This window comes from Myxocyprinus asiaticus, chromosome 33 (assembly GCF_019703515.2).
Source record: "Myxocyprinus asiaticus isolate MX2 ecotype Aquarium Trade chromosome 33, UBuf_Myxa_2, whole genome shotgun sequence".
Lineage (NCBI taxonomy): Eukaryota > Metazoa > Chordata > Actinopteri > Cypriniformes > Catostomidae > Myxocyprinus > Myxocyprinus asiaticus.
In genome coordinates this window covers 29632555-29734292 of record NC_059376.1, presented here as the reverse complement: position 1 = coordinate 29734292, position 101738 = coordinate 29632555, and the positions used below count along the sequence as shown (strand labels likewise).

The window sequence follows — 101738 nt, the reverse complement described above, 5'->3', positions numbered from 1 at the left end:
AGCCACTGGGGAGATCTCAAACATGCGGTTCATGCATGATGACCAAAGACTTTGCGTGACCTGGAGGCATTTTGCCAAGACGAATGGGCAGCTATACCACCTGCAAGAATTTGGGGCCTCATAGACAACTATTACAAAAGACTGTGCGCTGTCATTGATGCTAAAGGGGGCAATACACAGTATTAAGAACTAAGGGTATGCAGACTTCTGATCAGGGGTCATTTCATTTTTTCTTTGTTGCCATGTTTTGTTTTATGATTGTGCCGTTCTGTTATAACCTACAGTTGAATATGAATCCCATAAGAAATAAAAGAAATGTGTTTTGCCTGCTCACTCATGTTTTCTTTAAAAATGGTACATATATTACCAATTCTCCAAGGGTATGCAAACTTTTGAGCACAAATGTATATATGTATATATATATATATATATATATATATATATATATATATATATATATATATATATATATATATATATGTATATGTGTGTATATATATATATATATATATATATATATATATATATATATATATATATAAACACATATACACACCCACACATACATACATATATATATACATTCACACATACACATACATAGTGCAAATTTAAATACAAATCTGTTATATACAGTGCAAGGGAATGTAATGGCAGAAGAGGTATGATGTGTTGGATAAATATAAAAAGACTAAACTGTGAATAAACTGTGAACTGTGCACATAATTATTGCTCAATGGGGCAGTTTTAACTGTTAATGAGATGGATAGCCTGAGGGAAAATCTGTTCCTGTGCCTGATGGTTCTGGTGCTCAGAGCTCTGAAGCGTCGGCCAGAAGGCAGCAGTTCAAAAAGTTAGTAGGTAGGGTGAGTGGGGTCCAGAGTGATTTTTCCAGCCTTTCTCCTCACTCTGGAAATGTACAGTTCTTGAAGGGGGCAACCAATAATCCTCTCAGCAGTCTGAACTGTCCTTTGTAATCTTTTGATATCCGATTTCATAGCTGAAACAAACCAGACAGTTATTGAAGTGCAGAGGACAGAATCTGAGTAGAACTGTATCAGCAGTGCCTGTGGCAAGTTGAACTTCCTCAACTGGTGAAGGAAGTACAACCTCTGCTGGGCCTTTTTCACAATGGAGTCAATGTGGGTCTCCCACTTCATGTCCTGTGAGATGGTAGTGCCCAGGAACCTGAATGACTTCATTGCTGCCACAGTGCTGTTTAGAATGGTGAGGGGGGTCAGTGTTGGGGTGTTCCTCCTAAAGTCCACAATCATCTCCACCATTTTGAGTGTGTTCAGCTCCAGGTTGTTTTGACTGCACCAGACAGCCAGTTGTTCAACCTCCTTTCTTCATAGTCAAATCATTAGGGAGAGTAGTAGCCCCTACTCATCTCCCATTGTGCTGGTGCAGAAGAAAGACAGGGGTATAACAATGTGTGTGGATTGCAGGCAGCTTAATGCGAAGACTCGGTGGGATGCCTAACCATTGCCCAAAATCGAGGAGTCTTTGGATGCCTTGTCCAATGCTCGATGGTTCTCAACACTTGATCTTGCATGTGGCTATAACCAAGTGAAGATGTCAGAGAAGGATTGTGTTAAGACAGCTTTTTGTACACCTTTTGGACTGTTTGAGTTTAACATGATGCCTTTTGGTTTATGTAATGCTCCAGCAACTTTTCAAAGGCTCATGGAGCGCATGTTTGGTGATTGCAGATATAAGTCTGTTTTACTATATCTGGATGATGTTATTATTTTTTCGTCTACAGTTCAACAGCATATGGAAAGACTCATTGAAGTGTTCTCCCATTTACAACAACAGGGTCTTAAGGTCAAATTGTCAAAATTCAATTTCTTCAAAAGACAGATGAATTACCTTGGAAATGAGGTGTCAGAAGATGGTGTTGCCACTGATCCTGAAAAGTCTCTGCTGTGAAGGAGTGGAAGCCCCCCAAGAACCTCACAGATTTGCTATCTTTTTTAGGCTTCACCAGTTATTATAGAAGATTTGTTGAGGGCTTTGCAAAGTTGACAGCCCCTCTTCACCATCTGGTTGCCAAGGCGGGGTGTCCAAAAAAGGGTAAAACTCTTCGCATTCCATTAGGGCAAAGGTGGGATGCTGCATGTGAAGAAGCATTTCAATTACTGAAAGTGAAATTTTGTTCAGCACTAGTGTTGGAATTTGCTGATTTTCAAAAACCTTTTGTACTCGAGGTAGATGCCAGCCATAAGGGATTAGGTGCTGTTCTCTCCCAGGAACAAGAGGGAAAACTCCGCCCTATTGCACATGCTAGTCAGAGTCTGTGCCATTCTGAAAGAAATATGGATAATTATAGTTCCATGAAACTAGAATTTCTAGCCTTAAAGTGGCAGTGTGTGATACATTTTGTGAATATATGTTAGGACATCAGTTTGTGGTTATATGGACAAAAACCCTCTTCGTCATTTTCAGACAACTAAGTTGAATGCGGTTGAACAACGATGGACCTCACAATGTGTCCTGACATAAGCAGTGCAACCCAAAATATGGTCTTATATGGGCACATTGTAAGCATCTCAGCCAAATTAGGTTTTAGCGATTGATTTTACCATCCTGGAGCCCGCTACGGATGGTAGAGAGCATATTCTCATTTTGACAGATGTTTTTATGAAATACACTCTTGCTATACCTACCCGGGACCAGCAAGCCAGTACTGTAGCTGAAGCATTGGTAAGACACTGGTTTCATGTTTTTGGTGCCCCTAATCGGCTGCATTCCGATCAAGGAAGAAATTTTGAAAGTAACCTTGTTCAGCAACTATGTTTTTTGTATGGCATAAAGAAAAGTCGCATCACCCCTTATCATCCCCAAAGCAATTGTCAATGTGAGAGTTTTAATAGGACCTTACATGACCTTCTGTGCACTTTACAAGAATCATGTGCGGGGGAGACATACAATCCAGGACGTCTGGGATCCCACTTTGTATACAGTGGTTTGTTCCCCTTGTGATCAAGGTGTGGTGTATTTTGTGGTCCCTGTGCAGGAAGCGGGACCTGTGCGTCAAGTGCATCGATTGGAAATGCAGGTTGCTTTGGAAATAGAGCCTGATGAATGTGCTTCAGACACTGATATGATTGAGGGTGAAATACCGGAAGAAGACTCTGATATGGAAAGTACTGAATGTGAGCCTTCCATGTTTTTGGTGTGGGACAGTACTAATCATGAGCCTGTTTTAAACAGTCTAAGCCCTGGTCCAGTACCCTTGAAGGAGAGGGTACCTGAACAGCCTGTAGTATGAGGGACTAATAAGAAAACGGCCAGGCAGCATCCTTCCTCAATCCATAAGAGGAGATTCATCAGCCAGGGAAGTGTGGCCACTTCATTTAATAATGCTACAGTATGTCTCTTTAATAATGTGGGCTGGCCGAAAGAGTATATATTTGTAAGCAGGCAAGGTTGGTGGCTACTCACTTCCTGTTTGGGTCCTGATGCCAGTGCTAGCATGGTAGCAGCAGAGCATGTGTGAACAGTATGCATTATGGTCTTGTCCCATCAGGTAGGCTGTTTAGATGTTTTGTGATCTAACTCAAATGTAGTTGTCTTGATATGTTTCTTGTGTGATTTTAATTTTTTAGATGAGGATGTTCCCCTCTCAAATTGGGATGATGAATACTGGCTAAAGGGTAATGATTTTAAAAGGTTTTTTGTGTAGTGTTAATGCAGCGATGTATAAGTGGTTATATTTTGTAGCTTATCAACCGCTGTTCTTTCTTTGCTTATGTTATTTTTTTTTTTTTTTTTTTTTTGTAAATTATGGTGATTAGTGGTCTGTTTAAAAAAAAAAAAAATATATATATATATATATATATATATATATATATATATATATATATATATATATATATATATATATATATATTACGATGCAATTAATTGCACGAGAGTTGAGGTACATTAAAATCCATGTGCAAAGAGATCAGAGTGAAGAAGACTGTTACATGTGGTGTTGTTTTCTATTTATCCATGTTATTTAATGCTCTTTAATAAATGTAAAACACTGTGGCTATTTTACAGTTCTTTGCCCTTTATTATGACTAATATTTTAGATAAATTGTCAGTAAAATTGTAAATTGCCTTCGTGTAATTGTAAATTGTAAAATAACAGTTTTTTTCGTCATTAATTTTATTAATGGTGAATGAGGGTAACATACACTGGCGGTCAAATGTTTGGAATAATGTACAGATTTTGCTGTTTTAGAAGGAAATTGGTACTTTAATTCACCAAAGTGTCATTCAACTGATCACAAAGTATAGTCAGGACATTACTGATGTAAAAAAACAGCACCATCACTATTTGAAAAAAGTCCTTTTTGATCAAATCTAGACAGGCCCCATTTCCAGCAGCCATCACTCCAACACCTTATCCTTGAGTAATCATGCTAAATTGCTAATTTACATTTACATTTATTCATTTGGCAGACACTTTTATCCAAAGCAACTTACAAAAGAGGAATACATTATAAGCGGATCATCTTAAGGAGACAGTGGTACGAAAAGTGCTGTATTACAAAGTTTCACTTGCATCAGAACAGCAGTATTCAAGACAGATTAAAGTGGCACAATAATTTTTTATTTTATATTTGTTTTTTTTAGTGACTGGTTAAGTGCTCAATGAAAAGATGTGTTTTTAGCCGTTTTTTTGAAGACAGAAAGTGAGTCAGCTTCAAGGATGGAGTTGGGAACCAACGTGATATGTTGAAGCCAAAAGTCCGGGAAAGTGTTTTGGTATAGCAGGCTTCTGTTGGGAACGTGGCTCTGCCGAAATGATTTTAGGTATGCTGGAGCAGACCCAGTAACTGTTCTTTATGCCAGCATCAGAGCCTTGAATTTGATATGTGCAGCAACCGGCAGCCAGTGAAGAGAGACAAGGAGTGGAGTAACATGTGCTCTCTTTGGTTCATTAAAGACCAGATGTGCTGTTGCATACTGGATCATTTGCAGGGGTCTAACTGCACATGCAGGGAGGCCTGCAATGAGGGCGTTACAGTAGTCCAGTCTAGTTATGACAAGTGACTGAACAAGAAGTTGTGTGGCATGTTCAGAGAGGAAGGGTCTTATCTTCATGATATATATATATGTGTGTGTGTGTTATTTTTAACATGGTGTGCATGTTTACAGTAAAATATTGTTAAATTTGTTTTTTATGACTCCTATTTTACAGTAAGAACAGGAAGAGGGCGTTCCTTCAGTTTTGATTAGACCTATATTCTATTTTAATAGTTATCTTCCAATATTGTTATTTTATCAGTTTTGTACATTGGAGTGTTTTATGTTACATTTTATGTTTAGAAATTTTTCCACTATTATTATGGTGGTTTAAGTAGAGTGATATTTTAACAGTATATCAGTTAATGATATGTACAGATATAAATGGACTGTCAAATATACATGTACCAAACTATCATCCCGTAACGCCAGAAACGTTGTCACCATATTTTTTAAAGCGATTTCTGGCAAGCATAAATGAATACAGGATTTTTTTAAGTCTGTCATGTTCTCTTTGTGTTTGTATTTCATTTTGCATTAATACAGGACATACATTTTACATGTACAGGAAGAAGGTGGTCTATTTTCTACCCTGCATACTTAGAACTGCACAAAGTTGATTTGTGGCTGTTTTGATTATGTCTATTTAGACTTGCAGGTTCAAAGTGATTTCTCTCTCCTCGATTTCTCTCAGGATCTCTGGCTGTGCTTATGAATTTAATATCTCAATTTACAGTATGTGATGTGAAGTGCTTGTAAAAGCATGCCGCAGTAATGGGCTCCAGATGTCTTAACAAAGGACTGCAGCTCCCTGAGGACCCCCCTCTCTGCAATACGATCACAATCAGGTCACTCTGCTGCAGAGTTCTGGGAGCAAGATCTGTGTGCCCATCCAGTATTTAAGTGACCCCTACTTCTAACAGGCACCCTGGCAAAGTGTATGTGATGAGGTTTTGTGACCCATGACTATTTTGAATATTGATATACTGTATATCAGTTTCTGTGGAATGGCAGAAGTAAAGTAGTAATGTCACCTTAAACTATGTGTGCAAACAGCATGGCATTTCAGGGATATTTCATGCGACATATTGAATTTGGTTCATTGATTTAAGAAAGAAACAGAACAGACTGAAAGCTTATTTCATTCACACCAATCTGCTGCAGAGCTCAACTGATTGACTGATGAGTGTTTCATCAGTATCACTTACCCTTTAGCTTTCGCTGTGTTTGTATCTGAGGTTTTGCCATTTTACATGGTAATAATGAATGTTAGAAGGGAAAGACTAACTCCTCTATCACAGTCTGTCTAGTGATGTGTGGAGCAACAATGATATCTCAGGAAAAGTGTAATAAAAATGTCAAAGGCAGCAGTGGGTGAATAAGACTCTAAAGAGGAGACCAATCTCTCTCTCTCTCTCTCTCTCTCTCTCTGTGTCTCTTCATGCTTCACTCTCTGCTGCTGACTTGTAGGCTAAGTTACTGTCAGTCATCAGCACATCAGCACTTGTATGGGAAATCTTGAAAAGTATACCTAGAACAATAGTTTTAGCTGTCAACTATGAGATTAAGTTAAATGGTAATTATCAAAATGTTTGTTTAAAAAGTTAAATGTTATGAAAAAGCCAGGGATGTATGGTTCGTAAAGGAATAGTTCACCCAAAAAATATCTCATACTTCATGCCATCCCATATGTGTAAGACTTTTTCTTCTGCAGAAAACAAATTTAGATTTTAGAAGAATATATCATCTCTGTTGGTTCATACAATACAAATGAAATGTCACCAAAACTTTGAAGCTCCAAAAAGCAAATAAAGGCAGCATAAAAGTAATCCAAAAGACTCCAGTGGTTAAATCAATGTCTTCTGAAGTGATCTAATCGATTTTGAGTAAGAGCAGATAAAAATATAACTTCTTTATCACTATAAATCTTGGTACCAGTGGGCTCCTTGGCGATCATGATTTTAAGCTCGATTACACTTCCTGTTCCTATTAAGTGCTCTGCACATGTGTCAAGCACCAAGAAGTGTAAATGAGCATAAATTCATGACTGCAAAGGCAAGATGTACAGTGAAAAAGGAGTTATGCTTTAGTATGTGCTCATCCAAAACCGATTACATTGCTTCAGAAGACATGGATTAAACCACTAGAGTCATGTGGATTACTTTTAAGATGTCTTTATATGCTTTTTGAGCTTCAAAGATTTTGACCTAGTTGACTTGTATGGACCTGCAGAGCTGAGATATTCTTCTCAAAATTTTTGTTTGTGTTCTGCTGAAGAAAGAAAGTCATACACTCCTGGGATGGCATGCGTAAATGAGTTTTTTTTTATACTTTACTTTTACTTTATAGATATTTTGGGAAATTTTACTCTAGGAAAATTTAAACTGAACACTTTTACTCAATTAGGCCTACATTTTAAGGGGAAAAAAATATATGTTTACTCCATATATTTTCATTTAGACCTTTAAAGTAACTTCAGGTAACACATTTCAAAACTGTGATTAAACAAGATGCTTGACACCAAGGCCACCCACTATGAATGTCAATATATAACTTAATTAATTGTAATTAATTTTATGATTCCAGGAATTCAAGAACTGTTTTTAAGCTAAAACGGTCAGAGTTACTGAATTAAAATTAGAAATATCATATTAGTTTTTGTGTTGTGCACCTTGATTTTTACATTTTTTTATACAATATTTAAATAATCTTGTGGGTGTAATATCTGCACATTAAAGTTCATTGAGAGAATATCCACTGGCTCTTGATTTAATCAGTTAATTTCAAAAGCTAAGAAAAATTGTTTACTGACTGCATGAATACTTTGTGTAGCTTTGATGTAGCTGGGCAGGGGGTTTCCCAGCATGCTTTGCATGGGACAGGATGGGGTATACAAATGTCGAAATTAAGTGTTATTTTAGGCATTTTTGAGCAAGATGAGAATAGGAGGAGATTTGTTAATGTTTACTGTACTGTTATATTGGTATTTACATTAGGCTGGAGTTTTACCATTGTGGTGAAGAATGGCATTTGTAGTTTGAAGATGGACTTTCACTTTAAAGTGATGATTGATTCAAGTGCTTTTTATCTCTATAAGATGTTGCTATCAAATTGACAGTGCAACAGTTTCACTGACCTTACACTTGCTCACCTGGCATAAACTAATAATAAACTAAATAAATCAAGTTGGACCAACATAAGAAAATTAATTAAATTAAACATTAGTCAATTTAGTTTGATGAACCTAATAAAGTTGAGTTAAAACTACTATAGTTCATTGATTTGACCTAATCATACTAAGCTAAATTATGTTGTCTGAATGAAACTGACTTAATTTGGATGAAATTAAATTGCTTGTAAAAACATTCTCAAATTCAATTGAATAAAGGTAATGACTTCATTTTTTGAGTGTACATAGATAAACATCTCACTGAAAGAGTCCTCAATTAACACCAAAAGATTAACGTTTATGTTCATAAACATACAGTATAAAAGGAGGCACTATAGTTGTGTTGGGAGGGTGTTTTATTGTTTCAGGAAGTTTATTGCACTAACAGCCCACTAGTTTTACTGTCCACAGATTGTTCATTTAGGTGTTGATTGACCAAAGTCTACTTTCACTCTAAAAACTGTGCACTTTATGTACTGCACAATTCAACCACTGACAGAACACAGTGTCTGATGATTATAAGCTCCCCATTAAAAACACATTAACATCTGGCACATTATTATTATTATTTCTACAAATAGCATTTTCATTATATTATCCTCTAAAAATGTGCTCTCATGCACAGAGGAACAGCATTTAGTTTTACACAAAAGCAGGAGGACCAAATGGTTCCAAAAGCATAGTACAACTCTACATTAAATCATTTCACTGGAAACATTTTACATGTCCAAACTGCCACTCAGAATGAGTAATGGATCTCATAGCCTTATCCATTCAACATAAATGCATTGCGAACCCAGATCTGTCATACAAATCAAAACGCATTTAATCAGAGCATTATGTGAACGCTGTGACTCATTGAGCCAGTATTCTTCTCTTTCAGTATTCTCACTGTCCAAATGAATGATTAAAATTATGAATGCTACAGTTACACCATAGTAGTGACTGCATTGAGAAAATGCCAAGAAAAGAATCTCAACTTGTTTCTTTTGTATACAGTGGATGCACTGTATGCTCATGTTGAAAGGTTTAACCGGGTGAAGGCTGCACCATCTAGTGGATGATGTAAGTAACAACACACGATTTATAAATAAATAAAAACAAAACACAAGAGCAAAAGAGAGTTTTTTTTTTTCTTTTTTTCAACCCAAATTTACTTTTGGTTCATTTGATAAAACTTATTCAAACAATAAACTACTGAAATATTCTTAATACACGCAAAGCTGTACATGACTTGACTGTGACCCTATAAGTCAAGTTACTCTCGTTAGAAAGTGGTCTGCTTGGTTTCCTCATTTGCTTCCAATTCTTGGTTTGTTTTCATAAAATGCATGCTTTTCCACCTCCTTTTCTTCTTCCTCATCTCTGCAAGGAGAGACATGCATTACTGAAATTCTGTATGTTTAAAGAGTAACATTCTACTGAGGCGGGGCAGTTTAATAATTAATACTCAAACTAACTCAAATGGAAATTGCTGTGTGAATGGTGTAACTCAAATGAGGATGGTGGTAAATTGTGATGTTTAAAACAGAATGAAATCGATAATGTTTTCATAAAAGAAGTCAATTGAAAAATGTGACAAAGACAAGAAATATATTATCATCAACGTGGTACATTAATGTTTAAACAGGGTGTGGCACTTTGAACTTTCTGTGGTGTTCCTTGACCAATCAGGTGTAAGTCACTTGTATGATTGTGTCCTTGACAGTCTTGAAGTGTACACTTATAAAATGTCAGTATCATCTCTTAAGCCATAAACGCATCATTTCCATCAAGTGATCTGCCACAAATGTTGTTGGCATTTTAAATCTAGAAAAGTTCATATCCTCTCAAACTACACTTTAAACCACTAAAACTATCATTTTCTTGTTAAAAGTTACATAAAGTATTTTTTGTGAGAGCAGGGCACAAACAGGGCACAAACTAACACGGGACTAGTTGTAACACATGTGGTTTAAACGTTTCCACACACGATGGTATGTTGATTACTTGTTGCCATCAACTCTGCACAGAAGAAAAATGCGGCACCATTCAAAAAACTTTGGAAGATAAGCCAAAAGTTCATTTTGAAGTAGCAAAAGTAAATATTCACAGGATTTTAATTTTATTAAGAAGTTCATTTTCATCTCTGTTTTAGTGTTAATTTAAAACGAGGCAAACTTTCTGTCATTTTAATCTCAAATCTGTTAGCTAGCATCTTGCATAGTCTTTTAATTCTTATCTACCCGCAGCAGAAGTGAGGTTTAAATCACCGACAGTGCACGTTGTAACACAGTTTCAGAGTAGAAATGCTGAAATTTAACTTACATTTATTTCAGGCATTTTTTTAAGCTAGCTGATGCTATTAACTCTGGGACGGGAGGATGGGGTACACAGTTTACGCCCATCTGATATAACCCAGATGGCTGACATATCTTCTGTGCCCTCCATGAGTACTTCGATCTCTTCAGCTTTCATCATGGCCTCCATTTCAGGGCTGGTGTCAGAAATCCAGTTTACGCCTTTCCAAGGGATTCACATGCTCTTCCACAGGCTGCTCTCTAAACAGGAAATCTACATGGGTCAGACACAATATAGGTAAGAGTGTTCAGCTTCATCTTGCCATTTTGGTCTGTCAGTACAACAGAACTGTAATGTTTTTATTTAATGACAAATAATAAAAAACAAAAATAGAAAGCTTGTTGCAAAATGCTTGTTTCACTGTTAGATATATTTAAAGGCTTTTGCATTTCTAAGGATTTTGAAAGAGCATTATCTCATAAAACAATAAATAAACAAACAGTCAGTCATGTCTTTACCAGTTAAAGACGAAGTGTATACATTTTTGCATCATTCAACAGTAAAATAAATAAAATTCCCAACTAATGTATAAAGAGGATTTGTAGTAATGCTTCAGTGACAGGGGACAGTGCAGTCTGTATATGCAAGTACATGCATAAAGTTTTCTCTCACGTACCTGCCAGATCGTGGATGAGATCTTTGATGAGGTGTCTTACGATGGAAAACAGAGTGATCAGTGTCACGCCCACAGCCAGCAGCAGACAGATCACATGCTTGAGTAGAGTGATCAGATCTTTCTCCCGGGGTTTGTAGTCCTTGATGTCCTCGATAAGAGGATTTTTGTTGTTTTGGTCTATCAATAAGTATTGTCTTTTTCAACTTCACATTGGCTTGTTTTTTCCTGTTGATCAGTATGAAAACCATAAGAGACCATTAATATAAAGTTATGTTATATGAATGTTAATTGTGTACTGTCTTTAATTGGGTCAGTGACATGGTGTTTTTTTTCTTCTAAGAACATGGATAAAAGGATGCACTTAATGAAAAGAACCTTATTTTGTAGTTTGTTTGTTTTTTTCTTTATCCCCTGTTCTCCCAATTTGGAATGCCCAATTACCACTACTTAGCAGGCCCTCGTGGTGGCGCGGTTACTCACCTCAATCTAGGTGGAGGAGGACAATTCTCAGTTGCCTCAGCATGGGAGGCTCATGCACATCTGCAATCCACGCATCTTAACACGTGGATCGTTGTGCATGACACTGCAGAGACTCACAGCATGGGAGGCTCATGCTACTCTCCGCAATCCACACACAACTTACCACACACCCCATTGAGAGCGAGAACCCCTAATCGCGACCACGAGGATGTTACCCCATGTGACTCTACCCTCCCTAGCAACCGGGCCAATTTGGTTGGAGACCTGGCTGGAGTCACTCAGCACACCCTGGATTCGAACTTGCGACTCCAGGCATGGTAGACAGCATCAATACTCGCTGAGCTACCCATAGGCCCCCGTTATTTTGTAGTTTATTAATATTATTACTTCTATAAAACAATTAGTTCCGATCCTCGAATCTGACTGGATGAGTGACGTTCCATGAGCACTGATGGTCTCACACCATCAGCACTCAGACGCTTCACTGTGTGTATCACTCCACTTGTGTTCGTGTAAGAGCAGTGCAGATGTGTTAAGAGCTACTGTATGTGTCTCTTTTAACATGTATTTTTTTTACATTACATATGTTAGCCAGCAGGTGGTGGTAAAAGATCATTTTTGTGTGTCATATGAGCCAGTTAGGTGACGTGAAGTGAATCCGCGTCAGCCAGTGTTTACATACAACAACGCTCCGTGATCGCTCGTATTACTACTACACTACTAAAGCTAGGAAATAGCTTTAAAAGGCTTTAAACAAACAACTTCAGCATTAAGGCTCAACACAGCTGAGAGACACAACAGACTGATTAATTACACAAACTCAAGGCGCTTACCTCTTACCGAACTTTCCACATTGGCGAGGACGTGCTGTTTAAAATGGCGGAGAAGATTGCGGTTTCTGTAGTGAATGACTCTTGCGCACCGGCTACTGCGAAATAGGGAGAAATACCCTCACTTGGACGGCTATTTTTCCACTGAGAAAGCTGATCTTCAGAAAGCTGACAGCATCTCTGCTTGGGAGTGGCAACAGGTGATCGCACACGCTCCATCTCTCTCGCTCTCTCTCTCTCTCTCCATCTCTCTCTCTCTCCCTCTCTCTCTCACTCTCTACACACACACACACACACACACACACACACACACATCCATCCTTGTTTATCCAATAACTTGTCAGAAACAGCACAAGCCGTGATACTATTTCTGAAGTGACATTTTTGAATTACTAACGAAGGCTTGGACGCATCATTTGGTTTGAACCAGCAACGGCAGATTCTGGTCCGTCACGTAAAAAAGTAGTTCCATGCACAAATGAGTTTTTATGACCGTACTCATTTTTTCCTAATTTGTTTTAATGTACTTGTTCATTGAACTGTTGTATATAAGCAATATCACACAAGCAAGAGTGCGATATGGCCCTACATCAGCACAGCTGTGATTTGGCTTCAGGCACGTGGCCGCAGGTAATCACAGCAGTGCTGGTTTAGGGCCATATAACACGATTGCGAGTGTGATATTGCTTAATTATTAAATAGAGTGAAGCTGCATGTACTTTTGTTTTCATTTTCATTTAAAGTCAATGTGTTATCATGCGTAATGGAGCAACCCCTCCAAAACTTAATGATGTTTATTAATAAAAAAAATATGATATTTGTAAAAAAAAATGTAATAAAGAAAATCCATTAAAAAAACATTTAGAAAATAAATATATTTTTCAAGGTATTTTTTTTTTTTTTTCATTTATGTATTTTTAACTTTTTGGAAAGTAATGATTAACTCAAGGTTTAATAAAGTAATGATTAACATATTATTCAAGGTGTAAAAATACAAATAAATATGTTATTAATTTTTACTTAATGGTTGTGTCACCTGTCAATAAATGTATTTTTTTAAATGGAATAAAGGTTTTTCAAACACATATGTAACCAATAGGAGCACAAATATTACTTTTCTATGTACTTGTATACATGCTAAATACTAGGCACATGTGTTTTTACAAGATTTTTATTTATTTATTTTTTTTATACTGTATATCTCACTTTTTTTGTGTTTGAACCAATTATCATAAAACAACATAATACAAAATTATTTTAGGTTGCTTAAGATAAGTGTTGTTACAGAGGGATTGATGTCTGGATGTTAGTATAAGCAGCCATGTTTAGGGATGTGTTAGGGATATAATGCGTTGTGTATTAATCCTGCAAGTTAATTCCTCGCTTCACCCTCTTTCTATCTCACTTGCTGATGTCAATTGCTCCACAATTGTTTTCTGTTCCATATTTGCAGAATCACAACAAAGGACACCACAGAGTAATTTAACAGCAAAAGACAATCAAGCTAAAAAGGAGAAGGCTTGAGCCTGGATTTAGTTTTTTTCTACTAGTTGTCTTAACACCTGTTGGTGTACTCTGAAGTACAATGGAGCTAATGACGTCAATGAAAAAAATATCAACTGTGTCAGCTTGTGTATGGGACAGTCTTTGTTAGTTCAGATTAAGTTCAGGAAATTACCTTTTGTCAAAACTAAAGACATCTTCATAATAAGAATGGGGGGGTGCCTCCGCGGTGTCAATATGTCCACATTGCATTTGATGCGAATCCGTCCTGAATGCAACCAACCGCTGCGCTTAAACAAGAGTTTCAACTTTGCCGGTTATGAGCAGTTTTAAAAGGAAATAACCGTCCGGTCGGAAAAATGAAAAAAGTGGATTTATACACAAGAATGAGAATTTCACGGATTTTCTTCAGTGTGTCTGAAATCAACATGCAGGAATTTATGAGAAGCACGAACATCTTAAGTTTAATACACGTAATCCACTAAAATAACGGACACTCGAGACGCATCTTAATATCAGGTGTAAACGGGGTCATAGGTACCCCCGGACCGACAGTGAATACCCAGGGGGTACCAAAACACCCCAACCCATCCACTTGCATCAACCACCACACGAACCCCCCCTCCCCCAACTTCCCCCTTACCTTACACAATGCTAGCATCACACCAACAGGAGCAATGCATGCTAATCATGCTAAAACATTCAGAGAGTACAGGATGTCGAATACAGACCAGTGTCTTCTATACTTTATTAATTAATTATTGAAGCAATAATTAATTAGCAATACTAATGAAGAAAGATGACAAAATTGCCTGTCAGTTTAATTTCTGTAAATTGGAAAGGGCTTCTGGAGACAGAGGATTGGAGAAGGAGATAGAAGGTTGTTCATAAATGGATTCACTGACACCCTAACTAATACAGTGACTAATAAACTTCATTATTATAAAAAATGCATTTGTTATGGAACAACACAGAAAGTTTAAATCCTTGCAGAATTCCCTTCCTGTCCTCTTCTGGGTCATATAGGTCAGTATGTTCCTCCTTTGTTTGTTTTCTCTCCCTCATCCCTCTTTGTTTGGTTCTTCGTCCTCTTAATCATCGGGGTAAGGACCAAGTGCTCAATCTGTGTGGAAAGTAAATGTGGTCAATATTTAATGCAGTTTAGAGAAGCTAAAAATAATTTATTAATTTTGTATTTAGGTCAAAGAATGGGCTCTGAAATAGCCTAAAATGTCTCTCTTAATCCCAGTCTTAATCCTTTGGCTGACATCTCGCTGACTCTGATATTCCATGCTTGGTAATTGTAGCTGTCTTCCATGAAGGTGAAAACTTTAATCAAGGGTTATAGCTATAGTATAATACACCTAATCCTGTCAGAGATGTTCCATATGGACTCTGCAGTGGGAGCAAGTATCTTATAAATGGGGTTTTAATGACATTTCTTTCACCAGTTATAAATTGTTTACTGCAAAACATTTTATATTCTGTGCCATACATTTTCCAATTCATTTTGATTGCCCATGCATGGGAAAGTATTAATGATGATGATGATTAAACAAAATCTAATGCAGGAGAAAGAGCAAATTTAGATGCAATTTTTCAGTCTTTTATCTCTGAGGATGGGAACATTAAATAAGTAAATAAAAATAAACAAAGTCATCAACACTACAATAATAACACTGGGACCAGTGTTTGTCTTGTTTTTCAGTAAACATATCTAAAAATAGTTTAAAGAAAAAGAGAAAGAGAAAAAGATACATTTTCTTGTTATGCAAAATTGTGAGGATTTTTTATTTATTTATTTATTTAGATCAAATACATTATTTTCGTTTTCTTATATTGGTTTTTTTCTTTTTCTTTTTTAAGCATAAACAAATACATAAAAAATATCAGTGAGTTTATGCTTAAAACAAGAAAAACTATCTGCCAATGGGGTAAGAAAAATAATCTTAATTCAAGATATATTCACTTAAGTCCTAATATGTTATGCAATGGGTATTTTTTGTAATTTAAATGTATCTTGTTTTAAGGATATTTCGATATTTTTACTGGAAAAAAAAAATAAATCTTTTTTTTTTTTTACAGAAACCTGCAAAACATCTGTGGCAAGCTTGTAATACAATAATACACTACAGTTCTTGGCACAGTGCTGCAAGGCAATTAAACCCAATGACATTTGGTACATAAATGATACTCACTCAGACAGGAACTTCCTCTTGTTTAGGTGCATCCTCGATCTTCTTGCCGAAAGTCTGAGACAGAAGAAAGTTCCAGTAGACAATGGTTAGAGACGTGTTGGCAGTCACTATACCGATCAGTATGGGATGCATCTTTAGTTTCCGCTGTAGTGGGGTTCTAAACCAGAGGCTTGTGCTCCACAAACTGGTTCACTGACTGACTGACAGAGGAAGAGCTTATATTTGAGCCAGTGACCCAGACAGATTTCCAGTTCTGATCCTCCACAGTATATGCGTCTTTATGTATTATATGATCTATATTACTCATCCCCCAACACCACCCCCACTGGCCTGCAATGTTGCAAAAAAAAATAAATAAAATTTGTAATTAGCAGAGTCAAGTCAAGGTTCACAGGCAGCACAGATGCCACATTCTCCTGACAAGAGACAAAAAACTAGGAATGTTACCTGGAGGTAAATCAATCGCTGGAAAGTTGGAATAGTGGAAAATATGCTCAAAGTCCAGTTATTCAAATAGCAAAATGTTTTCAGGTTTTTCTATAAAACTGAGTAAATAATAATAATAATGAAAAAACTATGCACTATTGCACAAAACAAACTTTACCCTAACCTTTTCTATATTTAACTACAAACAGTAAGCATTGGTTAAGTATGGTTGTCTTTTTTGGCTTCATCTTTATCCTTTTTATGAAAAGCTTCTGTCAGAATGAAGATCCAGTATGCAATGGTAATGGAAGTATTCATTGTAATAATGCCAATCATTAATGGGTGTAGCATATTTGCACGTTTTTCTCTGATTGCCCTCTACAGCCTTTCTCTGCTTTCCATCACTTTTAGTCTTTTTCTGTGGTTTGGTCCAGCCTCTCACAGCTGTAAGTGGTCTTCTCTCCTCCCCCCAGGCTCAAATGAGGCTTAAAAATCCTCAGAGCCTTTGCTGAGCACAGAACATTCCACTCACATTATCATTCTTACATCATCAGTAAATTAACAATGTACTTTTGTCTACTTAGGAAAACAAAACTTGCAATCCCTGGCCATATTTTAGTTAGTTTTTTTTTTTTCTCAAGTTTCTAGTTTTTTGAGTTTGTACTTTGATTACAGATAGTAACTTTTTTTTTATCAACATCAATATTTTGTTATTTAGATTTTTTGTGCTATGATCATCCTTTTTTGAGTTTTTCATCACCGCTTTGCATTCACTCATTTATTTTAAATGGTCCTGACAAGGCATTACAAGTTATTTTCTTAGATACAAAAGCAATCAGAGTGCAATGCTTCTTATTTCTTATCACTTATGATATTTTTTTGTTGTTGTTGTTGTTAGAAATGCATCACAGGTTTGATCACTTAAGGATTAAAGCATTCAGTTTTAATTCTGTGGGTGTTTATTTAGAGTGAGAAGTCTTAGTGAATGAGAGACTGCTGTGTGGATTAATTAGTCATAATGTTGAGTACTGTTATCTTCCTCACCAAGCTCTGACTGTGGCCATCTTTGCTGCCCTAATCACCCCTGTCCATGGGAGAAGGATTTAGCTGTAGTTACAGACATCATTGAAAAGAATAAACTAAATTAGTGATGTGTCACTCAAATGTTTATGACGCAGGATGTGAAAGCATAAGGGCTTATACAACAGAACAAGAACAAGTTGTTTTTTTGGTCAAAGTACTACTTTTAATATATGCAGATCTTATTCATACTGGGTTTTCAAATTCAAGGGAGGAAATGTTCAGATTTATCTGAAAATATTGATTAAAGGTATAGTTCATCCAGAAATGAAAATTCTGTCATCATTTACTCACCATAATGTTGTTCCAACCCAGTATGAATTCCTTTCTTCCGTAGGACATAAAAGGAGATAAAATAAGGCTAACATTGTGCCTAACATCTCCTTTTGTGTTCCAAGAAGAAAGTCATGTGGATTTGAAACAAAATGTGGCAGAGTAAATGATAACAGAGTTTTTGTTTTTTGGTGAACCACCTCTTCAGTGTGTATTAAATATTTCAAAAAGCACTTTGTTGTACAGAAATGAACAGTAAATAACAGTCCCGGTCTTCGCTCAAGTTTCAGACACAAGCCGGTCGCGTAACATCAACATGTTTTGGGAAATGCGTGTCAAAGGTTTCACTGAGTGCTCTGCAGTCTGAGCAGTCCATCTGCATACTGGAACTGTGAGCTGTTCTCGTACTCCAGCATGTCCAGTGCCACCTCACAGCTCTCCTTCACCACCCGCTCCTGGTCTTTGCTGTAACGCTCTAATATCTGTAAGCATGCCTCCTTCCCGATGGAGCCCAGTGCCTCGGCACACTCATGCCTGACCATGGCATTCTCATCCTCCTTTTCCAGAGCAGCCTGTAGCTGGGGGATACTGGCCATATGTTGGATCTGACCCAAGACATAACCGATCTCGTGACGGAATAAGGCACTGCTGCACTGAAGACCTGGGAGAGGAAGATCATTGTCAAATAACTTACATTTTAAATGTAATGAATGGTAACTAAAAAGTAAATGAATGAATACATGATGAATAAGCACTGTCCCTTCGTTCCCATCCTTGTAGAACGCAACAGTGGGATTCAGGAAGTAATAATTCCATTCATTTCCAATTTAGCAATAATGTATTAACCTTATAACACAGATCTACCATGAGCTCTTATATTGTTATACGATGACATATGCCTCTCTGGAAGCGAGGGTGCTTTCATCTTAATATATAAAAAAAAAAAAAAAAAAAAGAGGGGTTCAATCAAAAATTGTTTTTACAATAGAAACAAAATCTGCAGCAAAGGGTTCAGCAGTGACAGCCCACGCCTATGAAGAATTGCAGAATATATTATAGAATTGGTCTTTGTACACTCAAATTATTTATACATTTGTGTATACAGTATACGAGAATTTTTTAATATTATCAAATAAAACTGAAAATATATAGATTTTATACTAAAAGTCAATTACTACAAGTCAATCAGTTTATACTGTACTGTTGTTTTGGTCGACAACATAATTTGCAATGCTTCATGGGATTGTAGTTCATTCCTTTAGAAAAGACAGTAAGTGTACAGTCAAGTTTGTCTTTTTCCAATTTTCCTATGCTTTTCTGCGTAAAATCAACATATTTCTTAAATGAACTCCATTGAAAAAGTGGGTGGTCACTTTTGCACTCTATTCAAAAAGACAATCCTTTTTTTGATGTGACCTAGTATTTCATCTTCAACATGTTTGGATTGTTTTCCTCAGTTAAAACAAAAGCATCTTTCTCACCATCACCCAGAGCAAGAACAGCCTCCTCAGTCCCAAGGTTCCTCAGGGCAAACATAGCTCTGTAGCGCTCAAACAGGGGCAGGCTTTCATCCAAAAGCTGTGTCCTCAGTTCTGGGACACTTTTTCTAGGGGCTGGGGGTGCAGGGTCCACAGAGCAGTAGGGGTTTTCATCTGTTTTCTCCGTTGTCTTATCACCACCATTCTTCAGCCACTCCAGCCTCCGGACTGCCAGTTGACACGTCTCTGCCACCTATACAGCAACAGAATTAGCATCAAGCCAAACATGTAGCCAGAGCAAAATATATGGTGGCAATGGCACAGCTCTATATCCGTTCATTTCAACAGCTGCTCATGGTGAAGACACATGCACATTTTAAGAATGACTTCACCTCAATAACTGGATCTTCTGCATACTTCTTCAGTAAATCTAAGACTTTCAGATTTCCAATGGCTCCCAAAGCTTCCCCTAGAGATGGTACAAATATAATGTAAACACTGAATATGCTTTCTTCTTCATAAAAATAAATAAATAAGCAGGCCCATGACATTTGTGTCCCACCTGCTTCATGCCTGACCATTGGCTCTTGATTAGTGTCTTTCAGCACTGTCTCTAGGATGGGAATGGCCCGCTCGTCCTGCATTTGGCCGAGGCAGTATGCCAGCTCATGTTTCAGAAGTGCAGATTCATCTATGAAAGCCTCACTGATCCACTGAATGGCCTCTGGTCCACCAAGATTACGCAGGGTAAAAAGTGCTCGAAAACGTGTCGATAAGTCCTGCTTGGGGTTGACAAGTATTGTCCCCACAGCTGCAATGTCCTTATTTGCCATGAGGAAGGTTTTGAAGTTCTTATGCTCAGGTTAAACCACAGGATATTCCAGAGAGCCTTTTCCGCAACATAGACACAGCACTTACATTTAAAATTAAAAGAACATCAGCCCAACTTAGTGATGACTACGTAATGATGACGTGTGTTTCAAAACCTAGTGAACTGCTTTCCGAGAGTAGCATTTCTGGGCATCGAACAATCGGTACACACCAATGATGTCCAAATATGCAAACCTATCTAGACAGCTCACTAGGCTTTGGTACTCACGGATGTTGTTGCACAAGTATGTGTGTTAGCATGCTTTGTAGCAGATGTTGTATCGAATTGTGTTCCCCGTCGGAATTTGTTCCCCCTAGCCCCAATAGGGTATGGGGTTATGGTAGTGTAAATTAGGGTTAAGGTAAGGGTAGGTAGGGCAGGGAAGGGTTAGGCTTAGGTTTGTGCAAGGGGGAACGCATTCTGACAGCGGAGAATGTTACCGTCAGATACTGTTCACCCCATACAGATCTGCCGGGGGGAAACAGATCCCGACGGGGAAACAGAGTTCAACACAACACCTACAGACTGATGGGTTTAAAATATAAAACTAACGAAAACACAACGTTTACTGAGGTACCTTAATATTCGTTACAGTCGTTTCACTATTTATATCTAGCAAAACTATAACAAGACAGTGAACTTACTAAGGGCGGAGATGATGTTTTATCACTCATTCATTGCTCTCCATCCCCCTTCCCTTGCTGCCCACTCGAGAAGGAACTTTCATTCACATATTCCAGTAGTGAGTTTTCCGAAGGATCGTGTTACAGTAGCGCAACCTACTGGATTGGAGTGACTACGTTTCAAAATACGTAAACAGCACCGCTATGTTTGTAAATAATAAATTCTCGGGAAAAAATAATAATAATTGAATATATATATATATATATATATATATATATATATATATATATATATATATATATATATATTATTTTTTTTATTTTTTTTAAGTATCGCAACTTAAAAAAAAACATTTTTTGCCACCACAACCAGTTTATTAGTTTCCACAAAACCAAGAGTAAACAAATATTACTGCATCACTATGAAAGGGGCATTTATGGATCCAGTATATATAAATCTGTGCACGAGTCATACAAGAGGACTGTATGAGAGAATCTGATCCAGATTCAACAGAGGTTGAGCTCAATCAACAGCATTTGTGGCATAATGTTGATGACCACAAAAAAACAAAAACAAAATTATAATAATAATTTGGACTCATCTCTTGATGATTTAAAAACAGGCAAAAATCAGTTACAGTAATTGACTTACAATGGAAGTGAATGGGGCCAATACACACTTTTCAAAAGTACAGCCACAACACACAAACAATATATGTGTGACAAAATCAGGAATTTAGTGGCATTACGCAATTTACCAGATTACAACCAGTTTACCGCCGTTACGTTGCATTGACAACAAAGTTATTATATTGGATATTACTTAACACAAATAAGTTAACATTTTAATGACACTAAAATAGTGTTAACAAATATAATGGCTATATTTTTGAAACAGTGTGAATTGTATTGTTTACAGACTGGCCCCATTCACTTCCATTTTAAGTGCCATACTGTAACGGGCGATTTTTGCTTCAAGAAAAAAAAAAAAAAAACCCAACAAGGGATGAGTAAAATCTTTTTTGTTATTTATTTTTTTATCAACATTATGCCACAAATTAAGCTTAACTTCCATTGAACTTGGAACAATAATTTAAAGACAAAGTCCTAACTCTGAATAATGTCCATATAAACCATCAATGAGAGAAAAGTACAAGCTATACTGTTCCTGTACTGTCCACTTGAGGGGGCTCTTGTACAATAGGCAGAACTGGGCTGGAAGTTGGAGACCAGTTGGATGGATTGCTCTGCTGTTCCTGCTCAAAATAGTTACAGAGCAGAGAGCGAGCAGCCTCTGCGTTTGGATCATCTATGTAGACTGTAGACACATCTGTGGGCTGTGGACACTCATTCTGACTCAATGCTTCTATCCATTCCTCTTTAAATGGGATGTTATGCACATTACAGATATTGTGCAAAATACAGCAGGCTACAGCCATCTTGGATACCAAGTCCAAGTTACTGTCATTTCTATTGTGTAGACACTGCCAGCGAGCTTTAAGGCGCTGGAAGGCATGCTCAATGACTTTATGGCAGTGATTTAGCTTGATGTTAAATGTTTGCTGTTGTGGGGTAAGGCTTGGGGCCGGAGGGTAGCACTTCAGTAGCCAGGTTTGCTGTGAATACGAAGCATCCCCTAGTAGCAGAAATCCCAATGGCTGACCCAGAAGTTCTTTGGGTGGCTGAGGGCAGAGGCCTCCTTGTTCTGCCATGGTCCACAGTTCTGAGCTCTGCAAGATGGTCATGTCATCTGTGCTGCCTGTAAAACCAGAACAAACATCCCAGAAAGTCCCTTGTGCATTCACCAAACACTGGAGGACCACAGAGGGCCATCCTCTTGGGTTCCAGCAATCCTGAGTGTCCGTGGAGGGTGTTTGAATAGGAATGTGAAGGGAGTCGATGACACCAATACAGTGAGGAAAACCCCACTGAGTTTGAAACTGCTCGGCATGTTCTTCTAGTTCATGATGAGCAGGCAACTGCATGTAAAGGGGTTTCAGTAACAAAATTATGGCTTCACACACCTCCCGCACACATTGACATACGGCGGAGATGGGCACACCGAAGAGTTCACTTATGAAGCAGTATTCTGTGCTGGTGGACAAACGCATTAAAGCCATGGCAATACACCTCTCTAATGTAATGGTCTGTCCGCTTTGTTGTATATACGCTTGTTCGAGCTGGGGCTTGAGTTTGCTGCTCAAAAGAAAGAAGATGTCTCTTGTGACATGGAACTTGTCGAGCCAGTCTTCTGGTCCAAACTCCGCCATCACAACTCTCTCCCACCAGTCTGGGTCTGCAGGGATTGGGACATGATTTTGCAGATCTTCTTCATCTGGTGAAGGCGACTAGAATGCAATGGCCAGAGAAGAGGAATGAGCAATTGGCTGTCAGGCTTGCATCAATTTAATAAGCATTCTACACTATTTTTGTGAATATATACTATTCACATTACTGTTTGCATATCACGTTGGGTACTTCGATAATAAAACTGACGTTTGTTTGGTATAAGGTCTTGAAAATGCTTTGTAAAAATAGTTTACTGCACATAAAAGGCTCATTTTAATGCATGGGCAGTTTACCGTTCTCGTCCTCAGGTAATTCTGAAAAAGATGCCTTCGATATCTGATCCGTTTGTTAATTTCAGTTCGTCTTTCTGATAAGTAGTTTTGGATTTCTTCTTTCCGTCGCCTAATTTTTGAAGCAAGCAAGTATTTCATCTCTGCAGCATCTCTCGCCTCGTCCATTTTCAAGTATGAACGCGGCATTTTTGTGTAATGTGTACAGATAAATGCCGAGCCGTGTTTGCACACGGAATTAATTTAAGAGAATATTTCTCGATTAGATGACATTCGTTTATCATCATCAGATGGAGTAAAAGGAAGCACAACAAATGTTCCCAACACGAGCTCATCCACATCCGGTGACCTGCGCAAATGTCAAAATAAAAGTATCTTGGGAGCCCCTTAGCATATATCTGTTTTTATTACTGAAGAATTGTTCAATCAAGAGTACATATAACAATTGTTTATATAAAAAAAAATTGTTCATAACAATTGTACATTGTTTCAAAATAAACAAATAATTCTTCTGTTAAAACTAGTGTATTATTTGAGCAGTAAAGTTGTTTAAATCATAATTTTTGCGGGTTTACAGCGGTTTGTCGTCATGGCAATGAAGTTGTGAAACTGAATATAACACTAAAATCATGTTAACACATATATTGTTTATGTCTTTTGGCTATACTTTTGAAACGGTGAGTATTTTCATGTTTATGGACTGGCCCCATTCACTTCTATTGTAAGTGTCTCACTTCTCACACTGAAATTCCACGGGCGAAGATGGCATGGGCGGACGCTGAGCACGTGTGAATCCAGCAAAAATATAACTGTCGAGCAGCCTTTTTTTAATGCTGCACTTTACAGTCAGTGAGTCTTAAAAAGAGACTCACTTCTAAAACGATATCCTTGTTCACCGTATACCGCCCACGGTGGGCCCCACACAGAGGTTACCGCGTAACCAAGAAACTTCCTATTCGTCAACGCTGCAATTTTGCCTGTCAAAGTTCACCAAAGTTGAACTCAAGGCGAATCAGCGTGAGGAAATTCTTTGCCAACGGAAATCCATTGCGCAAAATTCACAATCGCGTGGATTACCATTGAGATGGCTGTATTTCGCCCGCGGAATTTCACCCTGCGAAGATTTATGTGACTGCGCTATAACCCAGATTTTTGCTTTTTTTGTTGTTTTTTTTTTTTTTTTTTTTTTTTTTAAGAAAAGGGGGGACAAGTTGAAACAATTTTTTGTGGTAATCAACATAATGTCCTAAGTGTTGCCGATTGAGTTTAACTTATATTGTTCAAATAAAGGCATTTAACTTTATGTACATAATGTTGAGACATTATAATAATAATAAAAAATATATAAAACGTTTAACATTATCAATTGAAATACATTTTAACATAACATCTATTTCTTTGCAATTAATAGTTTTAGTTAAAGGAGCATTATGTAACATGGACATCAAGCGTTTAAAATGGGTACTGCAGTCCAAATTCAAAATATTGGAGAGACCCTCCCCAGACTCGAAGCTCACGCGGGTTGCCAGGTTGCAACAGGAACGAGCAAATTGACAGAGACGAGCTTTATACTGTAAGCTGATCAGCTAATGTATACGTTTGCAATGTTTTTATTGTTTGCAAATTATAAACCAGCTCATGTGTTTTTTTATAACTCTGTCAATGTTAGCTAGATGTCTTGGTGGCTTCCATGGCTGCAGCGTGCTGTGTTTGCCCTCTAACTTGTTTCAAATCTGGCAACCCGGGGTGTCGAAATACTATTGGGAAATGGGCAGTGGGCGGGATCACACAGGCCAAAACACAAACAGAAATTCCGGCCCGGAACAGACATTTCAAAGTAGAATATACTGGCTGTAGCGTTGTTTTCAGAGAAGCCAGTATTTCAACTTAGCATGTTTCTTAAATCTCTGATAAAATATTATGATGATTTTATACAATAATTTGATAAGATGATTTTAATATACATTTTTAATTTACTTGTACTTTAGGACAATCACAAAATAAATGTGTGATAGTCGAAGACGATAAGTTTAGTAGTAATAGATATCTTTTATTTTAGGGTTTATTCTAATCTAGTACTTTGATTTACCCCACCTCTCTCTCTCTCTTGCTCTCTTTCTCTCTCTCTCTCTCTCTCTATTTATTTTTTCGTTCTCATTCAAGAAGATTTTACACCTGCACGCTATAATGATACTTTTTATAAAATAAACAAAATTTATGCACAGACTCCCCAAAATGAAATGCATGCGTTTCTAATCAAATACATAATCATAGACGTGTTTCTTCGTACAGAAGGTATTAAATTAATTATGGCTCTAAAACATGGCAACGTGTCTATTTTTTATTGCAAAATAATAATCAGAGCACGCATTTATAAGAAGGCAATAGAAACATGGACAGTATAATAAAAGAGTAAAAGGGAAAAACCACAAAACGTTATATGTTTAGTCAGAGACTGTTTAAAAAGACTTTGGTTTAGTTGATAGGTCATGGCAACGTGACTTTTTGTTTTGTTTCAAATGTCGTGACGTCATCACTTAACTACGTCCCATGATTCGTTGCGGTGCCAGCGATAACAACAGCCTCGGCTTGCTAATGATATCGGGACGGCATATCTTATATCCATTTTCAAATATTTCCGCATAAGTTTTTTAGGATCTCGACTTGAAGGCTTTGTTTCGGCATATGTTGAGCTGATCAGAGTATAAAGTCACCGAATAACGCGATCAAGGTAGGTCCGATGCCTTGTGAGATCAAATTAGCCTAACTAGCTACTCAGTGATCTATTGTCAGTCAGCACAGATACAATAAACTGATTATTTTGATGTGTGCTTTATTACAGCTTATACTGTTGTATTATATTTGTCCGCATTTATATGGTTATTGTTTTATATGACGAAGAGATACAGAAAGACAGATCATTCTGCATTTAATCACACTGCTGTTTATCTTGGCAAATGATTGTAGACACTCAGCAGTCAGGCTCGAGAGTTCAAGACCTTTAAATGGAGTTAAATTTAATGTGTGCTGTTTTGTGTGTGTGTGTGTGTGTGTGTGTGTGTGTGTGTGTGTGCTGTCTTTTAGTAAAGAAGCATTTGCCGCCTTTAAACTGCACGGGTCAAATTTGCACCCTTTGATTTGTTGTCATTGTTTGCTTTTGATGACCAAGCGAATGCATTTCAAGACTATATGCCTTTGAATTAACTGTGAATTGCAGCCGAACTAGTCAAATTCGCGTCACTATATGACAGTTGTTTGGGAGCTGGTCAATTGGAGCAGCTGCTGTTTGACACCTGTTTATGGGGTATTGAACAGATGGCATTTGCTGACGAGTCTCTGAACAGCTTTCTGCCTCGTTAAACAGCAAACAAATGAATGCAACTTGTAGTGTAGTCTTGCAGCTCTGGTCGTTCCTTATGGTTACACTAGTGACCTTATAAAAATGAGTTTGTCTCATTTCATTTGTTAAACTTTGCTTTTATGTAATTTTTTTAATGCATGTAGTTAGACATTGTGCCCCTGGATCTCCACACTCTCAGACTTCTGAATCACATCCATGGATCAGGACTATGAGCGCCGGTTACTGCGGCAAATCAATGTCCAGAATGACAACACCAGCCCTATGGTAAGTTTGTCATCTTCCCAAATGTTTCAGCCGTAAACGAAACACAATATAGCATGCCAGTGGTGAATAATACTATATTTTGTATTAAAATCCTTTTCGTAATAATTAGTTTTATACAATTTTAAATGTATCCTCTTCCCATTATTAATTTTATGTTATTCCTTGTTTTATTCTACTGTCGGGATTGCCACATAAAGAAAGCGAAAGATGTGATCTGTCACCTGACCCCCACCCCTGAGTCACCCCTGTCATCACCAAGCAAGCATGGTGACAGATTCATACCGTCTCGAGCTGGAGCTAACTGGAGCATCAACTTCCACAGAATCAATGTGGGTGAAATATTTTAAATGTATTTTGGTGTGAATACAAATAAATTCAATTCTGTTTAGTATGAATTTTTTTCCAATATTACAGGAAAATGAAAAGTCCCCAAGCCAGAATAAAAAACCCAAAGATGCAACATCAGATACTGGCAAAGGTGAGTGTCGGGATGAGCTCTGTCCATAATTGTATTGTGTACCGCTTTAACTACATCCATTAATAAACTGGGGGAAACTCCAAAGAGTGTGAGACACAGAGGTATGCTTTTTATTTTTGTTAATCATGCTGCTTAAAGAGAAATTCCGGGTTCAGTTTGTGGCATAATGTTGATTACCACATAATTTAATTACTTGACTTGTCCCTCCTTTTCTTTAAAAAATACAGTAATTTGGGTAACAGTAAGGTGCTGATAATGGAAGTGAATGGGGCCAATGTGTAAACATTAAAATACCCACTATTTCAAAAGTATAGCCACAAGATTTAAACAGTATGTGAGGTAAAATGATTGTAGTGTGATAAAACCACTTACTAACCTTTTCTCTGTAAAGTTCAATCCAATTATACAATTTAGTTGCCATGACAACGTAATGCCGTAAACCCTGTAATCCTGCAAAAACAACAATTTAAACAACCTTAAAGCTCAAATAATACACAAGTTTTAACAGAAGAATTAATGTAAGTGTTTTTATAAAAATTATAAGTGTCACATTTCTGCCTTAAAACCCTCCAAAAATTGGCTCCATTCACTTCCATTGTAAGTGCATCACTGTAACCTCCATTTTTGCATTTTTTTTTTTAAAGAAAAGGAGAGATGACATTTATTGGTTAGATTAAGTTACTTTATAGACACCCTGTAGCAGCGGTACAAACAAACTGATTAATTTCAGATTATTTTACTCTGAATAGGGGCACCCGGCAGGGTTGTCCACTTTCCCCATTATTGTTCTGTCTTGCCCTGGAACCATTAGCAGCCACGATAAGAAAGGAGGATGATTTTCCAGGGGTGATTGCCCGAGGTGTGGCGCATAGGCTTTTGCTTTATGCAGATGATATTTTATTATTTGTCTCCGACCCTTCTAGATCTATGCCTTGCCTCCACAGAATTATTAATTCCTTTTCCAAATTCTCAGGATATAAAGTCAATTGGTCTAAATCCGAAGCTTTGGCTTTGACAGCATACTGTCCAGTAACGGCCTTCTAGCCAGGCGCCTTCCAGTGGCCCAAACAGGGCATTAAATATTTGAGTATTTTATTTCCACCAAATTTGTCTGACTTAGAGTTAATTTTGACCCTCTAATAAAAAGATTTTTGAGCAATGTGGACAGGTGGGCTTCACTACATTTATCGATGATTGGGAAGGTCAATGTAATTAAAATGAATTGTATTCCAAAATTCAACTACCTGCTACAGTCACTCCCTATAGATGTCCCTCTCTCTTATTTTAAGCACTTTGAAAGTATAGTGAAGTCCTTCATTTGGAATGGTAAGTGTCCCAGATTGCACTTCAACAAATTACATAGTCCGATTGACAAAGGTGAACTAGACCTACCCAAGATTTTTTTTATTATTATGCTTTCGGTCTCAGACATTTGGCTCATTGGTCGCTCCCACCTGAAAGGGCACCTCCCTGGTTTTGTACTGAACAAGAAGTTCTTGCCCCTATTTCGCCATTGCGGGGCCTGTCTATCAAACTAACCGGTGAAGATAAGTTACACCCTGTCATCTCGCATTTGAACTCGGTATGGACAAAAGTGTCCAGATTGTTTAATTCGGACATTTATTTGAATGCTGCTTCGAGCATATGGTTGAACCCAAAATTGTTGATAGTGTTTCTTGATGCTTATCAAGTGTTGATAAGTCCCCCTTCTGCTGGTCATAGTGGATTGTCAGGGGGGTTGCTGCACTCGGTGATCTATATGAGAATGGAGTGTTGAGATCCTTTGATAATTTGACTCAACATTTTGGGATTCCCAAATCTCAGTTTTTTAGGTATTTACAGTTGCACCATCTGCTCTGTACTATTTTTGGGAGTAGCGTACACCCCCCTAAAGCGGCAGATACATTGGGAGAGGTGCTTGCTGCTTTTGGTAAAGGACATGAGGCATCAGTGTATTACACTTTGCTAATTCAGAGTTTGGGGGATGGAGCTTTAACCTCTATTAAGAGATTATGGGAGAAAGATTTTAATTTGGTGTTGGAGGATGGGGTGTGGGCTGGGATTTTAAAAAACATCAAGTCTGCATCTAGAGATACAAGGGTGTGCCTTATGCAATTTAAGATTTTGCATCGATTTTATTGGACCCCTTCTAGAATGTATAGGCTTGGTCTTAAAGACACACCCACCTGCTGGAGATGCCAATCGGAAGATGGGGACACATCCCATGTTTTTTGGGGATGTGTTAGGATACAAGAGTTTTGGTTAAAAGTACAGAGGTCCTGCATGTGGGTGATAAATACGTGGAGAGTTGGGTCCTGACAGGCGTGATGATTGGCAGGCGGTTAATTCTCAGGGCATGGAAGTTGTCTGATGCGCCCTCGTTTCGTGAGTGGTGCGTTGAGCTGGGTAGGGTGGCGGCGTTTGAGGAGATGGTGTACAGAAGGCTGGATAACATGGATATTTTCATTAGAAAGTGGGGCGGTTATCTGGCCTTTTTGGAGGGTTCTCGTGGAGGGGAAGTGGAGAGGGATTAGATTATTATTATTATTATTTATTTATTTATTTTTCTTCTATGTCTAAATATTTCCTGTTTTATTGTCTATTTGTGTGTCTTTGTCAGTTGACTTCTGATCACTAGAATGCTTGTTTGTGTTGGGTGGGGTGGAGGGATTATTGTTTGGGGAAGAAAAAAAAAGTTTTGATTTCATGTGGTTTGAGGTTGTATTTTCTATTCTGTCTGTGTGATTTGCTGCATGAATCAATAAAAACTTGTTAATTGAAAAAGAATAGGACAGATAAAATGCACAATCACTCACGATTTTCTTTCCTTAAATTCTGCTTGCTTCATTTTCAAATCCACCAATGGCGATTTTAATGAGTTTGCTAATACAGTCTTGAATCGGTTTAAGAACCTGCAAAGACCATTTATAGGTGCTATAACACTTTCTTTGTAGACAGTTGAAAGTACTTCTTACTTGGTGGATTGCATATCCATATCCAGTCTATGATGCTGTAATACTTTTAAGTCGTACTGCAAAACAGCGTCAGTTTTCTGTTTTATCGTGTTGACTTATAGCGGATGGCTTGGCTTATTCTGCACTGCTGAAAAACGAGTTGCTTGGAGCTGGGATTGAGAAGGTTTTGGATCCTCAAACAGAAGATAGGAGACTACAGCCCTCCACACCAGAGAGGAGGAGCCTCTTTAGTGTGAGTGTCTTTTATTCTCTGATCTCTTCATAATATGCACTTGGAGTATGTAGATCTGTGTTTTTAACGGCAACTTTGGGCTTGTGTTTCTGTGCTCAGTATTCTCTCAGTGCCAAGAGATCCACGCCTGATGATAACAGTGTTTCTCCATACTCCCTTTCCCCTGTTAGCAGCAAAAGGTATGTTAAATATCATCTCTTGCAAAATACCTTATAATAGATCAAAAATCAGAATATATTGTTTTAATTGCATGCATGGTTTTGGTTAACAGTCAAAAGTTGCTGCGGTCGCCTAGGAAACCCACACGCAAAATTTCCAAGATTCCATTTAAGGTGCTAGATGCACCCGAGCTACAAGATGACTTCTACCTCAACTTAGTGGACTGGTCCTCCTTAAACGTTCTCAGTGTAGGGCTGGGGACTTGCGTTTACCTTTGGAGTGCCTGCACCAGTCAAGTAAGTATGGTTTTGATATATGTCTGTTAAAGTACTGTATATCTAATTATAGGATAATTCTAGTGAACACTTGGACTTATCCTACATTTATACCATAAGAAAGAGTATGTTGTCATATCCAAGCCTCCAAGTAATCAAAGGTTGTTAAAGGCATAGAAAGTTCCACAATTGCAAAATAGGAGCAAACGTACTCCAGCCTAAAGAAACTTAAAGGAATAGTTCACCCAAAAATGAAAATTCTCTCATCATTTACTCACCCTCTTGCTATCCTAGATGTGTATGACTTTTTCTACTGCAGAACACAAATTAAGATTTTTAGAAGAATATTTCTGCTCTGTTGGTCCATTCAATGCAAGTAAATGGGTGCCAAAATGTTGATGCTCAAAAAAACACAGAGGCATCATAAAAGTAATCCACACAACTTCAGTGGTTAAATCCATCTTCAGAAGTGATATGGTAGGTGTGGGTGAGAAACAGATCAATATTTAAGTCCATTTTTTGCTAGAAAGCCTTCTCCCTTCCCAGTAGGGGGTGATATGCATGAAGAATCTGAATCACCAAAAACACAAGAAGAAGAATGTGAAAGTGAACGTTAAAGTGGAGATTGACTGAGCAGGTAGGATAATTTATAGTAAAAATGGACTTAAATGTTGATCTGTTTCTCACCCACACCTGTCATATCGCTTCTTAAGACATTGATTTAACCACTGGAGTCACATGGATTACTTTTATGCTGACTTATGTGATTTTTTGGAGCTTCAAAATTTTGGCATCCATTCACTGGCAATGTATGGACCAAAAGAGCAGAGAAATTCTTCTAAAAATCTTCATTTGTGTTCTGCTGAAGAAAGAATGTACATTTACATGAATATACATCTGGGATGGCATAAGGGTGAGTAAATGATGAGAGAATTTTAATTTTTGGGTGAATTATTCCTATAAGTTTATTAAATGTCTCTTTGCTTTGTCTGCAGGTAACACGACTATGTGATTTATCAGTAGAGGGAGATTCAGTCACATCAGTGGGGTGGTCTGAGAGAGTGAGTAAAACCAGAATTACTTGCCATACTCGGGTGCTTTAGTATAGGTTTGGCTATCTAAAAGTAGTTCTCACTCTGTTATAGGGTAATCTTGTTGCTGTGGGTACACACAAAGGCTTTGTACAAATTTGGGACGCTACCGCTGGCAAAAAATTGTTCGCTTTGGAGGGACACACAGCGAGAGTCGGTAAGAATTATTATTATTTTTTAATTTATTTTTTATAAATCCAGGTGTCATTTACTGGAATGTTCTTTGTTTTCCTTTGGCACTCCTCACATCTTGTCATGAATATAAGTGATGCCACACACTCTAAAGCTTCTTGTTGGCCTGATTTATCGTTTAGGACTGTTTTTAATCATTCCAGTAACACCTCCTGTCTTTTGTAATACATGTTCAAATTAAGCCAGTTATGAAAACTCAGAAATGTGCCCTCAGGTGCATTGGCCTGGAATGCAGATCAGCTGTCATCAGGCAGCCGTGACCGAATGATCCTTCAGAGAGACATAAGGACACCACCTCTGCAGTCAGAGCGCAGGCTGCTGGGCCATAGACAAGAGGTCTGTGGACTCAAGTGGAGCACTGACCATCAGCTGCTGGCCTCTGGAGGAAATGACAACAAGGTGATTGCTTGTTCTGAGAGAATGCTTATACCCCAAAATGAAAATTATCTCATCATTTGCTCACCCTCATGTCATCCCGTATGTGAATGATTTTGTCTTCTGCTGAACACAAACAAAATATTTTCAAAGAACATTTCAGCTCTGTAAGTTCTTACAATGCAAGTGAATGGGTGCCAGAAATTTGAAGCTCCAAAAATCACATAAAGGCAGCATAAAACTGATTTAAGTACTTTTATTACTATAAATCTCCACTTTCACATTCTGAATGTGAAGATTGATATATTGAAATATTGGGATTGTTTCCAGTTTAAATCAAGCATGTTCCATTGTGGGATACATCATTCCATGCAGTAAGCTCTTTTACATTCTGCGTATTTTATCAGATGTAGTAGGTGTTTTGGGTATTTTGTGCAAAAGAAAATTTGCATACTCTGCACAGTAAAAGTAGTATGCTGTTCCAAACATAGCCACAAACACGTGACATTTCCTGATCATGCCCTCCCCATCATTTCCTGTCATCTGTCTGCTGTACTCTGAAAATGGTAATGCAAAAAAATAATGTGATAATTGCACTAAAAGCATTCTGATTATCCCTGCAGCTGTTAGTTTGGAACCATTCCAGCGTGTTACCGATGCAGCAGTACACAGAGCACCTGGCTGCAGTGAAGGCCATCGCCTGGTCTCCTCACCAGCATGGGCTGCTGGCCTCCGGAGGGGGGACGGCAGACCGCTGCATCCGCTTCTGGAACACTCTCACAGCACAGCCACTGCAGTGTATCGACACAGGGTCACAGGTCTGCAATCTGGCCTGGTCCAAACACACCAATGAATTGGTATGTATATTCTTATAAATTGACCAGTGTACTTCTCATTGTTGATGTTTTTGATTGCTAAATATCAGGGACAAAAAACGGTTCAAGGAACAAAAACCAAAAATGAACAAAATTTTTAGCAGAACGTAACCGAAAAGCAGAACAAAGTCATTTTCTATTGTTCCGGAGTGAAAACATTATTTTTAAATGCTGGAAACCAGTTATAACCAGTTAATTTTGTTCCGATAATTGTTTTCATGAAACTAAAGGCCAAAGCGTTTATCACAGTATATTTTTGGAACTACACCACTTCATGTTGCCCGAAAAAATTAAAAATGTGCTTTGAACCTGAAGGAAACTGCTGCATCACACATTTCTTTCCCTAATTGTCTGTTGTGGATGTCGCATTCTCTGAATGATGACCTTTTAACAACCATGTATAAATACTTCATACAATATACAGTACATACATGGCTAATCCAGATACAAGGAAAATATTATTAGAGGTAAAAAGTACTTTCCTCAGTTGTTTTAAGTTTAATTAGTCTTCACTGAATTATTGTTAGATATGATGCATTAATGCATATCTTTAAAATTTAACTTAACTGTTAATACTGTATGCTTGTTACCATTTCTATTGTGATAAATCTCAAATTTGTTTATTTATTTTGAGGCAAGTGGCTTATTTTGAGCTTGTTTTTCCAGACAAGATTGTTTGCTTCTCTTGTGAGATCTGGCAATGCTGCAATTGGTATTTCACCTACCTCTTAGCGCAGAGTAATGTAATTTTAAAAAGAACATTATTAACCGTTCTTTTATTTTGTTCTAACCGGTAACCATTTGGAAAGGAGGCTGTGGAACTTTTGAACCACAACGAAAAATATTTTTTGCTCAAAACGAAGCGAAATGAAAACCATTTTGGTTTTAGTCCCTGGTAAATATAATGGTTGGTTTGATCTATCAGCTCAATTATATAAAAGTAGACCAGGGCTTGTATCCACAAATATTTTTATTTGACAAAAAGAGTATTGGATTAAAATGACTCCACCTTTATGTAATTTTTTGCTTGAAAGTTTTCTCCCTGCCCAGTAGGGGGGGAGCATAAAAGTAATCCATACGACTCCAGTGGTTAAATCTCTATAAATCTATATCATATAAGCATTATGATAGGTGTGGATGAGAGACAGATCACTTTCACATTCTTGTGGTTTTGGTGATTCACATTATTCATTCATACCACCCCATACTGGACAGGGAGAAGAATTTAAAGCAAAAAAATTACTTAAATATGTAATATTTTTCTCACCCACACCTATCATATTACTTCTGAAAATATGGGTTAAAACACTGGAGTCATATGGATTACTTTTGAGATTTCTTCATGTACTTTTTGGAGCGTCAAAAGTTTTGCACCCATTCACTTGAATTGTGAGGACCTACAGAGCTGAAATTATTATTCTAAAAATAATAGTGTGCTCTGCAGAAGAAAGAAAGCCAAACAAATCTGGGATGGCTTGAGGTTGAGTAAATGATGATTGAATTTTCATTTTTGGTTGAACTATCCTTTTAAAACGGCCAAAGTGATTGGTAGACAGGGAACTGCTATATGTCAGCAAATTCATTAAAGGAATATTCCGGTTTCAATACAAGTTAAGATCAAATGACAGTATTTGTGGCATAATGTTGATTACCACATAAATCTGTTTTGACTCGTCCCTCCTTTTCTTTAAAACAAAAAAAAAAAAGCAAAAATCGAGGTGACAGTGAGGCACTCCCATTGTAAGTGCCTCACTGTCACCTCGATTTTTGCTTTTTTTTTTTTTGGCCCCGATTCACAATGGAAGTGAATGGGGGCCAATTTTTGTACCTTAAAATACACCTTAAACCCTCCAATATGGAGGGTTTAAGGTGTATTTTAAGGTACAAAAATTGGCCCCCATTCACTTCCATTGTAAGTGCCTCACTGTAATCCAGATTTTTGCTTTATTTAAAGAAAATGAGGCAAGTCAAAACAAATTTGTGTTGTAATTAATATTATGCCACAATTGCTGTCGATTGAGCTTAACTTGTATTGAACCCGAAATATTCCTTTAAACAGACATTGGGAAGTAAGTCCATATAATGCATGGATTGATAACATTTATGCTATGAACCTTCTGTGATTCACTTTAGAAATTTAGAAGTTCTCAGGATGACTTCTAACGTGTTGTGGGTTTAGGAGCTACTTTTAGTTTTATTATACTTCATGAATTACTTTTAGACTAAAATTAGGAGTGACATGCCCATCATTTTTAAGAGTTAGGAGCTATTTCTAGCCTTAAGGTTTATTTGTGAATCGTATACAGGCCCAGGAGTATTTTAAATTCTGCAAATTAGTTTGTATTTTTATTTTGGCTTGTTTAAATGATTGTATTCTACTCTATAATGCTTGATTGTAAAACTCTTTCTTGTAAAATCCAATGTTTTTCTTCTCCAGGTGAGCACACATGGTTACTCTCAGAATCAGATCCTTGTGTGGAAATACCCCTCGCTCACTCAAGTAGCCAAATTAACCGGCCACTCTTACAGGGTGCTCTACCTGGTGAGTAACTCTTCCCTATGGTATTTTATTTTAATTTTGTATTGACACACTTTAAATACTTGAGACTGTTTACTGATACGATCCTTCTATCTTTAAGGCGATGTCTCCAGATGGGGAGGCGATAGTGACAGGGGCAGGTGATGAAACTCTGCGCTTTTGGAATGTATTTAGTAAAACAAGATCAACAAAGGTAAATTCACCCAATATCCCCATTTTTTTTATTACGTGGTATCTGCGGGTCCTTAAGCCCTAAAAAAAAGTATTATTTAACTTTTTAATATTTAAGACCATAAAAAGTCTTAAATATCTTTGCGGAGGTCTTAAATTTGGGGGCTTGAAAAGAGACGCTTAAAACAGCAGCCGAGCTGTTAGAGCTTTACGGGATGCGCTGAGATGGATTATAAGGTGCAGTCATCAAATACCAAACAATGGGGAAATGTTAGTTTAACAAGTGGCTCTTGTTAAATGAGTTCTAAACATTAGTATAAAGTAAACATTAGTTAATCAAATTAGTGTTAATTTCTAAATATACATATAGACAGTAAAAGTCCTATGTTAACATTAGGCAATGCATCCAGAATTAATTCATAAGACATTTAGAGTTAATATTAATATATAAGAAAACACAAATGCACAATATAATAAACATTTCCTGAGACATCCAAGGAGCCTCAGTGGTTTTGTATTGACCTGCTAATTAATTATTTAATGTGTTTTAAAACCATTTGTTTCATTGCGAAAGCATGGTTTTAAATAGTCTTAAATTTCATTCCTTTGAACCTGCAGATACCCTGTAATAAGTAAAAAGGTTATGCCTTGATGACAGAGAAGAAAAGTTTTCCATTGCATTCATGTCTTTAACATGTTATTTTATTTTTCTTTATTTTTTGTCTTTCAGGAATCTGTGTCAGTTTTAAACCTGTTCACCAGAATACGATAATTGGGCTACTAAAAAATATTTCATCTTTATATCATATTCATGTCACTGTTCGCATGCAGTAGACTGGTCAAAAAAGACAGAGCGCCACTAAAAAAAAAATCTACTGCCATCACATACACAAAACTTTGGACATTTTTGATTTTCCTCTGCGTTGACATTTAATTTTAAGTTCAGATGTTATGTTTACTTTTATGTGTACAGTTCGAGTCATGATTTTATGTGTATTTGTTTTTGGTTACAAAAGAGTGTCTATTATGAACATATGTTATCCAAGCCTTAAGCCAGAAACAATGCCATTGAATCAGGGTGTAAAGAAGAAGAAAAAAACAGCCATTGTGAAACAGCTGCCTCTGAAATAATTTGTGAGTGGGTTTTTGATTGAGGGTGAAAACATTTCCATAAAAGAAATTTCTGTTTTTAACTTGAGTTGCATACGATTGATATTAAGTATTATAAAACACCCTGAAAGATGAGTACATGCTTTTTTTGTTGTTTGTTGTGAAGAATGAATGTGAATTAATGAAAATTGGTTGAATGTTTTTTTTTTTTTTTTACCAGAAGTGTTTCAGTATAAATTTGACAGATTGCTACATCCATAATCCAATAAATACACTTTAGTAAACCTCAGGTTAGGTAACAAAAAATGTAAAAAAAAATAAATAAAAAAAAAGCCACAACACTGGAGGAAATTCAAATGATCCTCTCTTCTAGAGACCAACAGGTAAGTTTGAGAAATCCAGTATGGCAAGCCGACTTAGCTTTTAATGTTCCCAGCATTCTCAACATGAACGATTTGATAAATTGCAACAAAAAGCTATTTTTTCTTTTAGGTTGGACTCAGCATTTGACATAATTGCATTTTTAATTGTAATATTTCAATTAGAGGGCTCTACAATATATTTTCTTCCACTACGAATTCCAATTAGAGAGCTCTCTATTCGCATTTTTACTTATAAGAATGCAATTGCGGAGCTCTACAATTCAATTACAGAGCTCTGCAATTGCATTTTTACTAGTCACTATTCATCACTATATTAACCTCTGTGTGCTCTTGAAAATTATTTAAGAGCAATAAAAAACCCACACCAAGTAACATTGGCTATAATAAAAATAAAATATAATTTTAAATGAGACAGTTGTTTAAGGACAGAAGTCAACGCTTTTATAAAATTACACATTTCTATACTGTAACTGAGTTTAAAGGAGTTTTTTTTTTTTTTTTTTTACACATCAGAAACTCATGAGTATGGTTCATAATACCTTTGAATGGACTGCAGAGTACAGAGATGTAATCACAAATCAGTGGAAAGTAGTATTAGTGGTTTTTATGATTTAAGTGCTATCATAAAGGGGGAGAACAAGATGATGGGGCTTTTTATAAATTAATAATGATTTTAATAAATGTATAATATATATTCATAATACATTTTGTGTCCCAGTTTTGTTCCAGTCCCAGTTTCACGTGCTTTGATGACACAGTGGGTCTATGCTATGCTCTGCCATTCTTCTAAAGTGTCGTTGACAATAGACTGCTCCAAATATTAGATAATTTGATGCACGTGTTGGCGCGCACATTTTTACATTGGATTTTCTGTTTGTCATAAAAATTTTTTTAAATAAAATTGTTTTGGGCTTTTTTTTTTTTTTTTTTGCATTCATAAATTAATCATATAAATATCCACATAGGATTTTTAGGATCTTTTCTGACTGCCCACTTCCACACAAAACACATGGATATACTGTCCGCTATCGCCTTCAACTCGGAAATTTCATCCCGCGCTGCAAGAAATCTGATCGTGTCCTGCGGAAGTTCTATTCAAGAGCTCTACAATTACATGCTTACTAGAAAGAATTCAAATTACAGAGCTCTGCATTTAAACATCTCTTTAATGGAGATTTTTTACTAATAAGAATTCAGTTAGAGATCTCTCTAATTGGAATCCTTACTAGTAAAAATTCAATTACAGAGCTTTCTTATAATTCTCACTAGTAATTCAATTGTTGAGCTCTCTAACTGGAATCCTTCCTAGTAAAAATTCAATTGTAGTGCTCTGTAATTAAAAATGAATGGGAGTCAATGGAAACATATGACAAAACATTTTCAATTGTAGAACTCTGTAATTTGAATTTTACTAGTAAAAATACAACTGTAGAGCTCTCTAGTTCAAATTCTTGCTAGTAAAAAATTAAGTTAGAGAACTCTGTAATTTAAATTCTTACTAATAAAAATGCAATTAGAGAGCTCTCTAATTGGAATTCTTTCTAGTAAGAATGCAAGTATGACGAGTAACACTGGGGACATTAAAAGATAATTTGGCCTACCATAATACAGTAAAAATGTGTATAAAGATTTAACATCCTTAAAAACATATTGAATGCTAATCAGTTTATTTTTAAGAGTAAAGTGAGTTGAAATATGAAAGTAAAATATAAATTGTTAACAGATACACTACACAAACTTTTGATTACAAATAGAGAAATAAGTCAGGATTCTTTTGTTGCCAGTTTCCATCGCTGTAGCCACTGTTGGAAAGACAGTCCTTCTCTCTGCATCTCTGGCAGGGCAAACTGACCAGGCTGCTCCCACCTGCACAGTCAAATAGTGTGGTAAATCATAGTTTGAACAGTTTATCATCACTATTGCAGCTGTAGATTTCATTTTAAAGGTGCACTCAGTAAGTTTTTGTTTATGACGTTTTGGACAAACACACACCTAGGGGCTCAGATGCAGCATTACTCAAACACAATAGTTTTCAGTTACTGAAGCCATTGTAGAAAATCACTTTTCACAGTCAGGCATGATTAAATTAATCCACATGTGAAAGTGTCCAATAACAAGGCGGTTACTGAGATTAAGCAAGTAGTTTTCAGATAGTCCTGTGATCATAACATGGTAGCCCCCATGAGAGGACCCTCTCCATGTAGAATAAAACAGCTATTATAAGGTTACTGATATTACTGGAGTCTTCATCTAAAGTCAATGGTCATGATTTTATACATACGTTATTATAAATACATTTATTTAGGTGTAAAACTTACTGAGTGCACCTTTAAATAATTCTATCCAAGAGGGGACTATATTGGAAAATTTTTAAAAATCACTCTTAGAACCTAAGATGTTCGAGACTCTTTTGCCCCCATATCAGAACATTTACCAGTGTGTAATAGCAGTCTTCACTTGTTCTGCATAAAGCAGGCCTTTAGAGCACCTCTGTGTGAGCTCATATGCCCGAGGGTACAACGTCTGCTGAATCTCTTCATCTACCATCTTCACACGCTGCAGCAAAGCTGAAACAAAAAAAGTCTATTCTCAGTGAGAGTAATTTGGACCCTTAAAACACTCGCTTGAATTGCTGAATTCAACTGCAAGCTGTGCTGATTTACAATATAAAAAATAACAATTTTGCTTAAAATGTCAGTCAAGAAAATTTTAAATGTAACTGAGCACACCTGTTAATTAGAACAAGGATGGTTTCAATTGTCTATTATTTGAGGTAGTTAAAGATATCTGGTACCTATAAATACATATGCAGTTTACAGTGAAATTTACAGTTGTAATTAGTCTATGGAATCAACCAAGGAGGCAGGCCATAAAGGGGAATCTGAACCTCTTCTGTAAAAATTATTTTAAAAAGTGCTGTGAAGACATACTCTGCTGATCAGGGGAGGGCAGCTTTGCCGTCAGCTTCTGCACGTCTGCTGCTGACTCTGAGAAAAGCTGAAGGAGTCTGCGCAGATGTCGTAGCTCCAGCCGTCGGGCTGCAGCCTGAGACCATAGCTCCTCTGGAGCCTGGAAGACCAAGACCAAACAGGAAATTTAATGAAAGTAAATAAAACACCTGGCAGACTCCATTTGTTTCCATAGAAATTGAGTTGGATCAAAGGTTTAGGATATGGATATTTTCAGCCTTTGCAGGTAATGCATTTGCAATCACTATCAATGTGTTTGTGGAGTTTCTTGTACAAATAGTACACATTTATGGTCTGATTTAACAAAATCAATATCACTGAGCATGGCACTTAAATTTTAGGGGTCTTAATACAAATATTATTTACTTATTAAGGCACAATCTACAAATCACATTTTTATCAAATCGCACAATGATGACCCAAAGATGTTGCTGTTTTTAAATGTAGTCCAGGGGTCCTGAGCATTTGGCTCTAACGTGTTTATGTGTATATTTGATGCAAGGAATTTTCAACAATGCATCAATAAGATGGTAAAATAATAGATAACTAAAAACATGACCTTCAGAAGAGGAGTAATAAATGAGAACTACTGAAACAAAAAGAGTGTGACTCACCATATACATGGGAAATGAGAGATTTTCACAGAGTTTGTGGAAAGCAGGAGACTGTAACCGGTGGATGGAAAGCTGAGCTGCTGGTAGCTTCTGTCCCCTGCAGATTAAAGAAATCAAGACTTTTTAACAAGCTTCGAAAAACAGGTTCCAAGGCGCACACAGTTATTAGATAAAAGTACCTTTATTGGATTGGCTGTTTCATGGTAGAAACAATACAAAACTATCAGCAATAAAAGAAAGAAATGTGAATTGGTTTGCAATCCACATTTCTTTCTTTTATTGCTGATAGTTTTTACATTGTTTTCAATGATGCAGTTTTTTCCCCCCTACCAAAGAGCACCTTCCACATATTTTTGTACTTTTTTCATCATTTTAACATGCTGTTTAAATCCTACTAATGATGGAAGAAAATGAAAAAAAATAAATAAATAATAATTTGGAGATTTGCTGACCCCTTTGTGACCCTGCGGTCCAGTGCAGCCAGTGATACACAACTGAAGTGCTTGGCCCCTTGTGACACAGAGTTTCGCAGTCCATTTCCAGCTTTAATCACATTACCAAACTGAGGACTGAGCTTTTCCTGCACAAACTGTCCAACCTAAAAGAAAAAATAGCTTTTTGTTACAATTTATCAAATCGTTCATGCTGAGAATTGAGATCAAGCTGCCTTTTAAAGGAATAGCTCACCTTATATAGTTCACAGTGTTCCAAATCTATATTACTTTCATCCATAGAACAGAAAATAAGATATGGAGAAGAATCTCAAAGCTGCGGTTTTCCATACAATGAAAGTGTTTTGTAACTAGGGATGTAAAGGTGTCACAGTTTCACGGAATACCGTGGTTTTAAAAAGAGACGATTATCATACCATTGACATTTATAATTCACGGTATTGCATTCTCAGTATTTTATTTTTTCTCTTCTAAAATCCAAGTAAAGGAATGAAAGTTTCTATTGTAAATCTCAGTTCAATTGAGAGAGAATCAGCTACATTCACACAACATCATATAAACCTGATCAAATCTTTAAATTGTGACATCCTCCTGTTTCACTCAACAATCACGTCATTTTAGAAGATACACACAAGAACTGCACAACAGAGAGAGCACAGCGCACTGAAAGGCTAAAAAGCTTGAACCTTTTTTTCCCCCTGCCAAGCGGATGAAATCCGTGGTGTGGGAATATTTTGATTATTTAAAAGACCCACAAGGCACCATCAATATTGATGGTTGCCCAGTTTGTCGGTTCAGGCAGGGAACACTTGAAACCCAAGGAATATGCGGAGATAAATGTATGTGAAAATACAGTATATAGGCTAATAAACCTCCTTTCATAACATTCCCAGATATACAAAATTTGTATGACTGATTCAGTTTATACAGTAGATAGTCTAACTTTATGTTTGTGCTTTCTGTCAGGCAAACAGATTTAAGCGCATATACTGTATGCAACATTGTAGGTCAATTGTTTTTTCATGCATATTTGCTTAAGTGCAACAGTAGGCCTAAAATGTGTTTAGTACTAATAATAATAATAATAATAATTGTTTTTATTTGTAAAGTCCTATTTAAAAAACTGGTTTTATAAAAGTGCTTCAGGCATACAGGAAATGGACAGTGATAGTAGAAAGTACTGGAAAAGAACGTCAATAAACTAAAAATGAATGAAACTTTTTTGATAGTAATAAATAACATATGAAGAAAGAGCATAATTTTAAAAAATACTCACCTTGTCCATTAAAGTTTTTTTTATTCTTCAGTAGGCATAATTAGAATTATTCAAACTAAATTCCAAAAGCAACCAATTAATCAAATGCATATCTGAACCGTTACCCTGAGTTGAAATAAAAAAAAAAAAATATTTGTATTTGTTATTAAAAAAATAACCATTTTCATATAATTGCTATTTCTTCAATCTTAAAATATCTGTAAAGATTTCAAATGTATTTATTTATCCATGCAGAAAAATGCCCCAACATCACATCCAGGGACTAGTAGATTCACTTTTACCTACAGATTTTTCTTTTACATCATTCTTTAGTTATAACCATTTGGTTACGTTGCAAACATGTATCCTCATCATTGCTTTACTGTCCTGTTTTGTGATCTTTTGTGTTTTTACATTTATATCTTTTTTGCACCGTCTGATAAAGAGGTTCCTGAAGTTTTAGATTTATAAAGCTAAAATTATTAGCAATTTAATATTTAGTTATAAAATACATCTTAGAAAAACACAGAGGCATTTTCAGTTATAACCAGTTCTTGAACTTTATTTTGGATTTCTTTATATTTTAAGTTCAAGAACTGGTTATAACTGAAATATGTCTTTGTGTTTTACTAAGATGTATTTTATAACTAAATATTAAACTGCTAATAATTTTAGCTAGGCACCTTAATACCGTGATACAGCTGTATTATTTGTGAAGGTTATCATAACGTGAACATTTCATACCATTACACCCCTAATTGTTACCTGGGCATACAAGCTCCAAAAAAAGTACCTAAATTATCTTGTTACATATACATAAGAACTATAAAGTACCTAATTTTGTGTTCCACAGAAGTCAGTCAGTCATATCAGATTGATAAATTTGAATTTCTGGGTGAACTATTCAGTTAATGTGTTCCTTAAAACCCAACAGACTGCATACCTTGGTGCAACAACAAGTAATGTTCTAGAATGAGATGATACCTCTGCATGGACACAGGTTAATTCAGTCTTCACGGAGGAATTCCCCTTGATCAGGCTCCGTATCTGTTCTTGTCTCCTCTCCTACACAGACAAAACACATTCTGTCAGTCACTTCATATTCCTGTTAACACTTAACCACTACATACTATGAGTTTTCAGACTTTCAGAAGCAATGATCTCTTATTTGCTACCCACCACAAGCTGTCTGAAGTCAATGACACTTTGCCACTGTGTATGCAGGGTCCTGATGGCCTCCTGTGCTTCCCTGGCTCGTAACTGCAGCTGAGTACACTGCTCTCTGATACTGTCTCTTACTACTGCCTGCTTTACTCCCTCCATCTTCAACTCAAACACACTCCTGCTCGAAGACAGAGCAAAATTCTTATTCTTCTATCATTCCTATTTTATAACATAAATGTAGATGTTAGGCAGAATCGGCCTCAGTCACTATTTACTTTAATTGCATCGGTTTTCCATGCAATGAAAGCAACCTGATCTCATAGTGAAAACGTGACTCTATAAATTTATGCAAAACTTGTTATACGTGTCTCCAGGTACAATTCCCTGCAGTTTCCAGGTGAAATGAACTCGAGGTGCTACAACAACTGTGTGTTTTATTAATTTCACTCAAATCATGACTTAAATGGCTGATTATGACTTTATAATTACTTATTTTTGTCTCCGTTACTCAGATCCTGCTATTTTATGATATCGACACACTTTAACGTATCTTTTGAAAAACAATACATTTTAATGCTTGTATTACAGACCCCCCTACATATATGCACTTATTCCAAAATGATTATTTTGTGCGGTAGCTCACCTGATAGGGCGTTGACCTTTAGAGTCGGAGGACCGCGGTTCATTACAGAGTCATAGAAGCGGCACAAAAAGATGTGGTTGGTTCAGAAAATGTGTGTTTTTTATTTTTTTAATTTTGCTTCTGCATTTTAAAACACTAATGGATAGGTTTAGGCATTGATAAGGTAAGGATGTCTTTTTTAAACGTCTCATTTATATTTTAAAACACTATTGGTTAGGTTCAGGCAAAAGTTTTAGGTTAGGGAGGTATGCTTTAAAAACATCCATCTAAAATTCACCTTAAAACCTCGTCTGGATACGACACCATTTTACTCCCTTTTAGCGCCCCCAGCTGGACATTTCACTGGAAAACTGCAGCCAAACGTGTTTATACAGCATATACATTTTGAATTGCAAAAATGTTGTCATGTTCAAGTAAATTTCATGAGATCAGGCTGAATGAAAGCGAATTGTGACTTCAACTGTTAGCTACATTCTGCCTAATGTCTCTTTTGGCTGAGGTGCTGAAAGGTTGTTACAACGATGAGGGTGAGGAATTAACACCAGAATTTTTTGTTATTGGGTTAACTATTCCTTTAAATATGGTGTCTACAATGGGGGAAAAAATCCATTAAAACAATAAAAAAAGAAAATTATTTTGAACTTCTAATCAGACTTGATGAGAGAAGTTTCACCTGGCCAGTGGGTCTGTTTCCTGTGCCAGCACACCAGCCTCTGCCTTACTCATCAAAGCTGAAAGTTCAGTCTCCAGCTGCCCACGTCTGTATCGTGTCTGTGATAATTCAACATAACTCTGCTCCACATCTTCCCAGGCAGACTGCACAAAAATACAACGTGAGCAAAATGCATTCTTGTGTTCCTCATTTCCAGGATTATACAATGTATTCGACAAAAAGTGAGATTACTATTTCTGATGATCACCTGCAATAGACTTCGAACAGGTGGCAACTCCTCTTCCTTAGCTGACACATCTATAAGATGATCACTCTCGTAACAAAACCTTCAGTGCCAGAGTAACAGGCAGTTAAAAATTATGAATATGGCAGTTGGTTAAGATAATACACATTACAATGTAATAATTTACCCTAAAGTGGATACATCACGCTCTACATCCAAAGATGCAATTTTGTCCTCTAGTGCCACCTGCTGTCTGGAGATCAGAGCTTGAAGAGCTGAGAGCACTTGGTTTGGAGGGTGAGAACGTAGGACGTTCTGAAGAACGAAACAAGTTGAAGTTTGCATGGTAAGGTGATGATTAGCATGCAGAACCCCCCCCCCCCCCCGAAAAAAAAAAGACCATGCATATATTTACACATACCTCCACTGCACTCACCCAGTGCTGGATCACAGCATTCCTTTGATCATTAGTAAAACTGGATAAAAAATAAAATAAATTAGTTTGGCTAAAGGAGAAGCAACTCATCTACAACATCAGGATCCAAGACCAGTAGTTCTTACTCGGCCGATGAATTTGCTGTCAGTTCACTCTCTAGCAGGCATTGGAAAAAGAGAACTCTTTCATTGCAGAGCTCTCTGATATCCCTCTGAAATGAAATACATTTAAGGTAAGATTTCGATCTAAGTACAACAAGCATAAGTCTAACTGATGCTAAATGAATACATGCATAATGTATGAATGTGTGTGCATCACAAACCCAATTAAATACAGCATCACTTACTAAAACCAAAGGATCTGCACCAGCTCCACAGTCTGCTTTGCTGGATGGCCCAAACACCAGCTTCACTTCTGCTTTCCTGGACATGAGAAAAAGAAAATCTTTTGACATGCTGCTTTTATGCAAAATTTTTGCAGTCTTTAATTTTTTAATAGTTGTGTCAGTGAGCTACTTCTGTACAGTGGTAAAACCACAGTTAACTTTTAACATCACTTACTAGATTTAAAGGAACAATTCACTTAAAAATGTATATTCTCTCATCATTTTCTCACTCTCAAGCCAACCCAGATGTGTGCCATTTTTTCTTGTGCACAATATCTCAGCTCTGTAGGTCCATACAATACAAGTGAGTGGTGACCAAAACTTTGAAGCTCCAAAAAGCAGGCAACATAAAAGTAATCCATCAGACTCTAGTGAGTTAATCCATCTTCAGAAGAAATCTTTATAAGCTTTGAGTGAGAACAGACTAAAATGGAACCACTTTTTCAATGCATACATTACCATTGCAGTCTCTATGCGCGATCATGATGTCGATCACAATCATGATGGCCAAGAAGACTACTGATGTCAAGAGTTGTATTAACAAAAATAGTTGTTTTAGTCAGTTGTCACCCAAAATCGATTAGATAGTTTCAGAAGACATGGATTTAACCATCGATGTCGTATGGATTACTTTTGTGCTTCCTTTATGTGATTTTTGGAGCTTCACCATTCACTTGCATTGTATGAACCTACAGAGTTGAGATATTCTTCTAAAAATCTTTGTTTGTGGCCTGCAGAAGAATGTCATACACATCCGGGATGGCATATGGGTGAGTAAATGAAGTGAATTTTCATTTTTCGGTGAACTATTCCTTTAAAGCTACAGTGTGTAATTTCTGCACCACTTTGCTCACTTGGACAGCTCTTCCACGGCATGTCGTTGGGTGCCAATCATGTGTGTGTCTTCCAGGAGGATTTTTCTGTCCTCTGTGCAGCGTTGCCTGAAGGAATCCAATAGGAGCTTTCTCCGTCTGTTCTCAATGAAATCCTCCCAGTTCCTGTTCACATTCTGCTCTGCACAGCAGCAAAGAGAGAGGAGAGATGGTAACAATATTAGGGACTGACTTTCTTTTCAGTGAACATGAAATGCCACTCAAAATTCATTTTACTCCCAAACCTGATGTATTTTCAAACATATAAACTCAGCAAAAAAAGAAATCCCTTTTTCAGGACACTGTATTTTAAAGATAATTTTGTAAAAATCCAAATAACTTTACAGATCTTTATCTTAGATTTCCTTGCTCAATGAACCATAAACAATTAATGAACATGCACCTGCGGAACGGTCGTTAAGACACTAACAGCTTACAGATGGTAGGCAATTAAGGTCACAGTTATAAAAACTTAGGACACTAATGAGACCTTTCTACTGACTCTGGAAAAACATCCAGAAAGATGCCCAGGGTCCCTGCTCATCTGCGTGAACGTGCCTTAGGCATGCTACATGGAGGCATGAGGACTGCAGATGTGGCCAGGGCAATAAATTGCAATGTCCGTACTGTGAGACGCCTAAGACAGCGCTACAGGGAGACAGGAAGGACAGCTGATCGTCCTCACAGTGGCAGACCATGTGTAACAACACCTGCACAGGATAGGTACATCCGAATATCACACCTGCGGGACAGGTACAGGATGGCAACAACAACTGCCTGAGTTACACCAGGAACGCACAATCCCTCCATCAGTGCTCAGACTGTCCGCAATAGGCTGAGAGAGGCTGGAATGAGGGCTTGTAGGCCTGTTGTAAGACAGGTCCTTAACAGACATCACTGGCAACAACGTCACCTATGGGCACAGACCCAGACAGGACTGGCAAAAAGTGCTCTTCACTGACGAGTCGTGGTTTTGTCTCACCAGGGGTGATGGTCGGACTCGTGTTTATCACTGAAGGAATGAGTGTTACACCGAGGCCTTTACTCTGGAGTGAGATCGATTTGGAGATGGAGGATCCGTCATGGTCTGGGGCGGTGTGTCACAGCATCATCGGACTGAGATAGTTGTCATTGCAGGCAATCTCAACGCTGTGCGTTACAGGGAAGACATCCTCCTCATCTCAATCCCATTGAGCACGTCTGGGACCTGTTGGATCAGAGGGTGAGGGCTAGGGCCATTCCCCCCAGAAATGTCTGGGAACTTGTAGGTGCCTTGGTGGAAGAGTGGGGTAACATCTCACAGCAAGAACTGGCAAATCTGGTGCAATCCATGAGGAAGAGATGCACTGCAGTACTTAATGCAGCTGGTGGCCACACCAGAGACTGACTGTTACTTTTGATTTTGACCCCTCCTTTGTTCAGGGACACATTATTCCATTTCTGTTAGTCACATGTCTGTGAAACTTGTTCAGTTTATGTCTTAGTTGTTGAATCTTTGTATGTTCATACAAATATTTACACAGGTTAAGTTTGCTGAAAATAAAAGCAGTTGAAAGTGAGAGGACGTTTCTTTTTTTGCTGAGTTTACTTATCCACTGGAAATATATTGGATCGTTAAAGGTGGTCTCTATATGAAAGGTGGTTGGAGGGCTTGATAAATAAGAGAGCTTGGTGACATAAGCCAAAAAAGAAAGTTTTTTTTCAGAGGCGGAGCGAGTTATTGCAGTTTAATGAAATTCATGCACCAATGAATTGTGCAAAGTAAGACCAGGAATGTGCATTGAAAGTGCACAACTTAAAATAGGTTTAAGAACTCATCTTAAATGTGCCTGCATCAGCCAGAATGCTTAATGATAATTTAAATAAGTTATTGTATTTGGTGCTTGCTTGTTTACATTATGTCTACTGTGTGTTGGTACTGTATGTAATTTTATGTTGTATGGATGATTGTAACTTTTAAAGAGTGTCTTGGAAATAACAAATACTGTATCCAAACCAAATTTCCCCATGGTGACAAAGTATATTCCATTCGACAAAGTAAATTTTTTGTTTGTGTTGCGCTGGCCAATATGGGAATCATCTTAGACTTATACTGACATCAAGAAGCATGGATGCCGCATCACAGAAAAGCAATCATTTTCATTTTATGAGGCAGCCCAGCTCCATTTAAAACAGCTTGAAATCACAGCTTGAGTCTTCACTTCAAAAGATTGTACATGATTAAAAAAAATTTTTCTTTAAGTATGATTCATTGCTTTATGGATTAAACTATTTTAATGAGGGGGGAAATATTTAATGCACCTTTAAAGTAAATGTGATCAATTTTGATTTCATGTTGACATCACATAGCCTAGATGCAGTCTAGAAGAGAATCATGAGACAAACAGAAAGAGAATTCACCTTCAGTAGCAAGCTGATCCTCCACCCGACTGATCTTTGTGTCCAGTTGAGCAAGTTCAGTCTGAAGGGCATCAATTGCTTTCTGAAGCTCAAGCCTTCTTGCATCTGTATTCTGACTGTTCAAGTGTTTCAGCTACACAGAATAATTAATGAGATCCTTCACATACAGTATAAATTATTTTACTTTAAAGTTGGAAAGTGGAATTAAGCTTCTTTCTTACCTCTTCATCTTGTAAAACTTTGTACCTTAGGATTCAGATTGTCAAGGCAAATGACTCCACAGCTCACAGAAAAGGCGATGGTCTAATTTGAACAACTTGGTCAGGGACATTTTGACACACTGCAGTATAAACGCTAAACACAACAATGTTTGTTCTTATGATCACTTTTATATCTTGCATATATGCCATATAATATGCATAATACAGTTTCTCTCAATCTATTTGACACATTTTTCAAACTATAGTCAGTGCTCTCAAATCAATACACAGCTGACAAAACAGACACTTAATTTTGCAGAACAATTCAATTTCACTGCATAATGAAGCACTGTATTCTTTTCTGATAATGCATTTATTAAAACTAAATACTGATATAGATGTGTTCTCTATTGAATTCATAACATAATCAGCTTTAGACACACAACTCTACTATTGAAATAACACATTCATCATTAAAATCCACAATAAAGACCATTTTTTAATGTGTTTTCCTATAATTTCTAGTTTTTTTGTAGACATACGTAAGACAGCACTGTAAGCACAGATGGCACAGTAATTGTGGACATTGATTGTGGCATGCAGACCAATGCCATTTTTCCCTCATCTTTTTTGTTGAGATTGAAATCACTGTAGATCTGCTCACATTAGGCCGAACTCTTTGTGTGTCTCAGAGAGACTTTGATTCATAACATGATCAATTGGAGAGACTCTCTGATCATTTGAGGTTCTTCTGTGTCTTCTTTACATTTGGTCTTTAACCAACGCTTTCAGTGCTCACCCCTGAAAGAGTAGAGGAAACCTTCCCCTTTTCTCATCACTTCTTCCTAATTCCTCTTCCTTTACCTCTTCTCAGTTTGCACCTCTTCTTTGTCTTGTTCTTCCTCTTCTTCCTTCCTTGCATTGCATTTTCATATTTGACCCCTTTTATAGATGGCATGTCATTAAAGTTGTGTGGAAAAATTGAGTAAATTGCATTTTCTTTGCTGTGTACATTACTAAAACTGCAGATATCAATATGAAGGGATTTGACAACCTGGCATGTGCATTTGAGAATATGACTTTAAATGGAAAGCATGAATCTTGGATGGATCAGAGAAATGTGTGTGTAGTGTTTCGAGAAAATAATGAAAATCAAATAAAATGTACAATTTGCTTAGTACAATTACAAAGTGTTCAGATGGCTGTGTTAATTGTTTTGAGAGCAGTGTTGTGAGTGTGGAGAAATGTGTAAATCAGTCGAGAAAAACTGTAACAGGGCAGGCTGTCCGAAAAATTAAAGGATACCACCGAAGATTCCCCCTCATGACCCGAACATTCCTAGAAGTATTTAAAAATTGCTTGCATGAAAAGGGGTAGTTGACAAAATCCATGAATATTTAAAGTACTTTAAGTGGTTGCCATTTCTTTTCTTCTTTTTTTACCATTTCATTTTAAATCACCTTTTAGATACGTTTACAAATGCATTCAGAATACATTTCTAAAAGAATAAATATTCTACTTATATTAATTGAGAGACTGAGGTCATAGAAATTGAATGCAAGTTTTATATATATTTATATATATATATATATATATTACAATTTAAGATGAAGGATAGTATGTCACTTACTGCAAGGCACTGCTTGACATTTGATGATAATTACACACACACACACACAGGCTAATTCTGAATCATGTGATATACTGCATCAAGAATATCAGCATTAGAAATTATTAAATTAACTCTAAGGACATCACCTCTCTTTATACACATGCTGCGTGATATATTTCCAAATGGAAGCTCCGGGACCAACGCACAACCTAAAAAGAAAACGCAAACATATTTTCACTCTTAAAGCTTTGGTGAGAAATTAATGTTATGATTCATAACCACAAACGTACGTCTTTATATATCCGTCATCAGGGAGTCTGGCTGCTGGCAGATTAAGTTCCTCAACAGCCCAACGCTTTAGCTCCTGACTGAGACCCGACATCTTTTATAACTGTTTGACCTTAAACAGAGATTATTTGTCTTGATGTCAACAAACTGCTGCATCCAAATCTCAGAAACCCGTAGTCAAAATAGGCGGGAGAAGTTTCTTCGCCTCCGTTTGATTTCCGACTTGTGACAGATAAGGCCGATGCTGCCCCCTACAGGTCTTACACGATCATCGGCACAGTTTGTTGTCCGCACGAAAAGCGTCAATTAGTTAAAGGGTTTTCAAACTTTTTGCCGCCAAGGACTCCTAAATATGATGACCCTCTTGCGAGGGACCCCCTTCCTTATATATTAAGGCAGCTTTATAAAATATGTTCATGTACAACCCATTTAGACCGAGTGTAATTGTGACACACTGGCGACATCTTGTGGCAAAAAAAAAAAAAAAAAAAAAAACCTTGCTAGTTTACATCGTGTCTTCTGCATTCTCGAGTGAGTGTGTCTAGTTGTTTACCTTCAGGTGTTTCAGTTCATTTTTATTTTATTTTGCGAATCAGTCATTTTTTGCACTAGCCCTTTCTCTCCAACTTGGTGACTCATTGCATGCCATTGCACGTTTCATTGACACTTTTCCGTAAATCTGTTTGTATGCATGCCTTTTGTGTGTGTGTGTGTGTGTGTGTGCGCGCGCGCGCGCGCCCGCATCTCATGTTCTGCTGGTTACTTATCTTTCACTCATCATAAAGTCAGAATGGGGATTCTGAAAAACTGTTGTCATTAATAGGCTACAAGCGTTTTCTCATGTCTTCTATTCATATCGGTTCCTTGTTGGAGGCATTGCTCTCTCTAAAGTTGTCGTGATTTATTTTTAATATTACTGCACAAACCTGCATGATACTTTTGATGCTTATTTTTTTTTTTATAACAATAACTGTTGATAACAACAACACAAATATTTCCAATCAAAGCTGCTATGGAGACAATCCAAACAGATATTATAAAATATAAAAAGTTTACCAAATCATTTATCAAATCGTTAGAATCAATCAAATGGATAACTAGGTGGGACAAGAAAATATAAATATATACAGTGTACATAAATACAGTATAGACATATATAGTCTATAATCATGTCTTGATTTTGGAAAATGGAAAAACAATGATGAAGCCACTTTTAAAAAACAGACAGATCTATTCTAGGCTACTGCCCAAGTGGTTACACAGACAGGTTTTTCATTCAGATGTCAAAAGCAGCTCAGGAGGCTGAGTCTGAATTTACAGTTGTATCAGTCAGTGAAGAGAAAAGTTGCTTGAAGGTGCACACGAGTGCTATTCTTGTAGGCTTCTCCTGAAAGATACATATTGTAAAATCTGTACTCCTCTTTTTATCATAGTGTCGCTTTCATCTAATTAATTTCCATTTACTGTTTTTTTTCTGTTGGAGGCCCGTAAGTGTGATAGCTGTCTGCCTGCTGGTACTTTTAGTTTGATTGACTCGAGCAGCAGCAGCAGCACACTCCTAATGTGTGATGGTCAATCTGTCTCACACCTACAACACACATGAGTTTTTGATCCTTTTAACAGGCTTCTTGGGCCTTTATTAATGTTTTAGTATCAATTAAACATCTCAAATGATGAGTATGGTACTAACACCAACTGTTTACCATGCTGGTATTTTTCACGGCAGGGCTGTGAGTCACACTAATAATCTAGATAAAACATTCATCACAGTGTACTGGCAAGTTCCTGAGAATAGAACATTCTTCATCAGGTAGTTTCTCTTTGTATCAAAACTGAATTAAACAGAATAACCTGTTTACAGTTATTTATTTTCATACCGTTACGTAAAGGGGTCAAACCTTCCAGAATCAAGTTTTCCTTGATCTTTTAAGATAAAATAATTAAATGTTCTATGAAACATTACTGTAACTTCTACCTCAGTCCAATTATTGAAACTTCTGCATATTAATGAAAAAATGTAATTCTGTAAAATGTATGATATGATCCCTTTTACATTTAGTAGAACTCATAAATTCATGCACTCTCTCTTCAACTCTATTTTTAGAGCTGCATTCACTCAGTCCTTTGACACGTTTTGGCAATGAAAGCTAATCATACTTACGGACTCCACCACACTTACCACTGTACCAACTCCTGCAAATATCACTGTAACCACCACTGCATCATCCTACACTGCAAAAACTGATGGAATCATTGCATCCTTCACTGCAAACATCACCACACCCACTGCTGCAAAACAACTACAACCACCACTAAACTTGTCATCGCAACAAGTACTGCAAGCAGCACTGCATCCACAACTGCAAAAACAACTACACTAATCGCTGAAGAGATCGCCTTACCCCCTACAGAACACATTAGGACACCCACCACTGCAAAAAACACTTCAACCACCACTAAATTCGCCATTGCAACAAGTACTGCAAGCAGCACTGAATCCACAACTGCAAAAAAAACTACGCCAACCACTGAAGACCCCACCTCACTTACTGCTGAAATTGCAATCCATAAAGTATTAGGGCAACATTTATTTACGTAAAATAGGCACTAAAAGGGTCATGAAACACTAAAACACATTTTAACTGATAAGAATTATTCACACCATCAATATACCTGTACAGAAGAAAAACATACATTTCTTAAGGGAGAGTTTCTAGAATTATGGGGCTGGTTTAACAAATGTGGTCTTACTCTAGCAATTTCATCGGTTCAAATGCCATCCATGTGAGTTAACAGATTAAAAATATTTAGCGATTGACAGCACTACAATAAATACAATAATTCAGATCATAGAGTCTAATGAGACATAGACTCATCATGTTTACCCTAGAGTCTTATTTGTAAAATGTAGAAATATAAAATGTGGAAACACTGTGTATCTACAAAATGGGTATCAAAAAGTGTGTTTTATTAATTACTTTTTGATTATTAATTATTTTTAAGTTTAATTACTTAAGAGTTAACTCAAAAATGCACTGTCCTACATCTTCTGGACTTTGCTTTCACACTCATAGTTGTGTACAATCTAGTGGGCAAGCAATGAACTGAGCAGAATGACATACAAATGACACTTTTCATTTAATATGCCACATTTAAAATAAATGATACCCTAATGTATGGAGTTAAGCACTCAAATGAGAAGAAATTGTCATCCAGTCATGATAATGTTGTATTTATGTTATGTAACTAATTAAAAAGGCATTACTTTAAAACATATAAGCTATTAAAAGAAAATACTAATGGATGTGCTGACACTCTTGGCCTCCTTTCCATGAGTAGCTGAACAGGGAAAAGCTTGTTACTTGTGAGAAAAATGTTGGGAGCCACCCAGAGCCATATATGCTACAGGTTGTCCTTTCTGAAGGATCAGTCCATCTTTGGTCAACACATGTCCTATAATTGATTTGGTTTAGATCCAAACTGATCTTAGTCTGTCTAAAGATGGTGTCTGGATGGCAGTATATATTGCTCCAAAATGAGTACATTTCTTTCTGCATTAATGTTACCCTCACAGATGTGCAAGTTACCCATGCCATGGACACTGACACACCCCCATACCATGACAGATACTAGCTTTTGGACCTGGCGCTGATAGCAGCTTGAATGCTCATTTTCCTCTTTGGCCTGGAAAACTATTTGAAATGTGGACACATCGGACCACAAAACACAATTCCACTGTTCTACTTTCCATCTCAGATGAGACCGAGCCCAGAAATCAGCTGCGCTTCTGGACAGTGTTGATGTATGGCTTCTGCTTTGCATAGTAAAGCGTTAACTTCCATCTGTGGATGCAGCTATAAATGGTGTTGACTGACAAAGTTTTACCAAAGTATTTCTGAGCCCATGTCATGATATCCATTGCAGACATATGATGGTTTTTAAGATAGTGACATCTGATGTATCACAGATCACGCGCATTCAGAAGTAGTTTTCCAGCAGGGCAATGCCAAACCACATCCTGCATGGCTGCATAAGCAGAGAGAGTGGGTGCTAAATTGTCCTGCCTGCAGTGCTGAGCTGTCTGCAATTGAGAATGTGTGGCACATTATGAAGTGCACAATACATCAACAAAGGCCCCGTAAAATTGCGCAGTTGAGGACCTGCATAATGGATGAATGGGGGAAAATTCTGCTTGCTAAACTTAACAAAGTTGTGTCTTCAGTGCCCAAATGCTTAAGTGTTATTAGAAGAAATATTGATTTTACACAATGGTAAACACTCGACTGCAATTATCTGATTTGTAAAGAGTGTATAATAATAATAATTGTTTTTTTTTAATCACAAGGTAAAACATCAAATAAATTGTTGTTATAGAACTCTCAAAATACTGTAGCAATGGGTGAATATAATTTTCAAATCAATCCTTTTTGTTTTTATTAGTATTTTCCATAGTGCCCCATCTTTTTCGGAATTGGGGTTGTATTTGTTAAAGGGATTTGCCAAGAACAACAATATAAATGTAAGTCAGGCACAGTTGCATGCTTTGCTGGGAAACATGTGACTGAAGAGAAGAACCATAATGTAGGCTGTATACTTAAAAAATTAAAATAAAAAAAAACTACGAATAAATGTTGTCGTGAAGGGAAGCTGGTGTTCCACAGCAGCAAAACACCCCAGTGTTACTTCCTTTTACCTGTACTGCATCCTTTAAAGTTCTATTAATAAGGAAGCAGGACATGAAAATAAGTACACATTCTTAAAGTGGCATTTCTCTGTGGGGTCAGAGCTGCTTTTATGAGTTAGCATGTAATCAAGCTAACAAAAAGGTGAGAGAGGTTAAGCCTATTGTACACTGCAAAAAGTTGTTTATTAGTTCTAAATTTCTTTTTGATGAGTATTTTTTTATTTGTTATTTGTTTTCCAATAAAAATTTCCAAAAATCATTTAAAACAAGGTACATTTACTTGAGGAGCTATACTGCACAAAATATTCAGATTTGTTTTCTGAATAAAAAACGAATGAAAAAAAATGGAGACATCAAAAAGTGATATTGAAAGTACTGAATGTATTGACAAATTGTTACCAATACTATTTGTATTGAGCTTAAAGAAAAAAGTTATCTTCACACATTGAATATTACAGAATGTTCAATTTATTATCTAAGAGGCCTTCATCATGATGTATGCTTAAATGTGATTTTAATAGGTGCTTGATATGAAATGAAAAGTGCTTGAAAAAGTCCTTGAATCTGGTGTTCATAAAAGAGTGGGAAACTTGACTACACAAAACACTGCAAAGCCCACTCCAACCACAACTAAACTCACCTTTGCACCAAGCACTGAAACTAGCACTGCATACTGTAATGGAAAAATTCATGTATTGATTATGTTTCTGATTATATTGCATTTATGATGTTAATGTTTAGATGTTAAGTTGAATATGAATCCATTAGTTATTAATATGACATTTTTAGAATGAGTGTTGTTGGCTATGATTCTGCTGATGTGTGTGTGTGTGTGTGTGGCCTTGAGAGAGAAAAGAGTGTTTCTGCTGTGAAGTGTCTAAACATAGCATAAGCAAATAGTCATATTCACAGACGTTATCAGGATCATAAGGGTCAATATGTCCTGTTTTCTTACTAGGTGTATTGTTTTTGAAAGAAATTTAACCAGAGTAACCAGGCAGCCTTAGAACTTCTAGATGTGCAAGAATCCTTGATTTGATCATATAAATGGAGCTTGGTTGATTATGTGTGTGTGACTTCTCTGCTCAGGGGAATACTTTACTTGTGTATGAGAACTTTCACCCGGACTAAATAATTGTTCTTCTCATGGGAAAAGACAAAAAGACTTCTCTTGAGTTTGTCTTTATTAGGATAATTTCCCCAACAATGCACCACTGCAAAAACCACTACACAAATCACTGAAGCCCCCACCTCACCTACTGCTTATTAGTGTTGCATGTGCACTTCTGGTTGTACTTCCAACTTCCCACAGGACCTATTGCTGCCAACACAAAAACTGTTGAAAAATGTTATATTTGCTGCTGCATTTCTGGCTCCACTTCCCACTGCACCAACTGCTGCCAGCACTGCAAGAAACCACTGGATTAAACCTGCTGCACCTATCAATGCACTCTCCACTTCAAAAATCACTAGAATCACTATTACATACTGCACATGTTGGATAGATTACTCACCCAACATGTGCATCTAGTACTGATTACAAAATATACAACTAAAATTATAATTAGTAAGGGAATCTTTTATGTTAAACTTATTAAACTTAAACTTGTATTAACCCTCATTTTAACTCTTGACTGTACTTCTGACATATGAAATAATATAAACGAAGTATACATTTTTGCAACTTTTTTACCTGCTAAACTCTCATGGTTTGTACTGTACTTGTTCATAACAGCACTTTGGAGTGTCTGTGGTCAGATGACAGAGTGTTGATCAAAATACTTTTTAAGATTTGTTTAATGATAGTATTCTGAAAGGCATATCTTCAGATTCTTTGTTGTTTTTGTTGGCTCCAACCTACATCCAGTGTTATCAGTGCCTAATTTGTTTTTCCCCACAGAAGGTGTTTTTACATTATTGAAATGACACATATGTGACAGTCACTTCAGAGGAAAGGATAAAGTGTCTGCTACATGAATAAATATTGATGTAAATTATTGCACAGTATGACACCATTGTCCTTATGTCTATGTCAATACCTTAAACAGAACTTAACTAAATTACTTCCAAATTTTAAAAGGCACCAATTTTCTGATTGTGACTGCTACATTTTGGAACAGACATGTTTATAAAATGTGATAATTTGTCTCTTGAAGTTGAAGGATATGCTGGAGTTAAAAGTTAAGTGAAAAAAGAATAATAAACTTATTCTTGCGTTTAGAAAGTCTTACCTTAAAATTGTAATAGTCTTAGAAATACTGAACCTTTGTTGGAGTGTCAGATTTTTGCAGAAAATTCTGTACTTTTAGAAACATGACAATCGTTTGGCACAGTTTATATCTTGAAATATTTCTGCAGCTTTTCAGATACTGGTAATGCATTATGTCCTCCTGAGCACTTAAGATGATATGAAAATAATGAAGAAAACTGATTTGTCATGTGATGACAAAAGGATCTTTTTCTACAAGGGGACAGAATAAAATATAATATATACATAAAGTAGCCTACCCATTTTATCTCTATAGGAAGATGAGTAAGGGTTCTAAGTAATGCTTCTGTTTTTCATCTTCTAGTATATACTGTACAAGGCATTTTATTGTTACTTTTCTATACAATGTGTTTCTAAAAATTAGGTGCAGTGTACTTTGGTAATACTTTTCCAACCCAGTTTTTCCTAGACACGCTTGTAGTTTATTTGCTTTAATAACATACAACATATAATAACATATAACATACTCCCTAACATCAGTTTCATGCATCAACTTCAAGCTAAACACATGACCAGGTCCAGACAGAACCTGCAGACTTTTTTTTTCTTTTTACATTTTCTGCTCTGTGTTTGAGTAAAAATCTGCAGAATTCTGCAGAAGGGATTTTAAAAAAAATATACTGGACCAAAGAGTAGGCTACTAAACTCTTATTGGTAGCAAAATAATCACAAATTTAAGCAAAAATAAATAAATAAATAAACAAAGGTGCAAAGGGTGGTGACCGTGCAGTCAAAAAAGATTGTGTTAAGATTCTACTAGGGGAAAAAACACAATGAGGGACAACTTGAAGGCAGTAAATAATTTTGTGTACTTTCTTTTTGCTAGCCAGCTGACACAGTCAGGTCTTTTTCCAGAAACATTAATGATGAAAAAAACATTCAAATTATATTCATCTTTTCTTTGAGACAGCACAAAAAAGAAATAAAAGTTGACTGAAACAAAAAAAGTTGCTAGAAATGCAGACACAGTGTTTGTGTTGTAGCCTACTTAAAAACTTAAATGTAAAAAAAAAAAAAAAAAAGATTAAATTTTGGGCCTTTTATCACATTTAAAGCCTTTATTCAGAAAAAAAATTATTATATATAATGTTTAAGGCATGGTTACGACCTTGGCTATATTCATATTTCAGTGCTATATTCATAATGCTTATTAAAACTTTATTCAAAATGCATCAGTTTTAGTTACGAATTCTCACTATCCCACTAATCACTTTGCTTCTTGTCTTCCCTCTTCCCCATTTGTTTCTTTCTGGACTATGGTGCTTTCAAGAGCACTGGTTGCTAACAGTAAAGGGAGCTTATGTTATTTGGGAGATCATGCTTTACCTCAGCTCACTTTACTGTGACTTAATGACAAAAAAATAAATAAAAAATAAAAAAAATCTTTACACAAACCACGTGATAATTAAGAATTTGGTCTTTGATCAGTCATACCTTTAGTCTTGTGTACTTCCTTATGCACATGCCAAATTAATTGTACCGTGAAAAAAAGTTTGTTTGTTTTTTAATATCTGCCGGAAGGTATGATTTGTCATCACATTCTAGTTTACCCTGCCTTGGTTTCAACCTGAATTCTTTTCGTATATATATATATATATATATATATATATATATATATATATATATATATATATATATATATATATATATACACACACACACTACCTGGTCAAAAAAAAAAAAAAAAAGTAGATACTTAAGAGCCTATGATTGGATCATTATTGCAGTGATTAATATATTTCAGCTTGCAACACATTTTTTTAACCCTAACTGATGCAGTGTGTACAGTAACTTCTCATTTCTTAAACAACCATGTCAGAAGACGTATCCCGTGGTCGTGGAAAAGATATTGGTGTGTTTCAGAAGGGTCGAATTATTGGCCTGCATCAAGTAAAGAAAACAACTAAGGAGATCGCTGAAATCACTGCAATTGGGGTAAGAACTGTCCAACGCATTATTAACACTTGGAAGTATAGTGGTGAACCGTCAGCTTTGCGGAAGAAATGTGGTTGGAAAAAAAATCTTGAATGATCGTGATCGGAGATCACTAAAACGCTTGGTGAAGTCACATCGTAAATGGAAAAAGGTCATGTGGTCTGATGAGTCCAGATTTATCCAATTCCAAAACGATGGGCGCGTCAGGGTAAGAATGGAAGCGCATAAAGCGATGTGTCATGCACCTGTCATGCATATGACCTAATATTTGAGTTCACCAAAAGAGGGCATCAGAGACACTTTCCTAATTCTAACCCACATACCATTTAATTGGGTAAAAATGTGTTTGTGCGGAAAGACGATATGAGGAATAGTTACAATAGAAGAACAGAAGAACAGAACAGAAGAACCGACTGGCAGTTCCTCACGGTACGGCTTTTAATACTCTTTACTTTTTTCTTTACCAACTTTGATCAACAAACAGGTCTTGCGCACGGCACACTAAACAAGACATTGTTTATTAAAAGGAAAACATATTGGAACGCTACTTGCTAGAGGGACCTCGTGAAGTAAGCCCAGAAGGTGCTCTTTGGTTGTGGTTCAGTCATAAAAATTAGAAAAAATCCAAGACACTTTTTTCTGGTTTAAAAATGGAGCGAATAGTTAAAGAGTCCTGATTGTCTCTCGAAACAGTGTCAGATGTATATGTTGTTCTTCCATAAATTACTCTCAACTGTAAATTCCGATGAAAACGAAATAGATCAATTTTAGTTTTCAACTCTGTCGTTTCACGCGTCGGGGCGAATGAGAGACCTTTTGATAGAACCTGTACTGCATCATCCGTTAATGGAAAACCAGATATATTTACAACAGTGTCCCTTTGGTAACGCTGCGTGTGTTTGGACGTCGAAATCTCTGTGCGACCAATTTTTGTCACTGAATACAGTACTGCCTCACAACGTATTCAACCGATAATCAACAAGAACTGGGGGATTTTTCAGGAGCCTCCAACTGTGAGCTACAGAAAAGCCCCTACTATTAAGGACCGAGTAGTGAGAAGTTATTTGCCTGCGACTGAACGGAATACATGGCTGGACAAAGAAATAATGGGAACATTTAAATATGGACATTGTAACCACTGTGTAATCCAGACAAAGTCTTTTGTTGATGTCTTTAGTTACAGCGAGTTTTCTATTGGATCATTTATCAATTGTAAGAGTACATATGTAACCTATAGGCTTCAATGTCCTTGCCAGTGTTTCTATGTATGCTGGACTAAGCGTAGACTGTAAAATAGGCTGTGGGATCATAAGAATGCAATCCGCACAAGAAACAAAGATTACCCTATGGCAGTACATTATGCATCTGTACATGATTCAAACCCTTCTACTTTAAAAATGGTTGGTTTAGAAACAGTGTGTGGATCTATTAGGAAGAGGAATAGACTACAAAGACTTCTACAAAGAGAGGCTTTTGGATCTTTCATTTAAAGGCCACCACTTTCCCTGGTTTGAATGAAGAATTAGACCTGACCCCATTTCTGTAAAATATTTAACTTCTCCTAATTTATAATTCTTGAAGAATGAAGGTGGGAATTTGTTAATACATAGGCTACATGTGGTGAAATGTTTCTTTATTTTTATTTTGTATGTAATATATCTTTGTTATTATTATCTTGTGATATCTGAAAATAAGACTGAAAAGTGATCCTCTGTAAGTTTTTAAAAGTAAACTTTTATTGTTGTAGTTTAAATGTAGTGAATGTTGCTGAAACTAGTGACATATCTAGTGTGAGGAATCAGAGCAAAAACTTTTTACTGAACAATTTATTTCAGACAGCTCTCGTGACAAAACAAAATACATGTTTTGTCACGAGAGCTGTCTGAAATAAATTGTCCAGAGGATCACTTTATGTAAAGTCCACAATAATGAAGATAAACAATATCTTAAAAATCCAAGGCAGTTCTTCTGGTACAAAAGTTAAAAAGCATCTATTATTATTTGGCTAGTCACATTAGGACATTAAAATTGTTAAAGAAGTAAAAATAAAAAATAAAAAAATCAGTAACTGTAATTATTTATTTAATTGAATTCTGTAATTGTTAATACATTTCGGCGCCTTGACAAGGTTACAAACAACTTCCATGTTTGTTAGTATTTCCACATTATTTTCATTTTGAGAAGACAAACACCTGGACATATTTGCTAGTGTAATCAGCACCTTTGGACCGGACAGCTCCTGTTACGAAGCGCTTAAGTTCAACTTAAGAACGATCTACGTGCTGGTTTGGGAAACAGGTGTTACTCCATCGTAAAATAATGAACGACGTCAGTTAAGATGATCGTAAAGGCTTAAGTTGCAACGTTATCAGGAAACCCACCATTGGCTATTTTCCTAAAGATCGAATCTTTAATATCTGACATCTCTCCTTTGGCTTATGTTCTGGACTTCGTGGAGCTGCTGCAATGTCACAAAATATTTATTTAATACAGCTGTCTTACTATATTTATAACAGGAATATGATGATTATCTTGCATGTGAGCTATTTTGCATGCGACAAAATGCAGTTTCATTTTATATGCAAACTCTTCTAATATTCTTGCAGTTTTGATTGGGTGGAGCACCCGTCAATCTGGGTGGACTAGTGCCACTCTGGCCCTTATGTGGCCTCGTGCCTGCTGTGACCTATTGGGTACTGACACACTCTGAAGAAGGCTGTTTGCAGAAATGTATCAGTGTGCAGTTACTGATTTTTTATTTCTTTTTTTTTCTTTTTTTTCTTTAACTTCTTTAACAATTTTAATGTCCTAATGTGCTTTTAACTTTTGTCACAAAAGAAGTGCCTTGGATTTTTTTCATTATTGTGGACTTTACATAACGTGATTCTCTGTAAGTTTTTAACAGTAAACTTTTATTTTTGTAGTTTAAATGTAGTAAATGTTGCCGAAACTGGTGAAATATCTGGTGTGAGGAATCAGAGTAAAAACGTTTTACTGGACAATTTATTTCAGACAGATCTTGTGATTCTCATTACACAGTTGTTATTTTCAAGTATGGTCGTTTCAGATGAATACTGCGGACTGTCTCCTTTTTCTGTTATGTGGAGCTACCATGTTGCAGTTCATCACCTGCTACAGTGATGGAAGTATATTGGAGGATGAATGTTCAGGAATGAACATCAATCATTTGGATGAAAATGATGTAAAAATACCAGCACAAACTACTGAAACTCCTTTCAAGATCATACCAGAAGTTCAAACCTTCAATAATTCTGAAGTGGAAACCACCATTACTGGTATACTGAAAAAAGTGGTAACCTGCAATTGTTAATATAAGGATTATTTTTACCGGATCTAACCCATAAAATGTACTTACTTTGGTGTAATCAAACCTAATTTGTCAGTATGATGTATTCTGACTAAAGGACATGTCTGACTTGAATAAAATCAGTTAGTTTAGATGTTACCACATATGGCAAATTGTTTTTAAGTTACCTGACAAAACATTTTTAAGTGTAGATTCTTTCTCTGATTCAGTTTAATGTGCTTTATTGACATGAAAAATAACTGTACATTTGACTTGCCAAACATTACAAGAAAAATACTACAAAACAAAAACAAAGGCTTTTCAGTCTTTTTTTCAGTTTTTGTTACTCTCATTTTACACAGTGTCACTTACGGCTATCAATTCTCCATTTACTGGTTTTCTGTTGGAGGCCCGTAAGTGTGATAGCTGTCCGCCTGCTGGTACTTTTAGTTTGATTGACTCGAGCAGCAGCACACTCCTGACGTGTGATGGTCAATCTGTGAGTCCTGTCTGACACCTACAACACACATGAGTTTTTTATCCTTTTAACAGGCTTCTTTGGCCTTTATTCATGTTTTAGTATCAATTAAACATCTCAAATGATGAGGATGGTACTAACACCAACTGTTTACCATGCTGGTATTTTTCAGGGCAGGGCTGTGAGTCACATTAATAATCTAGATAAAACATCCATCACAGTGCACTGGCAAGTTCCAGAGAGTGGAACATTCTACTTCAGGTAGTTTCTCTTGAATAAGATGAAATTAAATAGAATAATCTATTCATATAGTTTTCATATCCTTGCATTCCCATTTTTTATCTTCAATTTTCTTTTCAGAGCTGCATTCACTAGGGACTACTTCATGTTTTGGCAAAGAAAGCCAATCATACTTCCGACAACTGCACCTACCACTGTGACCACCACTGTAAAAGCCACTATAAGCCGAACAGGTCTTTTTAGTTTTTATAATGTTCTTTTTTCTTCGTTATTTTTATTTTATTTTATTTTTTTAGCTCTCTGCAGCAGCTCTCTACATTTACTGTAAATGTAGAGACCCCTCTCTGTTTTAATCTTATTCTCATTCATTTTCTGGAACTTTTTTAAGAGCCACAAGCTGACCTACTTTTATTTTTTTTTTTTTGAAGTTGATCCTTTTTTATTATTATTTATATGTCAAAATTAATAATTTTTGTGACTTTGCTAACTTAATTCACTTTTAGTACCTTTTACTTCCAATAAAATCATCAACATAATATGACATAATAATAACATTATAGTAATGAAATGTTTATTTAAAAAAAGAAGAAGAAGAAAAAAAAAAAGAAGGCATAATTCATATGGATATAATGCCAAAATATTAAGATCATTTTTACCTTGTTTCTTACAAATGAAATGGATACTTGATATGGATACCTAATACTGTTGTTATGGCCCAGTGATTTCACGGTACAATGCTGCCTCAGGGCAACATGCACATTTTCGTAATTTTCACACATGTATAAAGTTATTCAAAATACAGCTTTACTTATCAGTAAAGGATCAATTTTTTATCTTGATGTAAAATGTTCACTTCTCGGGAATCCTCCCACTGCCCGCTCTGGTATTCTCTGACCGAGGCTCCCCTCGGCACAGACGCGTTGGCACACAGCTGGCCCCTGGGGCTACGCAAGTATGCGTTTTCCCCAGTGAGCCTACTTTCCCACTTTACATAGGGTAAATCTTATTTCGGATCGTATGACAAATAATTGCATTTTGATTAGTTAGTATTATGTCATCCCCTCTTGATAAAAAAAAAAAAAGGACATTATTTTTTATAAATTTGGTGTTTTATTTGGTATAAATTTTGGCATGCCAAAGTGGTCAGGCAACACTGTCCCACAGAGCGATACATTTCTCTGGGCAGAACACAACAAGAAAGTTGTAATAAATTGATTTGATTATAACACCAAGCTTTTTATATATACTTTTTATTTACTTATAGTCACAACAACATTGCCTTCAAAATCAATTACAGTTTCATCACAGGTAAAATATATATGTATATATATGTATTTTACCTGTGATGAAACTGTAATTGATTTTGGAGGCGATGTTGTTGTATATATATATATATATATATATATATATATATATATATATATATATATATATATATATATATATATATATATATATATATATATATATATATATATATATATATATATATATACAGGTGCATCTCAATAAATTAGAATGTCATGGGAAAGTTCATTTATTTCAGTAATTCAACTCAAATTGTGAAACTCGTGTATTAAATAAATTCAATGCACACAGACTGAAGTAGTTTAAGTCTTTGGTTCTTTTAATTGTGATGATTTTGGCTCACATTTAACAAAAACCCACCAATTCACTATCTCAAAAAATTAGAATACATCATAAGACCAATAAAAAAAAACATTTTTAGTGAATTGTTGGCCTTCTGGAAAGTATGTTCATTTACTGTATATGTACTCAATACTTGGTAGGGGCTCCTTTTGCTTTAATTACTGCCTCAATTCAGCGTGGCATGGAGGTGATCAGTTTGTGGCACTGCTGAGGTGGTATGGAAGCCCAGGTTTCTTTGACAGTGGCCTTCAGCTCATCTGCATTTTTTGGTCTCTTGTTTCTCATTTTCCTCTTGACAATACCCCATAGATTCTCTATAGGGTTCAGGTCTGGTGAGTTTGCTGGCCAGTCAAGCACACCAACACCATGGTCATTTAACCAGCTTTTGGTGCTTTTGGCAGTATGGGCAGGTGCCAAATCCTGCTGGAAAATGAAATCAGCATCTTTAAAAAGCTGGTCAGCAGAAGGAAGCATGAAGTGCTCCAAAATTTCTTGGTAAACGGGTGCAGTGACTTTGGTTTTCAAAAAACACAATGGACCAACACCAGCAGATGACATTGCACCCCAAATCATCACAGGCTGTGTAAACTTAACACTGGACTTCATGCAACTTGGGAAACAGGGAAACCACTTTGCGGAAAATACATCACGTGGGGATACCAATGGGGTAACCAGCGCATGTGGAGCACCTACCACAGTACAGGGCCTAATTAGCACACGTATTGGGCCGGCAGCAAGTTTCTCCGAAAACTCACCAGCCACAGGGCTAAGGAGGAAGGACATCCAGGGTCCACAATTTTGTGAACGCGACTGGGAGAAAGAGCGCACATCTTCACCTCAAGGGAGGGGAATACCTGAGCGGGCAGTGGGAGGATTCCCAGGAAGCAAACAGGTCCACCTACACTTGACTGAATTGACTCCAGATCAGCTGGACCACCTGAGGATGGAGTCTCCACTCTGCCCTGAGCATGACCTGCCGTGACAGCGCGTCCGCTGTGCTGTTGAGGTTGCCCGGGATATGAGTGGCTCGCAGCGACTTGAGCCGCTGCTGACTCCAGAGGAGGAGATGGCAGGCGAGTTGTGACATTCGACGAGAGCGTAGACTGCCTTGGTGGTTGATGTATGCAACCGTCGGCATGTTGTCAGTCCGGACCAGCATGTGCTTGCCCTGGATCAACGGCAAAAGCCTCTGCAGGGCGAGCAATACTGCCAGCAACTCGAGGCAGTTGATGTGCCAACACAGTTTGGACCAGTCCAAGGGCCGGCGGCTGCGTGCCCGTTGCACACGGCACCCCAGCCACACTTGGAGACGTCCGTTGTAACCACGACATGCCTGGAGACCTGTCCTAGGGGAACTCCTGCCCGTAGGAACGCTAGGTTGGACCAAGGGCTGAACAGACGGCGACAGACCTGCATGACGAGCACACGGTGTGCGCTGTGGCACCATGCCCATCTCGCGACTTGAGTCTGGAGCCAGTGCTGAAGCGGTCTCATATGCATCAATCCGAGTGGCGTGACCGCCGCTGAGGATGCCATATGCCCCAGGAGCCTCTGAAAAGATTTCAGTGGGACTGACGTCTTCTGTCTGAATGTACTCAGCACCGACTGTGCGCGCTCATTTGTGAGACAGAGTCTAACTCCATACCGAGAAATGAGATGCTCTGAACCAGGGAGAGCTTGCTCTTTTCCCAGTGGACCTGAAGCCCCAGCCGGCTGAGGTGCGTGAGCACCAGGTCCCTGTGTGCACACAACAAGTCCTGCAAGTGAGCTAGGATCAGCCAGTCGTCGAGATAGTTGAGAATGTGAATGCCCACTTCCCTTAGTGGGGCAAGGGCTGCCGAAGAGGAGGACCTTGTACTGGAGCACGAGCCATGCCCCCAAGCTCCGTGCGAGGGGGAACAAGGGAACAATTGTGTCGGACGTACCGGCGGGCGGGGCCTCGTGACAGGGCGGAGTCTGAGGTGCCACTTGTGGACATGCTGAGTCTTAGGACATCAAAGCACTTACCTGGCTCCTTGTGACTACCCCCGGAATGGCCTGGGACAGGGGGAGGAAGAAGTGCGTCCTCATGACCCGTGGAGACCATCACATTTGGAGCAGACTTGTGCCACAGCTGGGTGTGCGGGGGCGGAAGTCCCGCCTCCGGGGCGCCGAACCTGCCAGAGAGAAATGGTGTCTGGTGGTCATGATAACGACAGCTGTGAACACCGACTGTGAGGCCCAGGAAGTGAGGGAACTGCTCTTTGCTTGACAAAGTGGGTACCGCAGCCCATTGGGTGTGCTGTGAAATCAAAAGAAAAGGAAAATAAGGATTCTCCACCCGACCCTCCATCAGGGGAAGGAGTGGTCTCTTTACCAGCTCCTGAAGGGTGAATTCCCGACTTCTTGGGCTGCCTGTCTCAGGGGCACTTCGAAGCCTTCCTCGGGTTCTTGGCGACCGGCCGTGAGACGGGTGATGTCTGTTTCCTGTGGGCGGCTCCATGCTGGGACCGGCCCACTGGGGCGGGCTGCGGCAGAGCCGGTATTACCTCCGTAGGGGGATGCCCTTGGCGATGAGCAGACGGGGTGTGGGGTCTCGAGCCGCGCCGGGGCAGGATATGTTGTATGGCCTCCGTCTGCTTCCTTACCGTCAAAAACTGCCAGGCAAAGTCTCCGACGGCATCGCCGAATAGGCCAGCCTCGACCAGGTTGAGCCAAAGGTGGCATTCCTGGACCACCAAGGTGGACATCGCCTGCCCAAGAGACCACGGCGTTACCTTCGTCGCCCGGAGGGTGAGGTCGGTCACCGAGCACAGCTCCTGCATTAATCCCGGGTCAGAACTATCCTTGTGCAGTTCTTTAAGTGCCTTGGCTTGGTGTACCTGCAGGAGAGCCATGGCATTCAGGGCGGAGGCAGCATGTCCAGCAGCGTCGTAGGCTTTAGCCGTCAGTGACAACGTGAGCCTACAGGCCCTGGACGGGAGCCTCGGACGACTCCGCCAGGTGGCGGCGCTCTGTGGGCAGAAGTGCACCGTGACCGCCTGATCCACCTGAGGAATCGGCGAGTACCCCCTCGCCGTCCCACCGTCGAGGGTAGTGAGAGCGGAGGAGTTTGCGAATCGGGTGCGGGCAGTAAAAGGTGCCTGCCACGACCGCGTAAGCTCCTCATGCACGTCCGGGAAGAAAGGAACGGGGGCGGAGCGTGGCCTTGAGCGGCACTCCGGCCCCAGGAACTAATCGTCGAGCTGCAAGGGTTCAAGGGGGAGCGGAGGGTTCCACTCCAGCCCAACACTCATGGCTGCCCAGGCAAGCATGGCCGCCAGCTCTACGTCTGCCTGCGACTGGACCACTGTACCCAAGGGTGGAAGTCCAGCCGAGTCTTCCGCATCAGACATGGCGAGCCCACTCTCCGATGCTGCAATGGATATCACATCCTCTTCGCAAGTTCCGAACGAGGCCACTAACCCTTCCTGAGACGAGCCCACGGTCTCATCCCAGAACCCGGCCGGGGCATACGAGCGTGCAGGGGAATGGGAGGTCTGTGGGGGGTTACCCGGCGGAGAAGCTCCCACTGAAGTCCCCAAATCGCCCCTATTGCTAACCGACTCAGCCTCAGAAGGACCGAGACGGGGAGCTGCTGGAGTGGCTTTCTTTCTGACGATAGAAAGCCGCGACCGCAACGTATGGTAGTTTAGTGCACTTTTGTGCACTTTCAATGTTCCGCCAAAATAAAAGCTTGAGATGAAATATATACGACAGAAATTCTATTGTATATAACAAATATTTTCTATATATATATATAATTATATCCTAATTATATTATAACAATGAACTTGACTGAATCCCACAAATATCATTCAGTATTGTATAATATTTGACTGGGACCCAAAAAATAAGTGAGTGAAGTTGTAGTTTTTGCATACCCTGTTCATAAAAATGTTTTAGTAGAAATATATGTATGTAAATAATGCTTTTAATTAGACTGTGATGTATATGGCTGCATAAAAATTAAAATAATTAAATATAATTCTTCCTTGTTTTACTATTGTGAAAAACTGTGGAAAACATACATATTCATAACAAGACTTTCTTTGTGCATTAAACATTTTGAATCCAATGCCTGGTAGGATGAAATAATGGTTACTCTTATTAAAAAAACAAAACACTTTAAAGCCATTTTAGATAAATAATTGTCTAGATATTTATTGAAGATCATCAATAGGCTGAAAAACACTGAGATGTAATTTTTGTATTCATATCGCCCAGCCCTAACACTAACCTGTTTTTGTTTTAAATCCTTGTTTTCAGTTTGCTTACATCATCGTTTTCCAAAGTGTGTGGTAATGGAGAGCGTTTCTGAAACGCACTATTTTCAGCCATTTTGGTGTGGACGTCAATGCGAAATCAATGCATTTTCAAATGAAAGCTTATTAGTCTGGGTGTTGCCTTTCCTTCTTCCATTGAACACAAAAGAAAAACAATATAAAATCTTCACGTGGCTTTTTGCCATATAATGAAAGTGAAAAGTGGAGCTGTCAAGCTAAAAAAAAAAAAAAAACACGAACTACAGTAAAAGTAGCTGATATGACTTGTGCACTATATACCAAGTCTTCTGAATCCATACAATAATTTTCGTGTGATGAATTTAAGTTGTTATCCACTCTCAAATCAAATAATTGATCAACACATTTGCAGTTCCATAAATTAAATATGGCGACTACGGTGCAGGTTGGACATCATTAAATGTCTTGTGACAAAACTTCATGATGTCAAATCTGTGGCGTAATCATCATATTTGATTTGATAACATGTACTTTAAGCAACATTGTTACTCATGCTACTTAAAATATTTATTGATGCTATTTTGTTATTTTAATTTTCACCAATGGTATCATCATATATTGTCATACATACAGAGGCACAAAATCCATAAATGCAAAACATGGGGTGCCATGTAAAGGGGGGTGCCGGCGGCAAACTAAGGGGGCGCAATGGGGACCACCTATAACCCCAACACAACCACAAATGAAATTTTAAATTTAACATTGACTTTATTAATATAACCTTTTTCACATTTCTTTGGGTAGGACACAACAAGAAAGCTGTGTTAAATGTATTTGATGATGAAACTTAACGTTTTATTCTTGTTTACCTGTAGTCACACCAACATTGCCTCTACCATCAAATACAAACTCCACTCCAGGTAAAATGTCCTGACAATTACAGTAGCCGTACATTATATTACACTTGTTTTACTCTGATAGTATCTTATTATATATAACGTTTTATGGAATACTTAAAATAGTTGTTTTCAATGTGAAAATGTATTTTACTTTATTGATATAATCTTTCTGATATAATAATTTCTTTGAGCAGGTTATAACAAGACAATTGTGTTAAATTAATTTGATGATAACACTAACCTAATGTTTTAATTTACTTGTAGTCACACCAGCATTGCCTCTACCATCAAATACAGACTCCACTCTAGGTAAAATGCCCTGACAATTACAATAGCAGTACATTATATTACATTATATTGTTTCTTATTATATAAACTCAGCAAGAAAAGCAACATCCTCTCACTTTCAACTTCTTTTATTTTCAGCAAATTTAACACGTGTAAATATTTGTATGAACATAAAAAGATTCAACAACTAAGACATAAACTGAAGGGGGGGGGGGGGGGGGGTGCGGTGTCAAAATCAAAAGTAACAGTCAGTATCTGGTTTGGCCACCAGCTACATTAAGTACTGCAGTGCATCTCCTCCTCATGGACTGCACCAAATTTGCCAGTTCTTGCTGTGAGATGTTACCCCTCTCTTCCACCAAGGCACTTGCAAGTTCCCGGACATTTCTGGGGGGAATGGCCCTAGCCCTCACCCTCCGATCCAACAGGTCCCAGACGTGCTCAATGGGATTGAGATCCGGACTCTTCGCTAGCCATGGCAGAACACAGACATTCCTGTCTTGCAGGAAATCATGCACGGCTGGTGGCATTGTCATGCTGGAGGGTCATGTCAGGATGAGCCTGCAGGAAGGGTACCACATGAGGGAGGAGGATGTCTTCCCTGTAACGTACAGCATTGTGATTGCCTGCAATGACAACAAGCTCAGTCCGATGATGCTGTGACACACCACCCCAGACCATGACGGACCTTCCACCTCCAGATCAATCACGCTCCAGAGTACAGGCCTCGGTGTAACGCTCATTCCTTCGATAATAGACACGAGTCCGACCATCACCCCTGGTAAGACAAAACCGTGACTTGTCATTGAAGAGCGCTTTTTGCCAATCCTGTCTGGTCCAGCGAAGGTGGGTTTGTGCCCATAGGCGATGTTGTTGCCGGTGATGTCTGGTAAGGACCTTCCTTAAAACAGGCCTACAAGCCCTCAGTCCAGCCTCTCTCAACCTATTGCGGACAGTCTGAGCACTGATGGAGGGATTGTACGTTCCTGGTGTAACTCGGGCAGTTGTTGTTGCCATCCTGTACCTGTCCCACAGGTGTGATATTCGGATGTATCGATCCTGTGCAGGTGTTGTTACATGTGGTCTGCCACTGTGAGGACGATCAGCTGTCCTTCCTGTCTCCCTGTAGCGCTGTCTTAGGTGTCTCACAGTACGGACATTGCAATTTATTGCCCTGGCCACATCAGCGGTCCTCATGCCTCCATGCAGCATGCCTAAAGCACAGACATGCAGATGAGCAGGGACCCTGGGCATCTTTCTTTTGGTGTTTTTCAGAGTAAGTAGAAAGGTCTTTTTAGTGTCCTAAGTTTTTATAAATGTGACCTTAATTGCCTACCATCTGTAAGCTGTTAGTGTCTTAATGACCGTTCCACAGGTGCATGTTCGTTAATTGTTTATGGTTCATTGAACAAGCATGGAAAACATTATTTAAACCCTTTACAATAAAGATCTGTAAAGTTATTTGGATTTTTACAAAATTCTTTAAAATACACTGTCCTGAAAAAGGGACGTTTCTTTTTTTGCTGAGTTTATAACATTTTATGAAATACTTAAAATAGTTGTGTTTTCAACGTGAACATTTCTTTGACTTTATTGATATAAACTTTTATATATTCATTTGAGCAGGATACAAGACAGTGGTGTTAAATTAATTTGATGATAACACTAACCGTAAACTTTTGATTTAATTTAACTGAAGTTCCATCAGCATTTACTGCAACTTCAACTACAGACTCCACCCCAGTTAAAATGCCCTGACAATTACAATAGCCGAACATTATATTACACTTGTTTTGCTCTCATATCCTATTCGATTTCATTTTGTATGAACATTTCTTTGACTTTATTCATATGAACTTTTATATATTTCTTTGAGCAGGATATAACAAGACAACTGTGTTAAATTAATTTGATGATAACACTAACCTAATGTTTTCATTTACCTGTAGTCACACCAGCATTGCCTCTACCATCAAATACAAACTCCACTCCAGGTAAAATGCCCTGACAATTACAATAGCAGTACATTATATTACACTTGTTTTGCTCTTATATTGTAACGATAGTTGCTGGATGCTGGCAATGATGAAGATGATGATGTAGTGTAGAGAACCCAAGTGCAGTTTATTTACAAAGTGAGAACCAATAACCCTGACTACAAAACAAAACATGAACTAGACTAGACTTGACAACAGTGTACCAAACACATACATTCATTCATTCAATACTTGACAAAGACACAATGGAAAACATGAGGCTTAAATACATGGACATGGGGGAACATAAACCAATGAACAAACAGAACTCTAACAAGATAATTAAACAATAAACCAATGAAAACATGAACATGGAGGGAAAACATGAAATCACATGACAAGGGAACAGGAACTACATTTTTCAAAATAAAAGACATGAATCAACAAAATACACATGACATATCCCCACCACTAAGGGGCGGCTCCCGATGCCCCAACACAAGAACAAACACAAAAAACATTACAAAGTTCCAAAGTTCTGTAGGGAGCTGGGGGGGGGGGGGTGTCTTGAGACATGGGGCGTGGCAAGAAAGGGCGAGGGGCATGGGACCAGGGCAATGTCCATGGGGGGTGGAGCCATGAGAGGCTCAAGGGGCGGGGCCATGGAAGGCAGAGCCGTGAGAGGCTCGAGGGGCAGAGCCATGGAACTTGGTGCCTGGAGAGTAGCCGAAGACTCGAAGGGCCAGGGTGGAGCTGATGGCGGGGAGGACCAAGGCAGTGCTGGAGGCTCGGAGGAGCAAGGCGGAGCTGGAGGATCGGAGGAGCAAGGTGGAGCTGGAGGATCGGAGGAGCAAGGTGGAGCTGGAGGAACGGAGGAGCAAGGCGGAGCTGGAGGATCGGAAGACTGAGGTGGAGCCGGTGGGATTGAGGACAAAGGTGGAGCCGTAGGGAAGGAGGTCCCCGGTGAAGCTGACAGATCGGAGGGATGAGGCGCAGCCAGAGGATCAGAGAGCCAAAGCGGAGCCAGGTGACCGACAGACCAACGAGGAGCCAGAGGGACGAGGGACCCCGGCAAAGCTGACAGGCTGAAGGACCGCAGTGGAGCCGAGGGAACGCAGAGCTGAGGCAATGTCGAGGGACCGACAGACCAAGGCGAAATCCAGGGCTCGGAGGGTCCAGGCGGGGTCGGAGGGCCAAACGTTCCCCTTGCCTGCTCAGGAGAACTAAGGGTGGGTATAAGGGTGGGAACCATCTCCAGGTCCAACTGCTCAGGTGTGGCTGTGACGTGGCATGGAGCAGGCTGAGGCGTTGCTGTAACATGGCATGGAGCAAAAGATGGCGCTAGCTCAGCGACCATGATGAAGACGATGACATAGTGTAAAGAACCCAAGTGCAGTTTATTTACAAAGTGAGAACCAATAACCCTGACTACAAAACATGGACTTGACTTGGACTTCACAACAGTGTACCAAACACATACATTCATTCAATACTTGACAAAAATACAATGGAAAACATGAGGCTTAAATACATGGACATGAGGGAACATAAACCAATGAACAAACAGAACTCTAGCAAGATAATTAAACAATAAACCAATGAAAACATGACACATGAACATGGAGGAAAAACATGAAATCACATGACAAGGGAACAGGAACTATACTTTTAAAAATAAAAGACATGAATCAACAAAATACACATGACATATATCCTATTCGATTTCATTTTGTATGAACATTTCTTTGACTTTATTAATATGAACTTTTGTATATTTTTTTGAGCAGGATATAACAAGACAACTGTGTTAAATTAATTTGATGATAACACTAACCTAATGTTTTTATTTACCTGTAGTCACACCAACATTGCCTCTACCATCAAATACAAACCTCACTCCAGGTAAAATGCCCTGACAATTACAATAGCAGTACATTATATTACACTTGTTTTGCTCTCATATCCTGTTCGATTTCATTTTGTATGAACATTTCTTTGACTTTATTGATATAAACTTTTATATATTTATTTGAGCAGGATACAAGGCAATGGTGTTAAATTAATTTGATGATAACACTAACCCTAACCTTTTGATTTAATTTAACTGTAGTTCCATCAGCATTTCCTGCAACCTCAACTGCAGACTCCACCCCAGGTAAAATGCCCTGACAATTACAATAGCAGTACATTATATTACACTTGTTTTGCTCTGGAAGTATCTTATTATATATAACATTTTATGAAATACTTAAAATATTTGTGTTTTCAACATGAAAATGTCTTTAACTTTATAAACTTTTATTTATCTCTTTGAGCAGGATATAACAAGACAACTGTGTTAAATTAATTTGATGATAACACTAACCTTATGTTTTTATTTACCTGTAGTCACACCAACATTGCCTCTACCATCAAATACAAACTCCACTCCGGGTAAAATGCCCTTACAATTACAATATCAGTATATTATATTATTTTGCTCTCATAGTATCTTATTATATATAACATTTTATGAAATATTTAAAATAGTTGTTTTCAACATGAAAATTTCTTTGACTTTATTCATATGAACTTTTATATATTTCTATGTACAGGATATAACAAGACAACTGTATTAAATTAATTTGATGATAACACTAACCTAATGTTTTTATTTACCTGTAGTCACACCAGCATTGCCTCTACCATCAAATACAAACTCCACTCCAGGTAAAATGCCCTGACAATTACAATAGCAGTACATTATATTACACTTGTTTTGCTCTCATATGTAACGAAGTTGCTGGCTGCTGGCAATGGCAGTGATGAAGACGATGATGTAGTGTAGAGAACCCAAGTGCAGTTTATTTACAAAGTGAGAACCAATAACTCTGACTACAAAACAAAACATGAACTAGACTAGACTAAACTTGACTTGACTATGGCTTGACTTGACTTGAATCAACAAAATACACATGACACATATCCTATTCGATTTCATTTTGTATGAACATTTCTTTGACTTTATTCATATGAACTTTTATATATTTATTTGAGCAGGATATAAAAAGACAACTGTGTTAAATTAATTTGATGATAACACTAACCTAATGTTTTCATTTACCTGTAGTCACACCAACATTGCCTCTACCATCAAATACAAACTCCACTCCAGGTAAAATGCCCTGACAATTACAATAGCAGTACATTATATTACACTTGCTTTGCTCTCATATTGTAACGAAGTTGCTGGCTGCTGGCAATGATGAAGACGATGATGTAGTGTAGAGAACCCAAGTCCAGTTTATTTACAAAGTGAGAACCAATAACCCTGACTACAAAACAAAACATGAACTAGACTAGACTTGACTATGGCTTGGCTTGACAACAGTGTACCAAACACATACATTCATTCATTCAATACTTGACAAAAACATGACATGAACATGGAGGGAAAACATGAAATCACATGACAAGGGAACAGGAACTACATTTTTCAAAATAAAAGACATGAATCAACAAAATACACATGACATACCTCCCCCCTCCCCCCCCACTAGGGGGCGGCTCCCAATGCCCCAACACAAGAACAAACACAAAAAACATTACAAAGTTCCAAAGTTCTGTAGGGAGCTGGGGGGGGTTGGGGGGGTGTCTTGAGGCATGGGGCATGGCAAGAAATGGCGAGGGGCATGGGACCAGGGCAGTGTCCGTGGGGGGTGGAGCCATGAGAGGCTCGAGGGGCGGGGCCATGGAAGGCAGAGCCATGAGAGGCTCGAGGGGCGGAGCCATGGAACTTGGTGCCCGGAGAGTAGCCGAAGACTCAAAGGGCCAGGGTGGAGCCGATGGCAGGGAGGACCAAGGTGGTGCTGGAGGCTCGGAGGAGCAAGGCCGAGCTGTAGGATCGGAAGACTGAGGTTGAGCCGGTGGGACTGAGGACAAAGGTGGAGCCGTAGGGAAGGAGGTCCCCGGTGGAGCTGACAGATCGGAGGGACGAGGCGCAACCAGAGGATCGGAGAGCCAAAGCGGAGCCAGGTGACCGACAGACCAACGAGGAGCCGGAGGGACGAGGGACCCCGGCAAAGCCGACAGGCTGAAGGACCGCAGTGGAGCCGAGGGAACGCAGAGCTGAGGCAATGTCGAGGGACCGACAGACCAAGGCGAAATCCAGGGCTCGGAGGGTCCAGGCGGGGTCGGAGGGCCAAACGTTCCCCTTGCCTGCTCAGGAGAACTAAGGGTGGGTATAAGGGTGGGAACCATCTCCAGGTCCAACTGCTCAGGTGTGGCTGTGACGTGGCATGGAGCAGGCTGAGGCGTTGCTGTGACGTGGCATGGTGCAGGCTGAGGCGTTGCTGTGACATGGCATGGAGCAAAAGATGGCGCTAGCTCAGCGACCATGATGAAGACGATGACATAGTGTAAAGAACCCAAGTGCAGTTTATATACAAAGTGAGAACCAATAACCCTGACTACAAAACATGGACTTGACTTGGACTTCACAACAGTGTACCAAACACATACATTCATTCAATACTTGACAAAAATACAATGGAAAACATGAGGCTTAAATACATGGACATGAGGGAACATAAACCAATGAACAAACAGAACTCTAGCAAGATAATTAAACAATAAACCAATGAAAACATGACACATGAACATGGAGGAAAAACATGAAATCACATGACAAGGGAACAGGAACTAAACTTTTAAAAATAAAAGACATGAATCAACAAAATACACATGACATATATCCTATTCGATTTCATTTTGTATGAACATTTCTTTGACTTTATTCATATGAACTTTTGTATATTTTTTTGAGCAGGATATAACAAGACAACTGTGTTAAATTAATTTGATGATAACACTAACCTAATGTTTTCATTTACCTGTAGTCACACCAACATTGCCTCTACCATCAAATACAAACTCCACTCCAGGTAAAATGCCCTGACAATTACAATAGCAGTACATTATATTACACTTGCTTTGCTCTCATATTGTAACGAAGTTGCTGGCTGCTGGCAATGATGAAGACGATGATGTAGTGTAGAGAACCCAAGTCCAGTTTATTTACAAAGTGAGAACCAATAACCCTGACTACAAAACAAAACATGAACTAGACTAGACTTGACTATGGCTTGGCTTGACAACAGTGTACCAAACACATACATTCATTCATTCAATACTTGACAAAAACATGACATGAACATGGAGGGAAAGCATGAAATCACATGACAAGGGAACAGGAACTACATTTTTCAAAATAAAAGACATGAATCAACAAAATACACATGACATACCTCCCCCCTCCCCCCCCACTAGGGGGCGGCTCCCAATGCCCCAACACAAGAACAAACACAAAAAACATTACAAAGTTCCAAAGTTCTGTAGGGAGCTGGGGGGGTTGGGGGGGTGTCTTGAGGCATGGGGCATGGCAAGAAAGGGCGAGGGGCATGGGACCAGGGCAGTGTCCGTGGGGGTTGGAGCCATGAGAGGCTCGAGGGGCGGGGCCATGGAAGGCAGAGCCATGAGAGGCTCGAGGGGCAGAGCCATGGAACTTGGTGCCTGGAGAGTAGCCGAAGACTCGAAGGGCCAGGGTGGATCTGATGGCAGGGAGATCCAAGGTAGTGCTGGAGGCTCGGAGGAGCAAGGCGGAGCTGGAGGATCGGAGGAGCAAGGTGGAGCTGGAGGATCGGAAGACTGAGGTGGAGCCGGTGGGATTGAGGACAAAGGTGGAGCCGTAGGGAAGGAGGTCCCCGGTGAAGCTGACAGATCGGAGGGATGAGGCGCAGCCAGAGGATCAGAGAGCCAAAGCGGAGCCAGGTGACCGACAGACCAACGAGGAGCCGGAGGGACGAGGGACCCCGGCAAAGCCGACAGGCTGAAGGACCGCAGTGGAGCCGAGGGAACGCAGAGCTGAGGCAATGTCGAGGGACCGACAGACCAAGGCGAAATCCAGGGCTCGGAGGGTCCAGGCGGGGTCGGAGGGCCAAACGTTCCCCTTGCCTGCTCAGGAGAACTAAGGGTGGGTATAAGGGTGGGAACCATCTCCAGGTCCAACTGCTCAGGTGTGGCTGTGACGTGGCATGGAGCAGGCTGAGGCGTTGCTGTGACGTGGCATGGTGCAGGCTGAGGCGTTGCTGTGACATGGCATGGAGCAAAAGATGGCGCTAGCTCAGCGACCATGATGAAGACGATGACATAGTGTAAAGAACCCAAGTGCAGTTTATTTACAAAGTGAGAACCAATAACCCTGACTACAAAACATGGACTTGACTTGGACTTCACAACAGTGTACCAAACACATACATTCATTCAATACTTGACAAAAATACAATGGAAAACATGAGGCTTAAATACATGGACATGAGGGAACATAAACCAATGAACAAACAGAACTCTAGCAAGATAATTAAACAATAAACCAATGAAAACATGACACATGAACATGGAGGAAAAACATGAAATCACATGACAAGGGAACAGGAACTAAACTTTTAAAAATAAAAGACATGAATCAACAAAATACACATGACATATATCCTATTCGATTTCATTTTGTATGAACATTTCTTTGACTTTATTAATATGAACTTTTGTATATTTTTTTGAGCAGGATATAACAAGACAACTGTGTTAAATTAATTTGATGATAACACTAACCTAATGTTTTTATTTACCTGTAGTCACACCAACATTGCCTCTACCATCAAATACAAACCTCACTCCAGGTAAAATGCCCTGACAATTACAATAGCAGTACATTATATTACACTTGTTTTGCTCTCATATCCTATTCGATTTCATTTTGTATGAACATTTCTTTGACTTTATTGATATAAACTTTTATATATTTATTTGAGCAGGATACAAGGCAATGGTGTTAAATTAATTTGATGATAACACTAACCCTAACCTTTTGATTTAATTTAACTGTAGTTCCATCAGCATTTCCTGCAACCTCAACTGCAGACTCCACCCCAGGTAAAATGCCCTGACAATTACAATAGCAGTACATTATATTACACTTGTTTTGCTCTGGAAGTATCCTATTATATATAACATTTTATGAAATACTTAAAATATTTGTGTTTTCAACATGAAAATGTCTTTAACTTTATAAACTTTTATTTATCTCTTTGAGCAGGATATAACAAGACAACTGTGTTAAATTAATTTGATGATAACACTAACCTTATGTTTTTATTTACCTGTAGTCACACCAACATTGCCTCTACCATCAAATACAAACTCCACTCCGGGTAAAATGCCCTTACAATTACAATATCAGTACATTATATTATTTTGCTCTCATAGTATCTTATTATATATAACATTTTATGAAATATTTAAAATAGTTGTTTTCAACATGAAAATTTCTTTGACTTTATTCATATGAACTTTTATATATTTCTATGTACAGGATATAACAAGACAACTGTATTAAATTAATTTGATGATAACACTAACCTAATGTTTTTATTTACCTGTAGTCACACCAGCATTGCCTCTACCATCAAATACAAACTCCACTCCAGGTAAAATGCCCTGACAATTACAATAGCAGTACATTATATTACACTTGCTTTGCTCTCATATTGTAACGAAGTTGCTGGCTGCTGGCAATGATGAAGACGATGATGTAGTGTAGAGAACCCAAGTCCAGTTTATTTACAAAGTGAGAACCAATAACCCTGACTACAAAACAAAACATGAACTAGACTAGACTTGACTATGGCTTGGCTTGACAACAGTGTACCAAACACATACATTCATTCATTCAATACTTGACAAAAACATGACATGAACATGGAGGGAAAGCATGAAATCACATGACAAGGGAACAGGAACTACATTTTTCAAAATAAAAGACATGAATCAACAAAATACACATGACATACAACCCCCCCCCCCCCACTAAGGGGCAGCTCCCAATGCCCCAACACAAGAACAAACACAAAAAACATTACAAAGTTCCAAAGTTCTGTAGGGAGCTGGGGGGGTTGGGGGGTGTCTTGAGGCATGGGGCATGGCAAGAAATGGCGAGGGGCATGGGACCAGGGCAGTGTCCGTGGGGGGTGGAGCCATGAGAGGCTCGAGGGGCGGGGCCATGGAAGGCAGAGCCATGAGAGGCTCGAGGGGCGGAGCCATGGAACTTGGTGCCCGGAGAGTAGCCGAAGACTCAAAGGGCCAGGGTGGAGCCGATGGCAGGGAGGACCAAGGTGGTGCTGGAGGCTCGGAGGAGCAAGGCCGAGCTGTAGGATCGGAAGACTGAGGTTGAGCCGGTGGGACTGAGGACAAAGGTGGAGCCGTAGGGAAGGAGGTCCCCGGTGGAGCTGACAGATCGGAGGGACGAGGCGCAACCAGAGGATCGGAGAGCCAAAGCGGAGCCAGGTGACCGACAGACCAACGAGGAGCCGGAGGGACGAGGGACCCTGGCAAAGCCGACAGGCTGAAGGACCGCAGTGGAGCCGAGGGAACGCAGAGCTGAGGCAATGTCGAGGGACCGACAGACCAAGGCGAAATCCAGGGCTCGGAGGGTCCAGGCGGGGTCGGAGGGCCAAACGTTCCCCTTGCCTGCTCAGGAGAACTAAGGGTGGGTATAAGGGTGGGAACCATCTCCAGGTCCAACTGCTCAGGTGTGGCTGTGACGTGGCATGGAGCAGGCTGAGGCGTTGCTGTGACGTGGCATGGTGCAGGCTGAGGCGTTGCTGTGACATGGCATGGAGCAAAAGATGGCGCTAGCTCAGCGACCATGATGAAGACGATGACATAGTGTAAAGAACCCAAGTGCAGTTTATATACAAAGTGAGAACCAATAACCCTGACTACAAAACATGGACTTGACTTGGACTTCACAACAGTGTACCAAACACATACATTCATTCAATACTTGACAAAAATACAATGGAAAACATGAGGCTTAAATACATGGACATGAGGGAACATAAACCAATGAACAAACAGAGCTCTAGCAAGATAACTAAACAATAAACCAATGAAAACATGACACATGAACATGGAGGAAAAACATGAAATCACATGACAAGGGAACAGGAACTAAACTTTTAAAAATAAAAGACATGAATCAACAAAATACACATGACATATATCCTATTCGATTTCATTTTGTATGAACATTTCTTTGACTTTATTAATATGAACTTTTGTATATTTTTTTGAGCAGGATATAACAAGACAACTGTGTTAAATTAATTTGATGATAACACTAACCTAATGTTTTTATTTACCTGTAGTCACACCAACATTGCCTCTACCATCAAATACAAACCTCACTCCAGGTAAAATGCCCTGACAATTACAATAGCAGTACATTATATTACACTTGTTTTGCTCTCATATCCTATTCGATTTCATTTTGTATGAACATTTCTTTGACTTTATTGATATAAACTTTTATATATTTATTTGAGCAGGATACAAGGCAATGGTGTTAAATTAATTTGATGATAACACTAACCCTAACCTTTTGATTTAATTTAACTGTAGTTCCATCAGCATTTCCTGCAACCTCAACTGCAGACTCCACCCCAGGTAAAATGCCCTGACAATTACAATAGCAGTACATTATATTACACTTGTTTTGCTCTGGAAGTATCTTATTATATATAACATTTTATGAAATACTTAAAATATTTGTGTTTTCAACATGAAAATGTCTTTAACTTTATAAACTTTTATTTATCTCTTTGAGCAGGATATAACAAGACAACTGTGTTAAATTAATTTGATGATAACACTAACCTTATGTTTTTATTTACCTGTAGTCACACCAACATTGCCTCTACCATCAAATACAAACTCCACTCCGGGTAAAATGCCCTTACAATTACAATATCAGTACATTATATTATTTTGCTCTCATAGTATCTTATTATATATAACATTTTATATATTTATTTGAGCAGGATATAACAAGACAACTGTGTTAAATTAATTTGATGATAACACTAACCTAATGTTTTCATTTACCTGTAGTCACACCAACATTGCCTCTACCATCAAATACAAACTCCACTCCAGGTAAAATGCCCTGACAATTACAATAGCAGTACATTATATTACACTTGCTTTGCTCTCATATTGTAACGAAGTTGCTGGCTGCTGGCAATGATGAAGACGATGATGTAGTGTAGAGAACCTAAGTCCAGTTTATTTACAAAGTGAGAACCAATAACCCTGACTACAAAACAAAACATGAACTAGACTAGACTTGACTATGGCTTGGCTTGACAACAGTGTACCAAACACATACATTCATTCATTCAATACTTGACAAAAACATGACATGAACATGGAGGGAAAGCATGAAATCACATGACAAGTGAACAGGAACTACATTTTTCAAAATAAAAGACATGAATCAACAAAATACACATGACATACAACCCCCCCCCCCACCAAGGGGCGGCTCCCAATGCCCCAACACAAGAACAAACACAAAAAACATTACAAAGTTCCAAAGTTCTGTAGGGAGCTGGGGGGGGGTTGGGGGGTGTCTTGAGGCATGGGGCATGGCAAGAAAGGGCGAGGGGCATGGGACCAGGGCAGTGTCCGTGGGGGTTGGAGCCATGAGAGGCTCGAGGGGCGGGGCCATGGAAGGCAGAGCCATGAGAGGCTCAAGGGGCGGAGCCATGGAACTTGGTGCCCGGAGAGTAGCCGAAGACTCAAAGGGCCAGGGTGGAGCCGATGGCAGGGAGGACCAAGGTGGTGCTGGAGGCTCGGATGAGCAAGGCCGAGCTGTAGGATCGGAAGACTGAGGTTGAGCCGGTGGGACTGAGGACAAAGGTGGAGCCGTAGGGAAGGAGGTCCCCGGTGGAGCTGACAGATCGGAGGGACGAGGCGCAACCAGAGGATCGGAGAGCCAAAGCGGAGCCAGGTGACCGACAGACCAACGAGGAGCCGGAGGGACGAGGGACCCTGGCAAAGCCGACAGGCTGAAGGACCGCAGTGGAGCCGAGGGAACGCAGAGCTGAGGCAATGTCGAGGGACTGACAGACCAAGGCGAAATCCAGGGCTCGGAGGGTCCAGGCGGGGTCGGAGGGCCAAACGTTCCCCTTGCCTGCTCAGGAGAGCTTAGGGTGGGTATAAGGGTTGGAACCATCTCCAGGTCTAACTGTTCAGGTGTGGCTGTGACGTGGCATGGAGCAGGCTGAGGCGTTGCTGTGACGTGGCATGGTGCAGGCTGAGGCGTTGCTGTGACATGGCATGGAGCAAAAGATGGCGCTAGCTCAGCGACCATGATGAAGACGATGACATAGTGTAAAGAACCCAAGTGCAGTTTATTTACAAAGTGAAAACCAGTAACCCTGACTACAAAACTTGGACTTGGACTTGGACTTGGACTTCACAACAGTGTACCAAACACATACATTCATTCAATACTTGACAAAAACACAATGGAAAACATGAGGCTTAAATACATGGACATGGGGGAACATAAACCAATGAACAAACAGAACTCTAACAAGATAATTAAACAATAAACCAATGAAAACATGACACATGAACATGGAGGAAAAACATGAAATCACAAGACAAAGGAACAGGAACTAAACTTTTCAAAATAAAAGACATGATTCAACAAAATACACATGACACATATCCTATTCGATTTCATTTTGTATGAACATTTCTTTGACTTTATTCATATGAACTTTTATATTTTTTTTTAGCAGGATATAACAAGACAACTGTGTTAAATTAATTTGATGATAACACTAACCTAATGTTTTTATTTACCTGTAGTCACACCAACATTGCCTCTACCATCAAATACAAACTCCACTCCAGGTAAAATGCCCTGACAATTACAATAGCAGTACATTATATTACACTCGCTTTGCTCACATATCCTATTCGATTTAATTTTGTATGGACATTTTTCGACTTTATTGATATAACCATTTATATATTTATTTGAGCAGGACACAAGACAATGGTGTTAAATTAATTTGATGATAACACTAACCCTAACCTTTTGATTTAATTTAACTGTAGTTCCATCAACATTTCCTGCAACCTCAAATACAAACTCCATTCCAGGTAAAATGCCCTGACAATTACAATAGCAGTACATTATATTACACTTGTTTTGTTCTGATAGTATCTTATTACATATCATGTTGTATGAAATACTTAAAATAGTTGTGTTTTCAAGGTGAAAAACTTTATTCATATGAACTTTTATATATTTCTTAGGGCAGGACACAACAAGATGGTGTAAAATTTATTTGATGATAACACTAACCTAATGTTTTTATTCACCTGTAGTTCTATCAACATTGCCTTCCCAATGTGGGGATTATGTGGTGTGTATGCATGTGAATACTGTATATGCTGCTTGCAAATGGCAGTGCTATTTTATGTCTGCACGTAAAGTTTATAAAATATAATATGCACATATAATTTGGCTTGCAGTCTTGCATGGCTTTCTTGCCACTCTCTCCCTAATTTTTTGTCTGTGTCTCTGACCTTTTTCAAGTCAATACATTTGCATCTGATGGATAAAATTATGCATATTTGAACGCCTCCATGCTAACTTTGGATGTGTGTGTCTGTTTGTGTGTACGCGTTTGTATGTCAGAGATGTGTTTTAGCACTGTTACTTCTCAGTCGTCTATGTTTTCTTGACTCCTCTCTCCTGATAATCATCAGGCCAGTTTTAAAAATGGTAAGTGCCTTAAAAAACCAGCATAATTTACCAGAGTTCTTTTTAAACTCTTATGGGTTTTTTGTTTTTTCAACTTTTCTATAATGAGTCACATGGAGTAGTACCAAAAATCAATTTTCATGACTGCCAAAATGTCATGATATGAATTATTCACCTGTCTTTCAATTAATTTCAGATACTATAAGAGATGGCCATTAATGTGTCTTTTCACAGGTCACCATGACTGGGTCTGTCTTTCAACTAGCTTTCATAATTGTTGCTGTCGTCCTTGTACTGATAAGAGCAATTCAAGTAAGAATGATTTATTTTCACAACATAACTGTTTGCTATATGTTAGTAGATTCCATTAATCAGTTGGTTTAACTGATACTGTAAATGCCATGACATGCAAAGCAGAATCATAAAAGGAAACCACAATAATTGACACTACAACTTCTCAAACAAACTCAAATGTACATACATGCTCATACATTTTGTGTCAATATTTTTTTTATTCTATTTATATCCTAATTATATTATAATATATTTTATAATAAAATTATATTAAATATATTTTAATATTATAATTCTTTGTTAGTATGTGTGTGTGTGCGATTGTGCTGGTTTGGATGTTGCATTTCCTACTCTGACAGTGATTTCCATGGTTACAAGCTTGCTGCACACCATCACTGTTTTTCTTCACTGTGGACCAAGCCATGAGCTGTGAGTGTTAAAATATCTTTAAATATTAGAAAACTACTTGCTTGATGAGTAAAGGTGAGAAAAAGTTTCAGAACTCTGCTGAAAAGACCAGCATTTGTTGTGTTTTGGATGCTGGTCCTTAGTGTGGTATGCTGGTGTGTCTTCTTAACTAGATTATCTTAACTAGCAATACTGCCTTTGTTAAACAGCGGGTAAACCAGCTTCATCAGCTAAGTTTTGCTGGTGAGCAGCACGGCTATGCTAGTACACAGCTAAACCATCTGTAAACCAGCAATAAAGGGATAGTTCACCCAAAAATGAAAATTCTCTCATGATTTACTCACCCTCATGTCATCCCAGATGTATTAATTTTTCTTCTGCAGAACATAAATTAAGATATTTAGAAGAATATTTAAGCTTTGTAGGTCCTTACAATGCAAGTGAATGTGTGCCAAAATTTTGAAACTCCAAAATCCACATAAAGGGATCTTAGAAGTAATCCATATGACTCCAGTGGTTAAATCCATGTGTTCAGACATGATATGATAGGTGTGGGTGAGAAACAGATCAATATTTAAGTCCTTTTTTTGTCATAAATTCTCCTCCCTGCCCATTAGGGGGCGGTATGCAAGAAGGATGTGAATCACCAAAAATGAAAGTAAAGTGGAAATTGACTGAGCAGGGAGGAGAATTTATAGTAAAAAAGGATTTAAATATTGTTCTGTTTGTCACCCACACCTATCAAATTGCTTCAGATTGTATGGATTTAACCACCAGAGTCGTCTGATGTACTTTTATTTTGCCCATATGTGGATTTTGGAGCTTCAAAATTTTGGCACCCATTCACTTACATTGTATCAATATAAAGAGCTGAGAAATACTTCTAAAAATCCTAGATTGTGTTTAGCAGAAGAAAGAAAGTCATACTCATCAGGGATGGAATGACGGTGAGTAAATGATGAGAACTTTAATTTTTGGGTGAACTATCCCTTTAACCAGCATAAAATGATGTGTGGAAAATACATGCTGGTCAAAACTGGACTTTTCAGCAGGAAACCTTTACAAATTACCTATAAGCATGCAAGAATGCTCATGCACTGGAGTCTGAGGTGTAAAAACTAGATATGAAATATATGCAACGTATAGGGGTGCCATAAGGGGGCCGTATAGGCGAAAATGTACAAGAGGGACACCCATCCCCATGGGGAATTTTTTGTAGGGAGGAGTCTGAGTTCATATGACACAAACTGGTTGTTACAATCTCGTTAATCCTCAATAAGGGTGTGTTCACACTTGTAGTTCGGTTCTCTTGGTCCGGTCCAGAAAAGAAAATGATACATTTAGTCCTGGTTCGCTTTGCGTTCACACTGGCATTTTTAACACCGAACCTAAAGATACAAAACAAAAGGCATAAGGATAAGGTCACAATATGATTGGACACTTTCCCTTAATCTATCACTGAACATTTTGAACACTTGAGCATTTTTATGCATTTTTTCCAGTATATTGGAAATATGCTAGTCGGACCAAATGTTAATAAGGAACTTTACCTCCTCATTGCTCCATGTTTGCCCTCTGCTCATTTTGTTTTTCGTACACCGCTCTTACTGCTCTTTCTATGTTATCAAATCACTTGATTTTTAGGGTCGCATCTTGTGACATCACATCCTCTTATTGGTCCGTTTAGACATCTTTGGTCCATGCTGCATTCATATATCAGTCAAACCACACCAGAGTTCGTTTGGAAGCAGACCGAGACCCACTATTCAGGGTGTCTCGGTCCGCTTGTTTGGTGCGCACCAAGGTTCGGATGGCAGCGTTCACACTTGTTCAAATGAACCGCACTAACAGAGCAATCGCACCAGAGTTCGTTTTAATCGAACCAAACCTGCCAAGTGTAAACACACCTTAAATGATTCATGCATTATGTCACGGTGCTCATCCATGAACTGAAGCTTATAAGAATGTTCCTCATGTAGCATGGCAACGATTCTAAACACATGTTAATCTACAGCTAAGCGGGTGAAGCAAAATACATTTCATTCGGGATTCTAACTACACCCAACAGAAATTTTGCTCACTGATTCTTGAGATAAGGGACAAAACTGTTTAAAATCTGAATTTTTATTTTTTAATACTAAATTAATTTGAAATGGATATATTTGTAGACAAAGGTCTCAGCTAACGAACAATGTAAGGGAACAGGTTTTTTTCTAATTTTCTCTGAAAATTGACATTTATTCACTTCATAACTTGCATCTTACTGTCATTTGTGTCAACTCCGTCAGACACACCAAAAAGCGTGCTATTTTAATTTGATTCATCCAACAAGTGTAAAGTCTTTAATTATCTAATAATATTGTTCAGTAAAGGAGTTAAGTGATAAAATACTTTCAGTATTTTCTTTTTTCTTTTTTCTGTTTACATACTATTCTGAAAATTCTGACTGAGTTGGCAAATTTTAATATTTTTCCATCTTAACCATGTGTTGTACACTGGAGCCATTTTTTCCCCCTCAGTTGAAGATGCCTCTATAAACTAAACTAAAATGCCAAAATTGATCCCACAATTTTAACAGAAATTATAATAATGAGAATGACAGAGTTGACAAGTTGAAGATATGACTGCAGAGACTGTTTGTTTAAAATATGAAAAATATCAAACGTACCAGAACATGTGTCCTACTGTTGCATCCACCATGAGCATGAAGTGGGAAAGGGGTACTCAGAGTAAAAGCTGACCAGGACATTGTCTGATTAATTCAGGATTTAAAAAAAAAAATCTGATGCAAAGGGATGACACAAATTTGATAGGCAGTTTTTTTATGGAAAATATCATTTAAAGTTTTCTTAATGTATTGTTTGATATTTTACAGATCCCTACCTTTCATTTGATATTTATATTTATGAATTTGTTGCATTTTTAAACACTTTGTTTAGCAGTTTAACATTGTGACCTCTTGCTGAGGACAGGTTAAGTTACATGTGCTTCCATGTACAGAGCATGCATTTAAAAAGATTCTAATGAAATTATTTTAAAATAAAAGTAATGAATGCCCTGACTATACACATTTCCTTTATATTTAACTTTTTTTCCAGTATTTTTATTGTTATGAATTTCTTGATTTTTAAAATAAAGATGACTTTTGTGTGTAAGACATGTTTTGTCCCTTATCTCAAGAATCAGTGTGCTAATAAGAAATATCAAGAAAGTTTTTTTCTATTAGAAATGGCTGAAAATACCTTCAAATCAATATGTGATTATGGGAAAATAAGTTTGATTTGAAAGGACTTGAAGGTATTGCTGCTAAATGAAGTGCTAGTAGTTTTACGATCTAAATGTTACCTCTTCCAAAGACAGTGAATGTTGAACTAAAAGAAACGGTTTGGTTTATTTGGATTCTCATCTGTTACTGGAACAAGCAGTCTAACCCTTTTAGCAAGAATGAGAGATCGCTTTTGGAACTTCATATTTACACAGCACATCTCTGTTTTGTATTTAAATGTCTTCAAACTTTGACACGCAGAAGGAAGTATTGGCTGTACGGCCTCATCATTATGGACCTACTAAATACCTGCATTACAAGTAAGTGTTCTGTTTTCACCTTACTCAAGACATTCATTTTATATTCTAATAGATATTTTCCCAGTGAAAACTAATTCAGATTGAACTACCAAATCTACCCAGTGAAGCTACATTTTAGTTTATAATTCCCTGTTTCCAATGTCTTTGCTTCATGTCTTCCCTTATCCCTATCTGTTACTCTTTTAGCGGCTGCAATATTTGTTGGACTGCGGTGCTTTCAAGAGCAGTGGCTACTAATATTAATGGGAGTTTATGTTATTTGGGAGATCATGTTGTACATCAGTCAGATAAGAAAAGACGGAGGTAAAGACCTGGGTATTGACACTATAGTGAGATATTCCCATAATGAACCACATAATTGAACTCTACAGACTTCTAAAGTATGCTATCAGTGATGAGTCACACCCAGACATGTACTCTTTTGAACTTCCTCATGCATGTCCCAGAATTCATTTTCACATTGAAAAATAATGTAAAGAGAGGCATGATTTATTATTATTACATTTTTACAGTACAGGTGCATCTCAATAAATTAGAATGTCATGGAAAAGTTCATTTATTTCAGTAATTCAATTCAAATTGTGAAACTTGTGTATTAAATAAATTCAATGCACACAGACTGAAGTAGTTTATGTCTTTGGTTCTTTTAATTGTGATGATTTTGGCTCACATTTAACAAAAACCCACCAATTCACTATCTCAAAAAATTAGAATACATAAGACCAATAAAAAAAACATTTTTAGTGAATTGTTGGCCTTCTAGAAAGTATGTTCATTTACTGTATATGTGCTCAATACTTGGTAGGGGCTCCTTTTGCTTTAATTACTGCCTCAATTCGGTGTGGCATGGAGGTGATCAGTTTGTGGCACTGCTGAGGTGGTATGGAAGCCCAGGTTTCTTTGACAGTGGCCTTCAGCTCATCTGCATTTTTTGGTCTCTTGTTTCTCATTTTCCTCTTGACAATACCCCATAGATTCTCTATGGGGTTCAGGTCTGGTGAGTTTGCTGGCCAGTCAAGCACACCAACACCATGGTCATTTAACCAACTTTTGGTGCTTTTGGCAGTGTGGGCAGGTGCCAAATCCTGCTGGAAAATGAAATCAGCATCTTTAAAAAGCTGGTCAGCAGAAGGAAGCATGAAGTGCTCCAAAATTTCTTGGTAAATGGGTGCAGTGACTTTAGTTTTCAAAAAACACAATGGACCAACACCAGCAGATGACATTGCACCCCAAATCATCACAGACTGTGGAAACTAAACACTGGACTTCAAGCAACTTGGGCTATGAGCTTCTCCACCCTTCCTAGACTCTAGGACCTTGGTTTCCAAATGATATACAAAACTTGCTCTCATCTGAAAAGAGGACTTTGGACCACTGGGCAACAGTCCAGTTCTTCTTCTCCTTAGCCCAGGTAAGACGCCTCTGACGTTGTCTGTGGTTCAGGAGTGGCTTAACAAGAGGAATACGACAACTGTAGCCAAATTCCTTGACATGTCTGTGTGTGGTGGCTCTTGATGCCTTGACCCCAGCCTCAGTCCATTCCTTGTGAAGTTCACCCAAATTCTTGAATCGATTTTGCTTGACAATCCTCATAAGGCTGCGGTTCTCTCGGTTGGTTGTGCATCTTTTTCTTCCACACTTTTTCCTTCCACTCAACCTTCTGTTAACATGCTTGGATACAGCACTCTGTGAACAGCCAGCTTCTTTGGCAATGAATGTTTGTGGCTTACCCTCCTTGTGAAGGGTGTCAGTGATTGTCTTCTGGACAACTGTCAGAGCAGCAATCTTCCCCATGATTGTGTAGCCTAGTGAACCAAACTGAGAGACCATTTTGAAGGCTCAGGAAACCTTTGCAGGTGTTTTGAGTTGATTAGCTGATTGGCATGTCACCATATTCTAATTTTTTGAGATAGTGAATTGGTGGGTTTTTGTTAAATGTGAGCCAAAATCATCACAATTAAAAGAACCAAAGACTTAAACTACTTCAGTCTGTGTGCATTGAATTTATTTAATACACCAGTTTCACAATTTGAGTTGAATTACTGAAATAAATGAACTTTTCCACGACATTCTAATTTATTGAGATGCACCTGTATATCCCATTCTACTCTGAACACTTGGATTTGAACCAGTAATATTTCTGTTAGCTGCCATACAGTCTTTTTTTATTGCATTTTTATTTTTTATTTTTTTTACCTCTGCAGATATTCAGAGTCAGATTCTGGAAAAGAAAGTAAGTGAACTTTACATCTGTTTATTTGTTCCAGTAAAATAAAGACAGATCCATTTAACTGTCTTAGTGTAAAGTTATTTCACTTTTAAGTAAACTTATTAGCAAATCCACACTGAATGACAAACCTGCTATTCTCAAAATCCACAATAATGTAAGATCATGGCACCTAGATCTGTATTATTTACTTTGAAAGATCAAACACCCCTGAGTGTCTCTGTATGGCCTACTGCCCTTCATTACTACACAGGAGGTTGACCTCAAACATTTAATGAGTAAACTCACTAATTTATAATGCCAAAGACGTAGACTCACACAACAATTTCAGTTGTTACATCTTACTACCTTAAAGGCATAATATATAAAAGTCTCATATTGTTTTTTGTTTTTGTTTTATTACTTACAGATATCCCCATGGATCATTATGTTTATCATCTTTTCCATACTTAATGTAATGTTTACAATCGCACTTATTGCAGGAGTTTCTTTGGAAAGAATGATAACGTGTTAATCAAAATACTTCTTTAAGTTTGCAAAATGAAAGCATTCTGTGGGATTGAAATTCTGTAGATTTGTTTTTGTTGTCAAATGACTTGCAATTCTTTATCTGGAACTTTATTGCCTTTTTCTTAAATAAGATTATAAAGTGCATTTTAAAAGATGACTAATATATTTTGAAATGGATTTCCCTCTTTTCCTGAAAATAGGTTATCAAAACTATACTGTTATTTAAAACTCTGTAAATAATAAACTTCATCTTGGTTCCACAGAATCTTGGCAAATTATTAATTTTTTTAGGTGTAGGAGTTGGAGTGGGAGATTGTTGTGGAAATTAACACGTCTCAGAAAGCAAGTGTCTCATCTGGCAGTCTATATTTTCATGTCATTGCTGCTTTTCAGATGTGGAGAAATCTAAACTGCATGCATCAGTGATATTGTAAACAAAAGCGTGTAACCGTATATTCACATAAGTGAATTAAGTGTATAAAAAAATACATACACATTCACCAAAGTTTACCATTATTTTTCTGTTAGGTTCTGCAATGTTTTGACACGAACAATATAATACGATTGGACTCTTATCTCATAATTAAAATGTATTGCTATGGCAAAATTCCTGTTTACCTTCCTCTTTCACTGTAATCAGATCATATCTGTGCCCAGACTTGCAAAGGCCAACAATGTATATAAAACAATGCTATTGTTGTAGAAAGCACTTGGAACCTGTAGCTGTCTGGTGATGCATCACTTCCTCTTCTTAGGCAATCGAGAAGAAATTGAGAAGAGTGGCAGTTCTGTGGTTGGAAATGCCTTGTTGATGAGAGAGGTCAACAGAGAATGGCTAGACAGGTTCGAACTGACAAAGTCTACGGTAACTCAAATAACTGCTCTGTACAATTGTGGTGAGAAGAATATCATCTCAGAATGCTATTCTGAGATGCGGGTTGGCCGTTTTGGCGGCATGAGGGGGACCTACACAATATTAGGCAGGTGGCTTAAATGTTGTGGCTGATCGGTGTATAATCATGTTTACATGCATATTGTTTATGTCTTGTGTTTTCAGCTACCAATAACAGTGAGGTATTTTCAGTTCTTTTTAACACATTTTACCATATTCAAATACATTCCGCAGACTTCCTCCAAATTCAGCACAGAAAATAAGAGAACGATTTCACAGATTCAGCCTGGACCTGCTCATTGTTACTCATTGTGCCCTGAGCACACAGAATACAATAATATTAAAATAATCTAAAAAGAGTATAATGCATGTATGCTAAAAAAAATGTTTATATATTAGGATAACTCAGGATAGCTCATTTTAGTAACAAATTGTTTTTGGCCCAGTTACAAGAAATATAAAAACGGTTAAGAAACCTTTTTAGAATTGCTGTAATTGTAAGTCTATTGTCACTAAGTGGTTTTCTTAACCTAAAGAGTTGATTACTACACTGTTGCTATGGGGACAGTCTGGAAGGTGTTAAAGAGCAATGCAAAAAAAAAAAAAAACTGCAACCAAATAATTTTACAAATTGTTAGAATCTTTACTTGGACAACCAGCTGGGGTAAGAAATCTTCCTTCAACTGTCATTACACATAATTTGATACACAAATCAAAGATCTGTGACAGAAAATGTGACAGCAATATCATTTATTAGGACATCCATTCAATACCCCGAGCCCTCAAGAAAGATTAAAGAGCATGTGGAGTAAATCATCTATGATAAAACTGCCCACACCAAAAGACAATAAAATGAAAACTCACACCAAGAGACAAATATAAACTCAATTTTAATCTTAATATTCTAAGTCACAAACACACACACAAAAACAATAATGAACCAAAACATAATTTAGACTCGTAAAACAGCCTAGCTTTGAAGTAGAGAACTTAAAAACAATCAGTGCAAAATGTATCAGTCATTATCGCACCTGGACATGGAAAGAACTATTCGTAAGCTGATTTATGTTGCATGCCAAATGCTTCTGCATTACTATTGTATTGTCAAATGTTCCCTTTCACAAACAACATGTAATTGGACATGTTGTTCCTTGGTTTCCATATATTTAATTAAAAAAAATGAGACATATACAAAACATTTCTTTAATATACAACATTTATAAACAAATACTTAATACAATTGTCTTTTAAAAACTTCTTTGGAATAAAGATCCTCTTTGTACACTTATGTGGCCCACAAATCTAGCCATTATAACTAGACGAGTTTAACTGAAAACCATACAAAATGACAAATCCAGCTCGATACACTGAAGCAATCTCATTTTTTTTGTAAACGCCAATCAGGTTAAGCCTCACAACCCTCTTGTTCAAACTTCTCCTCTGCTGCCACTGGCAGGATGAGGTGAGAAATTCTGCTCCAGAGTCCGCTCAGTTTGTCCACGTCCATTTCATTAAACTTAGCTGACATTTCCGAGGGGACAAACAAGCTTTTAATTTGCTCATATACCATGTCTTCCACTACACTCAGACTGACCCCTGGATCTATTGTATCCACAGAAAGCATCACAGTGAAGACCAGGAAAACATTATGGTAGGCTGCATTCTCGTGGTCACAGTAACGATAGAATATGAGTGTCGATCCAGGAGGAAGCTCCTCAAAACGGTGGATGACAGCCGCAGATTTATTACCTCCAAATGCTTCCCTCAGAGTGGTATCAATGTCCAACTTGACCTGGTCACTGTCTTGTGCTGTTTTGGTGGTCCCATTGATTTCGAAGATTGAGGAATTAAGGGAAGCGGAATAAACTGCAGCTAAGCTTCGAGCAAGACAGCCCAGTGTCCTTTCAGCCTTAATGCCAGAGGTCAGAATTAAGCTGACCGGTTCAGTGGGGTTGACTGTGTGCAGGTGGCGCTTGAGATGTTTTCTACTCCTTGTCCAGAACACGGAGCGCTGACTGGGAAAGAGGAGCTGTAGAGCAGCTAGCTCCACATCAAACTTCTCCATTATACCAGTTTGGACCTCATCAGTTGTAGGCAAAGGTGAGTCTTGAAACTTCTGATAGCAGAGCAAGCCCAAAGCCAGCAATCCTATTACTATCAGAGACCACTGAAACGACTTGCAGATGTACCATGCACACCCTAGAATGGACATGGAGTTCTGAATTAACATCTAATTTATATTTTTAATTATGTGGAATGGGTGTGGGATTTGAAAATACCTCTAGAGGTGGAGGCTGGACTTGCTTTTGAGATGACTAGCTTCTTTAATTCTTTAAAAAGACACAAAGAAAGAGTAGGAATTACAATCTACCAATTTCTATTTCACAGCTCTCTGGAATACTTACTGTGACTCTGATTGGTCAGTCGCAACGTTCTGTAATCAAATATTTTTGTATAATGGTCACTAAACCTAATAGTTACCCGTTGTCCCTGGCAACCACTCTCAAAAACTCTGAAATCAATTAATGTGGTTTCTTTTCACATTTTTTAAATAATTTCAACATATTTAATTTCACGTTAAGTTCTTTATTTATTTAATAAGTAACCATGTAATAAGCATGATATTGCAATATGATCAGGGTCCGGGGTTTATTTTGCCATAATGACCAGCTGACTATACATAATCCCTTACTTAAATGTATTTCATTTATAATATCTTGATACGCATTAAAGAAAAATTATAAGGAAGAAGATATTTTTGAAAGAAAGGACAAAAACAGTACGCATTAAACACAAAGCAAATGTGCAGAATGAAAAAATTAGATATTTTTCTCACCTGGGGTTTTGTGATATGGGGGTTGTTTTGTGATAGGAAGGTTATTTGTTTGGTAACCATGAATTCTATGGGGTTCAGATGGTTGGTACCGGTTCCAATTCCCAAAAAGCGGAGCTCTGAGAGCATCTATAGTAATGGGAAATACTGTAAACTTTGTCCATGTAACACTAAAATGCATGTACAATATGTAACATATTTAACATAAATACATAAGAGGAACCGTGAAAAGCACTTTAAAGAGTTCTTACAGTAAAATTATAACAACTTTAATACATATAATTAAATGATTTTGCAAACCTCTGGCCTTTTCCTCTCTGTGATCCTGATATTTTATGCTGCTCCTCTTTTTTAAGACCTCTTGCTGGTTTTCCAGTGGTTTGAGCTGAACAGGTACAATACCCAAACTACAGGGCTCTGCAAGGACAGCTACATGTTAGTGAAATAAACTGGCATTTCTATGCGTTTCTCTAAGAATCATTATTATTCGTAAACTGAAAGACTTCAGTAGTGATAACGAACCTTTAAATGTGGTTTTGGAGCTGTAATTTGCTTGTGTTTTGGGTCTGGGCAGCTCAGGGTCAGCTGTCTTTGGGTGAATGGATCGTCGGCTCCTCAAAATCGCTTTGGTTTCCAGGTTTCCTTGCCATACATTGGTAGGATGCTTTTCATCTATCGCAGACCCAGCTGAGGTACACAGGGAAAGAACATCTTATCATCATCTCTCATCATTTACTAACCCTCATGCCATCTAAGATGTGAATTACTTTCTTCTGCAGAACACAAATGAAGATTTTTAGAAGAATAACTCAGCTCTGTAGGTCCATACAATGCAAGTGAATGATGGCCAGGTGAAGGTCCAAAAAGCACATAAAGGCAGCATAAAATAAGCCATATGACTCCAGTGGTTAAACCCATATCTTCAGAAGTGATAAAATTGTGGGTGAGAAACAGATCAATATTTAAGTCTTTTTTATTATTATAAATCTCCACTCTCACTTTCGCTTCCACATTTTTCTTTTGTTTTTGGTGATTCACATTCTTCTTGCATAATGCCACCAACTGGGCAGGGAGAAGAATTTATAGTGAAAAAGGACTTGAACATTGATCTATTTCTCACCTACACCGTTAATATCGCTTCTGAAAAAATAGATTTTCCACTGCAGTCATATGGATTATTTTTATGCAGCCTTTATATGCTTTTTAGACCTTCAAAGTTCTGGCAACCATTCACATGCATTGTACAGACCAACATGAGGGCGAGTAAATAATGAGATCATTATCATTTTTGGGTGAACTATCCCTTGAAGTAACATAACACCAATTCTATAGGACACATCAACATTTATAGACATTTCATTCCTCAAACAGGATCTAACATTTCACACTGAGTTCATGGTCCTGCTCAGCCTCCTCTTCAGAGTTCACATCTTCATCCTGGTCTACATTTTCATCCATCTCCACATCTGCTTCGTCTGTGTGATTAAATCCATCACTGCTCTCCTTTCCACTCCCTGCTTTCTCTGCTTCTTGAAGCTTTTGGATCTTAACAGGGGATTCTGTGATGATCCAATGACAAGATAATGAGGACAAAAGCACAGCCAATATATTTTGCATAAAAATAAAATAGAAAGTTCGGACTTTAAATACATTTTCACATACCACCATCATCATCATCATCATCAACATCTCCCTTTGCGAGGCTCTTGGATCCATTGACAGCTCTGGATGCCGCATCACCTTCCCTCGCTTTTCGGGTTCTTTTTAAGGGGGGTCTGGGTTTAAGATCTGCATTAAATAAAACTAAGAAAGAGGTAATATATAATTAACTTACATCGTTCGTTTTATCATCAGTGAGACAAAAGTGAAAGCATCTTGATCATAAGTTCATTTTGCGCTAGTGACTGTTAGATTGTTTTGAATAGCGGATCACTGTCAATTTAACAAGACACAGTAACTACAGATTGTGATCCCAAGTAATAATCTTATTAGTATTGTTTACACGAAGGACGAAACTTGACAGTTTAGGCTAGCTCTAATGCTCAAGCTAACCATTGAGTTTCAGTTCAGCCCAGTTAGCTAGTCCTAAAAGAAATGTTACATAAACAAACCTGTCTTGGATGATTGTCTGGTACTTTTCCTCCTAGATTGCGATCCATATTCTTTCAAATCACCCGAGTCCATTTGTTTTATATCAAACTTTTTCTTTCCGTTGCTACTATACCCAGAAAACGGAACTTCCACTTGTGGCCTTGGCGGAACGATTTTAATGAGACACTTTCCCGGAAACAGTTAACAAAATTTAGTTTCACTTTTATAATAGCTTCATTGCGCAAAATTATTTTCAGTTATCCAAAAGAGACACGAGAAAGAATATATAGTAAAGTAGATGTATTTATTTAGGCACGTTTTTTATTTATTAAGCTATAATTAAAAAAAGCACACCATGTATGGCCTACTCATACACAACATGTTCACCATGTAATTTCAAATTAATACAACAGTTCAAGATTTTAAAAATCAGATCATAAATAAACCTGATTTAAATTAAGATACAAACATAAAACTTCCTTTTCCCCCCTAAAGTGCCCAGATTCATAATAAAGTATGATGTCCTGATAAAAAATAAAAAGGAAGATGTTTTGAGTGCAAAACTGAGAGGAGCATTATTTATACAGTAGTACTACATACCTGGAGACTCACCTATATATGTGTGTGTATACATATATATAGAGCCCTCATTTGAGAGGCAAAGCAAGTGCTTAATATTTCAAGTAGTAATTTGCACAAAAGTCTCATTGTCCTTAAACTACTTTCATGCTGATTCACCCTCAAGCTCCTCAGGACAGCCCTGCTGTTCGGTTTTCCCTTCTGCAGCCACTGGCTAAAAAAAGATGAGAAATTCTGCTCCAGAGTCCCCTTAGTTTGTCCACATCCACGTCCATTTCATTAAACAGAGCTGACTTGTCCAAGGAGACAAACTTCTCTTTTATTCACTATTGTACCATGTCATCCACCTTTTCTAGTCTGGCATCAGCTGGGACTTGCACTTCTATAATTATAATTATAATTTTCTTTATTTATCACACATTTGCACATATACAGTGAAATTCTTCTTTTTCACATATCCCAGCTAGGCTGGGGTCAGAGTGCAGGGTCAGCCATGATATGGCGCCCCTGGAGCAGATAGGGTCAAGGGCCTTGCTCAAGGGCCCAACAGTGGCATCTTGGCTTGAACCCCCGACCTTCTGATCAGTAACCCAGAGCCTTAACCGCTGAGCCACCACTGCCCTGCATCAAGCATAACAGTAAATGGCAGAAAGACATTTTTATATGCTGCATTTTCATGGTCACAATAACAGTAAAAGATAAGAGTGGATCCAGGAGGTAACTCCTCAAAGCGGTGAATAACCGCGCATTCTTGTTGTTCCCAAAGGCTAATCTCAGTTCACTATCAATGTCCAGTTTGACCTGATCATTGTCTTTTGACGCTTTGCCTTTTCCATTAATTACCTGGTATGGGCAATGCAAAATGCTTTAGCCAAGCGTTAAGCTAGGCACCCAAGCGTCCTTTCAGCCCCATGACCAGATGTTAAAATCAGACTGACAGTCTCTGTGGAGTGGACAGTATTTAGGTGGCGTCCGAGATGAATAAGACTCATTCTCCAGAGCTCTGGGTGCTGATTTGGAAAGCTAGACTCAACTTTTTCCATTTCCTGATTTAACACGTCCACCACATTAAACTCTTTTTGTACAGGTGGAGTTGAGTCTGTATATAACACAGCATAATCTCCAAATAGCAGAACAACAAATGCAGCATAATACCACAAGGTTTCTGTAAAAAAACAAAAAATAAATAATCAGAGCGAAGTTGTAGGCAGCTTCTCTGAACAAATCATCCCAATCATCCCTCTACAATATAATGGTAAAGACTGCTTTGTGACAACAAATTTGCATATACAGTTATGATCAGCATGGAGAGGAGAACTACTAACTGTCATTGCTTGCCATACTTGTATGTGTTTGTCTTTCTTGTAGAAGTCCAGAAGAGGCGGTATCCTTCAGAGGTTCTAAATGAACAAATCAGTCAGCATCTTTTAAAATGTGAAAATGAAACACCTTTTTAGTATTTGATATGCGTCACATTGCAACAATGTCTCTAATTCCTAGATTATTGAGACCTAATCTA

The 101738-nt window shown here is 38.0% G+C and overlaps 7 protein-coding genes and 1 long non-coding RNA gene across 60 annotated transcripts; 2 read left to right on the top strand and 6 right to left on the bottom strand.

The window, feature by feature from the left end:
* Nucleotides 1-9396: 9396 nt before the first annotated feature.
* LOC127424716 (uncharacterized) lies at nt 9397-12087 on the bottom strand. Its single transcript, XR_007894506.1, has 3 exons — nt 11148-12087; nt 10499-10744; nt 9397-9556 (listed from the first exon to the last, which is right to left on the bottom strand). It is a non-coding gene; the product is annotated as an uncharacterized LOC127424716 (long non-coding RNA).
* A 5465-nt stretch (nt 12088-17552) lies between these two features.
* dohh (deoxyhypusine hydroxylase/monooxygenase) lies at nt 17553-21058 on the bottom strand. 2 transcript variants are annotated; one of them, XM_051669755.1, is made up of 5 exons: nt 20931-21024; nt 19978-20328; nt 19808-19884; nt 19419-19668; nt 17553-18598 (listed from the first exon to the last, which is right to left on the bottom strand). In XM_051669755.1, exons 2-5 carry the CDS (start codon nt 20246-20248, stop codon nt 18282-18284), a joined length of 915 nt encoding a protein of 304 aa, XP_051525715.1. In that variant the 5' UTR covers nt 20249-20328; nt 20931-21024; the 3' UTR covers nt 17553-18281. The 2 variants fall into 2 exon arrangements, with proteins under 2 accessions (XP_051525715.1, XP_051525713.1); XM_051669753.1 differs by having other exon boundaries at nt 17554-18598; nt 19978-20304; nt 20931-21058.
* Nucleotides 21059-21251: 193 nt separating this feature from the next.
* LOC127424205 (putative nuclease HARBI1) lies at nt 21252-23819 on the bottom strand. Its single transcript, XM_051669184.1, has 2 exons — nt 23492-23819; nt 21252-23257 (listed from the first exon to the last, which is right to left on the bottom strand). The coding sequence occupies exons 1-2, from the start codon at nt 23675-23677 to the stop codon at nt 22067-22069; spliced, it is 1377 nt and encodes a 458-aa protein (XP_051525144.1). The 5' UTR covers nt 23678-23819; the 3' UTR covers nt 21252-22066.
* A 2207-nt stretch (nt 23820-26026) lies between these two features.
* On the top strand, nt 26027-37720 carry LOC127424359 (fizzy-related protein homolog). The gene is made up of 14 exons (XM_051669449.1): nt 26027-26219; nt 26993-27113; nt 27311-27442; nt 27528-27591; nt 30668-30798; nt 30898-30977; nt 31070-31253; nt 32228-32293; nt 32378-32480; nt 32730-32914; nt 33514-33747; nt 36203-36307; nt 36405-36497; nt 37206-37720. The coding sequence occupies exons 2-14, from the start codon at nt 27045-27047 to the stop codon at nt 37245-37247; spliced, it is 1488 nt and encodes a 495-aa protein (XP_051525409.1). The 5' UTR covers nt 26027-26219; nt 26993-27044; the 3' UTR covers nt 37248-37720.
* Nucleotides 37721-38607: 887 nt separating this feature from the next.
* On the bottom strand, nt 38608-52330 carry haus5 (HAUS augmin-like complex, subunit 5). 2 transcript variants are annotated; one of them, XM_051669447.1, is made up of 19 exons: nt 52157-52330; nt 52013-52075; nt 51560-51592; nt 50276-50300; nt 50055-50187; nt 47637-47796; nt 46744-46819; nt 46523-46608; nt 46383-46437; nt 46149-46276; nt 45986-46064; nt 45739-45881; nt 44438-44600; nt 44243-44323; nt 42004-42149; nt 41552-41648; nt 40899-41037; nt 40403-40535; nt 38608-39834 (listed from the first exon to the last, which is right to left on the bottom strand). In XM_051669447.1, exons 1-19 carry the CDS (start codon nt 52246-52248, stop codon nt 39732-39734), a joined length of 1935 nt encoding a protein of 644 aa, XP_051525407.1. In that variant the 5' UTR covers nt 52249-52330; the 3' UTR covers nt 38608-39731. The 2 variants fall into 2 exon arrangements, with proteins under 2 accessions (XP_051525407.1, XP_051525408.1); XM_051669448.1 differs by having other exon boundaries at nt 46398-46437.
* A 9042-nt stretch (nt 52331-61372) lies between these two features.
* LOC127424097 (uncharacterized) lies at nt 61373-94217 on the top strand. Of its 50 annotated transcripts, XM_051668870.1 has the most exons (32): nt 61373-61471; nt 64110-64338; nt 64712-64848; nt 65000-65088; nt 65188-65300; nt 71855-71899; nt 72143-72187; nt 74116-74160; nt 76000-76044; nt 76253-76297; nt 76531-76575; nt 76807-76851; nt 77252-77296; nt 79020-79064; nt 80814-80858; nt 81067-81111; nt 81345-81389; nt 81621-81665; nt 83385-83429; nt 83638-83682; nt 83916-83960; nt 84127-84171; nt 85897-85941; nt 86149-86193; nt 86422-86459; nt 86735-86821; nt 87035-87112; nt 87399-87523; nt 91029-91087; nt 91274-91390; nt 93292-93320; nt 93724-94217. In XM_051668870.1, exons 1-32 carry the CDS (start codon nt 61406-61408, stop codon nt 93826-93828), a joined length of 2127 nt encoding a protein of 708 aa, XP_051524830.1. In that variant the 5' UTR covers nt 61373-61405; the 3' UTR covers nt 93829-94217. The 50 variants fall into 50 exon arrangements, with proteins under 50 accessions (XP_051524830.1, XP_051524834.1, XP_051524831.1 ...); XM_051668874.1 differs by lacking the exon at nt 76531-76575; XM_051668871.1 differs by lacking the exon at nt 76807-76851.
* Nucleotides 94218-95588: 1371 nt separating this feature from the next.
* si:dkeyp-82a1.6 (torsin-1A-interacting protein 2) lies at nt 95589-99828 on the bottom strand. Of its 2 annotated transcripts, none has more exons than XM_051668925.1 (8): nt 99661-99828; nt 99212-99352; nt 98929-99108; nt 98072-98236; nt 97850-97966; nt 97553-97678; nt 96996-97046; nt 95589-96915 (listed from the first exon to the last, which is right to left on the bottom strand). In XM_051668925.1, the coding sequence occupies exons 1-8, from the start codon at nt 99731-99733 to the stop codon at nt 96122-96124; spliced, it is 1647 nt and encodes a 548-aa protein (XP_051524885.1). In that variant the 5' UTR covers nt 99734-99828; the 3' UTR covers nt 95589-96121. The 2 variants fall into 2 exon arrangements, with proteins under 2 accessions (XP_051524885.1, XP_051524886.1); XM_051668926.1 differs by having other exon boundaries at nt 99215-99352.
* A 536-nt stretch (nt 99829-100364) lies between these two features.
* On the bottom strand, nt 100365-101391 carry zgc:112962 (uncharacterized protein LOC548348 homolog; the record flags this gene model as incomplete). The annotated part of the gene is given in 5 exon segments (XM_051668854.1): nt 100365-100433; nt 100435-100601; nt 100823-100969; nt 100972-101079; nt 101082-101391. Coding segments are annotated over 5 exon segments (801 nt in total), but the record flags the coding sequence as incomplete, so codon positions are not given.
* Nucleotides 101392-101738: the final 347 nt, after the last annotated feature.

Excerpts from the sequence above, each read along its gene's own strand:
- haus5 (XM_051669447.1), bottom strand. The coding sequence starts at position 52,248 with ATGTCGGGTCTCAGTCAGGAGCTAAAGCGTTGGGCTGTTGAGGAACTT. Across the intron at positions 46,609-46,743 it reads GTGCAGATCCTTTGGTTTTA|AGGGATATCAGAGAGCTCTG; the intron begins GTAAGTGATGCT and ends ATTTCATTTCAG. Across the intron at positions 46,438-46,522 it reads ACAGCAAATTCATCGGCCGA|TTTTACTAATGATCAAAGGA; the intron begins GTAAGAACTACT and ends TTTTTTATCCAG.
- LOC127424097 (XM_051668870.1), top strand. The coding sequence starts at position 61,406 with ATGAGGAATAGTTACAATAGAAGAACAGAAGAACAGAACAGAAGAACC. Across the intron at positions 76,045-76,252 it reads AAATACAAACCTCACTCCAG|TTCCATCAGCATTTCCTGCA; the intron begins GTAAAATGCCCT and ends ATTTAACTGTAG. Across the intron at positions 87,113-87,398 it reads TACTGATAAGAGCAATTCAA|TATGTGTGTGTGTGCGATTG; the intron begins GTAAGAATGATT and ends ATTCTTTGTTAG.
- LOC127424359 (XM_051669449.1), top strand. The coding sequence starts at position 27,045 with ATGGATCAGGACTATGAGCGCCGGTTACTGCGGCAAATCAATGTCCAG. Across the intron at positions 30,799-30,897 it reads AGAGGAGGAGCCTCTTTAGT|TATTCTCTCAGTGCCAAGAG; the intron begins GTGAGTGTCTTT and ends TTCTGTGCTCAG. Across the intron at positions 30,978-31,069 it reads TCCCCTGTTAGCAGCAAAAG|TCAAAAGTTGCTGCGGTCGC; the intron begins GTATGTTAAATA and ends TTTGGTTAACAG.
- LOC127424205 (XM_051669184.1), bottom strand. The coding sequence starts at position 23,677 with ATGCCGCGTTCATACTTGAAAATGGACGAGGCGAGAGATGCTGCAGAG. Across the intron at positions 23,258-23,491 it reads ATTACCTGAGGACGAGAACG|TCGCCTTCACCAGATGAAGA; the intron begins GTAAACTGCCCA and ends ATTGCATTCTAG.
- si:dkeyp-82a1.6 (XM_051668925.1), bottom strand. The coding sequence starts at position 99,733 with ATGGACTCGGGTGATTTGAAAGAATATGGATCGCAATCTAGGAGGAAA. Across the intron at positions 97,679-97,849 it reads CAGAGAGGAAAAGGCCAGAG|ATGCTCTCAGAGCTCCGCTT; the intron begins GTTTGCAAAATC and ends CCATTACTATAG. Across the intron at positions 96,916-96,995 it reads TCCAGCCTCCACCTCTAGAG|GGTGTGCATGGTACATCTGC; the intron begins GTATTTTCAAAT and ends TGTCCATTCTAG.
- dohh (XM_051669753.1), bottom strand. The coding sequence starts at position 20,248 with ATGGCAAATAAGGACATTGCAGCTGTGGGGACAATACTTGTCAACCCC. Across the intron at positions 19,669-19,807 it reads CAGAAGATCCAGTTATTGAG|GTGGCAGAGACGTGTCAACT; the intron begins GTGAAGTCATTC and ends GTTGCTGTATAG. Across the intron at positions 18,599-19,418 it reads TGTTCTTGCTCTGGGTGATG|GTCTTCAGTGCAGCAGTGCC; the intron begins GTGAGAAAGATG and ends TTCCTCTCCCAG.